The sequence below is a fragment of the Mustela putorius genome, unplaced genomic scaffold (genome assembly GCF_011764305.1).
Source record: "Mustela putorius furo isolate JIRA1106 unplaced genomic scaffold, ASM1176430v1.1 tig00003901_pilon_pilon_pilon, whole genome shotgun sequence".
In the NCBI taxonomy this organism is placed as follows: domain Eukaryota; kingdom Metazoa; phylum Chordata; class Mammalia; order Carnivora; family Mustelidae; genus Mustela; species Mustela putorius.
This window is the reverse complement of record NW_025422049.1, coordinates 18,063,175-18,205,745: the sequence shown is the minus strand read 5'-3', so window position 1 is coordinate 18,205,745 and position 142,571 is coordinate 18,063,175. Positions and strand designations below refer to the sequence as shown.

Genomic DNA, 142,571 nt, shown 5'->3' with positions numbered 1-142,571 from the left:
TCTATCTATATGTGTGTGTGTGTCTACTTAAAGTTGGTTGTCACTTAAGTTTGAACACTTATTTTTAAAGATTTTTTTTAATTTTTAAAAGATTTTATTTATTTATTTGACAGAGAAAGAGAGATCACAAGTAGGCAGAAAGGCAGGCAAAGGGAGAGGAGAAGCAGGCTCTCTGCAGAGAGCCTGATGCGGGGCTCAATCCCAGGACCCTGAGACCATGATCTGAGCCGAAAGCAGAGGCTTAACCCACTGAGCCACCCAGGTGCCCCAAGATTTATTTATTTTTATTTGAGAGAGGGAGTGAGTGAGAGAGAGAGAGCATGATCGGGGGTGGGGACAGAAGGAGAGGGAAAAGCCCACTCCTTGCTGAGTGGGGAGCCCAAAGAGGGACTCAGGACTTGGGGCTCCATTCCAGGACCTTGAGATTGTCACCTAAACCAAAGGCAGACATTTAAGCAGCTGAGCCACCCAGGTGCCCCTAAGTGTGAGCACATTCTAAAAGCACTACACTTTTACTCCCCTTCCGCACATTTGATGCTTTTGATGTCATATTTTACATCTTTTTGTGTAGGTGTGTGTATCCTTTAACAAGTTATTGTAGACATGGTTGATTTAAAAAACTTTTGTCTTTTAGTCTTCAGATTAACTTTTAAGTGGTTGGTCTACTACTTTTACTATATATTCACCTTTATCCGTGGGATTTTTTCCTTTGATATATTTTCCTATTTCTGGTTTTGGCCTTTTCTTTTCTAGTTAAAGAAGTCTCTTTAATATTTTTTATAAAGCTGGTTTAGTGGTATGAATTCCTTTAGCTTTTTCCAGTCTAGGAAACTCTTTATCTTTTCTTTAATTGTGAATGATTACCTTGCCAGGTAGAATAATCTTGGTTGTAAGTTTCTTCTTTTCAGCACTTTGATTATATCATGCTACTTTCTTCCAGCCTGCAAAATTTCTGCTGACAAATCTGCTGAATGTTTTATGTGCCTCCCTCATGTGTAAATAATTACTTTTCTCTCTCGGCTTTTAAGATTCTCTATCTTTAATTTTTGACATTTTAATTATAATATGCCATTGTGTAACTCTCTTTGGGTTTGTCTTATTTGGGACTCTCTGTGATTCCTGGACCTGGATGTGTGTTTTCTCCGCCAGGTTAGGGAAGTTTTCAGAAGTTACTTCTTCAAATCAGTTTTCTGCACCCTTTCACTGTCTCTTCTCCTGGGACCCCTACAATGCAAGTGCTAATATGCTAATAAGTTTGATGTTGTCCCAGAGGTCCCTTAAACTAGCCTCATATAAGCATTCTTTTTTCTGTTTGCTCTTCAGTTCAGGTGATCTCCACCACCCTGTGTTCCAGATTGCTGATCTATTCATCCATATCATCTAATCTGCTATTTATTCCTTCTAGTGTATTTTTTTTTTCATTTTGGTCATTGTATTCTTTAGCTCTGTTCACTACTCTCTTGATTGAAGTTCTCTCCGTGTTCACGCATTCTTCTCCTGAGTTCTGCAATCATCGTTATGACCATTACTTTGAACTCTCAATCAGGTAGATTGATTACTTATCTCTGTTTCGTTTAGTTCATTCCCTGAAGTTTTGTCTTGTTATTTCATTTGGAACATGTTCAGCTGTCATCTCATTCTACCTAACTCTCTGTATTTGTTTCTATGTATTAGGTAGTTCAGCTAGGTCTCCTAGTCTTGAAGGGAGTAGCCTTAGACATAGGAGATGTCCTTTTGAGGCCCAGAAGCATAATACTCCCCTGGCCACCAGAGGCAGCTGTTGCAAGGGTATCCCCTCTGTGCACTGAATTCACTGTCCTTTGGTGGTGGGGCTGTGATTGTTTTAAGTACACTGGTGGGCAGCACCAGCCCTTGGCCTGGTGGGCTGCAAGCCCCTATCACAACAGCTGCTGGCCTGGTGTGCTATTGGGAGAGGGTGGCCCCCGGCCCAGCTGGCTGTGAGGCCCACCGGCAACTTAGCAAAATTGTTCTTGTCCAGGTCCCTGGTTCCCTCTGAGTTACCAACGCCAATGGTCAATTATCTGTCCTCAACCTGCTAGGCCTCTCAACACCGATTGTCACCTTGATCACTCACTCCTTGAAGTGATCTTTCTTACATTTTTGGGGGGACTCCTGCACAATTTCTTGTTTTTTCCTACTTCACAGGTTGTTCCTTCTCAGTCTGCTTTGCACGGTCCTTCTCATCTTTGTGATCTCAAAATATTGGGAGTGCTCAGGGCTTATATATGTGATAAATATATGTGGTATATCAAATACAGATATATATACGATAAATCAAATAGATCAGCTCTTCTACTCCAAATCTTTTGATATCTGCCCATTCTATCCATAGCAGTAGTTTTCAAAGTTCTGTGTAGATGGTATTTTTTAAAAAAACAGTGGCACTTTGGGGCACCCGGGTGGCTCAGTCCATTAAGCATCTGACTCTTCATTTTGGCTCAAGTCATGATCTCAGGGTCATGATGTCAAGCCGTGCATCGGGCTCCACATCGGGTGTGGAGCCTGCTTAAGATGCCTGGGTGGCTCAGCGGGTTAAAGCCTCTGTCTTCAGCTCAGGTCATGATTCCAGGGTCCTGGAATCAAGCCCCGCATTGGGCTCTCTGCTCAGCAGGGAGCCTGCTTCCCCGCCCCCCTCGTCTGCCTCTCTGCCTACTTGTGATCTCTGTCTGTCAAATAAATAAATAAAATCTTTAAAAATCTTTAAAAAGATGTTGTCTCTCCCTCTGCCCTTCCTCTCCCTCACTCTTTTAAAAAATTAAAAATAAATAAATAAGTGGTACATTAAAAATCATTTTTGAAACCAACGGACCAAACTTTTTAATTTTTTTAAAATCTTATTTATTTGTCAGAGAGAGAGAGAGAGAGAGAGAGAGAGAGTGAAAGCAGGGGGAGCAGTGGGCAGAGGGAGAAGCCGGCTCCCATGAGTAAGGAGCCTGACACACCACCCGATCTCAGGACTCTGGGATCATGACCTGAGCCAAAGTCAACCACTTCACTGACTGAGCCACCCAAGCGCCCCCAAACCAAACTTTATAACCCAAGTCAATGTGGAGTGACTCGAGCTGGAGAGAGCAGAGCTCCTACAGCCCTGGCCAACTGGCATCCCTCTCCCACCTTCCTCCCTTCTCCCCACCAGCAGCCACTAGCTTAGCCCCACAGAGGCCACTCGGTGGCAATTTAGTACTCCAGGAAACACAGCTGGAAAACCTGCAGGATCAAGTACACACTCTTACAACACAGAGAAAACACCAGCAATAAGACAGTACCTCTCTGTGCTCTGGGCCCTGCTCCCTGTCTGTCTCAGGTCTGAAGGCCCTACCTTGGTCTCTATGCTTGGCCACAGCCCACCGGCAGCCTGTCCTTGGCCCCCGCAGCAGTTTTGGCCCTCGGAGCACAGATGTCATGTCTCCTGGGGAAACGTGTTAGCCTCCCGGCCCTGCCTCTCAGTTGGACAAACTTACTTTCCAAGAGTCAACGCAAAAGTCAGCAGTGCCTTTGTGAAGTCTGGCCCGACTCCTCCAGGAGGCCTTAGCAGGGGTCCTTCTTCAAACTGTCTCAGAGCAGTCTGGGAGTTGCAGGCTCTTGGCCTGGGGGCCTCAAGGGCAGGGATCTCAACTCTGCTTATCTCTGGATGCCACAGTGCCTGGCTTGTAACAGGTGCCCAATCAATGTTTGGAGAATGGCCGGGTAGACTCAAGTGATGGTTTGGACTCTATTAATAGACCCTATTAATATGTTGCTTTAAGCAACAGGACTCACTAGATAGGGCTATCTTTACTGATAAGCACGAAATAAACTGAGCCTGGTGGCTTCATTTCTTCTCTCCTAGCCTGGAAGCCATAAACAATGTGTCCCCTCTGTCACAGGTTCCAGAGGGGGAAAAGTGGTTTCTGAAAGCCAGCTGCAGTTGGCTGCTTCCTGAGCCGTATCTGGCCTGAGTGGGGGCCTCACAGGACCTCCAGGTTATCGAGCGCACAATGGCTACAATGTGCTGGGCTGCTGAAGCGAAGGGAACAATTTCTATAGTCTCTGTATTGTTTACACTAACTTCACAAAAGCATTTCACACCAGTGGAGGGAAGCCAGCCGGAGCAGACTATCAACACAGGGAAAGGGGCGGGCGATGGTGGAGTGGGAAGTCTGTAAGTTCAACACCAGCCCTCCCTCTGGAAAACAGACTGAGATGTCTCCCACTAAGCTCTTTTGTTTTGTTTTGTTTATGAAAAGGTCGTGATGGGGAGCAAGGGGACTTAAAAGTAACAGCTCCTATTTATTTAGCATTTACTGTGTATCAGGGATTGTACTGGTGATTTTCTGTATAGGGTATCATTTATTTTTTTTTTAAAGGATTTAATTTATTTCAAAGAGAGAGAAAGAACACAGGCAGGGGGAGGAGTAGAGGGAGAGGGACAAGCGGACTGCTCTGAGCAGGGCTTGATCCCGTGACTCTGAGAGTGTAACTGAGCTGATCAGTTACAATCAAGAGTCGGATGGTTAACCAACTTGAGCCACCCAGGCGTCCCTGTATATGGCATCATTTAGTTCCTCATAATCTCTTGAGATGGATACCACTATCACCACTCCAGTTTTGCAGATGGAGAGACTGAGGCATGGCAAGGTCAAGTAGATTGCGTGAGGTTAACAGGAGCAAGCCAGGATTCAGTCTTGTTTCAGAGCCCATGCCTTTAACCACTGCACGGCACTGTCCCCCATTAGTTGTACAAAGGCAATTGCAGCTGTGGTCCCGTTCCTTGGGAAACTGACAAAGATGGTCGCCAGAGACTGACACAATGCCCTCAAGGAGGGAGAAGATGACCATAACTACACAGGGCAGAAATAGGAAATGAAGCCCGGAGAGGTTCATCAGAATTGGTGCTGAGGACTGTTGGCCACAGAGTTGGGGCAAGTGAGGAACTTTCCTTAGAGGTGCTGACCCACGCACTGAGACTGATTCTTGTACACACCCATGTTCACCGCATTATTCACAATGCCCGAAAAGGTGGAAATCCAAATGTCTCTCAAAGAATGAATGGATAAACAAAATGTGGTGGACACATAGAGTGGAGTTTCACCCAGCCTTAAAAAAGAATGGAATTCTGAGAATTCAGAGAGGGAGACAAACCATGAGAGACTGTTGACTCTGGGAAACAAACTGAGAGTTACGGAAAGGGAGGTGGGTAGGGAGATGGGGTAGCCGGGTCTTGGGCATTAAGGAGAGCACATGACGTGATGAGCACTGGGTGTTATACACAACTAATGAATCATTGAACATCACATCAAAAACTAATGATGTATTATATGCTGGCTAATTGTATTTAAATTTAAAAATGTAAATAAATTTTTTAAATAGAATGCCACAACATGGATGAACTCTGATGACATTACACTGAGTGGAAGAAGCCAGACAAAAAGGACAAATACTGGAAGATTCCATTTACATGAAGTACCGAGAAGAGTCAAATTCCTAGAGACAGAAAGTAACACAGTGCTTACCAGGGGCTGAGGGCAGGAAGGAATGGAGAGTCCCTGTTTACTGGGTACAGAGTCTCAGTTTGGGATGAAGGACAAGTTCTAGAGACGGACAGTGCCAATAGCTGCACAGGAATGCCTATGTACTTCCCACCACTGAACTGTACGCTTGAAAACAGATAAGACGGTAAAAAAATAGAATAATAAAATGAAAACAGACTCAGCAGTGGTCTGGTCCACAGAACTTGCGGCTCACAGGGAAGGGTGGTGGGTTTTGAGATCCCTGAACAGAGAGCCTCGGGGTGGCAGAAACTGGTCACCCCAAGAGGAGCGGCAGTGAGAGGACATTGCCTGAAGAGGGGGCCAGAGAGCTCTGGGATGGTGAGTTTCCTCCGTCACCTCCTTCTCCCCGCTCCCGTCCCGTACCGCCCCACCCCCCAACTCCCATCTGCGCGCGCACGCACACACACACACACACACACACACACACACACACACACTCCCTCCTCTACTCCAGAGCCTACTCCAACAGCAGAAGCAGCAGGTGGGTGTGGCCTGACTCCCTGGGAGTCCTGGGGAATCCCTAAGACTGAGCAAAGGTCACACCTGCCTTGCCCAGCTTCTCCAGGGAACACTCCCCCCTCTCTGGGGACTTAGAGCTAGTTGATTCTCCCGTGGAGAGACACGTAAGAGGTGCTACTTGTCCAGTCTTCAGAATTGTCCGTCAGAGGGGGAAGAGGCAGCTCAGGCTGGAGGAAGGATCAGGGGACTCCAGAGCCCCGCAGGCTTGCGCTCCAATCCCCATTCTACTTTTGGGCGCAGTATTGGACCTCTCTGGGCCTCGGTTCCCTTTTCTTTAAAATGTAATTAACAATAGCAAGAGGACTTAACATACGGATCTTTTAAAAAGACTTCGTTTATTTATTTATTTGTCATAGAAGAGAGAGCACAAGCGGGTGGGGGGGGGTGCAGCGAGGGAGCGGCAAGCAGATCCAGAAGGAGAAGCAGACTCCTTACTGAGCAGGGAGCCCAATGGGGGACTGGATCTCAAGACCCTGAGATACTGATCTGAGCCAAAGGCAGAGGATCATCCGACTGAGCCCCCCAGGCATCACACCCTGGGGATTAAATGAGATGTGTGGAGTGCTTGCACAGTGAGTGCGAAAGAGGTATCGGCTCCTATTCTCTCATACAAGGGCTGCGATGATAATTACTTGGAGGATTTTGAAAGCACCAGGACCACACAGGCCTGTGAGTGGTGCTAGCTGATAATTATAGTAATAGTAATCGTGATGATGATGATACTACCAAAGACCCGGGGCCCTCAGCAGTCAGAGGAATGTGGAGACACGGAACTCTACCAGAGAAAAGAAAGCTATGGTTTGGGGTCCCGGGGGAAGGCAGTGGCAGCCAGGCCCCAGAGAGCTCTGTCCTGCAACCCCCCTCACGCCCCAGACTGTTGTTCAGTATCTCAGGCAGCCATTCAGTGAGGCAGATGGGGAGGGAAGCAAGGAACCAGTGGTAGTTGGCCTTCTATGCGTGGGACTCCTTCAGGGAAGGGGGCAGGGGGCAGGTCCTCCCGGGCATCTACGGGACCAGCTATACAGTGCCGGCCTCTGTTTCAATTCCTCCCCTCTTGTGGTCTAAACTTTGTTTTTGTAGCTGGAGAGGAAAGGCCTGGGCGGGCCCTGCTTTGCAGCACCAGGAACCACAAACCCGCCCCCGGACTGAGGGTACAGAATGTACCCAGACTGCAAACCACACCCTTGTGGCCCGGGGAGGCCCCTGGGGTGGCTGGGGAACTGTCACACTACATTGTTTGAGTGCACCCTGTGCCTAGCAACTGGCCTGGGGTTCCACTGCACTCAAGACAATGGGATGTCCCAAGGGGCCAGGATTGACTGTTGCCAGAGGGGTTCCCAGGACCGACATCTCTGATCTGAAGAGAGGTCCAGGGACCCCTGCCCCTCCCCCAGTCCTGGTGCCAGATTATGTCTGAGCTGACATAGGCTAGAGCTTCTGGCCTAAGGCCACCACGAGCAGGACTGTCCTCGCCACAGCCAAACCCTCCCCCCTTAACCAATTTTGGGGGTGGATTCTGCCTCCCCTGATTTGTATGCACCATTCCCCCCGGCCCCCGAAGGAGGCCTACCTAGGACTTCCAGAGCAGTGAAGGGAGCGAGGCCGATGGGACATTTGGAGTGACTTGAAAATGAAAAATTGGGAGGGGGCCAAACCCACACAGCAAGCCAGGGAAGGACTTCCAGTAGGACGGGTTGGGGGAAGAAGCTCCTGCGAAATCAGGATGAAATTCATGGGCGACAAGTGCAAGGGGGTTGTTAGTGACAAAACCTAACAGCATAATTTAGTGCAACACAAATAAACAAGACAAACACCAAGCGAAGGAGGGAGTTGACCACAAGTTGAATATGAATCAGCCTCAAAATAGAGCATGGCTCACTTATGTTGGCCACATTTTCCAAACCAAAGATCAGGGCACAAATCTGACAAGAATGAGTGTACTCATGGGGAAACAAGCCTGAGTATATTTGCAACTGAGACTCTCCCCAGCAGACCAAGGTCCTAGGCTCACTGGAACTTGCTCTCTTTAATCTAGTTGTCCTCAGAGAGCTGTGTCCAGGATTTGGGGACTAATGAAGAATATTCAGAAGAGGAAGAAAGAGAGGAAAAATGGGGGCCAATGTTGGGAAAGCAGAGACAGCAGGAGGAGGTAGACATGGCTCAGGTACCAACGCCCAGCAGCTAGACATGACATGCATGACAGCTGCAGCATCAGGTAAGCTACATAACCTCTCTGAGCTCTAGTTTCCTGGTCTTTAAAACAAGGATAATAACATCTGCCATAAAGACTGTTGTGAAGGGGGCACCTGGGTGGCTTAGTCAGTTAGGCGGCTGACTCCTGATAGCAGCTCAGGTCTTGATCTCAGGGTCGTGAGTTCGAGCCCTGTGTTGGGCTCTGCGCTGGGCATGGAGCCTACTTAAAAAATAAAAAAGACCATTGTGAAGATTTAAATGATTCCAGAAGTGTAAAGCACCAAACACATAGTAGGCCCCCAATAAATGCGTAGTTGTCCGTTTGCAGAAAGGTAAGACTTATGTGAGAAGATTTTATGAGGCCACTAAATGGTTGCTCCATGGAAAGTGGAACAAGGTGAAATGGACTGTGGCTGGAGTAGGAAGGATTTAAGTGGGGGTGGGTAAGAACCTGGTGACCATGAGGAGTGGCGAAAGTGGCAGCCGACAGGCTGAATCTAGCCCTCAGACAGAATTTGTTTGGCCCCAACAGTGTTTTCCAAAATTCTGCATTAGTTGCCAACCTTTTTTAAAAGTGCAAGATTTCACATAAAAACCCAGAGTTCTGGGCTTTTCTTGAAAAAGAAAAATCTATCAACTCTGGACCCACAGGTCTGGATGACAACAAGTGTGGGAGGGGAGTGACGGCTGCTTCTCTTAGAAGGTCTCTAACACTGGTGCTCCTCAAACTGTCAGGTGCTGAAGAAATCTGTTCCAAGGCAGATCCTAATATCCAGAATGGGCAAATCTGGGGGGATAGAAATAGTGGTTGCCCATGGCTGGATGGAGGAGGGAATGCAGACTCGATACTGCTAATGGGCATGGGGTTTCTTTTGGGGGTGATGGAAATGCAACCAGGGAGATAGAAGTGGGAATTGCACAAAACTGTAAAAACCACGGAGTTCTACGCTTCAAGAGGGTGAATTCTGAGCTGTGCGAATTGCATCTTGAGAAAGCTGTTCCTTTAAAAATGGAGATACTGATTCCCTAGGGCTGAGGTGGGGCTGGAGAGTCTGCATTTCTAACAAGCACCCGGGTTCGAGCCACACTTGCTGGTCCTGGGACCAGCTCTGTGTCACCCGTGCAACCAATGGTTCGCAACCTCTGCTGCATACTGGAACCACCCGGGGCGTTTTTAAAACTACCCTTGTCTGGATCCCAGCCCCACCCCCACCCCCGATTCTGATAATATGAATGCGGGATGAGGTCCCGGGCATCAGAATTTTTGCAGTTCCCCGGGTGACTCTACTTGGCAGCCAAATCTGAGAACCAGCTGTCTTACACCTCGGCCACTTTCCCCTTTCCCGTTAGCTGCTTGGGTGCGCCGGTGGCGTCTGACCCGGGCTCGGCTCCAAACCGCCCCCTACCCCCGTCCCCAATCCCTTGACAGCTCTGGGTTTCGGAAGCCTCCCCCGCCCCCCACCCCAGGTCCCCGGCAGGTGGCTGTGGTTCTATTTCCCGGGGCGAGCTAGGGTGAGGGCATTTGTCGGAGGCTCTTGGAAAATCTAAAGAACTCTGATCCTCCCAGGGGCCTCTGGTAAGCAAGCCGGGACTCCCCGGCAACCCAGGTAGAACTGCCCAGCAGCCGCCACGCCCTTGTCTGGCGGCCGCATGGCAGCCCACATGTCCGTCCGTTCCCCGCTTCCCCCGGCAGCAGCGCGTGGGAAGACACGTGCTCGTAGGGGAGGGTGAGCAGAGGTTCGCGCCGCCGCACTGCCAGGGCTGGAGAGTAGACCGAGAGCCCGCGGCGGCCGCCCTTCCCCAGCAGTGGGCGGAGGATCGGGGCGGGGGCGGGACAGAAGGTGGGCGGGCGCGGGGCGGAGCCCTTCCCCCAGGGCACCCTGGGTAATCTGCGCTGGCGTGCGAGCCTCGCTGAGCGGCCGCCCGGAGCAAGGTCCAGACGTGTGCAAGTCGTTCCAAGTGAAAGGAGGTTATAACCGCAGAAAGACAGAACATTTCGTCCTAAGTGGGAGGAGGACAGCTGGGCAAGGCCACTGGAAAGGCTCCCCCAGCCAGCCTTGCTTTTACAGGACTGATACCACTTCCCAGATGTTTTAAGCATAACATCTCTATTCCCCCTCCCCTCCGCCCCCCACCCTCGCCACTCACTTGCTTTCTGCAGTCGGCTTGAATGTGCCTATTCGTGTCCTTTTTTTTATTTTCCTCAAGGGCTTGCTTGCATCTTTTTTTTTTTTCCTAGACATTGGAGAGGGTTTAATGAGATTCTACCTAGAAGGTGCCGTAAAAGCTGGGGTAAAGCTGGTGTTAAAGGCTCTCTCAATTGATTGCTGCGGCTCTCCTAATTGATCTAGCACTGCGGACACTTTCTCACTTGATAATTCCTTGGAGGCTCCAGGGCGCCTAAGAGCCTTTGGGGGCCTCTTGTAGTTTGGAGAACAAACAAATGCCTCACCTCTTGGCTCTCCGGGGCCCTTTCTCCTTTCAAGACTGGCTTGGTCCCCTTGCCTTTTCTGCATATGGTGTGAATTGAGGCACATGGGTGCCTGCAAGAGAGCATGGAGGATGACAGCCCTGAGCTGGGCTGAAGGGCCGCAGGCAGGCAAGACCGTGCAGGAGGTGATCTTTTGAGTTCTTTGAGGCTCCTGTGCCTTCCTTCTACCCAAGAGATCAGAGAACCTGCTGGGGGCAGCCTGTGGCTGTGGCCCCAGGGCAGGCCAACTTTGGACAGAGCAGAGCTGAACATTCTCAGCTCAGTCCCTTGGTGGTGCCTCCCTCCCCACATGGAAAAAACGCTGACAGGACAGATTCTCAGCATCTCCTCTGCCTCACCAGGTCTAGACAGCCTGCTCTCTGCCCCTGCCCTTTGCCCTCTGGCTCTGGCTCCTTCTCCAACAATGACATAGGAGATAAAAGGCTGAGGTATAGAGGGCAAGTGGCTCTGAATTAGGATGAGAGGCCCCAGGAGAACCACCATCTATGGAGCAAGGACTGAGTTCCTCAGAGAAGGATCATTGGTTGATGGGGCGGGGGGTAGTTTTCACCAGGCAATGGTGGCCTGAAGGGGATGGTCCTGAGCTGTGACCTTGGGGAAAAGAATCTGATGAGGGGCCAGGGAGAACTGTGAGAGGGCATGTAATCAAAGGGGCATAATTATACAAGTTAACATGTATTGAATGGTTTCTAACTGCCAGACACAAGGCTAAATGCTTTACATGGATAATCTCATTTAGCTCTCTCAAGTGCCCTAATTACTACCATTTTACTCACTGGGAATGGAAATTCAGGCTCAGAGAACTTAAGTCACTTGTCCAAGTTCCACAGTGAGTAAGGGGGAGTGAGGCCGAGCACTCAGCTCCATCACAGTTTGGAGCCACTGCCCTTAGCTAGGCAGCCTCCCAGTGGACAGCATGAAGGCCTCAGATGTTACCAAGGAAGGTTCTGGAAACTCCACCCAAAGGGACACTGCATCCCGCAAAACCTGGGAAAGACAGAGGGATCTCGGGAAAATTCTCACCCCATCCTCTGTGCCCAACTCTGCAGCCTGTGGCGAAAAGCCTTTCCCTGCTGTCAGCCTCTGGTCCCCGCCTGAGCCATGTGCACATCCATGTGCAACCATGAGGCTCATGGGATAGGGGTGGGACTTGCTGTTGGCACAAGTGCCTGGGTTAGAGGGGAACGAATCAGCACACAGAAGCAGGCTCTGCCTTTTCCACTCTTGAATCCCCAAGGAGTACTAGGCTTGAGCTAGGAGAGTGTTCTAGATGTTCCTGGCCAGGAGAGCTAAGGTGGGGCATCTCTTTCATCAGCTGTGCCAAAAGTCACCCCAGCAAAGACAGCACTGTTTAGACACCTGTTGTTAGCCCCCGGTGTGAACTTTTCTGTAAGGGTTTGCACAGGGGGCCCTTTGCAATGTTCTTAGGGGTTGCCTGGTCCCTCTCCCAGCAGTCAGGCCCCTCTAGCCAGGGACAGTGAATCACCCAGAGCAGAATGCATGCTTCTGTTTGGGAGAACACTGTGTGCTCTGGAGCGGTGCCGGAGCCCAAGGGGAAAGGGAAGTGTACAGGACTGACCAGCCAGGGAGAGACTGGGAGGGCTCTCTCCCATGGTAGCTGCTCAAGCTCTCCAACTAAGCTTCACCAGCCCATCCCTACTTTCTTGCCTTGGGTGGCAGGTGGCAGTGGGAGAGATCACAGGATGCTCTGCCCTGCCCCCCCACTTGGAGGCTGCTTCTCCACTGGCCCTGGGCGTTTTGGTTGCAATCCCCATGCCTTACCTCTCCATGTGTACTTAGAATTAATGTAGCATCATCTGATTGGACCTGGGTTGCTCCCGGACTCTACCCTCTTCTCTATGCTCACCACCTCTGCTCTGACTCAGGCCTTGATCCTCTGTCCCCTGAATTGCTGTCACAGTCTCTAGCTGCCCCAACCCCTGCCCCCCCACCACCATCCACTCTCCTTGCCACAACCTGAGCCATCTTTCTAAAAGGCATAAGTGATTATGTCAGTCCTCAAGTTAAACCCCTTCAGTGGCTCCTCATTAACTCTCAGGGCAGAGGGTAAACATTTTGGCACGGCATTCAAGGCCTTCGTGGTTGGGCTCGAACGTGCTCTCCACCAAGGTACAGATAGCAGAGAAAATGCAGGGATGCCCAGCTAAATGCAAACTTCAGATATCCAACAAGTAATGGTTTAGTTTATGTATGTCTCTTGCATTGTGCCCTGAATTTTTGTTTGCTAAATCTAAAAATGCTACTCAAGCTGTGTGGCCATTCTTCCTGATAATAGCTGTACTTCAGGTCCTTACCATCTCCTGCGCCCTTTGTTCCCCCATCCCTGGGCCTCCCTCTTCCAAACCATCCACCCCTCTGCCCCAAGATGTTGCCAGGCCATTCTCTCATTGCCATCCAATAATGCTATTCCCAGGGGCACCTGGGTGGCTCAGTCGGTTTAGCTTCTGACTCTTGATCTCAGTTCAGGTCTTGATCTCAGGGCCGTGAACTGAGCATGGAGAGCCTACTTAAAAAAACAAACAAAACAAAAAATCCAAAATAGGATTTACATTTTCCACCTCTGTTGCAATCCTTACCTGCCCTCAATTTCCTCCGTGATGCTTTCTCTCGGTGTCCCAACAGCAGTCACTTGCCTCTCTTTGGGCTCATGACATATCCCAGCATCCCATCACCTAACATTTGGGGGGGTCATGTTTCGTAGGACAACCTGCTGATCTGTGGAGAGTGTGTCTTCTCGACTGTCCCACAAGGCAGGATGCCTCCTCCTTTTCGTTCCCTTCCACCTCCTACCATTGGGTCATGGGCCCTCAGTCAATGTAGTTGGGTCAATGTAGTTGGCCCATAAATGGTTCATTTAGTCTCTCACCAGACTGGGAGCTCCTGAAGGGCAGTTTTGGGCCTGTACCACGCATAGTTCTGTTTGGTTGAACACACATTTATTGAGTGGCCATTGTGAACCAGGATCTGCTTCTAAGGTAAGCATATCTGTTTCCAATGCCCTGATGGAACCCACAGTCTAGCTAGGGTGTGTATGGGTAGTTACACTGCGGTGCAAGTTGTGCAATGAATAAAGCACATACGGGGTGTGACGTGCTTACAGAGTGGAATGGATGAACAGAATTTGGGAAATTGTGGGGCGGCACCTGGGTGGCTCAGTGGGTTAAGCATCTGCCTTCCGCTCAGGTCATGATCCAGGGATTGAGCCCCACATCAGTGTCCCTGCTCAGCGGGGAGCTGGCTTCTCCCTCTTCCTCTGCCTCTCCCCCTGGCTCTCCTTCTCTCTCAAATAAACGAATAAAACCTTTAGAATAAGAATTTGGGAAATGGGATGTTAGATACATTATAACAGAGGTTATGCCTCCTTCTGGGGGATGTAGAGGGCATTCCTGGCAGGGAAACCACAGGTACACAGGCGTGAAGGCAAGAAAGGCCATGGTGTGGCTTCAGGAACCACGGGACATTTCAAAGCAGGGTCCGTCAAGAAGGACCTTGAACAGTCACAGATGTTTGGATGGTGGATGACTGACTGGGACCCCTTCAAGAGGGTTCAACAGAGAACGCTGATGTACAATGCTGTGTGCATTGAAGGTACCCGGTGTGATAATCTGATACACATATATACTGTGAAATGAGGGCCAGAGAAAGGTGAGCTAACACATCCATCAGCCATTTACCATCACATGCAAGGGTCTTAACTGAGCAGACACCTGTGTTAAGAGAGGCGATCAAAGCCAAACGTAAGAGACCACACATTGCATGATTCCACTTCTGTGAAATGCCCAGAAAAGGCAAATCCATAGAGACAGAAAGTAGATTAGTGGTTGTCGGAGGCTGGGGGTGGGAACAGGAAGTGATTGCTAATGGGCACGAGGGACCTTTTCAGGGTGATGGAAAGGTTCTAAAATTGGATCGTGGTAACGGTTACACAACTCCATGAATATTAAAAAATCATTGAATTGTAGACTTAAAATCGGTGAGTTCTGTGTTACGCAAACTATACCATGATAAAGCTGTTTAAAAATAAGAGGCCATCATCAGTCTGGCCGCAGTGTGGGAAATGGATGGGAGTGAGGCAAGTCCAGGTGTGGACAGAGTGGTGAGCTCAGGCGCTGTGGCAGCCGGCAGAGTGGCCTGGGAGGAGGGCGGGAGTCAACAGACAGGTGGGAGGTGGAATCAGTGAGGTTCCGGGAATCAGATTGCCTGGTGGGCATAAGTAAGAGAGGGAAGAGTCTAGGATGACACTCTGGCTTCTGGTCTTGACAGCCTGGCAGATGGTGGCACCAGCAAACCTCGTAGCACTTAGTACGGTGCCTGACCCTCAGTGCATGTTTGGAGAATAAAGAAATGAAGTGCTTCATGCATTAGTGTCATCCGCTGTCCTTCTGGGTTTCCCTCTTACCCATAGGCTAGTCCTCTGGCCCCCAGGATGCTTATTTCCAGGACTGCCTGTTTGGAGGCAAGGAGCGACCTGGGGATTTTGCTATTCCCAGATGCACCTGTAGGAAAACCCCTTCTGGTTTCTTCTCTGTGGCCCAGAAACCATCTGGGCACACAAGAGACCTCTGGTCTGGTGTGGGGAGGGGAACACTTGGGAATGGATGGCCACCAGGGCCCTGAGGATTCCTGTCATGGGCTTAGGACTCCTCTCTCACACGGGAACGGAGAACGCCCACCCTTACCTGGACTCTGCCACTCACGTACAGAGCCGCTCCCTACCCCCAGTCAGTGATGCATCCCAAATCCTTGGGATGCCCTTGTGGGTCACTTCCACCTAAGTTCCCATTTGTACCAGCCGCCTGTCAGTCCACTGGACTAATGTCCCTCCGAGTGTTCTTTTGGGAACGCCTGCCTCAGAACGACGTGGGTGAGGGGTGTTTCTTAAACATGCAGATGGCCAGACCCCATATCTGACCCACTCCACCCGAATCTACAGGGCTCGGTAGAAGGAAGGAGGTTCTGCCTGTTTCAGAAGGACCCCGGGTGGTTCGGGGTCACCTGAGAACGTGACAGCTACTGTGGTGGAAAGTGGATTAGGGGTGTTCGTGAGCCTGCCACCCTGGCAAGAAGCAGCTCCCTGTCCTCCCCCTGCGGCCGCCTGATGGACAGAGAGCCCTCCCCCAAGAACTCCCCATGACATGGGTGGCCTTCCCTGATATTCATTCTTCCATCAGGAAGGGGACTCCAGCACCACTGCTAATCGGATTACCCTCTCGCACAATCTGCTCCTCCTCCCTTTCCCCCCCACTAAATTTCCACGGGATAATCAGTGCTCAGTTGCTCTTTCCTCTGTCTTCCCAGGCACGGAGCACAGGCTGGCCGGCTGACACGCGCATGAGAATTGGTTGTTTACAGGCAAGCTCTTAAGGAACCCAGACCAAGTCTGGGCAGATGACCGCCTTGACCAGCAGCATCTAGGATAGGGCCAGGTATACAGCTGGTGCCCAGTAGTTACTCAGAGCACTGAATCACTAATGAAGGGGACCAGAGTCATGAATAACAAAAATGAGAGTCTTGCGTTAGGCTTCATGAGTGACCACGTTCTGAGTCTTCCAGACACAGATTTGCCCTCCTGGCTTGCCTAACAGTGACGTCACTAGGTCAACACCACTACCTTAGAGCCCCACAGACGGTGGGAACACAGTGACAGGCTAAAGAGCTGCAGAGATGGCAGGGACCTTTATTCATTCATTCATTCATTCAGTCAGTCAGTCACTCATTCACTATTCAACCAACCAATTTTTTAAGTAGGCTCCACGCCAGCATGGAGCCCAATGCGGGGCCTAAACTCAGGAACCTGAGATCAAGACCTGAGATGGGATCAAGAGTCTGATGCCCAAGCAACTGATGTGACTGATGCGGAGCTCCATCCCATGACCCTGGGATCATGACCTGAGCCAAAGGCAGATGTTTAACCCCCTGAGCCACCCAGGCACCCTCACCCAACAATTTTCCATGAGCTCTTCCCATGTGTCAGGCACTACACAAGTTCCCCAAAAGAAAATGGTGAACAGGACAGACAAGGCTCCCACCCTCACAGAGCTTACATTTCAGTGGGGAAAGCAGACATTAAATAATTATAGTTCTGAGAAGTGCTATGAAAAAAAGAATGGTGTCTAGTGAAAAGTGTATATAGCAACTGATCTTGAATTAGCCTCACAGGGGATGGGGGAACCCTGTTCCAGGAGGGGCTTATACCCAAGGAAGTGACCCTGAGCCAGGACTGCAGGTAGAACCAGGACTTAAGCAGGCAAAAAGCTGGGGGAAAGCATCTCGGGCAGGAAGGTAGGACCTGAGGTAGGTACAAGCTTGGCATGTTTATGGAACATGCAAGAAAGCTGGTGTGGCTAGAACGGAGGGAGTAAGGGGTGGGAAAGGCAGGAGCTGAGACCAGGCAGCTAGATGGGGGCCTCTGGCATTGCAGTAAGGGATCTGAATTTTATTTGAAGCGGGATGGGAGGGTTTCAGCCCCAGGAGATCTGGGGTCCCCTGGTTGCTGCATTGGTAATGGTTTGAAGGGGGCCACGAGTGGAAGCAGAGAGATACATCAAGAAGTTAGGATGGCGAGCTGGCCTTGGGAGGCAGCTGTGGAGACTTGAGTGTACATGTTCAGCCCACACATTTTCCAGATTAGGAAGCTGAGGCCCAGAGAAGGGGGATGACTTTCCCAAGGTCACCTTGCTTCCTGGTCCCATTTCCCCACAAGAAGGAGGCTAACAGAAAACCAAAGAGGGAAGGCTAAGTGGATTTGGGTTGGATGCATTCACTGATGCCTCGTGGCACATCTGGGGTTCTGGAAGCCGATGCAGAGGCTCGGAGTGGGAAGGAAATGAAGTGCCAACCCCAGGATCCCATTACTGCCAGGCTCTGTAGCTCCAGGGCCTGGGGGTGGGTGGAGCCTTAGCCTGCACATCCCAGCCCTGTTTAGTCTAGAAGCTGCTCAGCCAGGTGCTGAGTACTTACTGGCTAGTTCCTTCCTGCTTCCACAGTATAACGAAGTGCTGAGCTGGGCAGAACTCCCAGTGCTCCTCGGTCTCTGAACAGGCAAGTAGCAACCTCATGCGGGGCCACGTGAGGTCAGGGGGGGCGGGGCCTGCCGCCGGAGCTCACACGGAATTGGCTGTTCTTTGACACACCACTTTCGTGGACGGCCAATCACAAGAGCCACAGCACCCTTACTCCTCCCCCCACCCCCCCCAACTTGTCCTGGTGAAAGCCACAGAACTTCCCGCCCAGCAAAGTGAGCTGGGGAGAGAAGTCCTTTCCTCCCTTGCTCCACACCCGGCCGAAAGGCCTTGGAGAGAGGCCCCTTGTTCACAGCCCAAGGAGGGTGAATGCTCTGCTGGCCCAAGGGAAACGTTTGCCTTTGGGGGAGGACGTTGTTGAAGACCAGTTAGGGAGAAATGACACCATAGGGATGGTCAAGCAAGGCTTTGTTGGAATAGCCTTGAGTGTAGATAATCATGAAAATAATCCTAGGCTGGAAAAATCTCCCAGGTCCTCACTTGCTAGTCGGCATTGGTATCCACTGAACATGGCACCAGCCCAAACGACATTTGCCATTGACTTGGGCCCCAGCAGGTCCGGTCTCCCTTCGCCACCTCCCCATCTGCTTTGGGCATGCCCTTCTTAGGGCAAGAGAAGTGCCAAGTGGATTGAAGAGGGTCGGGAAAACTTTTCTAATCTTGGTTCTTTCCTTAATGAGTTAGATAACCTCCCTCTAGGTCCGTTCCCCCATCTAGAATATGAGGGGTCTGAGCAAATGCTTTTTTTAAAAAAAGATTTTATTTATTTATTTGACACACACACACACACAGAGAGAGAGAGAGATCACAAGGAGGCAGAGAGGCAGGCAGAGAGAGGTGGGGAAGCAGGCTCCCTGCAGAGAGCCCAATGTGAGGCTATATCCCAGAACCCTGAGATCATGACCTAAGCTGAAGGCAGAGGCCCAATCCACTGAGCCACCCAGGTGCCCCTGAGCAAATGCTCTTTAAAAGCACTTTCAGAGGTGTCTGGGTGGCTCAATAGGTTAAGTGTCTGCCTTTGGCTTGGGTCATGTTCGCAGGGTCTTGGGATCGAGTCCCATGTTGAGCTCCCTGCTTGGAGGAGAGTCTGCTTCTCCTTCTGCCTGCTTTTGCCTCTGCTTGTGCACACATGCTCTCACTCTCTCTGTCAAATATAAAAATAAAAGTTTTTTTAAAAAATATTTTATTTATTTATTTGAGAGAGAGACAGTGAGCGAGGGCATGAGAGGGGAGAAGGTCAGAGAGAGAAGCAGACTCCCTGTGGAGCAGAGAGCCCAATGCGGGACTCCATCCCCGGACTCCAGGATCATGACCTGAGGTGAAGGCAGTTGTTTAACCAACTAAGCCACCCAGGTCCCCCAAAATAAAAGCTTTAAAAAAAAAAACTTTTAAAAAGTAAAAAATGAAAGTACTTCTAGATGTGATATGTCAGGAGTCTAATAGCTGTTATGCACCAGATACCAGGCAAAGAGTTTCACATTCCTCATCTCATTGAATCCCCACAAGAACTCCTGTGAAGTAGATACACTTTACAGGTAAGGAGAATGAGGCTCAGAGAGGTTATGTGACTTACCTGAGAACACACAGCCGGGATCAAAATTCAAGTCTGTCTCACCCCCACACCCTGCACTCCTAACTGCTTCCTTAAGCAGCAACTTCCCTGGCTCAACAGTCTGAATTACCCTTGAAGTCCTGACAAACTAGGAATGGGATCCCCGAGAAAGAAAACGATTTTGCCTCCCCATTTTACACGTGTTGGTAGAAGCAGAGCTGAGGCATTGAGAGAAGGTCTCTTTGGCTTCATTCCTCACTATGGTGCCACAGTGGGGGGTCCTGGGCATTCGGAAGAGCAACAGGGCACTGCCAGTTGGGAAAGTTGACAGGAGAAATGCCTCATGAGGGAATATCATCTGCTTTATGGCGTCGGACCCATCCCTTGGGTTCTGGGATGTCTGACAAATACTGGGCAGGTTCTCGGGCCTATACACTAATGATATTAATGAGGGCAGGGGAGCCTAGTGAAAATTTAATAGACCAGTAATAAAAAGTTTCACAGACTCTGCCTGCAGAAGTTCTTTTGAAGGTCCACACAAAGCAGCCAGGGCTGCTTGGAACCCTCCGCCCAAGGAAATTATTAACCTTCCCCATTTCTGGAGGAATGATGCGATCTGTTTATTAAATGCCTAAATTAAAGGGAGAGGATACAGGGCAGCTGGGGGTTTTCCACCATAATTCATTGGAGGCTCTCGGTCAGGGAAATTCAAGCCTGGGGCTGACTCGGCTTCCTGACCACTTCCTGCTCCCAGGCTTCCTCCAACCCTGTGTCTTTAATAGATTCAGGTTGTTCAGAGTTCAGCTCTCATTAACCCTTTAAAGTCTGGGTGGATAAATCACAGTTAAAGTCCATGAACCACTTAAAGTACATCAAAGATTGGTCAAGGAAGCAAGCAATTGTTCTAGCGTGGATGCTTCGATTGGAAGGATCAAATGAGATAATGTGTGTGTGTGTGTGTGTGAAAGCACTTTGTGATCCTTGAAGCACAGTAAATTACTTTTATTATTATTTTTCTCAATAGAATGGTTTATTTATTTGCAGGATGGATGCTGGTCCTCATTAAGGATCTTTGAATGAACCAAACTGGTACTTGTTGAGCCTGGAATAGTACTAAACTTTCCTTGTACTTCCTCTTGTGTTCCTCCTGCTAATTAACACTTGATTAAGAACCTTCCAATGGGCCTGTCGCTTTGTGCACTTGAAGCCAGGACAAGATGTGGATTTTTTCTCCTCACAATGGCTGTGAGAGGCAGAAGACCAAGAAGGAACTTTTCCAGCAGTGGGGGGCTTGGGTTTGTCCCTTGCACCACCCAAGACAGGCACTTTCAAGGGGAAGGAAGTGTTATGTGCTCAGTGGCTGAGACGCCTTCATGCCCATCAGGGTGGGTCATTCACAAACATGGGTCAACTGGAAAATGGAGCTCACGTTCTGAGAAAACTCTCTTCTAAAATGCTCGGGATGACTCTCATATGCTACAGGTGGACAAGGAAATTAGCACAGCCCTTTGGAGGGGAGTTCAATCATATCTCACAAAATTATATAATGCCTTTATCCTTTGACTCACCAATCCCATTTTTAGGGACTTATCCTGACGACACACCTCCAACAACATGGCCCTGCATATGCACAAGGTTATTCATTACAACGTTGTTCATAATTGCGAAATGTTTAGAACGTACCCAAGTGTCCATCCATAACAGAATGCTTGGGTAAACTTTGGTATAGTCATGGAATGGAGTCCTAAGCCTCTGTAAAAAAGAATCAGGATGCTCTCTATGAACTGATAGGGAGTGATTTCTAGGAAATGTTGGAGGGGGAGAGTGGAAAAAAACAAAAGGAAAAAACAACGTATCTGTAGTATGCTTCCTTCTGTGTAAGAAAAGGGGAGGTAAGAAAATACAGATGCACCTGTTCACAAGTACAGAAAGAAACACAAGAGGAATAAACCGGAAACATAGAATTTGGGACCTACGAGAGTGGGTGGGAACAGCATAATGTAACAGGTGCTTCCTAGGCATTTGCTGACAATGGCTAACGGGTGCCATAGAGGACACAGTGAAAGAAATGGTAGATTCAGCCTGGAGTGGTAGGAAAGGTCTACTGCTGTCTTGAAAGGTGAGTATGTGGTCACCAGGTTGGCTGATGAGATTGGCTGGGAGGCTGTTCCAGGTAGAGGGGATGGGTCTGAGCAAAGGAGCAAAGATCCAGAAAGGGGAGACAGCCTGGTATTTAAAGTGAAAAGTGTGAGAAGCCTGGGTGGCTCAGTCAGTTAAGCATCTGCCTTCGGGTCAGGTAATGATCCCAGAGTCCTGGGATCGAGACCCACATCGGGCTCTTTGCTCCGTGGGGTGCCTGCTTCCCCCTCTGTCTGCCACTCTCTCTGCTTGGGCTCTCTCTCTCTGACAAATAAATAAACAAAACCTTTTAAAAAACAGTAAGGTGTAAAGTGTGTGTGTTGGGGGTCAGGGGGCAGGAATGACAACTGAGAGGGAAGGCCATGTAGGACAGGCAGGAACCAGAACGTGAATTTCCTTTTGTGCAGTGGTAGGCAGTTTGAATGTTATTCCAAGTGACAAGAAGCCACTGGAATATTTTGAGCCAAGGAATGATCTGGGCCAGTTGATGCTGCATCAGTCCCTCTGGCTACAGTGTGGGGGATGGACTGAAGGGGAAAGAGAGGAAGCAAGGAATCCAGTAGTACTAGAGGTGGAAAGGATGGGTCCTGCTCCGGATTATTTTGAACGTCCAGCTGGTGGACAAATTGGTGGATTGGGGATGAAACAGAAAGAGGAAGGAGTCTAGGATAGTTCCCAGATGTCTGGCCTAAGCCATTGGGTGTCTGATGGTGCCCTCCTGCAAGATGGGGGAGAGCACAGGAGAAGGAGCAGAATTTGTGGAGAAAGGTGGTATGTTATCTTGGATGTGTCAAGTGGAAGGTGTCCGTGGGGAACCCAGAAGTTGGGTGTGTGGGTGTGGGGCTCAGAGGAAAAGTCCAGGCCTAGAACATAGGTGCAGGACCATATACATGCAGGTGGAAAAGATGAGGCCGACACGGGACAGTGTATACACTACAGTGAGACGAGAAGCGATCCAAGGACAGAGTGCTAGGGAATGCTGACATGAAATGGGTAGATAAGGAAGACCCAGCAAAGGTGGCTAAAAGGAGGGTTAACAGAAACAGAAGACAAACCATAAGAGACTCTTAATCATAGGAAACATACCAAGGGTCGCTGGAAGGCAGGTGGGTGAGGGAATGGGATACTCGGGTGATGGGCATGAGGAGGGAACGTGATGGAGTGAGCACTGGGTGTGATATGCAACTGATGAATCAGTAAACTCTACCTCGGAAACTAATGATACATTCTACGTTACTTAACTGATTTTAGATATAATTTAAAGAAGCAGAAGAATTAGGAGAGCTGATGGCCACCAAGGCCCAGGAGAAGACAGTTGCCAAGGGAATATGCTCAGCGGGGCCTGGGGCAGCAAAGTGGCCACTGGGTCTGGCCACTGACTTCCAATCTTTGGGCAGATGGTTTTCAGCAGGGTCAGAACCAAACTGCAAGGCCTAAGGTGAGCGTGGGGGACGTGAGGAAGTGCAGTCAGTGAGGGGGGGGCGGGCTCTTCTTCCAGGACCTTCGACTGTGAAGGGAAGGAGGGAAGTAGGAGGGCAGTTGAGGAAGGGCAGGGTGAGGGGTTGGAGAACGGGCAAGTGAGTCCACTGGAGCTATAGGGGGTTAGTAGACACCCAAGACTGAAAACCCAGAAGAGAAAGGAATTATCCAGTGGGGTCAGGTGGGGCAGGAGTTGGTGGGGGAAAGATGGCCTAGAGAGCCCCAGGAGAGGGGTTAGGGTAGAGGAGGAGGAGGGAGACCTCTCTGTATGAAGGTTTACTTTTCATGAAATCATATTTTTAAGCTTTATTTATATGTCAGACAGAGAGAAAGCACGAACAGGGGGAGCAGCAGGCACAGGGAGAAGCTGGCTCTCCGCTGAGCAAGGAGCCTGACACGGGGCTCGATCCCAGGACCCTGGGATCATGACCTGAGCCAAAGGCAGATGCTTTAACTGACTGAGCCACCCAGGTGCCCCTCATGAAATCATTTTTAATGTGAAGGAAGCAGCAAAGATCAAATTATCCGTGCATGAACTGGGGCTCTTTGCAAACTTGCAGAGCACCAGCATAACTCTGTGTTAGCTCAATCAGGGTCCTGGGTTTCGGTCCTCGGCATCTGGAGGAGATGGAGCTGATAGGGGTGAGGGGGGTGGTGTGTGTGTGTGTGTGTGTGTGTGTGTGTGGCGGCTGGTGGCCCGCTATGAATTGCAAACAGTACACGCTTCAGACGCAAACACAGTTGCCTGTACGCACGAGGACCTACGATAATAATCAAGGTAAAAAGTCTCCCTTAAAACGGAATAAGACTTGGCCATGAATAAATAGGACCTAATTAATAGGTTTGCCAATTGTTCTTTCCTGCTCTGGACTTCGGCCAAAAGCCGGAGAGCTGAGAACAGGACCGGGAGAAAGGTCCCCCGGCTCCTTTCCTGATTCACAGCTCTGAGGTCACCCCGTGGCCCTGAAGGTTCAGCAGAACCTGGGGCCACAGGGAGGCCTGGGCGTGATGTCAGCGCTGATCTTTCACGAACCAGGGGCCCATTGGTCACTGAGTGTGCTCCAGGGGCAAAGGACTTCGGGCTAAGATGTTCTGTCCCTTCGCAGACAATAGAGGCTCGAAGCTGCTTCGGAAAAGCTCACGCAAGTCATTGTCTCACTGGAAAAACATCATGCTGACCCTTGCGTGAGATACACTGGACAGGGAAACAAAACATTTGATTTGGGCTCGAGCTCTGGCTCCAAGCTTGCTGTGTGACTTTAGGCAGGGACCTTCCGCTCCCAGGGCCTCAGCCAGTCCATCTGCCAAGTAAGTGGAACTAATAGAGGATCTTTAAGGGAACTACTCCACCCCCACCCACATTCTTTTTTTTTTTTTTTTTTTTTTTGTATAAATCAACTTTCTTTTTCAGAACAGTTTTAGGTTCACACAAAATTGAGCAGAAAGTACAAAGAGTTCCCATACATCCCCTTTCCCTCTTCACGCCCAACCTCCTCCCCTAGGGACATCTTCTGCCAGTGGGACACTTGTTATGATCAATGAATCTACGTTGACAGATCATAATCACCCAAAGTCCATTGGGTTGCACGGTTTTTTTTTTTTAAAGATTTTATTTATTTATCTGACAGAGAGAGATCACAAGTAGGCAGAGAGGCAGGCAGAGACAGAAGAAGAAGCAGGCTCCCCGCTGAGCAGAGAGCCCGACGCAGGGCTCGATCCCAGGACCCTGGGATCATGACCCGAGCCGAAGGCAGAAGCTTAACCCGCTGAGCCACCCAGGTGCCCCTGGGTTGCACGTTTTATGGGTTTTGACAAATAATATATAATTACTCGTGTCCGCCATCCCAGTATCACAGAGAATAGTTCCACTACCCTTGAAGTCCTCGGGACTCCACCGATTCGTCCCTCCCTCCCCTCAGCACAACCACTGACCTTGTTACTGTCTTCATAGTTTTGCCTTTTCCAGAATGTCATATAACTGGACTCATACAGTTATGTAACCTTTTCAGATTGGCTTCTTTCACTTAGTAATATGCATCTAAGATCCCTCCGTGTCTTTTTGTGGCTTGTTAGCACATTTCCTTTTAGAGCTGAACCATCTCCTATTGTCTAGATGGACCACTAGAGTATACCAATAGATGTGGTTTATTTACCCACTTATCTACTGAAGGACATCTTGGTTGCTTCCAAGTTTGGGCAATTATGAATAAAGCTGCTGTAAATATCCTTGTGTGGGGCACCTGGGTGGCTCAGTGGGTTAAGCCTCTGCCTTTGGCTCAGGTCATGATCTCAGGGTCCTGGGATAGAGCCCCGAATGGGGCTTTCTGCTCAGTGGGAAGCCTGCTTCCCCCTCACTCTCTGCCTGCCTCCCTGCTTACTTGTGATCTTTCTGTGAAATCAATAAAATCTTTAAAAAAAAATCCATGTCCAAAATTTTTACGTGGACATAAGAATTCATCTCATTTGGGGAAGTACCATGAAGCATGATTGCTAGATTGTGTGGTAAGTATATGTTCATTTTTTTTTTAAGATTTTATTTATTTGACAGACAGAGATCACAAGCAGGCAGAGAGGCAGGCAGAGAGAGAGGAAGGGAAGCAGGCTCCCTACTGAGCAGAGAGCCCGACACAGGGATGGACCCTGAGATCACGACCTGAGCCGAAGGCAGAGGCTTTAACCCACTGAGCCACCCAGGTGCCCAGTATATGTTCAGTTTTATACAAAACTGCTGAACTGTTTTCTGAGGCAGCCGTACCATTTTACATTCCCACCGGCAAGGAATAAGTATTCCTGTAGCTTCACATCCTCACCAACATTTGGTGTTGTCAGAGTTTTCAACTTTGGCCATTCTTATTTTATTTTGTTTTATTTATTTATTTGACAGAGAGAGAGAGTGACAGTGAGAGAGAGAACACAAGCCGGGGGAGTGAGAGAGGAAGAAGCAGGGAACCTGACATGCGGCTTGATCCCAGGACCCTGGGATCATGACCTGAGTCCAAGGCAGATGCTTAATGACTGAGCCACCCAGGCGCACCTCAATTTTGGCTATTCTAGAAACTGTGTAGTAGGATCCTATTGTTTCCACTTGGGTTTCCCTGATGACATATGATGTTGACCATTTTTTCCTATGCTTACCTGCCATCTGTATGTTGTCTGTTCAGGTCTTTTGCCCATTTTAAAATCAGCTTTTTCATTTTCGTATTAAGTTTTAAGAGTGCTTTGTGTATTTTAGGTAACTATCCTTTATCAGATGTGTCTTTTGCAAATATTTTCTCCCAATTTGTGGCTTAGCTTCTCATTATCTTGACAGTGTCTTTCATAGAATGGAAGTTTTAAATTTTTTTCAGTAGTTTTTAATTTTAATGAAGTTCAGCGTAACAGTTATTTCTTCCATAAATGTTTCACCAGTAAGTCCATCTGGGCCTGGTGCTTTCTGGTTTTGGAAGGCTATTAATTATTGATTCAATTTCTTTAATAGCTATAGGCCTATTCACATTGTTGATTTCAGCTTGTGTGAATTTTGGAAGATTGTCTTTTTTAGGAATTTGTGTATTTATCTAGGTCATCCCATTTTTGGTCAGAAAATTGCTCATAATATTGCGATAATATCTTTGTAATGTCCATGGGATCTATAGGGGTGGCTCCTCCTTAATTTCTGATATTAGTAATTTATGTCTTCTTTTTATCTTAGCCTGGCTAGAGACTTGGAGATTTTAATGATCTTTCCTCTTTTTTTTTAAGATTTTATTTATTTATTTGAGAAAAAGAGAACAAGTGGGGGAAGGAGCAGAGGGAGCAGAAGAAGGCTCCCAGCTGAGCAGGGAGCCCAAGGTGGGGCTGGATCCCAGGACCCTGAGATCATGACCTGAGCCAAGGGCAGATGCTTCACTGACTGAGCCACCCAGGTGTCCCTTTAATGATCTTTTCAAAGAACCATCTCTTGGTTTTGTTGATTATCTCTGTGATTTCCTGTTTTCAATTTCATTAATTTCTGCTCTTTTTTTGTTGCTCATTTTCTTCTGTATACTTTATATGTAATTTTATCTCCTTTTTCTAGTTTCCTAAACTGGAAGCTCAGATTTTTAAATTATTATTATTATTTTAAATCTAAGGCTTGTCTACGCTGAGCCACCAGCAATTGTTCAGTTAGAGTCTGGGTTTTCCTACCCCAGCATGGGTTCCCAAGGAGGTTTCTGCCTCTGGGCTTGCTTATGCCTTTAGGTTGTGATTCTTTGTATCTCCCTGTCTCCTCAGCTGTAGAGAGAGAAGTTTGCCTGGTGATCTCACCTCTCTTATGGGTCTAAGCTTTTTACTTATTATTTGATGGAGTGGTGGCTTCTAAGCTCCTTATGTACTGGACTGGAAACCAGAACTGCCTGTGGTTTTTCTGTGTGTGTTCATTCTTGTTTTGTCTCCCTACATCTACTATAAGCTCTATCAGTTGAGGAACCCTGTCTGTCTTCTTCATCTTTTATCTTCAGTGCCTAGAACAGTGCCTGGCACAGGATAGGTGCTCGGCGCTCCATGCATGTTCGACGCAAAAATGAAGGACAGAGAGCCAGAAGACCCAGGTTGTGTGATCTTGGGCAAGTTCCTTCCTTTCTCTCAGTCTCAGCTTCCTCTCTATCTGATGCTGTTCTGGGTTTGTTTTCTTTTTTCTTTCTTTCTTTCTTTTTTTTTTGTTGTTGTTTGTCTTGTTTTTCTTTTAAGTCAGCTCCACACCCAGCGTGGGGCTTGAACTCACGCCCCTGAGATCAAGACCTGAGCTGAGATCAAGAGTCAGCTGCTTAACCGAGTGAGCCACCCAGGTGCCCCAGTTCTTGTTTGTTTCTTTATTGCTTCCTCACCCCCCCACAGAATGTAGACGCCATGAGATCAACAACCTTTGTCAGAGAACCCAGCACGCAATAGATTCTTGATTGTTTGTTAAAGGAACAAATGGATAACTGAAGGGGGTTTGCTTTGGAACTTCGATGGTAGGGATTTCTGGGAACCTAATGGGGTGCCTGCCTGGGCTAGTTTTAGGTACTCTGGAGAGAGCTTAAGGGCTCTCTAGGAGAGAAACGAAAACAGGTCACATGGGTTAAGATGATCAGAAGTGTATAGAAAAACGACTTGCCAAACTTTGGAACACAGCAGCTTTCCTTTGTGTCACCCAGGAGGACACGGGCTGTGCTCCAACATGTGTGTCTGACCACAGTTTGAGGCTTGATGCTGAGCCCTCCAAAGCCAAACAGACTTAGGTAATGTGACCCAGTTCCTCGGTTTGGCAAAGAAGGGGGTGTGTAATGGGGAAGAGAAGGCAGTTATGTACCAGTTTCTTCCTAAGGGCAAAAAACAGAATGTTCAGCATTTGTGGGAGGGGCGGGAGTTGTGTTCTGCTTGAGGAATTCTTGCTTACTGGTCGGGCAGGGTCAGGTGACAGGCTTTCAGAGCTCGGCCTGTCACCAGAATGGGCCCTGCCCAGTGTCAGGAAAAATGTTTTATGAGTCTTAGTTTCCCTCAGCAATTTGCAACAATGCCCTGCTCTCCCATTTCACAGACTTGAGGGGGGAGATTGAAGACAATGAAGCCGTAGGACCTTCTAAGAAAACTCTTGTTGAAGAATTCAATTGGGGGCCCCTAGGACCCAAGTTCTAAAAGATCTTTGCCAAGAGAAACCCATTCCTTGATGCTCTGCTCTGCAAGGCCCAAGCTGCTGAGATGTTATGGATGCCTTTGGGGTGAGAAGAAGGGACTTGCAGCCAGCAATCTGTCCTTCAGGTGACACTTAGTTGTCCGTCTCATTCTTCCTAAGTCTAGCGACTGCTCTCCAGCAAGTCTGAAGACTGTTGGAACAGATCCTGTATTCCCAGGTTTGGGGAACTGGGTATAATTGGGTAATTCTTACCCACAAAGATCTTTTAGGTCTGTGAAAAGCTGCATTCCCATTGAAAAGAATCCCTTCAAATTAACATCTCAGTGCAGCCTGTCTTGATTGTGAGGTGGAAAGGCAGGGGACAGTGACAATTGGTGGGATGAGGCGGGACTGGGGGCTTTGCAAGGCCTCTTCTGGCCCGAGATTTGACAGTTCCATGTGGATGTCACTTTTGCAGCCACCAAAATCGGAGAGGGGAGTCTCTGAAATTTTGACTTTGGATGTCAGAGCCCCGGATTTTTACCTGTGGCTGTCATTTTAGGGCTCGCTATCCCTATTGGCTCCATAAAGACATTTAAGAGGTTAGTCTGGGCTCCCAGTATCTGGAATATCTCTGGCGAGAGGACTCTTGGGTCAGCTCCAGGCCCCTTGGATGAGCAATTCTGGGAAAGTGGTTCTGCAGCAGCAGAGATCCTCCCAACCACCCCCACCCAACCTAGGGAATACCTGCCAGCCAGCTCTGGCCCTTCGTGGAAGTCAGCAGTGACAGACTCTTCTATGATGTCTTTTCTTTTCTTTTCTTTTTTTAATATTTTATTTATTTATTTGTCAGAGAGAGAGGGAGAGAGAGCGAGCACAGGCGGACAGAATGGCAGACAGAGGCAGAGGGAGAAGCAGGCTCCCTGCCAAGCAAGGAGCCCGATGTGGGACTCGATCCCAGAACGCTGGGATCATGACCTGAGCCGAAGGCAGCGGCTCAACCCACTGAGCCACCCAGGTGTCCCTATGATGTCTTTTCTATGCCCTCCTTCTCTTTTCTTCTCCATCCTTCTCATCTCTCAATACATCTGAACTCCTAAGGAAGGAACTGCTGGCAGCTTACTCCCACATCTGTTCTTCTCTTCCCTAAAAACAGAAACTTAGATTTGTTTGGGGATGGCAACGTAGCCAGTTAAAGAAGGCCTGCCTCAGGCGGAGTGACCAGACTAAGTTTTGGCCAAGGAGATGTTAAGCAGAAGTATTGTGTAGTATTTCTCAGAAGCTTCCTCAAAAGGAAGGAGTGATTTTTCTTCCCCTTCCTCCTTTCGGCTGTCTGGATTGTGGATACAATGGCTGGAGGTTGAGCAGCCCTCACAGGCAATGAGGCAACATGCCAAGGAGGGTGGACCAGTTTAGGTCTCTGGTGACTTTACAGAGTCAACTTGTCAACCCTGAACTGCCTGCCTTCAGACTTCTCTTATAGGAGACATAAACTTCTATCTTTTTAAAGCAACTGTTAGGTTTTTTTTTTTCTGTTATGGGAATCAGAGCTAATCCTAACTAACACTGTACCCACTCCCTAAAATGATACTGTAATTTGACAAGTCATTCCAGATAGTGGGGTGGAGTTTTATGGGTTAAAATATGGATATGGGTAAAAGTGAGCATGTAGAATACCTTAAAGGAAAACAGTAGGAATTTTCTTTTATTTATTTATTTATTTATTTATTTATTTATTTAGAGAGCTTGGAGTGGTGGGGAGGAGCAGAGGGAGAGAGAGAAAGAATCTCAAGCAGACTCCCAATGGGGAGCTCCATCTCACAACCCTGAGATCATGAACTGAGTCGAAATCAAGCGTCCGTCGCTTAACTGGCTTAGCCATCCAGGCGCCCCAACAGTGGGTATTTTCTTAGTCAAGAAGTATGGAAACACCACCGGGCTATATGCAGTTTCCCTGCACAATAAGTCCCATGAGAACCCACATCACATCTCTCAGATTTGCCCCAGTATTCTCAGTGCTTAGCCCAGTGCCTGACCCATAGGACAGGTTCAATTACAAAATTATTGAAAGAATAAACAGTTCATCATTTTCATAATTTTTGACATATTCAACAGGCCATTTACTTGGGTGATTTGAAGGACTTTGGGAAAGCTCCCCCACTCCTCATCGCCATTCACAAATTTCTTCCCCAACCCATCATCACCCGCCACAATATCGGGAACTCATATAGATTTATCTATTAATCAGTCTGCGTCAGGCACTGTGTTCCATCCTGGGGTTGTAGTGGTGAGCAAAATAGGTGTGGGTCCTGCCCTCTGGGAACTTCCAAGGGCAGGGAGGTAGAAGCAACACACAAAAGTAGTGTGGATTAGTCATTACAATCTGGGACAAACGCAGTGAAAAAAACAGTAACGAGGGAAATATCTTTAGACAGGGTTGTGGGTAAAAGAAGACAGGAACAAACTTGGCAGTGCCGGGAGTGGGGTGGCGGTGCTAGCGGGAGCGTTCTGGACTGAGGGAGCCACATGCACAAAAGTTCCAAGGGGTATTTAAGGAATAAAAGAAGCTCAGTGGGGCTGGAACTTTGCCAGAGCAAGGTTGTGACACAGAAAAAGGCGGGAGAGGTCAGCAGAGGCCAGATCACGTAGGCACTTGCCGGCCATGGAAGGGAGTTTGGACATTTGGACTTTATCCTAAGTGCCACGATAAGCCTTTGATAAGCTTCAAGCAAGAGAACACCAGGATCTGATTTTGCATTAAGAAAGTCACTCTGGCTGTTGGGTGGAATTGGACAAGGTCCACTGGGCAAGCAGAGAGCCCAGTGTGTGAGACTTTCGCCCACATGAGACAGGGAGCCCATGTGAAAGATGAGGGTGGCTTAGACCGGGTGGTGGCAAAGATGCTGGAAATAAATAGAAGGATTTGGGGGTGCAACTGTTGACTGTCGAGCAGACCAAATGGGCAATGGACTGGACGGGGAGGTGAGGGAGAGGGAGGAATCTAGGGTTCTGATTTGCACAGCTGTGTGGTCGATGGTGCCTTACACTGAGGAAGGATGCACTAGGAGAGATGGGAGTTCAGGCTTTCATTTGGATCAGGTGGATCTTGATATACTCATGAAACATACAAACGGAGCTGTGTAGGAGACAGCTGGATATTGGAGGCTGGAGCCTGGGAAATGCTTAGGACTGGAAGTGTAAATTTGGGAGTCATTAGGGTGTTGATGGTGCTTAAAATCTTGGGAGTGGGTGATCCTGACCAGAGAGGGAGTGCAGAGGGGGCAGAGCGGAGCCCAGAGGCACTCCAACAGCAAGATGGAGAGGCTTGGCAGAGGTAAATGAGAAGGGATGGTAGAATTATTTGTACACTGCCTGTCCTCCCTAACAGAATGTTTTAGTTTGAGGAGGCTGGTGAATAGCACCCCTTCTCTTCTGCCTGCAATCAGAATCAGTCAAGAGAGACACACATGTATAAGTCAGACAAGAGAGAAGAATATCGCCCTTATTAAGCATGAAGCAGCCTGCCTCACTGGCTGTCTCCATAGGGAAACATGAAATGAGCTCCATGTCTGATCTGGTCTGTGCCTAGCAGAGAACCTGGCACACAGTAGGTACCAATGCTTGTTGAATGAATGGATCCAGATGTCCAGACTGAAACGGTCTTCATAGATCATCCAAGAATCACCTGGGGAGCTTTAAACTTCCACTGCACAAATTCTAATCCCAGACTGATTTTCTCGACATTCTGGTGATGATGCTGAGACATCAGGTTGCATTAAACTCCTGCCAGGTAACTCCAGTGTACAGTCAAGGTTAAGAACTATTGCTCTGATGGGGCGCCTGGGTGGCTCGGTGGGTTATGAGTCCAACTCTTGGTTTTGGCTCAGGTCATAACCTCTCAGTTGTGGGATCTCGTGGGACGAACCCCAGATTGGGCTCTGAGCTCAGCAGGGAGTCTGCTTGATACTCTCTCTCCCTCTCCCTCTGCTACTCCTGCTCACGCTCTCTCCCTAAAATAAAATAAATACATCCTAAAAAAAAAAAAAAAAAAAAGAACGATTGTTCTGGTCCAATTTCTCATTTTACAAATGGGGACACTGAGGCCCAGAGTGAGAGGGTCCATCTGTAACACTAGGGGCCTCATTCTGGCCCTGTTGCCGACCGTGTGAATTGCTGGGACAAGGCTGTTTCTCTCTATGGGCTTCCAGGTCTCCTCTAGGGGTGAGGATGTTGGGACAGACCCCCCAGTTCTAATGGTGTATCACTCTACTCTCTTATCCCAGGTGTTACTGAATTCGCTGAGGACATGGCTTATTGCACCTGAAATGACTGGATCCTGGATGGCAGTAGGCAGCCAAGCTGAGATGTTTGGGACAGTTCAGGACCCACAGAGCCAGTCTTTAGAAGAGAATTTGTTCTGTTCTCTCTTAGTTGGTGGTGGCAGGAAGCTCAGTGGTACAAGAACAAAATAGCAGAGGAAGATCCAATGGGCTGGGGCCAGCCTTCTTGTTTATTCACAGTCCTCCTCTTCTAGTTCTTGTTTCCTTTTGCCCACCCCCTCCGACTTAGCTCTTTTTCCTTCCCTTCCTGCCCGCTCCACTTATCTGCAATAGGCACAAGCCTTACAGAGGAGACCCTGTTCCTCTGCTGCTCCAAAGATGTCCTCCGGTGCAACTCACCCACCCTCTCCCATTTGAGTTTGGTGACTCAGAGCTTGTGTGTTGTCACAATATGGCCAATCAGAAGGACTTCATGAAATGAGAAAGGCTGGGACAAGGCTGTAGGTTACTCCTGGCTCTACTAAATTACATGGGGTATTGGGGTGCTATGCCATGGGTTGATTCTTAAAGGTGGCTATTTCTTCAGCAGCCTGATCAGAATTCAATACGAGAATGAACAGAATCTGGGGGCTGGAAGGGAAACTGAGGCCTAGAGCAAAGAGGGAATGTGTAGAAGTCTCATGGTTAACACGCTGGCCCTTCCTGGCCTGGATACTTACTAAGCATCGGGCTTAGAAATGATCTGGAGTAATCATTTTGTTCTGCACGTGTGAAAACAGGTCTTGCAACACCAGTGAGTTGCCCAAGGTCACATAGCTTGTTGGCTGAAGACTAGGACTAGACCCCAGTACTCCTGACTCCTCTTCTTAGAATACCTCATCTATCCCAAGGAGACCTTTCTGGACTAGTTTATTTTGATAGTTGGTGGGGCCTTGATAAGGACTGAAGAGGAAATGTCAAAAAAAAAATGTACTAAAGGATAAAAACGGAGCTCTCACAGACCTCAGTGTTCCCTGTGTGCGTGTGTCGGGTGGGGGGGCGGTTCCTGTCTCTTTCTCTGATATCATCCACACTAGTCCTTCCTCCTCCTTCAAGGGGGGGGGGGTGCTTTCTGGGGGTGGCCTCCAAGAAGTGGCTCAGGGCCTCTGCTTGGCATCTTCTGTGCCCACTTCCAGGGGCTCAGGTCCACTCACATCGCCACTGCAGCTCCTGTGACCCGCAGTTGCACCCGTGGCTGGCCGTCCAGCCTTGGACTTGGCGTTCTGTTCCACAGCTGGTTCTAGGCTATTTCCGTAAGTAAATATGTTGAGCTCGGCTGCAAATCAAATCTGGCATTCATCTTCCCTCTGAAAACCTGCAGCCCTGTTCTGACACCCAGTTTCCTTCGGTGAGTCCCAGAGTCTCTCGGTCCTCTGGACTCAGATCTGTCAGATCATCAGAGGCTGGGGTGGGAGGGCGGGGGAATGGGGACTCAGTGTTTAATAGGTCCAGAGTTCCAGTCTGGGAAGCTGAAAATGTTCTGGAGATGGATGGTGGTGCCAGGATTAAAAACTACAGAACCAAACCAAACCGACTCCTGAGTGATCCCTTGACTTGTGGCTCCTTCCCTCTCTCCTCCTGGACTCGCTCTGTGACAACATCGCGCCGATTTTTCGGTTCGTGCTTCAGATATTCGTATCCTCCAGCATCACCGGGAGAGTGATCAGTGCTGGAACCCCTCTCCCCTCTATAGTCTGGGAGTGGGGCCTAGAATCTGCATTTAAAGGAACTTCCCCTCCTACCTCAAGCGTATGGATTGCAGACCCCTTAGAGAAACGACCCCTTTCAGTGTCTCTTGGTTTTGTCCCTTTGTCTCCTTTCCAGGACCCCTGTCCCTGCCCCAGGCTGGCCCTCATCACCTCACACCTGGATTACAGCAACAGCTGGCCTGCCTTCGGCTAGCCTTTCTCCGCTCCAGCATCTCCAGCTGCCAGCACCCATCTTCTGCAAATATCTTTGGCATCACATCACTGCTCTGTTTAGAAGCCTACCATGGCTCCCTCAGACCTAGTAGATCCTAGCTCAATTCCTTGGGCTGGGAGCCAGCCAAGCCGGCCTGCCATCTTCCCTCTTACCCTTCCCGTCTGCTCGCATCCCTCCACGGAGGCCTGATGGTCACGTTTAACCTCACGTCAGCCCCTGCGCTAGTTTGAGGTGGTCTCCTTTCTACCCATCCCCGAAACACTTCTGCTTACACAGAAGGAATTCTGAACATTGTGGGGATTCTCTGGCCCCTTTCTCAAGGTATCTCTCTCCCCTCCTCACCGATCCTGGCTCTGCCACCACTGGCTCCATGAGGTCGTCAGGCAAGTCGCTTCCCCTTTTCCTGCCTTAGTGTTTTCATTTTCCCATCTGCAAGGTGGGGGGATTTTATTGGTACGTTCTCACAGGTCTGTGGAAAGGACTCAAAGGGGCAAAACACGTAAAAAGGCTTAGAATGGTGTCTGGCCCAAAGCGCAGGCCATGGAAGTGTTTGCTATTATTACTAATTATTGGGATTATGGCCCCTTCCAGCCAGCTTCTCCCTGGAAACCACTTCTGCTCAGAATAGCTACCTGAAGGAGTTCTCTGTCAAGCCTCGCCTGATCTAGCAGAGGTGGTTAACTATTAAGCATTTGGGTTCCAGTGTGCTTCTCTGCATGAGACAACCTGAGGAACGGGGCTGTCTACAAAGCTCTAATTATGTTCATTAATTTCTAACTGCCTAGGAGGAGAGGGGGTGAGATTTGAAAGCAAGAGATTTTTCCAGAATATGGACGATGATGTTAGGGCCATTTCAAAATAGCCTAAAGGGACAGCGGGCTGTGGGCGTTCTTTCCTATGATCTTTCTAGAATACTCCTCCCTCTACTGCAGTTCCAACCGCCCAGCTTCCTGATCTGCTTGCTCCCCTGGGTTCCTTCTTGGAGCCCAACCAGGAAAGCCTCTCTCTGTGGTAGTTCCCAGCCCGAGAACTTTGCACCTTATTCCCCAGTAGTCCTTGTCTGTAAATAATCTACCGCCCACATTTCTGTTCTACTTTTCAGATCCACCTCTCTGCTTTTGTGGGCAAATTCAATGAATTCCTTTAAAAGCGCCACTGAATTCAGTCACTGTTAGTATGTGTTCCCCTCCCCGCTCCCACTGAACACTCAAAGTTCAACTACTGTTGGGTTGGGGGAAGTCTGAGCACATGTTTGACGTTTTCCTAGGGTCCCTTGCTGTCATGGAGGCTGGGAACCACTGCCCCATGGTGGGAGGAGCACTAAGCTCTGGCTCTCAGTTTCCCCGTCTGTCAAATGAACGTAAATTTTAACTGCCTCTTTTTCCAAGGTCAAGAAACAGAATGTTCCGCATTCACGAGGAGGGGCACTGACTGGCGTGGGGAGGGCCGCGGGCGTGGGGATCAGATGAGATAAGAGATAGGAAGGTTCTGGAAGAGGAGGCATGCCCAGGCAGGGGAGCGTTAGCACTGCTGTTCCTCTGGTTCTTTTCCTTGTTCTGGGTCCAGCTGGACCAGCTGAGCCCAGAACCCCAAAGCCCGTGAAGGTCCTTCCAGGAGCAGCGTGTTCTTTTTGCCGTTCCCCACCCCTCCTTGGTCTTCTGTGGAACAACAACACGGCGCTGCTCCTGGAGGTGACTTAACAGCCACAAAGTTCCTCTTATCTAGTCGAGCAACTGCTGTGGCCTCAGAAGCTGTAGTGTTTGTCTCTGTTTAGTCTCGGTTGCCTAGGAAACAAAGCCGTTCTCTCTTTCCCACTGTGAGACTGCAGGCCAGTTTTTTCCCCTTTCTCTTAGGGAAGGGCGGGATGACCAGAGAGGGCCATGGGTTTGCTGAGCCATCTTCTGGGTTTGTTTTTTGTTTTTTTCTTTTCTTCTTTCCTTTTTTTTTTTTTTTTTTTGCAACTGTGGGTTCTTGTTTGGCTGCAAAGTGGGTGTGGGAAGTTTCCAGATGAACTGGAGAGTCAAAAAGTCCCTTGGCACTTCGTGAAAGGGGGAGGGGCTCGGGAACTGGGGAGAACCCTGTGTGGGTCAGGGCGGCTGCCCGGTCCAAAGCTGGTGTGTGCAGCTGTGAAATGCTCATTCCTTGGTCAAATCAGCTGCCCTGGACAACGACCTTGGCATCAGGAATAGAGAGATTAGGAGCAGGTGGGGCCACTGGGTTTGAGAGGTCAGCAAGCTGGGGTTTGTCACGTTCTGGAGAGTTCTGGTGCCTGGCAAAGAATAGGCCACCACGTCTGACTTCTCCAGAGGAGGATGCATGGTATTTTGAACGTATCTGGGCACCCATTGGCACAGGGGAGGGGGCTGAGACCTCTTGGTCCTTGAGGTTTGAAAATCCAGGAGTTCTGCTCCATTTCAAGCGGCAAAGGGACAGGCACAGATGCTACAGGAGGCTGAGACGGAAGAGGGTCATTCCCCAGGGAGCGTGGCAGGGCTCAGTACACAGCGCAGGGTCTGGGGTGGCTCTAGGTGAGGGTATGGTGAGAAACGGCAAGACTCCGGGGCCAGAGACTTGAGGCCAGGGAAAGGGTGATGGGTGAGAACGGACCCCACAGGGAGCCAGAGGAAGGAAGTGGGAGTCAGGATCGTCCTCGTCCTTAGACCCGGCCATGCGCACACAGCTAACTGGTGGGGTTTGTAAGCCAACTCCCAGCTGGGACAAGTACACCAGCAGGGGTCCAGGGCATCTTTCCTGGGGGGAAGGGGATTCGGTTTGGGCACTGCATACATTCTGTGTCCTTTTCTCACGTGGGTCCTCTTAGCTCCTTGGCAAAAGTCAAGGGTGTCATGTAGAGGTATTAAGGAGGATACACAAAGTGACCATGACGTCTTCAGAAGAGGGAAGAGGCCCACGCGTATCTATTTGGTCCCCTCACATGGACACCGTGCCCTTTTCTTCTGGGCCTCCTTGGGATCTCCTTCCTCCCAAATCGGCCCCCCAAGCTGATGTTATGTGTCATGGGGCCACCTCGCCACTCACTCCAAAGTGGTCTTACGAAAGCAGGAGCAGGACACAGGGACAGATGTGGGGTAGAGTCCCAATTTGCCTGACAGCCATGTGACTCTGGGCAAGTCACTTACACAGGCCGAGCCTCAGTCTCCTCACCCATACAGTGTGGGTATTTTGACAGGCCGGATGAGGCAACAGGGCTGGTCTGCCACTTAGGGGGTGCTCACTCATGTTCAGGGAGTCAGACAAACAGCGCCCCCGGCCACTCACTCTATTTATACTCGGATGCCAGGTTTATTTTTAGAAAAAAAAAAAAGAGCAAAGTTTATTGAAATTTCAAGCTACATTTGAAAAATCAAAATCCAAATCCTGGAGACGTAACATCAGGATAAGGTGTCGGAAAGTGGAAAGTGTTCACTGCCGCAGAACCCCCCTCCCTCGACACAAGCTCCCTGAGCACATCACCCAGGCACCAGTTGGGTCAAAACCATCCCCTGGTCCATGCCTTGTCCCCAAGGGGACGCTAGCAAGCCAATCCTTCAGTTCACTCTAGAGTTTTCCACAAACGTTAAAGAATAAAAGTTTTCTCATGACAATGCGAAGGCCCTGGCTGGTCTTCTCTCAACCCCATTCTGTGTAGTCAGCACCAGTGGATGGTGGGTTTGGCTTTCGAGAGGGGACCTCCCGCGTCTTCAGGGGACAGATAGGGCAAAGGCTGTCCCCTCCTGTGTCTTCCGGGGACAGATGGGGCGAGGGCTGAAGCGGCGAGGCATCTGTGGCCGCATTCAGAGGCCGGCCCCCTCCCCACCTCTACTCTGTAGTCTTACGTAACATAAAGGACAAACCGGACCAACTTGGTAAATAAATGAACACAGTCAAAGGATTAGCCTGAAGGGATAAGGGACCAATTGATACCCCAAAGCCGGTTAGGCCCTTCAGCACACAAGTGTGTGTGTGTACGTATACATCGCTACACTAAGATAGAGATCTAGCCCTATGGGTTTATATACGCATGTATGGCTATATAGAAAAACTATGCCAACACTAACCAAACAGAACTTTGTAAGCGGTCATCCCAAAGCCGTAATCCCACACTGGGCTGTGCACAAAGCCATGCATTAGACCATATTAACCAACAGAAGGCTGACTTGGCTCAATCTCTCCTATCTGTGGCCCTGCCCTGGCCAGGCAGGGGAGAAGAGAGAGGTTGCCTCTGCTCAAAACACAAGTGGCTTCTTCATAGGAACAGTCGTTGTCAGGTGAAGCTGCTGAAGATGTCCATGGAAATGAAAAACAAAAAGCAACAACAACAAAAACAGACCCCTTATGCTTTCTGGAGTAAACTGGCGTCACATCTCACACTACATTTCTCCTTTGCCAGTTGCAGCTAAGTTGCCCAGGCCCTGGGAGCCCCCAGGGCACGGTGGCAGGAGAGGCTCACTGGCGGGGGGTGACGAGGCCCCATGCAACTCAGCCTCCAGAGACCTGCTCTTTGTCAGGGGTCTGTCACTGGAGTGGACCCAGGTGGCCATGTCCTCAGGACATCTCTTGGCACCAGCTATGCTAGGTGTAAAGTTCTCCACGTGAGATGACGCTTGGGGAACCAAAAACAAACTGGAAAGAACTAGGTAGAACAAGTTTAGTGGCTCTGCCCACCCTAAGGACAGAGCCACTTACACCGCAGAACCACCGGGGGCCTCAGGCGCCTGCGGGGTGTCGGGAACTGGCTCCTCGGGGCTCAGACGAGACTGGAACTTCTCCAGCTGCTCTGGGCTCGCCAGGGTCTTCAAGAGGGTGTTCTCACGCTCCAGCTGGGAGTTCTTCTCCACCAGCTCTCGGATCTGCTCCTTCAGGATCTCCACCTCCTCTCTGACTGCGTACATCAGATGATTCTTCACCAGATCCTGCCATGGGGAGGGAATCACAACAAAACCGTCCACTAGCCGTCACAGGCCCTCTGTGGCACCATCACCTGGCCATCTGGGTGTCCCCTGGGCCACTGCACCCCAGCCTCCCCTCAGCATGCTGGTCCCCTGAAGCGCTTCGGCCGCCCCCAGGAGAACTGCACAACTGAGCCATGCCTGAGCTGGAAGCCCAGCTTTGAGCTGCACAGGATCCCCTTCTGCAAGTTTCTAGGGACTTCCAAAGCTGGCCTCTTAGAGGAGGCCTCTGTAGGCTGGCTGCTGGTGGTCGGCTCTAGCCCCACTGCCACCTAAGGTCCTGTCGCCAGTACATTACGCAGGGCGGACCTGCGGGCCACTGCATCGTCTGTCCGCTGTGCACCTCTTCCCAGGAGAGCCGAACTGCCTCTTCGGGGTGACCCAGCACACAGAGCTGGGGTGGCACCTGCAGTGCAGTCGGGTGCAACAGGATGCTGGCCCCGGGGGAAGGTGCCAGGACGGGCACATCTGCTCTGGATTTGAGGACCGTGCCAGGGGCAGGGAGCTGTGTCCCTGGAGAAGCAGTTACTAAGGGCTGGATGCCCCAAGCCCCTGCAGCCCTGTAGGCTGCTCGGTGGAGTCTGACCTCTACCTGGTGAGGAGAGGGAGAAGGGGTGGGGTGCTTTGCTTCCTGTTTCCTCCTGACTCCTGACCCCAGCCCCGCTCTGCAGAGGCACTGCAGTGCGCTTGCATCCAATGAGCTCTGGCCCACGCCAAATGCGGGCTGCAGACAAAATGCAAGTGTCTCAGCTCCCTGCCCTGTGCCCGCCTGGGGGGAGCGGGAGCCTGCAGCAAACACCAGGAGGAAGAGAGGAAACAGTCCACCAAGGGCAGACTGCAAATGCCCTAAAAAGGTGGCTCTCTGACGGGGCTACCTAGGGCCTCCAAGGAGAGGGGAAGCAGGCTGTTGCCTTCCTCAGGCTCTTGGCAAACGGCTTTTGCACCGCCCCCCCCAGTCCTGCCCCAAGTTACATAAGCAGCAGCTAGGTCCGGGGATGGGGATGACGCAGGGATGCCACTCACCATGGCCTGCTCGATCTTGTTGTCTATGGCCACCACGCTGGCTCCAGAGGCACTGCCGAGACAAAAAGCAAAGCGACCGCGTTACCCACTTGGTTCCACTCTGAGCACCTGGCAGCTGTGACCAAAGTCCTCCAACTGCCCCGGTTCTTCCTCTCTCCCGCCTCCCTGGCCCGGAGTCCCGTGTACTTTGTCCCCCAGGACCCCGGGGGAAGCGGCACCTCTCCAACCGGGCTGGCTCCCCGCCGCAGCCGCCCAGAGCTCCGCATGGAGCCGCGCGCGGGTCCCGGAGCGCACGGGCCAACGGGGCCTGCTGGGCCGGCCGGAGCGACAGGCAAACAATGGGGGCGCGCGGCGCAGGGAGGCCCCCCCAATCCCCGCTGGCGGCCCATCCCGGCGCCGGCCCAGAATGGTCCCAGGCGGACCTACCGCACCCCGAAGCTAGCTAGGAATTCCTTCTCGGCTCGGAAGCTTCCGGCCTGCTCCCTGGCAGCGCAAGGGGCGCGGCCAGCCCCCTGCCCAGCCCGGCCCCGCCGCCCCTTTGCCTGCCGCTGCCTCTGCCCTGGGCTGCGGCAGCTTCTTCTCAAGGCGCAGCGGCCGCAGGGACGCTCCGACAGCGGCTCCCAGCGCGGCAGTGACCCCCCCTTGCGTCCCCTACCCCCGCCCCTTCCCAGGATGCTGCACCGCAGGGAACGGGGATCGGCGGCGCACGGCTCGCTAGGAGATCCCGCTCGCAGCCCAGCCCCCGCCGGCGCCTCGGCTCCGGGGGAGCCGTGGCCAGTGGTTTACCTGTTATCCAGCTTAACGGAAACCACATCCCCTCCAAGCAGGGAAGAGAAGAAGGAGATGTTGAAATTGTGCAGCTGATAGACCGCCACCTCCATGGGGGTCTGATACATTTCGGCATTCATGGCTCGGGCGGCTGCGGAGCTCTGGCGGGGCTGGGCGGGTTGGGCGGCTGCCGGCTGCGGGCGCGCTGCACGGGGCTGGGCTCTGCAAGGCGAGCCTGGGGGCTACGTGGGGGGCGAAGGCTGCCGATCGGACCCGAAGGCAGGCAGACTCTTCAGAGTTGAAAGGAAGTGACTCCAGGAGTGTCACCTAGTGTGTCACAAACTCCACAGCCGCCAGTCCAACCCAGACTCGGAGATATTTCGGAGCCTGCTTCTTTATATAGGAGGAGCCGGCTGCGTCACATGGCGTCAGGGGCCATGCAAATGAGTCCTGTACCGGGCTTTGCGGTCCAGTTAAACCACATCCCCTCCCTGAACCGTAGGCTAGGACTGTAAACAGTTCAGCACTTTCCTGTGCCAACTGGCATCTCCAAAGAGGGCTCTGGAGATTGGTAAAAACCAAACTGGAACGGATTCTTCCAGAAGTAAGTACGGGTGCCCTAACCAGAGCAAAGAGCGTTCAGTAAAGAGTAAAGCTCTTCTTCAGGTGTCAGCCGGCATATCCCCCATGGCTTTGCAATGCCAACTGCACACCACACGCCCTGGATACCCACCCGCACCGTCGGGAGGCTCACCTACTTCCCGCCGCCTGCCTTCTCAGCCTTCTCTTCTGCAAACATACTTTGTCTCCTGCATGTCCCATCACCCAGCCAGCTGGCCCGCTGGTGTGCCCCCAAACCCAGAAACTATGCACTGACCCCCTCCTTTGGATGTACCCTTCTGTATGCTGACACATGCATAGATCTGTGACATGGCCGGGACAAGAGAGTGTCCCAAGAACTCAGATGAGTGGGAAACATGTACAAGGGGGAAGCTGGGGGCCAGATGGGAGACAGAAGAGGTGGGGGGGGCAGCAGGGAATGAGGGCTGGAATGACCACAAGACACCAACCCCCTTTCCTTTAGTCTCCACACCCTACTCTGCAGAGAAAATACATTGAAGATTATCCTGAATTTCATGTCCGTATTGTTAAAAACAAGATCTTGTCACTTTCCTATACAGAGCAAATGAAAACAAAACTACAAAACAAGGCCACTTACAAATCATCCCAGGAAAACATTTCCTTGGTGAAGGGTCCAGCCATTGGTAGGGTTAAGAGGCTACTTCTGGAGCACACCGATTCCGGGTTACAAGGAAAATGAGGTGATTGTGGCCTACTCAGAGCTACGTATGTTTCCATCAAAATACATTTTACTTCTTTTCAGCCTGGAGCTTAAAAAATAAAAGGGGGCAGAGGCTTGAGGTGCTTTGCTCCTACTCGGTCCTAAGTGAGGCCACCTGGTGGACAGAGGCGGCATTACAGCCAGAGGGAGCAGCGCAGCCTGAAGAAGGAACAGGTGATGATGCAACCGCAAGTATTATTTACACCAACTCAGGGCCATAAGGAGAACATTGGGTTCCACCACACATACAATAGTCTGGATGAAGCTAGGGCCAGTGCCCATGAATCAGTCTATGATTCAGGCTGTGGTCCAAAGAAATACCCTCATGCAATCATGCTACTGGAAAAGTACTAGGACCTCTTATCAGCAAAGAAGGTAATTATTATTTGCCTCAGGATATTTCTCCTAACCAGGTGCCTGGCACCGACACCCTGGCCGAGGCCCCAGTTAGGCCCAGTCTTAAGGCCTTGCTTTTCTCCAGGCCGCCGGTGCACTTATGCCAAGGATCAGCCCATATGGGCCACCATGATGCAGGGCTCCCACTGGGTCGCACAGGTGGTAACAAATGCATAGGGCCAGTCTCTGGGCAAAGCCAAGAAAACTTATCTCAGCAGCCCAGGCTGGTGTTTTTCTTCACCCTCGGTGAGGTAGGAGACCCTCCCAATCTCAGGATATTATGTTGCCTTTGGGTCACAAGCTTTCCCAACAAGGTGTTTATTTGCACACAGCTGTGTGTAGTAGGCAGAACAAAGGGCAGACTCTATTTATAGGTCATCGAGAACATTAGCTGAGGAAAAAAAAAAGGTTTCTTAAATCAGCAGCTTAATTGATACTGGAATTCCCTGATAAAGTAATCTGCCCTCTGTGCCACACAGAGCTTTCTTGGCCCCGGGAAGAGTCTCTCAGACTTGCCACTGGCTAGTAAATCTGTCTTAAACTAACTATTGCTCCCCACCCCCAAGATTCCAAGGGAGATGATGAAAAGAAAAAGAGGGAGATGAATAAGCTGGGTTGGTGGAAGAAAAACCACCCCCCAAGGAGACAAGGCATAGGACAAGTCGTAGCTCCTTCCAGGGGGACTCCCTTATATGGAGGCAGAGGCAGAGAAATCAAGGTAGTTTGGGAAGGAAAAGGAAAAGAAGTAAAGTTTGCAAGCAAGGCTGTGTTTGAATTGTAACTTAATGATACTTCAATTCCAAATAAGTGTATGAAGGAGCACCTGGGTGGCTTGGTCGGTTAAACTTGTGACTCTTGGTTTCAGCTCAGGTCATGATCCCAGGGTCGTGAGACTGAGCTCCATGTTGAGCCCCACGGGCTCTACCGCACTAAGTGCAGAGTCTGCTGGAGCTTCTCTCCCTCCCCCTCTGTCCCCACCACCCATTCATGCATGCACACATTCTCTCTAAAAATAAATAAATAATTTTTTCTAAAACAAAGCTGAGTTTAAGAGCCACTGACAGTCATGGCTACCAGTAAGTGAGCGTCAGCTATAGGCCAGACATTTGTGCCAGCCACAACACAAAGCCTGTGGTGTAGGCACTGTCACCATCATTTTACAGATGAAGAAACCAAGGGTCTGAGAGGCTACCTTGCCCAAGAAAGCACAGCTAATACATTATAGAGCTGGGACTCCAATCCAGAGACCAAGTTTGTTCCTACCACACTTAGTAGTGGGGTAGGGGTTAGGCATGTTGAGTAAGTAAATTAATGCGGGGGGGGGCTGGGTTGGAGGTGCCAGAAAGGTGGTGAGGAGGAAGCAAGGATGAAGGGCAGGACAAGTGGTCCAGAGGGCGGCTCTAAGTTGGGTCAGCACAGCCAGCTTTTCTGACACTCGTGGCAGGGGACAGCAGCATCGGGGACCAGAAGCATATCCAAAGTGTCCGAGTGAACCTTATAGGAGGGCTGGGCTCGCCCACATCATTTCAAAAGGCAGCCCCACAGTCCTCAAAGAAAGCTCGCTCTGTCTAGGAAATAGGAGCTATTAATCCAACCGGGTGGCTCCCACAATGGAAATATGTAGCCCTGGGGTAGACGAGATCCCAAATAAGGGAAGTAGTCTGAGAATAATAATCATAGTCCAGTCAAACCTCCTGTTCCTAGGGCCCCACTAACTGGTATCCTTAACCCCCCCCCCCCGCCCACCCCTGGCACCTCGCGTATTCCTGCTGTGCTCAGCATTTAGGAGAATGAAGCAACCGCAAGAAAACAAGCTCCTTTCGGGGATGTAGTTTTAAAAAACAGCTTCGGCAAGGGATGTCCCAGGTTCAGCCCACACTCAGTCGATCTCTCATTCCCTCTACACGTCAAGTTTGCCAGCTGCCAGCAAAGTGAGACATGATCACCTTGAGGCCTTAGGATCCACCATTAGCAAAGGAAATGATGGCTGGATCCCAGAGCTCGCTAAGGCAAGACAATGCACCTAGAAGTCCCTGAAGAGGGATTTTTCAGACAAGGGCTGGGAGGAGGGGGAGAGAGGAAGGAGGAGGAGGAATCTGAAAGGTTTTCTGCTTAACCCCTGGCACACTAGAAAATTCCTCTGCCCAGAAAATCTGCGCCAAACCTTGCAGCAAGCAAGTGCAAGTTAGTGCTGTACAAGATATCTATGTTCTGATCTAACTTTTCTGAGTGAAGTGCGGATCCACGGGGCTCTCTGTGTCCCTATGTCTTGTGGAGGTGAGCCCCATGCAGGAAACAGTGGGCTAGGGATTCGACAGCCTAGCAACCCTGTGTGAATGCATCCTGATTCCCTCTCTTCCACCCTACACCCAACATCCTGGGCTGGACCCAGAGCCAGCCTAGTGACAGCACCCGAGGCTGACAAGCCAGGTCCTTCGCTGGCCCTCAGGTCTGGCCCTCCGGCCATGGGATGCTGCAATGAAACAGACATGGCCACCCCACCCTCTCTCAGGGGCGACCTTCTAGATGCAGGGTGGCCATCATGAGGACAGGGCCACCTTCCTCCGTTTTAGGAGGACCTGGACACGGACTTGTTTGAGCTGGAAGAAGTGTCTCAGCATTCTTACAGGTCTGGTCTGTTCCCGCTCAAAAAGCCAGACTCTCTAAGACAAGAGTGCTTCCTACTCGGGGTTCCCACGGGACGGCGGGACAGAGACTGGGCAGTCTGGGTGGGCCCGATCTCAGCACCCCGCTGAGAGGTGGGGAGCAGACTAGGGGTGGGTGCGTGCGGTAGGGCTGGGGGGGGTGGCAGTGAGGGGGAACATCTCACTTCCCTTTTTGTCACACTTGAAGCATTGTGTACCACGCAGCCCAAAGGAAACTCTTTATAGGCAAGTCTTCCTTATTTTCTATGGGGCATGTTCCGCCCAAAGATTTTGCCGACGTTGCCAGCGAAACACAGGGTCTTGTGTCAGGAGAAGCGGAAAAAGACACGGTGTGAGAGGTGCAGGACAAGCCACAAAGCAAACACAGGGGTAGGAGCTGGAAAAGGACATCAGAAAGGATATTAAGCACTGGAGCGTTAGCACAGTTAATGGGACGGCTGAAAACAGCCTCCCCACTGACTCCTCCACCCCGGCCCCCTTCCGGCTGAAGCTCTGTCTACCTCTAATTACTTACTTGTCCCTTTTTCTGAAGAGGCTGGGGGAATAAGGAGGCTGAAATGCCATCGCTTAATTTGTCCTTGCTTCTGTCTTATCTTCTCTCTTCCCCTCTGGTTCCCCTCCAGTGTGGAAGACCAGAGACAGGAAGGCCACTGCCTCTTACATCGTTACTCTGGCTTCATGGAAAATCCCCAAAGTCCAGAAGGAGGGAAGCAAGAAGGAAAGACGGTGACAGAGAAAGTGCCTTGTCCTCTGTGGGTCATGTGAACTGCCCCGCATGGCCAAGGCCCAGAACCCCCGACTCTGGGGGGCAGGAAAATGGGGAGGAGGATGTGGACACAGATGCGGAAGGCGATGGTGGGAGGGACCCCGAGGAGAACCCCCGTGGAGAAGGCCGCTGTCTTGGAGAAGCAGCTCCAACAACCGATTTGGGCCAAACCCTGACACCAAATGACGACAGGAGCAATGAATCGTGCCTTTCAGCTCTCTCGCCGACAGGGTCCCATGTGAGCTTCACAAACAATCTCCGAGTGACGCGAGGGATGACAGGCAGAACCAAACCCCATTCTGACAGGGCAGTCCGTCCCCTCCCCCTCATTCGGAGAGGTTCAAAAGTGCTCTTGTCCCAACCATCTTTGTCACCCCAGCTTTGGTGGCGAACCGTGAAGGGGAGGGCGTTTGTCCTGGTGTCTCAGCGAGACTGAAAGTCTTGGCAACATGACCCATGAATGCTGTTTAGTTCAGTGACTCTTAAATCTCATGAACCTTGTGTCAGTATTTATACTCGTCTCCCTTCACTTTATGCCTTGCAACTGGGCAAGTTCACCTCCAGACTTTTTCCAAGCTCTTTTCTCATTTTCCACCCTCCACACTTACCCAGCTCCTGGCCAGAAATAGATATTCCTGAGGAAGAGTGCAAAATTCAGCTCGGTGAATGGGATCGCCTCCTCCTCCTCCTGCCTCTCTACATTGTCCTGATCATTCAAGTTGGTTCAACTCGATTCAGTTCAAGATTGACTGAATGCCTATTCAAAGTGCAAGGCCTGTATCAGGGAAACTGAACCAAGCAAACAAACCAACTGGTAGTACAAGTCAAAAATTGTGCTTCCTTCCAGAATATTCTGGAAGGAATAGTCAGGGTTTGGTCTCAGCGAAGTATTTGCTTCAGGGGGAAAAAGCCCAGGGCTCGGGGAGGGAGGAGGGGAATGGTAGCTCGGGGTTCGGGATGGTGGCACCCCTGCCACCCCTGGGCATCCCTTCATTTCTCAGAACTGGCTCTGCTTTTTATCTCCCCACCCTGGCCTTTGGCCCATGCTCATCTCGATGGGGATAACAGAGAAGCCACAAAGCTTGAAGTTTCTATGGAGTTCTGTGGGACTGGAGACTCCTCTGGCATTGTGGCCCACAGGCAGTCTCCCTCTGATCCTCTTCCTGAAAGCTCAGGGTTTGTGAACTGAGGGGTTTGTAAACCTTGTTTGTAAACAAAGCATAGATCTTCACTCTCTGAGAGGGATGTCCCTGTTTCGGGTTGGGGTCACCTCTACCTGCCAACCTCTCGGCCTTCCTTCCTTGGCTGGCTCCTCCTGGTCTTAACCTTCGTTCCACTTCACCCTCCCAGACCTGCACCATCTTCAGGCAGGCCAACGGCCTCCCCTGGCCCAAGAACGGTCTTGTTCCCACCCTCTGGGAATCCCAGCCCACGGCAGCAGCCTGCCCAGGGGCAGGGAAAGCACGCCGCAAGAACATGGCCACTCTTCCTGTTTGCACCAGCCCTCCACCAGCCCAGCTGAGCCAGGGAGAACTGGCAGGGCCTCCCCCCATCCCTTCTGCTCTGTGCAGCAGCCCCAAGAGCTAAAATTCCAAGCCATTTTTTCCCCTGGCAGTTGCCAGGGTTACTTCGAGTGGTATGTGAAGGACTTGGGGCTATTGGCAATGCTTAGAAGACAAGAACCAGGAGGATCTTGTTGGGGCCGTGGGGCCAGCAGACAAGAGGCCCATGAAGAGGCCAAGGTGGAGCACCCGGCTCCACTGTGGGCCCTGCTAGAGAATGGGTGACCTTTGTAGTGATACAGGTTTCCTGGGGAACAACAGGGCAATAATAATGCCAGCCTCTTTAGGCGCTTGGGCTCATTATAAGCCTCCCTGGCCTCTCGAATTGTATGCCCCAGGCCCTCGCTTACCTCACAGCAGAGCTATTCACCAAGGGCTCACTTGAGGTAGCTCCTTGATCCTCTGTGGTGGGCCCCTCTGACTGGTGAAGAGGGGCTCTGCTGATTGCAAAGGGCCTCCCGCTCTCCAGCCACCTCCCACCCCCATCCCGGAGCTTCCTGGGTGGAAAGAAGGCAGCCTAGCCGGGGTGAGGGCGGGGGCGGGAGGACACGGGGGACACACTACCGGGGCCGAAGAGAAAAGAAGAGACACAAGGCAAGCTCCTCCCTGGGCAGCCTCCCCCGCCACCACCCCCAGCCACGGGAACAGTGTCAGGGAACTCAGAGGATTCTTGGGAGCATCCAGGAAAGTCTCCTGGCCTGGTCTGAGAGTCGCTGACAAGGAATACACATACCTCCTCGGGAGGAAAGAGAAGCACAGGCGCACACACACATGTATGCAAACTCTCTCAGCTTCTCACCATGTCCCATTCACAGAGACAGGCGGGAGCAGAGCATCTCGCCTATCCTGCTCTCTCACTGTTGCCAGCTTCTTCCTGACCAGAAAGAAGTAGAAAGGCAACAGGACAGGGCAAGATGGCAAGGCAGGACGCGCTAGACCAAGCCAGAGGATAAAAGACATAGCCCTGGTTCTCTCCGCCATCCAGAGCAGGCCATACAAGAGGCAGGTATCACAGGTCGGGGGTGGGGGACGAGCTCCAGCCTCACACTGCACACCAGGAACAACAAGCCCTAGTGCCGCTGGGCCCACGGGTTTCATAGATGTCAATCACACGTGAAAATAAAAGAGAAATAAAAAAATCAAGCACTACGTGTACACAAGCATATGAACGCCTAAGAAATGGCTCTCCTGGGCTCCCCAGGAGGGCAGTTTTAACTAGAGCCAGCCCCATCCTAGATGCCTTGTAGGACTGGCTACCCGAGAAGTGGGATTTGAAGGGCACTGAGAAAAAGTCCTCTCAGTACAAGCTATTTGCCTGGCCGGACTACTGTAGTGCCTACAAACGTCACCGTCCTAGTTAGACTCCCGAGTTTTCTAACGATCATCCAGGGACCTCTTTATAATTTGAAGAATTAGGAACGCTTTTTCCCCCTCCATGCCAAAGTCCTAGGAAAAGGCCACTGTCTGCCACTATCACTAACACTCAAGGAGGAACTCAATTTTCATATTACTTTCAACAGAGTGGTCAGTGGTCAGACCAGCACCAGAAGGCCAGTGGGCACACAGCAGGGAGACCTTGCTGGTGGGTTTCAGAGGGAAAGAAATGGGTCCCCATGAGGTTCTCAATATCAGGATCACCTGGGGCAGCTTGTGAAGAATCCGGATGTCCCGGGCTCCAGCCCTGGAATACCCAGTGGGAAGCTGTATGGCGTGGGGAGGGTGTTTTCAGATGGGTTGAAAGCAGCTCTTCTGTCCCTGGTCCCTGGAACTGCTTTTGGGAACCACTGGCCTAAAGGTAACAGCTAAGACAGGGTCTACCCAAAGAGTCCCCAGAGTGTCAGGGGCACCAAGACCTACTTTGGGTGATACACCGCGATGGGGTTCGGCATATTCCAGGCCGCGTGTCTGTTGGCCTTTCACTCCTGAAAACTTTATCAGAACACAGATGAGGGCTGTTAGGCTAACCCGAACGTGCTCTGATTTGTAAATCAGTCTCTGGTAAATTCTGTCTGTGAGGGGGACCAGATTGCTTCTGAGTCCCTTCACGGCTATTGGTGGGAACTGTGAGCCTCAGAGGCTGGGGGTGTGGAGGGTGGGCATCCCAGGGCCGGGAGAAGAACCTCGGGGAGAGGGAGAAAAGAAGGAAGGGCTGATGTTTGTCCAACAGCACAGTTCGGTCAATTAGCCCAGCCCTGCCTCCCCTCTACAAAAGCCAGCTCTCTGCCTGCCTTGTGGTTGTCACCACTAGGTCAAATGTGGGTCCATTCGTTCCCAGGTTGGCTGGAGGAGTGTGACTCATCGCCCCCGTCAGGAGCCTGCTGGGGCTGACTGCAGAGTCACCGGGATCTCTGCAAACATGCTCATCCCCACCCTGATCCCAACCTCAGCTCCCCTGCCCCTGCCGTCCTCACCCCTCCTATGGCTTTCGGGCTCCTCCCTGGCAAGAAGGCTGCCCCCACTGCCCGCTGACTCCCCTCTCCCAAGGGAGGGCAGAAGGGGAATTCGATGCTCTCTGCAGCACGCATCCGGCCTGTGTTTTGGTATTTTATTTTATTTTTATGTTTCATTTACACTGCCTGCTAGGTTTGGGGCTTAAATAAACAAAGGCCTGGACTTCCTGGTCCCGGTCAGCAACGGAATGACCCTTTTAACCTCTTCTCTTGCTCCTTGAGATGGGCAGGGCAGGGGGGTGGGGTTGGAAGAGAAAGATATTTTGGGTCCAAAGCCTGGAAATGCTTAGTGCCTGTTTAAAACACCACCCCCACCCCGGCCCTTCTCGACAACATGAATGTTTAGTGCCGAAGCCACCTTACCAAGTACAGACTTGTTTTTAAAGGCCACGGCAGCAATGTTAAGGGTAGAGCACAAAAATGGAAAATTCAGATTTGATTTTCCATTTTCCAAAATTCAAAATTGATTTTTTGGGGAAAAAATAATCTACCTTCGGACATCTCTGTCCCACCAAGCCAAGACAGAAGGGCCCAGGTCTTTGAGGGCGGAGCCCGTGGACTGGGCAGAGCGCGGCGGGCCTGCCTGAGGAAAGGTTCCCTGCCAAAGCTCATACACCTTAAAAAATAAGAGGAACACTGGCCCCTATGTCCTGGGATAGAGCTCTCACAGCAAAGTAACGAATCCTGGTCAACAGTTCTGACATCCTGTTATTTGCTAAAACTAATAATACTGTGAAGTTTGTTGACAGACTTGCAGAAGAGCTAAAGTAAATATGGAAACTGAGGAATGGCCAAGTATAGACGGTTACTAATTCAGCAGCTAAGAAGGGAGTTTTGCAGATGGTCCTTGGGCATCTTGGGGCACTGGGGCCCAAAGACGGTTGGGAGATAATCTGGAGGCATCGGTGACGTCACCGGGTGATTTCTTTCCAATAGTAGGCTGCTGCGATAATGGGCTTGGCCCATGGAGCTGGCTCCTGCGCGCTTAGATGGAGAATAATGGTAAGAATTGAGAGGGACTGCCCTAGTGCACATGCCAGGGTAGGTGCTCCTTGAGAAACATAGCTTTAGCACCCATTTGAAATGAACTTGGTCAAGCAGGAAGAAACTACATCAGGAGGCCAGAGCTTTTTCCACCTGGGCCACTAGCCAGCTGGCAGAGTTCTCAGGAGGCTCTAACCCCGTCCCCTGAGCCCTGCTGCCAGCTCCTTATTCATGAAATGGGAATGATGCTTCCCTTCCTAACATATATGCCACACAAGGTGGCTATGTGGACAGACATCCCAAAGTCTGGAAACAGAGAAAATATCATCGTATTACTTTTTGCAGACTGATGATGTTTTGACTACAATATGTACATATACTTGCTGTGGTTCCAGACTTGGTGGACATCCTGTAGGTGGCACAGCTGTGTTCTTTGGGAAGTAAGGAGGGCCATGTGAATGTGACATGCTCCATGATGAGTAAGGGTCCCGGTCCCCAAACACTGCTGGCACAATGGCTCACTGGGTGAGCAGCCCTATCAATGCTATTTCCAAGTCTGGCATTTCGAACTTTTTGTTTGGTTTCAAGTTTTGTTTCCACAGTGTCACAAGTCACTGGTACTACTTATGGGGATGGGGATAGCGTGAGGGACTGATGTGAAAGCAGAATCAACACTTAAATTCAGCCTCTTGGGGCACCTGAGGGGCTCAGTCTGTTAAACATCTGCCTTTGGCTGGGGCCATGATTCCAGTGTCCTGGGATCGAGTTCCCCATCAGGCTCCCTGTTCAGTAGGGAGCCTGCTTCTCCCTCTGCCTCTCCCCTATCCCCCGCTCATGCACTCTCTCTCTCTCTCTCTCTCACTCTCTTTCTATCTCAAACAAATAAATAAAATATTAAAAAAAATTCATTCTCTTGAAGGTCTTCTGCCATCTGCCCTCGTACTCAGGATGTGTAACTTGCAGAACGTTCTGGCCTCGAGGGCCTCTTTGATGGCACAAGCACAGTTAGTAATCAGCAGGGCCTCTAGTCTTTCAAGCAGGACTGAAAGCACAGCCAGATAAGATCATGACCGGAAGTGGGCAATGCACAAGTTCCCCAGTGAGCATGGATTGGCTTCCTAGACTAGAATACGAGCTCTGCGGGTATAGGGGCTTATCTTATTCACCACTGTACCCCCATAGTCTGGACCCGTGCCTGCCACACAGTCTCAATATGGCAAATATGTGCTTAATAAATAAGTAAAAGGTTTGGGCAAGGGTTAGAACTTTGCTAACAGGGAGGAAGGGGAACCCTCTTGCATTGTTGGTGGGAATGCAAATGGGAGCAGCCACTCTGGAAAACAGTATGGAGGTTCCTCCAAAAGTTAAAAATAGAACTACCCTACGAGTCACCAATTGCACTCCTAGGATACAAATGTAGTGATCCGAAGGGGCACTTGCATCCGAATGTTTATAAGCAGCAATGTCCACAAGAGCCAAACCGTGGAAAGAAATGAGATGTCCATCAACAGATGAATGGATAAAGAAGATGTGGTATATATACACAATGGAATACTATGCAGCCATCAAAAAATGAAATCTTGCATTTGCAACGACATGGATGGAACTACAGTATATTATGCTAAGTGAAATAAGTCAATTAGAGGATGACAATTATCATATGATCTCACTGATGCATAGAATTTAAGAAACAAAACAGGATCATAGGGGAAGAGAGGAAAAAATACAACAAGATAAAGTCAGAGAGGGGGACAAACCATAAGAGACTCTTAACCTCAGGAAAAAAACGAGGGTTGATGGAGGGAAGGGGAGTGGAGGGATTGGGTAACAGGGTGATGGACATTAAGGAGGGAGTGTGATGTAATGAGCGCACGGTATTTTATAAGACTGATGAATCACTGACCTCTACCTCTGAAACCAGTAATACACTATCTGTTAATTAACTGAATTTAAATTTAAAAATTAAAAAAAAAAGAACTTTGATAATGGCCCCTGTGGGGAAGAACTGTAAGGACAAATTCACGAATTTGCCTTCTGTTAACACTTGAATTTGGGGACAATCACTGAGAATCATTCTGCAGTTAAAAACATGAAAAGACTAGTGAAAATCAAACATACTTGGGAGACCCAACGCAAACACAATTTAATTGAGTAAGTGGCCACTAATGACCTGGAACCAAGGCTCGACCTCTTCAATAAGAGGGATAATTCACCCGTGTGTGTGCTCCTGGTTCTCCAATAACGCTGGGCCTTTGGTCTGTTTCATCTTTAGCTGGAGGGGCTGGGTCGGCTAGGAAGAGGGCACCCATAGGGAGCAGTGGAGGGTGATGAAGCCTGGGAGCAGGGCAGCCAGGTCTCAGTTGGCAGCAACATCAAAGAGGGATTTGGGGCTAGCAGGCCTGATTCTGAGCAAGTGACAGGCATAAAACTGGAACACTGTGTGTGTGTGTGGGGGGAGACCAAAAAACCCCCAAAACCCATCCTGACCAAAAACATCCCGATACCCATCAAGATAAAGCAAATTCTCACTGTTCGTGTCACCACGGAGTGTGAAGGGTTGAGGATCCCTGTTAAAATGAAAAGTCTCCCTCAGAAGAAGAACTGTTCAGTTTTTCTCAGGGCAGGAACACGATGGCCTGCCTAGCATGGTCCAGATAGTGGGGGGCTCCTGGGAGACCTACCCCAGGATGGCTCAGTAGAGACAGGTGGGGTGATGCCTAGGCAGGGCCTTGGGTTCTCAGTGGGGAACAGGCAAATGTGTCCACGTATTCCTGGGCTTGCTGTTAAGTGACCAAAGTGCCTGAGCGGGCAGCTCTAAGAGCAGCAGAGTTTAGGAGATGGTTTTCTCCTGCTCTTCTCGGGAACCAGTTCTCACGAAGCTGTGAGGAGCAGGGCTCACGGGGGACATTTATCTTCAGTGCTCCCATCCTGGGGATCTCATTGGCTTGCTCAGCAAAGCAGCCTCCCTGGGCCTACCCTCCTCACGTTCGACTTACTCATTTATAAGTTGGCAGAGGTGACAAATGGACTCCCAGGAAGGCCCTGTGGCCACTAAGGGGTTGCTGGGTTCCCCCTCCCCTGGACTCATTTCTTTTTACCGAGGGCCTCCCATTAACCCAGAGGAATGAGTCCAGCAGGGGATGAGCCAGGCAGAAAGGCAAGTTGCTGGGGGAGCTCTCCTGGGTCATTTTCCACCACTGTCTGCTGGCTCTGGTGGCAGGCACAGCCCTCACACCAGGGCTCTCCAGGGCAGCCCTCGCCCCTCAGGACACCTCCTTCTTGCTCTTGTAAAAGCCTGGCAAAACCTTAGCCCTGCAACCCCGCTCTAGCGTGACCAGGTGATGGCCAACTGCCTCACACCAGGCAAAGCCGGGCCACGGGAGGGAGGCCGGGGAGTGGGGCCAGGCAGCCCCCTACCACCCCCCGTGGCCTTGTTGTGAGGCGCTGACAGCTGGGAGAGGACCTGAAACCAGTTAGCCCAGGGCTCCCAGCCAGCAATGTATTTTCATCTTGTTTTGACTGGGACTGTCCTCCCCTGTGTAAACACGTCCATGTCAGGGGGAAGAAAATGTAGAACGGCTTAAAATAGGTGGGTGGAATGCATCCCACCCATGAATCACCAGCGCGGGGAATGCCCTGCAGGTGGGCCTCGCTTTAAGCAAACCTGACATGGGAAAGCCTTGACTCAACAAGGGGGGGCAGCGATGGACAGCTGTTAGGTCTTGACCTATCACCGGGAGATCTCAAAGCCACATCTGGTACAAATAAAAACAACAGTAGCTCCCGTGTACTGATAGCTTCGCAAGGCTCTGTGCGAAGAGCATTATACATACATTAGCCTTTGGAACCTTGTCAACAGTTGGGATCCTTGATAGGAGGGGACAGGTATCATATTATCATTAGGCCCATTCTGTGGATGAAGAAACAGAGGCCCAGGGATGTTCCATAACTTGCCCAGGGTCACCCAGCTAGTAAGCGGCAGAGGCCAATGTGAACCCCTGGTGTGTGATTCTAAAATTTCAGGCCCTCTCGAGCTAGGCATTTTGCTTTGTTTTGAGATTTTCAGGCTGAGCTGCCTTCTAGGCATGAAATATTCCTTCCCAGTGAACCCACTGCATCACAGCTGCAGGGGAACTGGAAACCTTATCGGGGTCAGGATGGGGAGCCCTAGGGTGGGCGCTGGTCCTTTCCACGGGTTAAAGGATCCCCACTGCAGTCCCCTGGGGAGGGTATTACCCTCCTCCCCCAGCATGTCAGGATGGGAGAGATGTGCCTTTCAACTCAGGGACTGGCAGACTGTTTAAGGGCAACCGCTTGACTGGTCTCAGGGAAGGCCCCTCAGAAACTGCGACAAAGTCCAAATTGTTCAGACACCCGGCTGGGGAAGGGACAAAAGACTCAGTATAATCTAGTACAAGGAAAGAGCAAATGTAAACATGTATTTTGAAACAAAATGTCATGGATCATGCTGTCCATGCAAGGCTGGCCCCCAGGGCCCAACTGTGAAGTAGGAGTCTGCCTCCAGAAACTTCCCACTTCCTTTTTCAGGTACCTTCTTCCTCCTGCCTGTCCCCTCAGGCGACCTATGCCCTCCCACTGCTGGGATTTTTGTGGGGCCCATTACTACCATCTGGGGTGCCCTGCCCTCCCTAGCAGTGCCCACTTTAAGGGAGACTCTCAGTCTCCCTCCCCCAAATCCAATGTACCTGGTTTGGGGACCAATCCTAGAGGACAAATCAGAGAAATGTATTTGTGTCAATGGCAAGTAATGGCCTAACAGGTTTCCCTCAGCCAGATCACAGGAGCTTTAACCCACAGATTTTGGTAAGTACTTTTTTGGGAATGGGTGTGGTGTGAGGGCGGGGGGAGAGCAAGCTCTGGGGGTAGATGACCGTGGGAAGGGGGAGATTGTTTTTCAGGGCTCTTCAAATCTTGCCACATGCTACTCTGACTATAGGTAAGGTTGGCTCTACAGAGAAGGATAAATACCATGTCTTTAAACTCATGCTGTATTCCTTCCAGAACATGGTGGAGAGAGCACTGGAATAGTAATCAGGAGACCTGGGTTCTGGCCCGGTTTTGCCCCTGGCTACCAGAACAACCTTGGAAAAGTCCTGTAACCATTCAGGGCCCCAGGTTCCCCACACATAAAATGAGAGGATCGGGGCTGCAAATTGATACTTACTCCGGTGCTTATTTGGTGAATGATACCCCTATTTAGACTGGGAGCTCCATGAAACCATATGCCAATGGTCTGTAACAGTGTCTGGCCCGTAGTAATGCTCAACAAGTGCAGTGATGGAAGGAAGGAAGGAAGGAAGAAACGAACGAACGAACGAACTGAATGAATGAATGGCAAAAGTGCCTTCTGAGGTTGCTGCCAGTTCAAATAGTCCCTCAGCCTCGACCTCAACAGATGCAGCTATGCCTCTGGGTGGAGAGGCCCAGGCCAAAGGCTGGGTGAAGCCTTCAGGCCCTCGTGCTCCCGACCATGGGGTGCAGGGGCAGCCTCTGGGACCATAGGTAGCAGGCAAGAGCTTCCCTGAGGCTGAGGAAGCCGAGGAGGCCTCCAGGATGCTGGATGGGAGGGCCGTAAGGGCTATAGGAAGGGCAGGGTCGGTCAGGAGGAGTTAGGAGAGTAACTTTTACACAGTTTTCTGTAAAACGGGAAGCTGTGATAACAGAGACCTGTTGGGTGTCTGGGCTGAGGTAGGAAAAGTGCCGAGTTGCATGGTGACTCAAGGTCAGGAGCTGGAATGGGGCCCGGAGCTCTCAGGCCTCCGCTCACCCCCATGGGACTGCCCCTGGCTCCAGGCCAGGTCCCTGAATAGCTCCCCCCACAACCCGCCCTTCCACAATTCCAGCTTCTGAAGCCAACCTGCTTCCTTGTCCAGCTGCCTGCTGCCCTTCCCCTCCCTCAGGGCCACATGGAATCCTCCCCCAGCCTCCCTCCAAGGACTCCAAGTCACCCATCAGAGCTTTCAGAGGCCCACTTCTGGGCAGACCTGCCTCCCCTTCTCAAGGTTGCAATCATTCACGCTCTGACGCAACTCCTCCCCTTACGCAAAAAGAGGAGCTTTGCCAGCATAGCCTTCCCTCCCCTCCCTTCCGAACATACCCTCTGCTTCCACCCCTCCACTCCATGACCAGGGCCCTCTCCCAGCAACACTCAGGCATAATTCAGAGGCATTGAGATTTTCTCCTATGGCCCCACCCTGTCCTCCAGCACCCTTCACATTTTAACAGGGGCCATAGTTTCAATTCAACAGAATGAATCGTTAAGAGTGACATTTCAGGTACTAGCGAGCAGAGTTGAGAGGTATTTATGGGGCAGGGGGCCCTTCCCAGAATTCCTGAGATAATGCTAAGGAGGTGGTTACCTCCATACTCAGCTCTGAATGCTCATCAGGCCAATTTTGGCCTTGCTTTCCTAAGGAGTTGGGAGACGGAAGTTCTGGTTCCATCACTGCTGTTAAAACTGTCTGTGTGACCTTGGGCAAGTCGGGTAATCTCTCTTGATTCTTGGTTTCTTCATCTGTCAAATGGGAGTCATGACCCCATGCCCTACCCTCCTTGCCAAAGCTGTTATGAAAATGAAAGGGGGGGGGGGAGAGAGAAAGAGTATGAGGAGGGAAAGAGAAAGAGAGTGAGCTTTTTAAATGGCAAGGTCCTGGATAAATATCAGGAATTATTATGTCTCCCTTCGGCTGTGCTGGAAGGACCCATACAGGTTGCACGGTAGTGCCCTCCTTACAAAAAAACGCCTCCTTACAAAAAAACTCCGGCACCTTTCCTCTCTCCTGTCCTATGTCTCCTCCAGGCTTTGGCCCTTAGCCAGGGCTGGTCTCCTGTGCACCTCCACTCTGCTTTGAGAACATCTCCTGCCCTGCCCCTGTCCCCTTCACCACCCATCATGTTATCCACGGGCCTTTGTTTACCATCCAAGAGTCTCTAGCCATTCTCCCTCCCTCTCCGGTCATGGTCATGGCCATTGGTGTGCCGAATGACCGCTCTTTCAGCCCTGACCTCAGGCCATCCCCATCAAAAGCTTTGAGGAGGATGAACTCAGGGTTGGGGGGTTGGGGGTGATAGTGATTGAACTTGACAGTTTGCTACAGGGGGCGAACACAGTGCAGAACATCCAGCATCTGCTCAAGAAACAAACCATTGTTCGGTTCCATGTGTGTTGGGCAGGGGGCGGGGGGAGATTTGGGGGTGGAGCCTGCTCTGGGACCCCTGAAATCTTGCAGTTAGGCAACTGTCTCTGCTCCACCTGTAGTTTGCCAGGCTCTGCCCACCTGCTCTTCCCGCCCACCTTCCCCTTCAATTCTCAACCCTGACCATGGCCTGGGCTCTTTTATCACCAGGACCTGCACACTTGAATGTGTTCTTGGGCCTCCCTGGCCTCATGCCACAGAGCTTCTCTGGTGACCCCACCTTTCTCCCAGGGACAAGAGGCTGGGAGCGGTTTGGGGCACCCTCTGAATTCCCCAGCATAAGCAATCCGCTCCCTCTGAAGGACCTCACCCATGAGTCTCTTTACTTGAGAAAATCTGGGTTTCTCTTCCCAGGATGAGGGGCCCCAGAGCCTTTCCTAGAGCCTAGAGAGTGACGCCCACCACAGATGTAGTAGCTCTGCTCCTGTACTTGGCCATAGCAGTCCCCTGGGCTAGAATGTCCCTCGGTCTGGCAAATACCAGAAAGGAGGTTTCTCCCCAGGTTGTGGGGGCAAAGCCCTCGCTTTCCCCCTAAATTCTCCCTCAGGGCTTCATTTCAACCCACCCTTCCCCAAAAGAGGAAATCAGAAGCAAAAGGTGACCTTGCCAGGCCTTGCCAGGGACTGAATGCAGGCCCGCAAGGCATGGCTTCATTCTGTTGGCCCTCGACACCCGCCTCCCTCCCTCGGTCTGCTGCTGGGCCCCTGGCATTGGAAGGCAAGTCCGGGGGAGGTGGGACTCTCTGGAGGCCACTGAGAAGGCTGGTCCTATAGCAAGGATGGTGGGGGGGGGGCGTCTCAAAGGCCCAAAGGTGAAGCAGCTGAAGCAGGGCAGGCCTCTGAGGTAAGCAAAGGAAGAGGGGAGTCCCCCAGAGCAGAGTCCCCAGAGCAGAGTCGAGGTCTTTGGTGGCAGTGGGAGACCAGTAAGAAAGATCACGAATCCTCACATTTGTTAAACCAATGATGGAAAGAATAATGATGTTAATAGGTACTGCTTATTGAGAGTTTATTATGTACCAGGCACTGTGCCAAGCACATTTCATGCATTATTTCATTTATTTCTTGCTATGTGTTTTTTTGTTTTTGTTTTTGTTTTTGTTTTTTTTTAAGCAGATGACACAGAGGGAATAGCAGCTCAGAGAGGTTTTGACCAGCTCGGTGTCACACACCTAGAGCTGGGATCTAAGGATCTCGTTGACTTTGGAACCCACACTCTCTACCCCTGAGCCAGCACTCACTGCTCCTGCCCCAAGCCTGGGCCTGCTGGGCAAAGGGCCCACCAGGTACTCTCCAGTGTGGTTGGGCTTCCCAACGCCCTGAGATTCTCGGTTTCCTGGAACTGGCTTTTCTTCACCCCACTTTTTCCTCTCCAAGAAACTAATAATTTCAAGCAGGGATTCATTTGAGAGCATCCAATGGATGGGACAGGGGCCACACAAGAGGACAGTGTTCTGAATCCGGAAAGAGACCATCTTGTGCTCTGGGCTCTGCCAAGAAACAAACTGTCACATGGCCCCAGGCAGGTTGAATCCTCTTTTAGGCTCCTAGTTTCCATACCTGCTCAGACTTTATCTCTGTTGCCAGGCAGAGATCAGTCATGCGTAAAATCTAAAGGGTATCAAATTCTTCGGGATGGGCCCCTAACCGCCCTGTCCTCCATGGAAGAAGTCCTGCTGGTTTGAAAGTGTTCCAATTCCCCCACTGTCCACCTGGGGCTTACCCTGTGGTACCCTGAACATGGGTTCCGGAGCCACTCATACCTCCATGCCAGGAGATGGCTCCTTACCCACCAAGCCCTCTTTACCTGAACATACATCAGCATCCCTTCCTATCACTACCTTGAGATGACCTTGACTTGCCTTTTCCTCCTCTTCTTCCTCTCCTTCCCACCCACCCCCACTACTGCTCTGGAAACTCCATCCTTCTTTCCTCCTGGCAAATACATCTGATGCACACCAGCTGGCTTCCTCCTTGAATGCACAATCCTCCCCTTTGGCCTACTTGGCATCTTCTGGACTCTTTTTGTTGTGTTTTGTTTTCTTACATATTCAGAGAGATGGAAGGAGCCTTGAGGACCAGTTAGTTCCATTCCCACTTTTATGGGGGAGGACTGTGAAATTTGGATAGAGCAAATGACTTGCCCAGGGTGATACAGCTAGGTAAGAGGCAGAGCCAATAATTCATCTGTCTGATTTGGGGGCCACTACTCCCACTCTCCTTGTCCTTTAGGTAAGGCCTTGGCCCACTAGCCAACCAACCACCACTTCCCTCTCCATCTCTAAATGTCACACCACTCCTGATTGCTTTCCATGTGTATATCTAGGTTTCCCAACAGAAAAGTAGTCTAGAGGGGCAGGAAGCCAACTAATTCCTCGTACTTGAATGAGGGACAAAGCAGGGAAATGACCTGCCTAAGGCATACAGCTCATTAGTGGTAGACCTAGGACCAGGATCTGGGCCTCCTAGTCTCCACTCAGGGCCATTTCTAGACATCATAATGCACCTCTGTTGCTCTCCCATTTCCCCCCTTCTGGCTGCTACTGAAATGTTTCATTCTTGCCTCTTCCTCTCTTATCTCCTCCTCTTTCCCAACCTCAGCCTTTTTCACAAACCTGCAGGATTTCAGAGCCAGAAGGGACCTCGGGGATCATTTGGTTCCACCCATCACTTAACAGAGGAGAGGACTAACAACAGAAGATGGGAAGTCATTGGCTTGAAATTAGACAGCCAATTAGTGACCCAGCTGGGGGCAGGCCCAGGTCCCCAACTCCAAGTGCAGTGCTCTGACAGCCATCCTCTTCCCTCCTGAGCTTGATTGTCTAGAGTCCTTCTTCCTTGAAGATTCACCCCCGGCCCCTGCCCTCCAGGTCCAGCAAGGTCTGAGAGTGTTTGGGCCCAGGGTCTGAGAGTGCTTGGGCCCAGGGTCCTTCAGCGTCCCTGGTGAAAGGCGGAAGGAACAGAGGCCAGGAACCACTCCCATTCTCCCACATCCCACCCCAGGAGGCCCCCGCCTGGCCTTGCCGAGAGTGGTGACTATCAAGTATGTGTTGACATAAAGCCATAGCCTCTCGGATTCTCGGTTCATGGCCTAGACGGTGGCGTCAAAGCCCGAGCCGGCTGCAAAACGAGGTCAGTTCACTGTCCTTCCAATGGAAAAATCTTGTAAAATCAATAGCACTTATAACGTCAACAGACCCGGAGACCTTTCCTCTGTTTTTTCCTCCTGAGCTGCTCTTTCTCACCCACCCTGCTGTGAAGGCATAGACGACGAAGGAATCTGCTAAGTGAAGCCAGGAATCTCTGAAGGCCAGCTCCCACATCCCAGAGCCCCTGAACCTCAGGGAGAGAGGGGGCATGTTGAGGTCTGAATGGCTTGTGAAGACACCCCTCCTCCCCATTCAAAGCCCTCCTGGCTCCCTTAGGAGATGCTCATCGGATCCAAGGCCCTCCCTGGCAACTGGATCCTGGTTGGGAATAACCAGAAGCTACTCAGAGCTCCAGTAGAGATTCGGGAAGCTCAGCCCTACCTTAGCTTTACCACACTGGGCCTTCGCTAAAGAAGAGAACAACTACAAAGCCAATTAGACAACACCATTGGGCCTTCCTACACTGGGAAGTGTCTGCGGCCCTCAGACTGGAGTGGATGTTGGCTCTTTTCCCAGACATCCTTCCCCCGCCTCCAGTGGGTGTACCCTACCGTCCCTCCATGCACACAGAGGGTGGCAGAACCCTGTATTGTTATTTGCATGGTCACAAACAGACCCCTTCCTCCCGTCCCTAAACTGGTCCTACCATAGAGCCTCAAGTTCCTACTGTCAAATGCAGTCTTTTATATGGAAGTACTGTGAGTTTATTCCAATCTGGATTCGTCTGACAAATAGTTACCAAGCACCTGGTCTGTGTCAGACCCTGGTAGCTTCTAGCAACTGTGTTTTGTACTACTGAAGAAGGTTTTGCCTCACGAGTTCCCTTTGAGCATGGAGGACCAGAAGAGATAGCACATTTTTTGCTTCCAGATGAAGGAAGCTTGGGGATGAGATATGCAGGCGGGTCTTGAGAGTAAGTGTGTGCCAGGGCATGGGTTTCTGGACACTGGGGACATCGATGCATGGGCACCTAGGGTGGCGAAGTGAGAGATGCCTCTTCCATACAAACTTGGAGAACAGAGGACAGACATACCCCAGAGAAGTTGTTCCTGGGTGGCCGCAAGAGGCAGATGAAAGGATGATCACACGGCACAACCATGCCTTCTGCCTTCAGTCCCCAAACCTGGGCTCCTCCTTGCCTGTTGGCTTCCCAAGCAAGGCCAAGAACAAGACATTTTGGAAGAAGTGGTTCTTTCTTTTCTGATATGTCCTCGGGGCACTATGTTGGGCTCCTCTGTTGGTCAAGATGTACCCAAGGCATTTAAAGACTACTAGGGGGGCGCCTGGGTGGCTCAGTCATTAAGCATCTGCCTTAGGCTCAGGTCATGATCCCAGCGTCCAGGGATGGAGCCCCGCATCGGGGCTCCTTGCTCCACGGGGAGCCTGTTTCTCCCTCTGCCTCCAGCTCTGCCTATTTGTGCTCTATCAAATGGATAAATAAAATCTTTTAAAAAAATAGAAAATTAAAGACAACTAGGTACCTCTTTCAAAGGAAAGTTTTCTTGATTAAACACCCCACCTCCAACCACCCAATGCATGAACCAGGTTTCACAGCTCACCTTCTCCTAGGCAAGGCCTTGGCCCTGTGCCTGCTTCCCCAACCCTGCCCTCTGGGTGATCTTGCTCAAGGATGCCAAGAGAGTCAGTGGCAGGGGTTGGGAGCAGAGCCCAGCTTTCCTGGATCCTGGCCTGGCACTTTTCTGCTACCAGACCCCGCAACCTCTCCCTCTCATCTCTTGCCCTTCGGGCTCTGTCCGCGCCCTCTGGAGGCATGCACCCTGCACCCCCACTAGCCTTCAATGGGTGAGATGTTTCTGCCCAACACCACTCAGCAGTCCAGTCATATGGGGCAGAGGGAATCTGGCGGTCCACTGCCACTGGGGCCAGGCCTGGTAGGGAGGGAAGGACAGGCCACTTTGCTGGTCTGAGATCTGCAGAGCTGGGTCCTTAAGCCACTCATTATTTTTTTTTTAATCAGGGACCCTAATTGCAGCCCTACCCTAACTTTGGCTTCCCGGAGCTAGGACCAGGTCACCGTGGGGCCCCCACTCCCAGGCTTGTTGCTATGACACATGGTTCTACAAGTGCTGAGCGGCATTGTAGGGGCCGGATGCAAACGGCACGCAGCAGGGTTGAGCTGTGAGCCAGTTGGCCAGCTGACATTTCAGGGTCCAAAGAGCTTGTGTGTACTGGACAAGCTGTTTATTGTGGTCTTGGCACTGCCCGGCCCTTCAGACAGCAACAAATGCTCCCAAACTGGGAAAGGAGAGGAAATAAGGAATCAGCCGTAGCCAAAGAAGACCTGGAATCTCTTCCCTCATACCATTTGCTCCCTGCAGCTGACGTGCGGCTGGTGCCAACCATCGGAAGTGCCCCTGTGAAGGAACTGGAGGGGCCAGGCCCCACAAACCCCCATTCGTGAAGACCTAGATCACAGATCGTGTGCATGCCCACGTCAGTACCCTTCTGTCTGCCCAGCTGCCAGAGGCTGCTGCTGGAAGGTCAGGCAGTCCATACTTGAACTAGGAAGGAGAGATCCTGATGCCACAAGGTCTAAACATGCAAGGAACCGGTACCCCAAGTCTGCAGACTCTAAACACACACACACACACACACACACACACACACACACACTACACTACACTCATACCCTCAGGGAGATGGCCATCAACAGGCCATGATAAACATGGTTCTTTTGAGTCCTGGCTTGGTCCTTTCAGATATCCTCAGGGTTGATACCAGGCTGGGGAAAATGTAGCAAACGCATGTGTGTTAAGAGCGCAGGGAGGGGTGGGCAGGTGAGACAAAGAAGATCCCAAATGAAGGAAGCCGGGAAGCCAGAGTCCAGAGAAGTTGTGGGGAAGGTGGAACTTTCCAGAACAATTTGGCCCCATCCATGGCGAGCAGCCAATCTAGTGTGGCCTATGGCCCGAGGGGAAGCCCTGCTTGTGAGGGACAGGATCAAAGATAAGGGGTTGAACTCTGCCTCAGGCTCTTGACTTCCACTCAGGCTTGTGGTTGGCAGAGCTGGACAAACCAACTGACCTTCTGAGCATCAGGGCCTCTGGTTTGTCAATGGTTTAGCAAGTAGATAGCCCTAGCAGCCCAGCTATGCGTGACAGACATTTTACACACACACACACACACACACACACACACACACACACACACACAGCAACAGTAATGAATACCAGCTGTGAACATTCATTGAGTGCCTACTTTGCACCAGTCATAGTTCAAAGCACTTCCTATACAGGATGACCACTGCCTCAATGAACCCTCCCCAAATCCTATAGGGTCGATAGTATTTGACTCATTCTCCATATACAGAGGGGGAGTCTGAGGCTCAGGCAGGGCGAAACGACTTACTCCAAGTCCCACCAGGTAGAGTGAGTGGCTCCATGAGGACTCAAATCAAAGCCTGTGATCATTACGCTCCAGGGCCCTTGTGACTAAGCCTACTTGTCTGTTTGTACAAAAAGCCTCGGGGAAGAAGAGAAGGGTCAGAGGGAAGATCCAAGAACTTCGCCTTGTGAAGAGAACCATAATGATGGGGGAGATGGTAGGAAAGAAGGAGGCTGGGCTATAGAATGCCCACCAGACTTCAGAGCTAAGATCATCTGAGTCTGCAGCCTCTTGGTGCCCCCCACAGCCCCCTGCACAGTGTTGGCCATGACACTGGTACTCAGTAAAACCGCCAAAGGGCAAATAAGCCCAAACTTGGCAACCTTGGGGAATGTGTACTGACTGGGTTGCTGCCTTCCATTTGGTAAGACCCAAGCTCTTTTTTTTTCAAGACATTATTTATTTATTTGAGAGGGAGAGAGAGGAGAGAAAGAGCATGAGAAGGGGGGAGGGGCAGAGGGAGGAGAAGCAGACTTCCAACTGAGCAGGGAGCCTGACGTGGGGCTCGATCCCAGGACCCTGAGATCATGACCTGAGCTGAAGGCAGAAGCTTCATTGACTGAGCCACCCAGGCATCCCCAAGACCCATGCTTTAAAATGGCTTCCCCAGAGGCTAGGCCACCAGACATTACTTAAGTCCCCAGCATGTGGCAGGCTTTGGAAATAAAGAGACAAACGCAGTGGGGACCCTAGTCTTGATACGTGGCCAGGCTGGCTGGGGGGGAGATGTTCAATTTGCCTTGAGCCACCGTGAGGGGTCAACTGAGGTGATGGGGGGCAGGCTGTGCACAGTCAGGAGACAGAGCTAAGCCTCTGGGCCTCTCCAGGGATGGGGCTGTTGCCTTCAGCTCCACTGTCAGAGTGAAGCAGCCCCCACTGGAACCATTCTTCATTGGGGAGCTTCTGCGAAGGCAGCTTAGAGCAGTCTTTTTAGGACAGTGTGGCCTGCTTTAATTGGCAAAGCAGAGAGCCTGAAATGGGTGAGGGCTGGGAGAAGGAGTGAAACCACAGGAGGTTACCCTCACCCTCACTCGCCCTCCCTAGAGTCTGCCAGCAGACCCCTCACCACCAGGAAGGGGCGAGCACCCTTCTTCGGAGCTCTCCCAAACCTGTGCATGGTCTCCTCCGGCCCTGGGAAGCCCAAGGCTTAGAGACATGAATCCAAGTAATTAACTAATTAATGAATATGGATGGCAAAGTTGCTGAGGTTGCTGGAAAACACCCTGTTGCCGCCAACACAGCCCAGCCAGGCCCCTGCCTCCCACCGTGGGCAAAGAGGAGGCTACAGAGGGACTACTTGACTCAGTCTCACCAAGGCTCCAGCTGCAGCAGCCGTGCCTGCCACCCAGCAGGCCCATGCCCAATGCCGGGATACCCGCTTCAGGGCAACCCATTCCCGTGCAAGGACAGCCTCCCTCCTCCAGCTGGAGTGGCAGTCTGCTCAGTTACTCAGCATCAAGGGGACCCTGTGGTCCATCTGTGGGCTCTCCCAACGCAAAGGGCAAGGCTGCGGGAGATGGATGGATGGAGACAGGAGAAAGGGAGAGAAAAGGAGAAGGAGAGACGATGGAGAGACACACACAGCTGGCAGGAGCCCATCTCCAGCTGTTGGGCGGGCTGTTTCCTTTGATAAAGCACTTGGCAGTACTCCCAGTTCTGTAGTTTCTGGCCTGCAAAAGCACACCCGGAGCACGAGCCTGCCTGTGGGAGGACTTCAGCCTTGCTTTGTTTTCTTTCTTTCTTTCTTTCTTTTTTTTAAGCTCTACAAAATGCCCCTCCCCTTCCAAGGAACCTCACCCCTCCCCACACCCAGGCAGAGTGAAGTTGTACCAACAGGTGATGTGGGCTGGGTCACTGGTGTGTCTTCACAGAAAGCCAGTATCATGGAGCCACACTTGAGGGCCTTAGATGGGTGTGCAGTGAGGCCCTGGTGTGCATGTGCCTGTGTGCCTGTGTGCCTGTGTGACAGAGAGAGAGAGAGAGAGAGGGAGATAGAAAGAGATAGAGGGACGGAGGGAAAGACCATGTATGTTTGTGTTTGTCTGAGAGGCTGTGCGTGTTTGTTGTGGCCGACACTGCCTTCTCTGTGGCACATCATCACTGTTCTCCCCGCCTAGGCTTGTTCCAGCTCCCTGAGGTCTCCCCGGAAAGGACTGGGAAATAGGGGAAGTCCCAGGGTCACGTGATCATGCAGCACAAGCCCTCCCTCCAGTCCCTTGTCCTGTGGTTTCGCGGAAGCCTGTCTCCTTCCTCCCTTGTGGAGTGAGGAGCCAGGCTTGAAGGCCTCCAGGGTTCCTTGGAGGAACCAGAGCGTGGAGGGTCACAGAGGCCCCTGCCAGGGTATAAAGGAGCCTGATGACAAAAGGTCCCCACTGTGACCAGCCCCCACAGGGCCTCCACCAGTCCCCGGGTTCCCAGATTCCTGAGGGGAACTTGATCTGGCCCAGGGGCCTGCACGGGCTCTTCATGTCGTCCCCAGAAGGCCCCGCTCCTTGGGAGGCCCAAGCACGAGCTCACTCCCACACCACCCAGCCTCACGGAGGTACAGGAGGCTGGGTCTCTGAGGGAACCTCTCGGGGCTCAGTCGCAAGGCTGCCATCCGTGGGAGGGGGCCCTGCCTAGCCCAGCGGGAGCGACAGAACCTCTTCTGCAGCCCAAGGGGGAGGCCCCACTCGAAGCAGCTCGGGGTAACCATAGACCACTGCCCGCTGCCCGCTGCCCCACTGTGCCTGTGGCCCAAACCAAGTGGCCCTTGGCTCTTTGCAATGGGAGAAAAGAAAACAAACGCAACCTGGGAACTTCGGACCAGCTGCCAAACTGAAAGGTCCTCAAGTGTCCTTTGTCCCTCACCTCTCTCCACACAAACCATTTACCTCATGAAAAAAGGGAGGACATTTAGACTCACAGGACATCAGAGCCAGAAGGCACTTTAGGAATCATATAGTCCAACCACTTCACCTTACATAGGGGGAAACTGAGGCCCAGAATGAGGCAGAGACTTCTGCTGGTTAGCAGAACAACTGGCACTGGAAGTCAGGGCACTATCCCAAAGACTCCTGGGTCCTGGCCACAGTTGAAAGAAGATCTACCAACCTGAGGCCCAAGCAGTGATTTTGTGACCCAGACACTATAGGCCATCTCGAAGTGGACAGTGTAGCCTGATGAGCTGAGGGTGGCCATGAACATGGTGTGGCACCGTGAGCACTCTAGGTCCCTTTCACCTGTCAAGAGTCATGCCTGCTAACACTGCTGGGGTTCAATGTCAAGCCTGAGTTGGGTGGGGAACCCCTGCTCTTCCTTGCCTTTACTCTTTCTAGAATATATTTTTTAAATATTTTATTTGTCAGAGAGAGAGCACAAACAGGGGGAGTGGCAGTCAGAAGGAGAAGCAGGTTTCCCACTGAGCAGGGAACCTGACACAGGACTTGATCCCAGGACCCTGGGATCACGACATGAGTCAAAGACAGCCACTTAACTGACTGAGCCACCCAGACATCCCTACCCTTTCTAGAATATTTTTTATACTGAGGTTTCAAGGTCTGGGTGGAAGCCCAGCCCTAAATTTTCCACTGGTGGTGGGGGGGACCCAGATATATGGCCTTCACCAATCCTTGGGGGATGCAAAGCCCACCTGCTCCTTCCTAGCCCAGAAGCGGGTGGGTGGGAGTACCTACAGATTTTAGAGAGAAACCATGGACAGCCTCCTCAACTTTGAGCAAGCTCTGGGACCAGACTACAGGCAAAGGTCAAAGTCCACAAGGCTCGCTGCTGTGTGCTCAGGCCAAAATGAAATCCATTGGGTCTGTGCTCTCAGGCCATGGGCTGGGGTGGAAGTGGAGCCGGCCCTGCCCTCTCTGACACAGCCGGCTCTGCAGTACTAGAAGCTGCTAACCCTCTACTATGGCCAGTGTGGAAATAACACATGCTGTTTTCTGAGACAGGGTGACCTGGATATCTGGGAGCAATTCCATTAAAACAAAGAGCTCAGCACGGAAGACAATCATGCCTGCTACTTTCAATACTTGAACACACACTTTGGAAGCTACTCTAACCACTTCCACTGCCCTTGTTTTTTCTGAGGGCCGTGGTGTACAAGCAACACAACAAGGTCCTTCTTGACTTCCCGCTCATAAGGTTCTGCTCCTAGATTCCAGAAAGTTGTAGCCGCCATTTCATTCCACCTACCGTTGGATAGAGCCCATCGTTTTATAAGACGTTTTGGTATGTGCTCTTTTGGATCTGTGAACATGTATCTTTAGGATGGCTCTTGAGCTATTTATCTGCACATATTCTACCCTCCCCAACTTGACCCAAAGCTACTGAAGGGTGAGAAGCAGGTCTTGGGGGATTTTTTCCTGCCTTCCTCCCTTCCCCTGTGGCAATTGGGACAGTGGTGTGGCCAAGAGGATTGTCTCAATAGTGCTTGTTCAACTCAGTGGCAACAATGGAGGAGGCCAGTATAATTTCTGAATTCATCTGTATTCAGTGATGATGGAAATCTGCAGCTGGATGTATCCATTGCAGCAAAGAAAGAGCTATTCTTGAAGGGAGGGCCACCCAAAGCCAACACGTCAGTTGACTTAACCACCCCCTCCCCGTGCCATCTTCATGAAATAATACATAAGCAGTTGGGAGAAGGGTGGGGTACCTTGCCCCGAGTGGCCATTAAGCCCAGAAGCTGGACATTCTACTTCCCAGCATCCTCTACTCTGTTTCATCCATCTCTTTGGCAACAGGGTGTTAGGCTACTTTCTAGGTTCATCTTCAGAAGCGGCGGTCTCTCTGAATCTAGCTGCATGACTACATTGGATCCAGAGTGAGTTACTGATAGGAAATTATTGAAAATAGAGAACATGTTTGCTCATTTATGGGTATTCACGTATACTTTATGTGCTTACCTAGGGCAAGATAGAGGGAACTGGTTTTTGTTGGTGGGGACACATCTATGGATGGGAACCCTGCATATTTACAGATAGTTTTTCTAAAATACTCATCCCAATCAGAACTGTCTCTGGGTTTTCCTAGGGCAAGATAGAGGGAACTGGTTTTTGTTGGTGGGGACACATCTATGGATGGGAACCCTGCATATTTAAAGATAGTTTTTCTAAAATACTCATCCCAATCAGAACTGTCTCTGGGTTTTCCTTCTCTCCTATTTTGCAAGTGGCCTCCTAGACTAAGTAGCTAGGAATCTCTCTTTTCTAACAGGAAGAATAGAAAGGTTGTCCAGAGACCTCTGTTACAGCTAAGACTGAGAATTTAGCTAATATCTCTAAAGAGTGAACTACTTACTATTAACCAAGTCATTAATTAGGGTCATGTTTGCACTTCAATCGTCAGCTCCAAACATCTGTTTGTTTAAACCGAGGTCACTTTAGTTTATTACAGTTATAGCCACTGGTGAGATAATCTGCTTAGATTTCACAAGTATGTGTGAATTGCCTACCTCAGCCCTTATTTTCACAGAATAAGAGTTCTCTTGAAGGCACAGGGTCAGACTAAAGATAATAAATGATTTTCCTTCTCAACAGAACTAAAAACAAGGCTTTAATTAATTCACCAAATTCTAGGATTGGATATCTATATTACATTTCTTAATGATGTTAATCTGTCCAAGGGTGACCCACAGGATTCCCATTGATCCAAGAACAATCTTCAGGCAGACATTTCATTGGCTCAGAGATTGTTTCCCAGTCATTAAACCCTGCCCTTCTCAACTGCAGAGTCACCCCTACTTTGTTGGTAGAAACTGCAGGCGGCCAGGGAGAGGGGACAGAGAGAGGGGCAGTGCTAGAGACCATGAAGCAAGGATGTGGAGGGATTCGTGGTGGAAACTATCTCCCTAAGGAGGAGGACACAGAGGCAGAGAATTCAAGAAGGACTGGGGTGAAGAATAGGGAGTAGAGGCTGAGATGGTTCTCCCAAGCAAGCCTAAGAGTTGAGGACAGTCTAGACATACACACCCTCACAAACCGTCGCCAGACACACATACCTCTTTCCCATACACTTCCTCACCATGACTCTCAAGTTCCATACACAGGAATAGACTCAGATGAAGTTACATACATACGTCACACATACAAGAACACCGACACTCCCAGATACTATCCTTCCAGCTATCCCTTCACAAACACAGGTGTCCCTCTCCCCCCACACACATATATTTACCACCTATTTTTTCCTACCTTTTTTGCATACATTTGAAACCTGTTTTTATGCATATTCACATTACTACCCAAATCCCCTCCACACACTTAAGTCCTGACATACACACATAGTTACACAGACACACACACACATCCTCCTTCCCAACAAAGGCAAAGGAGTCTGTGTTCAGTAAAACCTCGTGCTTTCCTCCTTGGTAGAGGGGATCTGAAGGAGGGCCTGGACAGCTAGGTGAATTTGAGAAGTATTTATTCTAATGGCTCTTAGTATGGTGGAAAAGTCCATCAAGGACATTTGAAATCACAGAGTTCACTGCCTTGGCCTATAGACAAGACACCAGCGGTAACCTTTAGAGACTGCCAAAAGCTTCTAAGACTCTCTTAGTCCTGCTATGCTAGCTGACCTTTGCAAAGAATCTTGGGTATTTTGAACTAGGGACATTCAGTAGAAGATATAAAACAAAACAAAACAAAAACAAAATCTTTCCCTGACATTTAAGAACAATACCAAAGTGTCTGTCCAAATTCACCTGGCAGGCCTAGCCTGCGGCAAGATGGCAAAAAAGGAAAAGTTCATTCTGAAGCCAACCTGCCCTGGGTCTTCATCTTGTCCCCTGCCAGGCTCACTCTGTTCTAACATGCCACAGAAGACTAGAACTTGGAAAAGGCTTTTGGATTTGACTAGGAGGAGGTCATGGGCAAAGACTTAGAGGGAGTCTATTAGACCTAAGATACAAGTGCTAGGCTCCGTGACCTACGTAGGGCCTTCTGCATCAGAAATCTAGGGTCCAGTGAATTTTTATTTAAGTCTTTCCAGCCTGCCCATTAAAAAGTTCAAATGTGGCTCAGCTAAAAAAGCAATCAGATCTGTTATTGACACTGTTTCATTCTGAATAGCATGGAGGACTAAAGGCTTTCTTTACTTAGTTCATTAGTTAGCTAACAAGCATTTTCTAAACACCTACTGTGCATGGAGCACTGTCCCAGACACTCAGCTCTTGCTGTCTCTGCTCCTGCTATTGAATTTCTGAATACAGGCTGTTGCCAGACATCCAATTTTCTGAGTGCTTGCTCTGACAAGGAACAATGACTAATGAACCAAACATCAGGGAGGGCCCTCTGATCTCCAGCACAGAACATGCCCATAAAGGCAGAGTCTAATTTGTTCAGCAAGCAGCTGCCAATTCTTTTGGGATCTTAATTACCTGGAGCAGTTTATATGGGTGAATCCCCTTGGGAGAGAAACCCTAAACCCTGTCTTTCTCACACCCTATCATACCCCAGGCCCCATAAATGGCTTTCACCCCCAGTCATTGCACATGGGTACAAAGTCTGGGCCACAGAAGTTCACCAGACAGGCATTCAGGCACCGCACACAGCCTTCCTTCACATCTGTATACACATATCCCTACACACACACACACACACACACACACACTGGCAGCAGTGGGGTATAGTAGAAAGCACTCTGAACCACAAGTCAGGACATCTTGGTGTCCATTAGCTCTGCCTCCTCTTCTCTGTGTGACCTTGGGCAACGCTTCTCCTGTTGCTGGGCTTCTGCTTCCTTGCTTATAAAATGAGAGTGGGACTAGAGCTCTATGATGTTTCTAGCTCTTGGACTTAACGTTCTGTTTCCAGAGCTTCAGAGCAGCTGTGTGATCAGGTCAGGTTTGTAGCGGTAGTGGCTGGCTCAGGAGCCCATCACAGAGAAGGGGACTTCCTCAGGTCAGCCTTGCGCAAAAGACCACAATACTCCCCACAAGTTCAGAAAAAATGCTGCTGGATTAGAGACAGGTGTGGGCTCTGCCTTTCGCTTCTGTCTCATCTCTTTCCCAGGTCAAGCCTTTATGGAGCCACTGTTCCAATTCTCCTTCATTTTAACCCGCCCTTCGCTCAGGGCGACTAGTTCCCTTTAGCAACCCCTTCAGAGAAGCCAACGATTAAATGGTCTCCAGAGTCTCCCAAGTCTGCAAAATGTAACAGCCCCTGCCCTGGAGGCTTCTGTGGGCTTTCCAAAGGATCAAATAAGATGAAGTCTGTGAAAGCGGTTTGGAAATTGTCAAGTGCTATGCAAATGCGAGGGATTATTATTAACGACGGGTGGGGAGACAACCGAGGGATGTAAGGAGCAGCCTGCCGACTTACCCGCTCTCTTCACCGTGGTCGCTGGAGGAAGGCTGGCACTGCCAGCCAGCCGGTGACCAGCCAACACACCAGCAAAGGATGGCGTTATGACTGGTGTTACCCCCCCATTTTCCCCTAGCAGAGCTGAGGACTGGAGGAAAAAGGACAAGGAAGGAGTAGGCTAATTTGGCGCATGGAGAAGAGAAAGGCCAAGAGTGCCTCAGAATCTAAAAAGAATTTAAAGTAGACCCTTTCCTTCAAACAGAGCCTCAAGGGAAAGCCCAGTTTATGAAAAGAAAGCCCAGTTTATGAAACCATAGAAAGCAGAGCTGCTGACGTAGTTGAGAGGTTGACGTTGGGGTGAGGGGCATGGAGCCCCACTGGCTAGACACTCCACTGGCACTTAAGATCACCCTGATGGTGGGGTGCGTGGGTGGCTCAGTGGGTTAAGCCTCTGCCTTCAGCTCAGGTCATGATCTCAGGGTCCTGGGATCCAGCCCTGAATCGGTCTCTCTGCTCAGCAGGGAGCCTGCTTCCCCCCCCTCTCTCTGCCTGCCTCTCTGCCTACTTGTGATCTCTCTCTCTTTCTCTCTCTCTCTGTGTGTGTGTGTCAAATAAATAAATAAATAAAATCTTTAAAAAAAAAAAAAAAGATCACCCTGATGGGTCCCTAGGGCTCCTAAGGAACCCACTGGAAAACTGAAAGTGTAGAGCAGGAGCTTATGCCTGGTCCCCAGTGCTCTGAGCATCCAGAAGATGGTTACTGCCCAGGCATTGGAGGGATAGGGGTATAGAGCAGAGAGAAGGGGGGTTAGAGAATGCTAGAGAAAGGCAGACAGAGTTGGGTGCAATGCTTTTTGTCTACTCAGCAGCCTTGCCTAAGGTCCCAGGCCTGTGTTCTCCGTGTACCCTAGAATGGGGCTGGAGCTTTGGCAATCAGTGTGGACAGGGCCTAAGAAAAACGTGGATCTAGAAACGGGTAAAACAAAGGCCCAGGCGAAATGAAGGTGAACAGTGTTCCTGCTCTCCCATTTAGCTGTGAGGGGAAAGGAGCTGCTCCCCAGGGTGAGTCCACTGAAGTGGCTCCTTCTAACCTGTGGCCTCACCATGAACAAGTGAGAGTCCCTGGGTATGGGCTGGAGGAAAAGGCCGGAAGGAACAGGTCAGGCATCTCGAGGTGGGGTCAGGAGCCAGCCAGGCAGAGAGAAACCTGCCACCAACCCAGGACAGGAGCAGAGGAGGAGTGTGGGAAGTGCTGGCGAGGACAACTCAGGACCGACTCAGCAATCCAGGTGGGGGGTCTTGGCCCTCATCGGGACTGGAGCTCAGAAGCGGGGTCACAGAACAAGGAGAGGGAGCTGGGGAGTCGGGGGGGGGGGCGGGAAAATAGAGAACAGTTCCCTTCTGGAGCACTTGCTCCATTTTCCCACCCTCCCCACCCAAACAGGATCCGCAACAGGGCACAGCTGACTGACAAGGCAGAAACCAGTCAGATACTGCAGGTACAAGCTGAAGGATCCAGGCCGGATAGGGGTAGGTGTAAGTGTGCCCAGGATTTCCACACAGGCAGGCCATGGGTGGTTGCTGACCCGGAGGCAGATGAACAGTGTCAGGGATTTCATTAAAGTCCCTGCAATGGGGGAGGATATAATAATAATAATAATAATAATATCACCTGAGAGTAAATGACACGGGCATCCTAGAAACATCTGGTGCTGCTATTTCTATATTATTCAGGCCCTTTGCAAAAGCCCAGCATCTTTCCTCTAAGAGATTCTTATTCCACATGTGTCTTCCCCTGATTCCTTTTCCACATGTGGTGGCCTAGAGCTCCTTCTCAAATTACCCTGAGGTAGCTGCGGCAGAGACACGTTCGCTGTGCCAGGGCTGAGCAGGAAATGGGTAACCCAGAGCAGAGGATCAGCAGCAAAAGCCATTTGTGCTTGAAGGAAACGAGAACATTTGGAATTCCGGTGTGCTTGGGCGGAAGGGAAGAGGTCATTACATCGGTCCAGACAGTCTTTGTCCCTGCTTTTCTGGAAGGGAGCAGTGGGACCATCTCAGAAAATGTGTTGAATGAGAGAATCACTTGGCGAGGGGTTACTTCCCCTGCATAAGCCTGTGTGAGCACAGACTCGGGGAAGGAGGTGGAGAGGGGGGCTCCTGAGGGGCTTGGAGAGGAACAGAACTCCAGGAGGAAAGAAGAGCAAGTGAGCCAAAAATAGCTTTGCAACAGACCCCTCTGAAGGACTGTAACCCTTGCTCCGTAAGTGTGGTTCGAGCTCCTCCCTTCAAGCGAGAATGGTTTTGCTATAACAAGGAATTGCCTCACTCCTGCTCCCTCAGATGTTTAAAAAGTCAACTGAGTCAGGTACACATGCAGGCGGGCTTTCCAGTTTCTTCCCTGCACCTTTCAAAAGCCTGTGCCTGGCTGGGTGTGGGGAGGGCAAAGAGGCCTAGTAGGCCCAATTAAGCAACCTCCCCCCATCTTCAGGCTAAGCCGGAGCCTTCACCCTGATACCCAGCCCCTTGTGTGTGGGCTTCCCTTGGGGGGGGTGGGGGTGGGGACACAGCCAGAACTCTCCCAGTTACTTCTATGAAAGGCAGCCTTGTCCCCAGAGACGGCCTGACACATGGGTGGAGAGGGTGGCTGCCTGCTTAGTATGATTTGAGGGGTTAAAGGTCAGAACAATCTGGCCCAGAAAGGTCAGCTCCACCAGCCCACAGCTGAGCCTGCAGTTCTCACTTTGCTTACTCCTTTGGAAGGCCCAGGTTTACACATAATTGTGACTTGGGAGGGGAAAGCTACTGCCAGCTGTTTATACCTTAGCAGGATTCATTGATTCCCATTAGTGGTAGCAGAAAACAGGTCTCCCCCAGGGGGATGGATGGCTCAGAGGTCAGGAGGTCAGGAAAGTTCTGGAAGATGTGGTTGAGCGCTCTGAGCAGCTGAGGGTAGTTCGAGGGAGCTTGTGCTAGAAGGGAGACTGGGGAAGAAAAGAGTGTCAAAGACAAATCCTACCCAGTTCCCCATTTTCCCAAAAGATGGGCCTGCTTCCTCTCCCCCGGCTGAAAATGTTTCAGGTTTTGGCAGCTAGGCTTACAACAAAGGAGACACCATCTCCTCTCCAGACTGAGGCATTTCCCCAGAATTCATACTTATCTCTGCCCCCTAAATGCAGGGACCAGGTGCTGGTGAGGTCTGGAGCCGGGGTGCCATTCACTGTCCCTACTGGGCTTCAAAGTCTGGCATGAGGCACCCCTTGCTTCCTGAGGAGCATGAAAACATCACTGGTTCTTTGCCATGGCTGGGTGGTGGTGGTGGGGGGCGCGGCATACGTGCTCTCTCGGCCAAGCCCCTGGCCTCAGAGACAAAGAAAAAGGAAGGAATGCACAAACCACCAGGCCCGGGGTCTATCTCCACTAGTGTCAGACACAGACCTGAGCGGAGTGGGTGCTCCCAAACACAGCTGGGCTGGAATTTGCTGGCGTCTCCTTGCATTGGAGAGATTAGAAGCCATCTGGACAACTAGAGCCCTCAAGATGGAGCACCCGTGCCCAGCTTAGGTTCCCCAGAGACACCATAGGAGCCTAATGAGGTTGCCAAGGGAGTGGGTCTGGCAGCCTCGCATCAGGGGACAGGACGAGAAGCAAGGACACAGTCCTGGGCTTAACAGGGGCCCAGAGCCAAGATATGCAGGGCAGGCAAAAATGCAAAAATGCAAAAATCAATTCGCAAAGACAGCAAGAATTAAATCTCACTCTAGCCCGATGGAGTCCCCCTCATCCCTGTACCCCCACCACTGGGCCTCTGTGGGCTGCAGGGACTGGAGGAACCCCATCCACCCACATTGTCACAGGACCGGCCACGGCCACATGGCAGCCGCTGCATGCTGTTGTGGCTGGTTCAGGGTCTTGGCCTGTCACTGCCACGCCAAAAGCAGCACCAGCCTCTGCTCTCTGTTCTTCACCTCTCCAGCTCCGCCCCTGGCAGGGCGCACCTGGCTAGCTCTCCTCTGTTTTCTTAAGAGTGTGCTGAGCCAGAGAGCAACAAGGAAGGGAAGCCTGGACTGGCTCGAGGGTGGAAGGGCCCGGATGCCGGCCTCCTGAGGTGGCAGAGATTCCGAATGAATGCTCTACAGACTGGGAAAGGTAGCAGCACTGCCTCTTCCAATTCTAGCACTTCTGGGAGTCATTTCTCAGCTCACACTTCCCTCCTGTGACAGATACATAAATCCTTTGTGAAGAGGCTGCCGTGCCCCTTCCTGTCTCAGACGTGATTTTCCTCAGATGAATTGCACCACCTCCTTCAGACTTGCAGGGGTCAGACAACCAGACCAGGCACAGTGATACAGCCATCGGGCTATGGTGGAGAGGGGACAAGGGGGCTATGATTTCCCATCAGCAACCTGGTCCCGTATCTCCCTAGCTCAAACCAGGTACCAGTGGACAGGCCCCTTGGAACTTCCTGGACAAACTGATGGCATAAACAACCACACGACACATTCCAAAGACACACAGAAGACTGCTGTCTGACTGGAAGCCAACTCCCAAGTATTTCTGGGGACTTCTTCCACTTTGCAAAATGTCCATGGCAATACCTGGTCTCGGCTTAGCTTCCCCCTACACCCACTTTCTCCTCTTGGTCTCTGTAGACTCCAGAGATGCAAGTTTATTTTCATAACAGCCCAAATAATGAGGAAGGCAGAACTAAAGGGAAAAAAAAAATGAGACCCACAGTGTGATTTCAAAGCGAGATATACGTGATTTTTTTTTTTTACCAGATTACCTTTTATTTTGGATTATCCATTGCCACGTTCCAGTCACGTGAAATTCACGTGGAATCCATATATGCGTGGATAACTTATTTTCGTGAGGGCCTTCTTTATTTATGCTCAACTTAGACTGGTGTCAAAGTGACCCGGCATGCCTCAGTATGCAGAGACTGGCTAGAAGTCGGGGGAGGGGGCCTGGGGGCAGTGTGAGATTCAGTGACTACCATGGATATTCCACAAAGTGGATAATGAATATAGGAATAATCAAAATGTGACTCTACCCAGCTAAAAGAATGGGGCTATATGAGTAGGGCAGCTAAAGGTGGAGGCTGCAATGAATCGTTAGCACACAATTTAGTAGCATTAAGGAACAAGCACGATCCTGGACTCTCTAAATAGGAAAGAAACATGTAGGAACTATGAGGTCATCTTCCTTCTCTATTCCATGGCCATCGGCCACTAATGAAACTCTACACTGCTCCCTGTCTCCTGTTGGACAGCTAGCTCACAGGGTTAGGGCAGGCGATTGGGCCCTTCGAGATCCAGTTAATTTTGTTCCTTTCCTACCTTGTCATCTTCCAAATGTGTGTCAGTGGTCAGAGGAGAGATAGGGGGTGGGTAGTTGGCTAAAGGCAAAGGTGTGCCTCCTACATTCTCAGCTGTTACAGAGGACAGAATGAAATTTCAGGTGGAGAATTTAGACAGTGTCTAGAGGATGGAGAAGTACAAGCTGGTTCAAAGTGTGTGTGTGTGTGTGTGTGTGTGTGTGTGTGTTTAAACAGATACAGCTAATCTGGCAAAGGGGGCTGACAAGGGACGTAACACCTACCACTTAAGCATATTAAGTGGTGTGTAAGAAAGCTGAAGGACAGAATCTAAGAGGAAAGGTCTCAGAGAGCAAAGGTTGTGAAACACTGGAATGTACCACTAAAGGATATTGTGATATTCCCTTTTTACGAGGGCTTTGCTGCTCAACTGTCTCTGCCTGCGCCTTTTGCTAAAGACGGTTCCGGGGATCAGACAACATAGGAAAGAGAAGCAAGGCAAGGATGCAACCCAGCTGGAAGGAAGGAGACCAGACCCTTAACTTTATCACCTTTCTGCTTCCTTCCCGGGGTTCATCCCCATAATCTGCAAGGTGAGCCCTGGGAGGAAGCAGGGCTAATAATCACATTCCCCACCTCAGGGCAACCCAAGGAGGAAGTGGATCAAACTTATTTACATGGACAGAGCTCATCACAGACTCCCAGCAGAAATGGGAACCCTCTTCTCCAGTTTGCTTTTCTACAAACTTCCCACCGAATCTTGTCCAAATCTGTCTGGAAATCGGCTCCAGTCCATGTAAATTGCCACGGTCACATACTTCCTGTCTTACTGTGGCTTTGTGAATTCAGAGAAAGATCATAACCTCTTTGACCCGCTTCCTGGAAATACCTCCTTACATCTGAGTTGAGTCTGCCCATGAACAATGCTGAGAAGAAATCAGTGGAAGCTGGTGAGGACAGCCCCACCAACTTTTCCAAAGCTTTCTGCCACCCCACCCTACGCCGACCATCCCCCTCTTTGTGTTCTGGAGTGTGGTAGAGACAGTGTCCCAGAGCAAGGGAAAGGCCTGCCGGTAATCTGGAGTGTTGAGTGTCATGGGGGCAGAGCAGGACACCAGGGATATAAAAATAGCAGGGTGTTCTTACATTTGGGACCAGGGCTGTCAGAGGAGGCCTTCGAGCTAGGTGTACATGGACGAGATGATCTCAAACCACACTGGATGGCCCCTACTACCTTCTGGCACCTCTCGCCCGCCTCTGCTAATGTAGTATGGTAGTGATTCGCTTACCACTGTCAAGACATTAGCCACATCTGAGTACCACCAGTATTATCCTTAGGGGCGCCTGGGTGGTGCATTCAGCTAAGCGAAGGACTCCTGGTTTTGGCTCAGGTCATGACCTCGGTTCAGGCTTGTGAGATGGAGCCCCACCTTGGGTCAGGCCCTCAGCACGGAGTCCACTTGGGATGCTCTCTCTCTCCCTCTTCCTCTGTCTCTCCCTACCGTGCTCTCTTTTTCTCTCAAATACATAAATCTTTAAACAAAACAAAACAAAAATAACTTAAAAGCAGATTCACTTCTTAAAAATGCCCCCACCTTAGGAATATTTTTGAAATCACAGGGTGTACGCATTAGACACACTCTCCCTCCTACTACCTGTCAAATAAATAAATAGCCATAAAAAAGGAGAAAAACAAAGTTAGTCCACGTAGCCCCTAAAATCATCTTGCACGCTCCAGCATATGTTTACCACGCCTGGGGGAACAGTACTCTCTCTATAGTGTGCGCAGATGGTCCCCACCGCCAACAAGCGAGTCTTTATATCCTCCTCCAACGTAAAGCCAGCGGCGCAGGAGAATGCCCGCCTGGCCCGGGATATGGTTCCTGCGCCCGCCTCCCTCGTGCCTTCCTCTCAGGGCGAGGGCCCGGGCCCTTCCTATTTTTCTCCTTTCAGGTGCCAGCCGCAGCCCAGGCTGGAGTTTGCACCAAAACACAGGGCCCTTATTCTAAGTCAAGTGTTCCTTCCCTCCAGCTACTTCCCCTGCTGAGAATTCCCCGCTAGACCTCACTTAGCTCGGACAGTGTCCTCTCTGGACTGGACTTCTTCAGCCTTGGCCCCAGGGGCTGCATCAGCGGGAGTGTCCCAAGCCCACATCAGTAGCCCGCCTGTCGGGCCGGGAGATCGCACAGGTCCGGGCGACCTGCGGCTGGGGCTGGCCACGCGGGGAGCAGGTGGTGCCTGGAGCTGGGAACACGGTCTTCCCTGGGAAGCCAGCGGCCCGCCTTCTCCAGAGCCTGCTCCTAGGGTGGTCGGTGGGAGACAAAGCTGGCCCACAGCAGGAACAGGAGAGGAGGGGCCCAAGCGTTCTGCGGGCCAGAAAGATATGCGGAGGCTATTAGCTCAACCTGAGCACTTTCTAACAATCAGGGCTGAGACGCCTCCCAGCCTGGGCGGTGACCACCCTGCACTGGGGATGCTTCACAAGACATTCCTGTTTCAGCCGGGAGCGCTCAGGTCCTTCAGCGACTTACAACTTTTGTTGTTGTTGTTAAACAGATAAAACAGATAATCATGCCCCAACCCCTGCCACTCCCACCCTCAATCAAACCTGGCCCGCAGGGTCTCTGGACACAAAGTCCTTAGAATAGTACCACAGCCCCTAGGCTGGAAGCTCCGCCCCCAGGGTGGCCTGTGGAGGGTGGGTGGGGGGGGGTTAGGAGGCACCCAGGGCGTCCTAACTTCCACCACCCGAGAGGCGCCTTCTAGGTCAGGGGAGCCCAGCTTGAAAACCCTGTGGTGAGGAAAAGCAAGCCAGATCAGGACCCAAACCCTACAGCTTTGAAGGACACCGTAAGATTTTTATTTGTGACCTTGTTTAGACGTGTTAACTTCTATTTGGTCAGGCGGTGGCACAATCTACCTCCCCTCTTTCTTTTGGTCCTCTGAACTCTCTCCTCCTCCCCTTCCCTCCTTCAAATTCACCATCTACCTGGCCTCTCCTCCCTTCCCCTCAACTCTCTCTTCCCTTTCTCCCTTCTCCTCCTGGGGCAGCCCCTAAGGCGCCAAGGAAGACCACAGGGCTCTAAATAGTGCAGCACTATTTCCTGCAGGAGTTCCAAGATCCCTTCCAACCTTAGGAATCTATGATTGATTAACTGAGTGGCAAGACATGATTGTTGAAAGTACTGAGCTAAGAAGGACGAGGGCCAGTTGCGTGGGAGCAGAGCGTGTGGTGGCGTGGATACGGGTGCTAGGGCAGTGAGCAGGTGTCTGGACAGGTGCTGGTGCTGGGGGGTGTTCCTCCTCTACTCACTGTCCCTATTGCAGCCCTCCTGGCGGGCAATGGACGTGCTGATGGGGCACAGCTGCTAGAGGATGTTGGTGATGACCTGCCATCTAGGGAGCCCTGTGCTCTCATGCCGGGCCCCACAGGGAGCTCTCTGGTTAGTGTCGCCCACCCTTGCTTACAGACTCTCCAGACAGAGTCTCCATATGCGAGGGGTGAGCGACTCTAAAGGAATCTGTATACAAAGCAATGTTCCAAACACCAACACTCACCTAGCAGATGGGTTGCTGGTAGCTCATCTGTGCATCAGTGGGGAGAGAGTAGCTGTATACAGTGACTATCAAATTCTCAAAGGGCCCTGCAGCAGGGGGTCTAGTGAAAGTGGGGGGGATTTACCAAGAAAGCAGGTTTCTAAGGCAAGGGGTCAGTTCAGTCTCGTCTCTCTTCTTAGGCTCTCTTTGAGATCTGGATGTGAACACCCAAGACCTAAAAATACTCCTAATTCAACTGAGAATTTCCACAAAGACACATATAGAGAACACAAGAAATGCATTGTGGGTTGAGTACCTGAGTTTGGGGGCTTAAGGGGACCCCAGAGACATTTAGCGGAGAGGCTCATTAGCAACCACGCTTTGACCACACCCTCCAAATCCTAGTTCTCCTTAGGAGCTCATCCCGAGCCCATCATCCTTTGAGTTTTGAAAATCAACCCCAATCTTCTATTCAGTCTGGACCCCCTCTTGAGCTCATGATTCTTTACACATTTACCACTCTCTCCTTCCCTTTTCTCATTCATGTGAACTCCTTCTCCCTGACCCCAGCATTCTAACCTTTAGGAGTCCAGGGACTTATCCGAAGTGTCTGTGCATCCCATCCACACACATCAGGATTTTCTAGGTGTTATTCCTGAATATCTCAGTTGGGAGACGCTCTAGAGACCAGCTTGGCTCTCCCCTCCCCCACTTTCGTTCCCAGGGAAAGCAGCCCACAGAAGGGCAGGGAGATACTTACTCAAGCTCAAGCATCAGATTAGTGGCAAAGTCGGGACTGGAACCCAGATCTTCTGGATCGAAGTCTGACCCACTTTCCACCACCTCGAGCTGTAGCTCCTCCAGGAACTGTGCCTCGTCCATGAGTTCAGGGTCCTCCCCAAGCTGGGGCTCCTCCAGGAGCTGGGGCTCCTCTAGCCTTTCTCCCTTCATCTCAGCGGAAAGCCTCAATTGCCTGGCTGGGGTTGGTTCCTCTTCTCTCTCCCCCTCCCTCCCTTTCCTTCCCTATCTCTCTCTATTGCTGTCTCTGTAGCTGCAGGGCTAGGGGCAGGAGCAACTGGAAACTCTCCCTCAGGCTCAAGAGAAAAGTGCTCTCTGAGCCTCAGGGCCAGCCGGGCTGGCTGGACTGTGGAGGCAGGGGGAAGTTCCTGGCCCTGAGTGCCTTGGGGGCTCCAAGGCTCTGAGGGAAGGCTGGAGCTCCTGCGGCGAGCGCTGCCCTCCGGATCTTCTGCAGGGGCCGGGCCAGCTTCCTAAACTAACTCCCAGACTGAAGGGGAGGGCCGGAACCTCCGAGAGGGGGGGAGCCCAGACGGCGGCTCTGCCAGCCAGCCCCTGTGGTTGGAACTTTCTAAAAGACCAATGTTTCAGCAACTGATTTCTTTTCCAAGCCGAACAGCAGGCCTTTCTGTCCCCCTTGTATGACTGTGGCTGTGGCATGCAGCCCCAGCCTGAGCAGAAGCAGGATTCCAGGGCTGGGCCTCCATAACACCCAAACCACTGGTCAATTCTGTTAAATAAAATCAAATAAAAAACCACCGGTTTTGGCATCAGGTGGACCCAAAGCTGGTCTCCTGGCATGAAGATATTGTGTACCTACTGGGATGGGATGTGCACAGGCGTCTAGAGACGAGAAGTCGGAAGACCATTGGGTCAGAGAATCAGGAGACATGGTTTCTCTGTTCAGCTGGTCACTAATTGGCTGTTTATTTGGGGGCAAGTACACAGCCTCTCCTGGGCCTCAGTTTCCTCACCTGTAATGGGAGGGGATCGGACCTATGGGCTGTGAAATCCCTGCTCCTTCTGAGCCTCTGGGTCTCTGTCTAAGATGTGTGGTAAAGCAGAAGGTGCTGGCCCCCAACCCTGGGAAGAGGGAGGCTCGGGGTGTCGAAGAGGCAGTCCCTAGCTTCACTGCCTTCTGAAATCCTTCTTCATTTGCTCGCAATGACTGTAGAGTGCCTTCATGCTTCTGTAGGCTTTGATCTCTGGTACAAATTTCAAACCTCCCAGCAGCTTGCCCTACCCACCCGCACCCTCCCCTCCCTCCCAAGGACAAAAGCCAAAAGCCTTTTCAGTCATTTATACCTGAGTGTGAATGAAGAAGGTTCAGAGAACAAGCCTTGACTGGGAGACAGCCAGTCAGACTGGGTTGCTGGTGTTAGCCAGCTCTGGGCAAGAGGGGGTGTGGGACTGATGGAGCAAGGGGAGGGGTCCATGAGGGGACTGGTGAGAGGGGAAGGCAAGGCAAGGCAGACAAGGTGTTCTGGTTCTATATAAGACTTGCCTAAAGTAATGAAGGCTGGCTTCCCTTTACTGAAAGCTTCCTGGGAGCATCCTCTCATTTAACCTTTCCAGTCACACTCGCCCCATTCTTTAGATGAGAAAACTGAGGTCCAGGGAAGTCACTTGTAAAAGTCAGAGTCTGTCAATGGTAGCTTATCAGATGGGAAGCCCCTGTGCTTCATGAGCACACAGGGGCTAATGTCTTTCTCTGCTTCTTGCTCCCGGAAACTCTACGCCCCCCCCCCCCATCCCAAACACCTCGCAGCAGAATACTAGAATAGACTAGCGAAGTCTCCCACATTTGAATAGGAGAGTAAGGACACAACATTTTGACCTGGTATTTCCGGGGGCCAATTTCAAGTACCATTTTCAGTGCATTAGTTCTTTATTCTCTTCACTGACCTTCATCCTGTTCATCTGGCAAGTGAGCTCTTCAAAGCCTTCCCGATCCTGATTTTCAGCTGATAGACTATTATGGCTCTTAGTGCATCACTCTACCCAAATCAAGGCTGCTTGATCTCGGCAGTGAGAAAGTGTCTTTGGGGGTTTGCTTCTACACGAGGGCCTCAGGGAGCTGGAGGAACTCCACAATCCGTATCTTAGGGCATCTTAGTCAGTGGGGCCATTCTGCCTTTCATTGCTACTGACTTGGGGTAAGAATGGCTCACGGAGGGGTACATGCAGTGCCCATGTTTTTAACAAGGTGACTTCTTTTTGCAGATCTCCTAATCCTAGGGGGGATCCCCCTTAGCTTGTGTTCTCATGGCTTGCTGCACCTTTCCTTTGTTACAATCAATTATAATGGTACAGTAATTTATGTAATTATTATTTAATATCTGACTCTGCCACTAGAATGTAAGTTTCCTGCTGCAGGGATCCTGCTGGTTTGTTGGTTGCTGCTCTATCCCTTGTGTCTAATCTTCCCTGGGTGTGTGGAAGGAGGAATCCTCTTCTACCACAAGTTGCTGGGGTGGGCAGTCTTCCTCCGATGCCCCTAACACAGGAGTGCTTCCCCAAACTGTTAGACTGTGGAAGATGGGTGTCCCACTGAGGCTAATTTGAGAAGCCTGCAGGACGTGGGAAGGTACCCTAACAGCTCTTGAGGTCACCCCCCCTTCCAGGCCCCGAAGAGTACATGCTAGCTCTAATGACTGACCTTCAGTGGAAATTTCACAGACATTTTTGTTATGAAAGTATTTTCATGAAAACACTTCCATACTCCGCACACTCACTTCATTCTGACTCAGGAGCGCACCTGTTTCTGGCTCCTTTGTCTGTCCCCTCCTGTCCCTGGTCCTTATAACCAGCCCTCTTACACCTTCACCCAGTTCTTTATTTCTACGGTCACCACCTTCCCCATGTTTGCACCATATTAGAACATGCCATGGTACGTTCCTTTAGCTTCTCTGAAAGCTTGTTGTCAGGAAGTTCTTCCTATTATCTAATCTCAGTTCTTCATGCTACAGTAGAGGCCTGTTTCCTCTTGTTCTGTTCCTGATGTGGTTTGGAAGCAGCTAGTCACCATCTATGAGTTGTAACTTTTCTTACGTTTGAAGATCAACCTCTCTTCTCTCTCTTCATCACCCTCCACTCCACCCTTAAACTCCTCTTAGATCAATCATCTTCGTTCCTTTAGCCTGGCCCCACAACCCCCTGAAGCCCCAGGTTTATCTCCTGCTGGCTAAGTTAGTCTCACGGGCCTTATCTGGACCCTTCACAGTTAGAATCCCTTGGATCAGGCCGAGCCCTCAGCTGTCACCTGCCTTGCCATTATGGTGGGGACCCACTGCTCTCAAATGAAAGCTCTGTGGAGCCCCTCGATTAATTTCTTTGCCCCTTTCCGAGGTGTAACCTCCTTTTGCTTCTACATTCAGGTTGTTTTTCAGCCTGGATGAATATCTGACATTTGCAGCCCAGAAAATTTACACCTCCGGCTCCAGAAAGGAGTTCAGCCTGAAGCTCTATGTCCCTGCCTCTGTACAATGAGAAGCATTCATAACTCAGAAGGAGGCCCACAAAGAGAAAGGAAAACCCAGACGACCCTCCCCTTTCTTTTTTCTTTACAGTAAATAATTGACAAAACCAAATTTTCCTCCCCACAGGCTATACCCACTTTATCACCGGTCCCCAGGACCAGCCCTTACACATTTCCATACTGTCATGGACTATTTTTAGCAAAGGATGACATTAAGTACTAGTCGCCCCGTGGGCTTCAAACTCATCTCTTCCTCTTGTCAGAATGCTGTTAGTCCTCCTCTTTTGGACCTGACAGCCACTCACAGCCTAGAGACATTTCCAAGGGTGTGACGAACTACCTAATGGTACAACTCCAGAGGCTCCTTAGCAAGTGCTCCACCTCAAAATGTCTCCTTTGGCCTGGGTCTGCTGATTAGAATGAGACCAGGGCTGATGATTTCAGTATTAGAGATGCATTTCTTTAGCTCAAGTATCACTTCCTCAGGTCACCTTGTCTGATTCTTCGTTAAACTCTCTGGTGGCATCTTATTCCTTCTCCCTCCTGGCACTTAGTCAGTTTGTAATTATACATTCATTAGTCTGACTGACTGGTTAATGCCTGTCTATCTATCCCACTCTGCTGATTGTTCCATGATGGCTGGGACCATGGCTCTTGTGATTTTTCCCATTCTATTCCCAGTGCCTAACACTGAGCCTGGCATAGGGAAGGTGTGCAAGAAATAGTTTTTTTTTTTTTTTTTTACTGAATCTGTTCATGAGTGTAAATGTGAATTCTCCAGAGCACTGGTGGGAAAGGGTATAAGTGTGAGTGCCCAGCACACTGGCTGGGGAGAGGGTCCCAGAAAGCAAGGGTGGAGTACGGCTATGGTCAGGTGACTTCCTTCCCCAGGTGACTTGAGGCTGGCTCTTTTTGCTACCCCAGCTCCTTCTCCTATCAGCTGGAGGCTTCCCTCCTTTCTGCCTCTTACTCCAGGGCCTCCACTAGTAGGGCACATGGGAAAGAAGGATTTGAGCAAGGTGCAGACAAAGCTAAAATGGCCTCCTGCAGGCTGCCAGCAACTTTTATCCAAAAACAATTGGGCGAATTGTGTATATATTCTTTGGCAGCACCTTGACTTGTCCCTGGTCCTGTGACCCTCCACAAGGGGCCTGGTGGAGATCAAGGCCAGGGGTGCCGAGATACAAAGCCACCCACCCCCCAAGGCTCCTCTGGTTCCCACCCTCAACTGCCTGCCCAAGCTCAAACCCCCTGGTTCCCATGAGCTTTCTTCAGGCAGAAAAGAGAGGTGCCTTCCTGCTCTCAGGCCCCAAAGGCCTTCATCTATCTTGGCTAGCCCAGGTCTCCAAGGAGAGGGTACTAGGGGCCAGCTTGCCCAGAGTCTAAGAGGAGCAATGAGAGGAGGGCCAGAAGCTCTTCTCTAGTTCCTGAAGCTTGGTGACTCCAGGTTTCAGTCCAGGAAGAATAGAAAGTGTTCTTGGCTGCTGTCCCCACTCTAGGCCAGCCCCTTCCTACCCATGATCCCTTCTCAACTGGCAAGGATCCCCTCCCCTGTCCCAACCAGAGAGCCCTGCAGCTGCTTCCCACCATGCCAAAGCCAACCCATTCTTACAGCCCTGCTGGAAGCCACAGCCATGGAGAGACTCTCCCTTCCTAGTTTGCTTTGGCACCGCCCAAGCTCCAGACCTGAGGACCCAGAGAGCAGCAAGCCCCAGGCCTCTCCCGCAAGTAGCAGGAGTCCCTACTGGGCCTACAGTTGCCTTACTGGAACTGCTTTGTTCTCTGATGGCCTTCGTGACAGCTTCTCCACCCCTCCAGCTACACTCTTAGTTCCCCAGACCCCATCCTGGCCTCTGCCACCTTGCCTGTCTTCTTCAGTGCTAATCAGGGTAGACACTCAATAAATCCACAGTGGGGGCTCGATCAGCAGTGGGCCCTTAGTCAGTAAATGATGGTTTGGATGACTGAAGTGCTTGGTCACTCCGTCCAAGGCCGAGTGAGGGGCTGCCATCATTCATTTCTCTGTGCACCTGGTCAGGCAGAGTATGTTGCCTTCAGACAGAGCAGGGCTTTCTCTTAGTCTTCCTTCCTTTCTCCTCCTCCTCTTCCTTCTTCTTCTTCTTCTTTTTATAGCAATGGACTCTGAACTGGAGGGAAGGGAGTTAGGGAGAAGCGAGGGGCTCAAAGCCCACGAGGGGGGTCTCAAGAAAGGGAAATTCTGCACCTCCACCTCAGACTCCCCGATATTGACTGGATTCTGGCTGAGATCTGGGGGACTTCCAGGGCCCAGCTCTCCTGAGCCCTGAAATGATGGTCTTGAGCCTGTCTGAGGATTCCTGAGTCTGAGCTTTAGATATGACCATGTCTGCTGGTAATTTCCATACCACTTTTCTTTTTACTTTATTTCCCCGTTTCTTCCTCTTTTTCTCTAACCAGAAAGCAGTGTCCCCAACTACCCTCAGCCTGTGAGCCATTTACCCACTGGCAGCCCACTGGGATGGGCTCAGGCAAAGACAAGGGAAGAGAAGAAGAGGAACTCTTGGTTTAGTCACAAACTCGGAGGCAAGGGAATAGTAGATTGGTTGGCCTGTTCTGTGTTGTAGGTAGTCAGATGAACTTTAATTAGAGAACTATGTCAGAGAATCCAGTGAGCCTGACTTTGCTGGGGCTCAGCTGCACCAAGCCAGGTAGTGTAATTTTCTGAATAAGCCAGGAGGAAAGCTAAGAGTTATTGTTCTGGCCAGCCTGGGGACTTCACGGAGAATGGACTGGGAATTGGCCTTCCTTTAAAAGACTCCTCTAGCCTGTAGTAAACCTTTCTGCCTGGGGTCCCACGCAGTCTCTGAACCAACATGCAGATACAAAAGGAAGAGGGGCTTCCAAGACCTGTCCTGGGGTCCCTCCAGAAGCGCCAGGTTGTCTTTTTAGCAGTGTAGGATCGGGTGATAGAAGAAGTTGCCCTCCCTGTCCCCCCCCCCCCAGCCCTCACCAAATGCCCCAAATCACATTAAGCAGAAGCTTGAGGCCTCAGTAACCTGGCTTGGTTACATAAGGCACCATGCTCGATAATGAGTCAGGGCCCTCAGGCTGGCCTAGGCCCAGCCTAGTCTGGAAGTGAGGCTAAGCAAGGTAAGGGAGGGCAGGAGGGGGGGCTGGTGGGTAAGCCAGGAAGGAGCCCCTGGAACCACTTCCCTTCTTCTCACTCCCTTCTTCCTCAGGGATAGCAGGCGTAGCCAACCGATGGCCTAGACAGCTCTGACGGGAATCCCGGCCAGACCCCTAGGCTGTGAGCAGCTGCCCTCCGTCTTGCCTGAAGAGAAGACAAGAGGAAGTGGGTCGAATACCCAAGGCTATTTTGTGAGTAAATTATTCCTTCGAGGAAGGATGGGAAGGTCCCTGTGGGGCTCTGTCCATAGGCAGGGCCCTGATTTCAGGCTGGGCCTATTTGAGGAAAATGGCTCCCAGGAGAGGAAGGCTGACAGTGTGCCTGGGGCATCACTGACCAAACCTCCTTCCAGCTCTTGTTTCTCCTCAGGCTAGTGTCTGTGCCACAGGAAGCTTCCCATTTGGTCTGCTGGCTGGGATCTCACCCCACTTATACTGTCTCCAAATGGGCAACAGCCACTTTGGGTCAGGGATCACCTGCTAGGAGGTACAAGTGAATTTGCCTTGCTCACTGCTAAGATTCCCTCCTGCCTTGATTAGCATTTGGGAAAGCTTGCTTTCTACTCTCCCAGACCCCTGTCTTATTCCCAGTCCAATTCCTTCACCCAGCTGAATGTCAGCATGGTAGACAGTGGCCGCCCTGAGCCCCTGCCACGACTCCTCATGAAACCTGCTTTGAGGCTGGGATCTAGTCTTCTGGACCTCATGTGGCTTCCATTAGCCCACAGGGCCCTATGGAAGGCCTGCCCTGCCAAAGCTGCGGTCTTACAGCAAAGCCCTCACCCTTGTCCCATTATTGCAGGCATTGGAACAGCACAGTATGTCCTGGGTCATTATTGCTGTCTTCATCTAAAAGGGAAATTTCATCTTTTTGACCCCTGTGGTCTTGGAATGCCTTCCCTTGAGTGCACAGAGCACACAGAGTGCTCCACAAAATGGGCCCAAGCTTAAGTCCCGCTCAGCACATTGGCTTCTCCGGGGCTCGAGAGGCGATTGCATGACACCAACCAATTTATTATGTAAACCCAGCCAGCCATGGCAGATTATGGCTTTGTAGTTATCTTGAGGGATGCCTTACATAAGAGGAGAAAGTTCAGGTAGGAGCAGCATCGCAATGAGCAAACACAGCGCAACGGCCACCACCAGGTGCAGACAGACAGGGTTGGCCTCACTTCCCTCCAGCGGCCCACAGGGTGGGGGCAAGTGCTGTGCTGGGCTCCATCACTCAGAGGACAGGAGACCCTGGCAGCCTTGGCCAGACGCATCTGTCTCCGTTTACCCAGACTCCCTGGCCTTCAGGACCTGTCCTGGAAAGGAGCCAACGCTCTACCTGGAATTGACAGCTTGTTAGTTTATCTGGAAGTGCAAACACGAGCAGGAGTATTAACCTTCTCTTAAGGCAGGGAGGGAAAATAAGGTCACCCTGGAAAGAATTTTTGCTGAGGTGTGGGCTCCCATGGGTCCATTCCTGGCAAATTGGAGCAGTGGGTGAAATTCATGCTCTGTTCTTACCATTTTTAAAAAAAATATATCTTACTTATTTATCAGAGAGAGAGAGAGAGCGCACACAAGCAAAAGGGACTGGGCAGAGAGAGAGGGAGAAGCAGACTCCCTACCAAGCAGGGAGCCCGTGGCGGGGCTCGATCCCAGGACCCTGAGATCATGACCTGAGCTGAAGGCAGATGCTTAATGACTGAGCCCCTCAGGCGCACCCCCCCCCCACCATTTTTCATTAAGAACACAAATCCTCCAGCTATATCTCTCCAGTCCCCATGATGCAGTGGGCTTCCATGGCCACCAGCCTTGCCTCTCTACCTCTCCTCCAAACTTGGGTTTCCCATGTGTCACTCCCACAGAATCCTATTCCGAGTGAGTGGCCTGTTTGGCAGGAGGTCAGATAAATAAACCCACACAAAGTAGTCAATGACAAATAATGATGTCACATGTGGCTGAAAAGTATGGTAGCTCCTGGGCACTCATGAAAGGAGCACCCTAAAACCTTTGCCAGCCTCTGCTTCATGAGCCCATGAGCTTCAAAAGCCCATCATCTCCCCTATAAAACTTCCATTTCCATCACTTCATTAAACTTTTTAGCTTGCTTTTCATTGGAATCACCAGCCCTAGCAGCTGACCCAGGGAGAGGATATTCTGCCCAAAGATCCAGGGGCTCAAAAAGATGCCTGTACGCTAGCGTGCACGGCAGCATCTTCCATCATGGCCAGCTGGTGGAGGGTGACCCTTGTGTCAGTGGACTGATGAGTGGCTCGACAAAACGTGTTGATCCACACAACAGCATACTATCCAGTCATTAAGAAAGAACGAAGTACTGTCGCATGCCACAGCATGAGTGAACCTTGAAAACCTAATGCTCAGTCAAAGAGGCCAGACCCAAAGGACACGTAATGTAGGGTTCCACTTACATAAAATCCCTAGAGCTGGCAAATTCAGAGAGACAGGAAGTAGAAGAGAGGCGACCAGGGGCTGAGGGGGAGGGGAGGACGAGGAGTGTTTAACAGGTGCAGAGTTTCTGTTGGGGCAATGACAGACGGTGGTGATGGTTGTACAGGCTGGCAAAGATCCCCGATGCCGCTGAATTGGCTACTTCAAAGTGGTTAGAATGGCAAACTTTTTATGTTATATATATTTTACAGCTAATGTGTACATATTACTTATATACTTCATATATATACATAAAACATATTTATCATATATATATGATGTATGTATATCATATACATACACCGGCAAAAGCCTCTTTGCACATGGAATTCACATCCAAGCCTCAAGAGAAAGACAACTTCTTACATGTTGAGATTCTCATGAAGCATCCACCTCATGACTGTTAAGTTTGTAGATGCATTTGTGTTGTTAGGAGGGAATGTGCCTTAATCCAAGAGTGTCTATTCTTTGTCAGACCACTAGGTACTCCAAATAGTTATTTTAAATTACCTTGGGTGAGGGAAGGACTTTCGAAGTTTGATACCAAAAGCGAAAAAAATCACAAAGGCAAAGAATGACAGGCTTGGGCACACAGAAACCCAAAACCTCACTACAGAAAAAAAAAAAAACCCTCCATCCTCAAATTCAACTAGCAAATTAGTTGACAAAGCGTTGCAATCTCGAATTCGGGGTTTCTCACGGTGTGGTCTGCATACCACTGGTGCCATGGAAGAGGGATTTTAGATGGTGCACAGATGTCAAGGTGGATCTTAGAGTGTGAATTCAGACACCACAGCAGGCAGGTAAGAGAGTTGTTTTGTGCTTCAAATCATGCCATGTAAGTGGCTATGCCCTCAGAGGTCAAATTCAGGAATATACACATATAAAACCATTAGTTCGGGGGTGCCTGGGTGGCTCAGTGAGTTAAAGCTTCTGCCTTCGGCTCAGGTCATGATCCCAGGGTCCTGGAACCGAGCCCCGCATGGGGCTCTCTACTCTGCAGGGAGCCTGCTTCCTCTCCTCTCTCTCTCTGCTTGCTTCTCTGCCTACTTGTGATTTCTCTCTCTCTCTGTCAAATAAATAAAATCTTTAAAAAACAAAAACAAAAACATTAGTTCGAAGATTCACTTAACAGAAGCCCAAATAATTTGTATGTGAATTTTTCTTGGAAACCTGATCTCTGAACCTCTATCTTTCCCCTTGCTGCTATGTACCAACTCAATAGGGAAAGTTAAAGGAATTAGCACAGGCAAAGCAATTTGACTTTATGTTATTATTTTTTTAAAAAAGATTTTATTTATTTACTTGACAGAGAGAGAGACAGCGAGAGAGGGAACACAAGCAGGGGGAGTGGGAGAAGGAGAAGCAGGGTTGGCACTGAGCAGGGAGCTCAGTGCGGGGCTGGATCCTCGGACCCTGGGATCATGACCTGAACTGAAGGCAGACACTTAACGACTAAGCCACCCAGGTGCCCTATTTTCTTTCTTTCTTTCTTTCTTTTTTTCAAGATTTTATTTATTAATTTAAGAGAGAGATACAGAGAACACAAGCAGGGGGAGAGACTGCGAGAAGCAGATTCTCCACTGAGCTGGGAGCCCAATGTGGGGCTCGATGCCAGAACCTGGAGATCATGACCTGAGCCAAAGACAGACACTTAACCATCTGAGCCAACCAGGTGACGACCCTGCTACTGTTATTTTCTGAGCATCTAAGTATGGGAACCCGTTGTTGCCAGCCAAAAACTTAAAGATGGACAACAAGGGCTTTTAGAGCTGGAAGCAAATTCCGATTCCGAGTGTCTCAGGCCACACTGGGCAGGTGGGCTTGGGGGACACAGGCAGAACAGAGCTGACTGAGATGCTTTGGATAAAATCTAAGAAATAAATTTGAGGTTACAACATCAGTGACAATAATAGACTATGGCAAAGGCTCTTGTTCCAGCTCACTACACCTTACTGATCAGAGAATTAAGGTCCCTCAAATGTCAACTTTGCAAGTTTTTTTCATAGGCTACTTTTATTTTATTTTAATTTTTTTAAAGATTTATTTATTTATGGGAGGGGAGAGCACGGGCACAGGGAGGGGTGGAGGGAGACAGAGAAAGAATCTCAATCTCTCTGAGATTGAGAGAATCTGATTCTGAGAGAATCTCAGGCTCTATATGCCCAGCTCAGACCCCAACATGGAGCTCCATCTCAGGACCCTGAGATCAGTTGGACTCTTAACCGACTGAGCTGCTTGGGTGCCCCATATTTTATTTTATTTTTTAATAATTTTTTAAAGTAGGCTCCGGGCCCAAAGTGGGGCTTAAACTCACGACCCTGAGATCAAGAGTCGCATGTTCTACCAGCTGAGCCAGCCAGGTGCTACATTTAAATTGGAAATGTTAGCTGTTCGCCCGGTATATTCTATCTGCCTCCTAAGTTTTCCAGTTTTAGAAGCATATTCAAATGATAAGGCAGAGTCCCTGAATAGAAGAGTGACCAATCATCCCAGTTTCCCTGGGACTGTCCTGGTTTGAACATTGGAAGTCTTGTTTCCCCAGACTGGAGGGTTGGTCACCCTACCTAGTAAGGACATTTTAACCACTTGATTAGTTTTCTGGGCTAATATTTACCTCAGCTTAACAACTCTTTCTTCACAGACAATTCTTTAGTGTCTGATTGATCTTAGGCGGAGTTTTGGCTTTGCTCTTTGTTGGGAGGTATCAGGCAAGTTTCTAAATTTTCCCAAGCCTCAGTTTCCTTCATTATAAAATAAAGAAGGGTGACAACAGTACCCCTTCCTTTGGGTTGGTATCAGTGAGATTATGCAGACAGGAGGCTTAGTACATATTTTAAACACTCAGTAAATGTTAACTATTAATCTATAATTGTTGTTAGTTACCTAATACAAGATCAAAGGGATGGTATTTATTTATTTATTTTAAAGATTTTATTTATGTATTTGAGAGAGAGAGAGAGAAAGAGCGAGAGCGAGCATGTGCTTATGTGCTTGCACACGAGTGGGGGAGGAGGAGCAGAAGGAAAGGGAGAAGCAGGCTCCCCGCTGAGCAGGGAACCCTGAGGACATGGGGCTATATCCCAGGACCCTGAGATCATGACCTGAGCCCTAAGGGATGGTATTTAAAACACATCTTCCCCTGGGGCACCTGGGTGGCTCAGTCAGTTACACTTCTGCCATCAGTTCAGGTCATGATCTCAGGGTCCTGGGATCCAGCCCCGTTTGGGCTCCCTGCTCAGTGGGGAGTCGGCTTCTCTCTCTGCCCCTCCTCCCTGTTTGTGCTCTCTCTCTCTCTCAATCTCAAATAAATACAATCTTTTAAAAAACAAAACACATCTTCCTCTCACCCGATATTTTAGAGGCATCCTTATATATGAACAAGTTGCATGTCCATAGGGACTTCTACTAGGCTAGGAATAAATGTATGTGGTTCAAACAACAGAGATCACACTTAAATATTAATAAGGATTTTCCAAGACTAGTTTAAAGTTGTAAAATCTTTACACAGGACCACACCAATAATTAATCAGTCATCTGGTTACAAAAAAAAAAAAAAAAAAAAAAACAGTTACTGAGTACCAGCTGTCTAACAAGTAGCTGAGGGAGAACCAAGTGAGTGTAAAACACAGTCCTGCCCTCAGATTGCTTACACTCTTGTGTTCCAAGGATTCCAAGAACTAAGCTAGGAGCCAGGGGCAGGTCAAAGTAGACAAACCAGATAGAAATGAAGAATGTGCCCCGCCCTGCCCTTCCTCCCTGGAATACAGGAGCCCTGGCAGCAGGTGAGTGGGCTGCAGGAGGAGAGGCGGATGAGTCGCTTTTCTAGAAGAGACAGCCTTCAAAGTCAACAAATTAAAGGAAAAGTATACCCAGACAGGAATTTGAAATATCAAATCATTAAATGGAACCGAAGTAAAAGGGATGGCTGAGTTTTGAAGACAGATGCCCAGGGAATAAATGAAGTAAGAAAGAGGAGATTTTCACTTTGGAGAAGGCTGCCCAGCTCAGAGACCAGAGAAGTCCCATGACCAGCAATAATGGTCTCCTACTTTGCTAAGGAGGATGTCATTCTGGGCAAAGCCTAAACCACATTCAGAATGTCTAATCTCTAAGGTCCCAGAAAGGTCAAGGAAACTGAGACAATGCTTCATCCTTCTAGAACTCTACGGCTGTTACCACAGGACTCGGTCATTCCCCTGCCTCACGGAAGCCTGAGGGCTTACTGGTTTGCTGCTCAACTGTTTGGGACACCGAATTGCTCTGATTGCTAGAGGCACAGGACTCAGGTACACCTTTTTAACCATTCGCCCTCCTCCCTTGACCAATGCCCTCAGCGCCCCCACCCCCAACCCATAGTATTTCCAGGCTTTGCCAAGAAACAAGTGTCAACAGGCAGGTGTCCATGGGAGTAGGTGTCGAAGGAGGTTTTTCCATTCAAGAAACCCAGACAACCAGAAAGCATCTCTAGGTGTGGCACAAACCAACACTGATCTTAGGCTCTTAGCCTCAGACCTCACTTACCTAGGTCCTACCCTCCTAGGTCCTGAACCTAGAAACCAGAGCCGAGGAAGTGTCCCCTCTTACACTTTAGCAAGGCCATTTAGGGCAGTTTCTCTCCCCCCAAAAAGAGTACAAATGCTGTAGACGCTCTTTCCTGGTGTTTCTGCCACTCCTCACCACCACTCTCCTGTGGTGTGGAGCAGGATTATTAGGAGCCTGTTAGGGCTTTAGCTGGGCAGGGGCTGCGGGTTGTCTGTGGTGTGAATACACTTGTAGTAATCTTTCACAAGAAAAGAAGATTCCCTAGAAACCTGTTCCGTATGCGGCCTGGTTTCTTTGAGACAATTGCTGCTTCGTGTGAAACAATAAACGAGAAAGGGCTTTGATGGCCTGTAAAATGCCTGAGAAATACAACTTGTTATGATAGTGCCAAAGAAATTGGCAGCCCTGCTTGTGGGGCTGCAGAGGCAAACCTGGTCTTAGTACCAAGTGAGGGCAGTTCCTGCCAATGGGATCACTTTGAAAATGTCCCATGTGGGCTTCACAAAGCCACCCAATGATTCAATAGTCTGTGGGTGCTGAAAATTTCCTATTACCTTGGCTCAACACACCACCTCCCCCCTCCAGACCTGGAATCTCAGAACTAGGAGTCTGTTTGTTTGTTTGTTTTTAAAGATTTTATCTATTCATTTGACAGACAGAGATCACAAGTAGGCAGAGAGGCAGGCAGAGAGAGAGAGGGAGAGAGAGAGAAAGAAAGGGAAGCAGGCTCCCTGCTGAGCAGAGAGCCGGTGGGGCTGGATCCCAGGACCCTGAGATCATGACCTGAGCCCAAGGCAGAGGCTTTAACCCACTGAGCCACCCAGGCGCCCCTCAGAACATGAGTCATAAGAGACCAGAAAGATCAGGGACCTTGCTCAGGTTCACACGTGGAGGTAGAACCACAACTTGTACCACAACCCTGGTCTCCCACAGTGGGGTTCTCCTCTTACATAACCTTTGTTGTTGAGAGAGAATAAGATCCACCCCTATACATGCGTGCGTACACACACACACACACACACAAGCACAGATGCGCACACGCGCACCCAGTGTCCTGTCCGGATGGTTCTAAGACCCCAAACCCAGGGCTGGGTTTCCTGCCTCCCCTGTCTCAAAACTGCCTCAGTTGCCTCTCTGCTACCAAGACTGGCTCTTACCAGAATGTCTTGGACTGGAGGACAGCGGCAACCTTGAGTCTTCCCATTGTGTTTTTCCCCTCTCCCTCCCTTCCTTGTCCTTCAGCAGGATATCTAGAAAGTCTGACCTGCACTCCAACACAGGCCTGCGGAGACGGGGTTCATCCACCCACCCACCCATCACAGGATGCTCTCTCAGGGGCTGCTTTTAGCCGCCACTGGAAATTGAAGGCCGTGATCCACGGAGTCTCAAAAAATACCGTCCAGAGTCTCAAAAAATTCTCACACATGTCTAATTATTCTTGTTCTTCACCCTCCCCCCATGCCAGCAGCAGCTTAATTTGTCCTGACATTTTGCTTGCCCTCGATGTCAGTCAGGGCCACTCTGTAATTTAAAAGCTCTTGCAATTGCAACCCGAGTTTGCATATTTAGAAATGGGCTTCTGAGAAAGGTGGAACTCGGATCCCAGGAGCATCCCGTGGCAGAATCCCCAAAACGGAAGCAGAAACGTGCGCATTTCAGGAGGGGGTGCCGCTGGCTACCCCCAAACCGAGCTAGGGCTCTGCCCACCTCCTGGACTCCAGCATTTCCCTAGGCAAGTCTCAAATTCCCTTCAAAATAAGGCTCCCACCTGCCGGGCCTCCCCTCTGCCCTGCTGGCCTCAGAGGAGCATAAGGGTCCGAGTCAGGTCTCGGACACCGGGAGCCCCGCCTCCCCAGTGCTCCCTCAACCCCACCGCGTGAACAACTCGGTCACCCTTTCCGTCAGAGGTGAGGGTCCGGTAAAGGCCGGCGCCAGCCCGCCAGCCTGGACCGCGTGCCCACCCGTCTGCCCAGGCACCCACCTGTGGAAGAAGAGCAGGATGGAGAGCATGGTCTGGTCGATGTTGCGGTTGCAGATGCCCTCGTTGATCAGGTAGCAGGGGTCCCGCAGCACGGGCTCTAGCGAATCCTGCCGCATTATGCTGTTGAGCTTGTCGGTGTTGAGGTTCTCGAAGATTAGCTTCTCCTGCAGCTGCCGAAAGTTGCTCACGGTAGGGCTGCCCGGATTGTTGTTTTCTCCGCTGCTGTCGCGCTGGAGCCCGCTCCGGTGGGCCAGGTCCAGGCAGCAGTTGCAGCAGTCGAGACCGACAGGTGAACGGCAGTCGGTCTTGGGCTGGGCCATCTTCTCAGGCTCGGGGGCCGTTTGGCCCTCGAGGTCAGGGTCGGCTGGCAGGTGCGCGCCCGCCGGGCTAGCTTGAGGGGACTCCAGGGTGTCTGGAAAACACAAGCTGCGAGAGGAGTTGGAAATTAGCGCCTAAAGCCAGCCACCCTCGGCTCGGCCCCCTCCTGGCTGTGCTGCCCTGGGTGCGAATAGAAACAGCTGGACAAACAGCTCTGAGCGGATCCTTCGGGCTCACTTCCTCCTCTTCCTCCTCCCCCTCCTCTAGAGGCTGGGGCTGCCCGCCCCCCCCCCCCAGGTGCCACACGCGGCTCTAGCGCAGTCCTAAGTTTCCCAAGTGTGAGCGGGGCTCGGCGGACCTGTGGCAGCAGGAAGGGCGGGCAGCAGGGCAGAGGGAGAGCCAGGCGCGCCCTCGTTTCCCTCCCTCCTTTGCTCCCTCCCTCCCCGGCTCGCTGGCTCTCCCGCTCTCGGGCTCCCCTGGGTTGTGCCGGCTGTGCGGTGGCAGGAGCGGAGAGCGAGTGAGCGAGTGAGCGAGGGAGCCAGTGAGCGAGTGAGCGAGCTGCACGCCCAGGAGTCAGCACGGGGCTGTGACAGCATGTAAATTACCCCAGGGGGGCCGGCGGTGAGCGCTCCTCGCCGCTTCCTTGGCGGCCGCCTGGGTCCTGCCCCCCAAGCTCCCGCCCCCCTCCCCCCCTCCGCCGCCCGCACCCTCGTGCCCTCGCACCCACACGGCCGCTCGCACCCTGGCCCGCGCTCTCGGGAACCCGGCCCGGCTCTCCCCCCGTCCGCGCGCCTGGCGCTGCCGCCGCTCGGGCTCTCTGGCCGCTCAAGGCGCATCCACCGTCAGAAATCTACTCGCGGTCAGCCGCGCACGCCGCGCCAACCCGGTCTCGAGCTCCGCGGGAGGGCAGATGTTCGGCGTCCCGCCGAGGACGGGTCCCCCTGCAGGAGAGACGCCGCCCGCGCGAGCCCGTCTCGTCGCTGCCTTAACCCTCCGCCCCGCCACCAGCCTATTTGGGGGGTCTGCAGAGAGAGAACGGCTGCCCCCGCGGGGAGTCTGAGAGCGCCCGGCACGCTCTCGCGGTGCCCAGGGGAATGCCTTAAACGAAACTCACGGAAGCACGCTCAAACTCGCCTCGGTTTCTGGCCCCTTCTTCTCCTGATCTTCCCCTCTTTCCCCCACGAGCACTCTCTTCTCTTCCCTGAACCCCTTCTGAGGCCATCAGTGCCCGGGCTTCAGGGAATGCCAGCTCCCCGGGTGGCTTCCCGCTGCCTTGCCCCTTCTCCCTTCCTGGGCTCGCGTCTCCGTTTGCCCTTCCGTCTCTCGGCACTTCTTCCCCACTCTTTCCCCTTTCTTTCATTTTCTTTCTTCCCCGTATTTCTTTCTTTACCCGTTTCCGCTCCTCTTCCTTTTCTTTCTTGCCCCCCTTCCATATTTCTTTTTTTTTTCCCTCCTCGGCATTTCCTCATTCTCCCCTCTTCTCCCCCATTCCCCATCTTCCCCTATTCCCCGTCTTCCCCATTACCATCTTCTTCCCTACTCCCCGGCTTCTCCCCCATTCCCCGTCTTCTTCCCCATCCCCCTTCCCCATTCTCCGTCTTTTTCTTTCAGTCCCCTTCATTTCCCCCATTCGATTTCCCCCCGCGTGTCCCTCGCGTCAGCAACCCACGCTTTCTCCTCGGGTCTGCCCCTTTCTCCTCACTTAACTTATTTTCCCCTACTTTTCCAAGCTTGCTGCCCCGCCTTTTCTGATCCCCGTCTGCCACCTTAGTTGGTCTCTGTCCTCACCCTTTCGAGAGCTGTGGTGAGGAAATGCTCATAGGCACGGGGGTGGCGTGAAACTGCGAGCCGAGGAGTTCTTGGCTCCGAGCAGAGGGTGCTTCTGGGGCTGAGGAAAGGTGAAAGGTCAAATCCGTGGAGAGCGAGGCAGGCTGATTCCTTGGGTCACATACCCCTTGGGCTTTTTAAGATGTGGGGAAGGGCTGGGTGGGCAGGACAGGCTTTCAGGGTGGCTCAGGGCTTGGGGAATTGGACTACCCCGAAATGTGGAGGATTCAATAATTATTGGCTCCTGAAAAAAAAATTCCAGATATTCATGATGTTCAGTCTGCACATAAAACTCAGATGGATTTCAGTTTCAGTCAGCGCTCCCCACCCCCCGCCGACTCGCTCCCCCCCCCCCATAAGCTCGTGGCCCTAGCAATAGGGTAGCGTATACTGCCATCTTGTGTTTCAGACCTGGAACATTCCCTGCCTCGGTCACAGAGTTCAAACTCCCGGGAGACCACAGAGGTGCCGCCTAGTGGAATCCTCACTGCATTGGTTCCCAGAGCGGGAGGAAAACGGAGGCAGATTTTATGTAAAAAGGGGCCCCCATAACCGACCTGAACACCCGGACACCAGTCAGGGCTAGGGGCCCCTTCTTTCTGGTGGAGCTTCATTTGCCCGAGTCCCTGCAGATTGGGCTTTCCCTACATTTGAAATTCCCTCTGGGTGCCACAAGGAGCAGCCCTGTGACTAGGAGCAAAGGGCAGCCAAAGAACTCCCCGTTCCCAGGGCCCAGTGGGTCTTGTATGGGGGCCCCACAACTTGCGGAAATGGTGGGAGGGAGGGGTGGAGGGAGGGCAGTGCTCTCTCTGCCTTAGGGGCCAGAAAACCAGAAACAAGCTGTATCCCTAGCTCCCAACAAGATCCCAGGATCAGAGATGAAAGTGGCTTTTGGAGGTCACTGACCAGACCCGCAGAACTGAGAGCATGGTCCCTATGCTCTCACAGACTGCTGAGGATTCAGTTTGGTCTCCCAAAAGCCAGTCCTTTATGAAAATGATTATGAAACCAAAGCAATCCTTTAGATGCGTTAATTTCCCCCCCTTTTCTTCTTCTTCCTTTTTTTTTTTTTTTAATGTTCTTGGGTAAAAGCCAGAGGAGGTAGTAGAATATGAAATTTCACAGGCATTGTACAGACTTATAGCCTACTGAATTGTTTTTTAATTACAGTGTTTATGATTTTCCCTCTTGTTTATAATTATTTTATGTTAAACATTATAACAAAATATATTAGCTCCATAAATGTTTGCTTAAGTTGTGTTTTGAGAACTGCTGGGGCCTTTTGCTTCTCTGCTTGCCTGAGTCCTCTTATCTTTGTTCATAACCTTGGGACGAGGTCCTGGTAGAAGTATTTCCTTCTTGGCATTTGGCACCATTAAACTGAAGATTTTTTCCCCTTGACATTTCCCTTGTTGTAGTCCTTGCTCTCTAGCAGTGTTGTTAATAATTCAGTGCAGCTTTGCATACTATATCCAGGCTGATCAAGAGCAAATATAACTTAGATATAGAAAAATCTGGATAGTTCAGAGAGAGGGTCAGGAAGCTACCATGTGTTTGCATGCAAGTCCAGCTTATAGTGACACATAGCATACCTCCAGCGGAAGGCTGACTGGGCAGCCCCCCCCCATTGGCTCCTGTCTGTGACACCTCCCTTTGCTCACAGACACCGTGTTCGGTGGAGATATTCAGAGCAGCAAAATGCTCTTGCATGAACCCAGCAACCAGAGGTGGGGGGGGCACTTCTACAGGGACCTGGTGGTAGATTTCTGGGTGGAGCAGAAAGGGAAGACAAAAGACATCACTTTCTCAGATGGGGTCATCTAAGGGTCACTTGCTCTGCACTTGACCCATGCCAGGTACAGTGTTAGTGGAGATTCCGAGGTAAATAAGACATAGCCCAGGCCCTCAAAGAACTCATGGCCTTGCTGGCAAAACAGATACATCAACAGACGAAACAGTACAATAATGATGGATGCCATAATGATGGACGCCTGGTATGTGGTGGAAACAAGTGCCATGGGAGCCTGGAGAAGGTGTCAGTTCTGGAAGGAGGGAGGGACAATCCAGGTAGAGAGAGCAGAGAACAGAGGCAGGGGTACGGGGGCGGGGGCATCAGGTATGCTGGGAGGCGGTTCAGAGTCATTACAAAGCAAGTTGGTGTCCTAGGAGAACAAGATGAGAGATGGAATAGTGAGCAGCAAGGCTGGAAGAAGAGGAGGGACCAGGTCTTCGAGGGACTTGTGGGAACGTGTGGGGGATCCTCTCACTTCACCAGTTTGTCTATGCATTTCACAACTCTTAAAAAAAAGGATAGGGGGCACGTGGGCAGCTCAGTCCGTTAAGGGTTAAGCATCTGATTCTTGGTTTCAGTTCAGGTCATAATCTTAGGGTCATGAGAAGGAGCCCCTCCTGCTCTCCTGGGGTGGGTTCCATGCTCTGCAGAGTCCGCTGGAGATTCTTTCCCTCTCCTTACCCGCTCTGCTCCTCCTCTCCCTCGGCTGCTTCTCCTCCTCTGCTCCTCCCCTGCTTGCCTTCTCTCTCTCTCTCAGATAAATAAAATCTTTTTTAAAAAGGATACATATCATTTATTGAGCCCCTGCTATGTGCCAGACACTTTATTTTTTTATTTTTTAAAGCTTTTGCTATTTTTTTTTAAAAGATTGTTTATCAGAGAGAGAGCGTGCACATGTAGGGGGAGCAACAGGCAGAGGGAGAAGCAGGCTCACTGCTGAGCAAGGAGTCTGCCCCATGTGGGGCTCCTTCTCATGATCCCAAGATCATAATTTGAGCCGAAGGCAGAAGCTCAATGCACTGAATCACCCAGGCGTCCCAGGCTAGACATTTTACATATAATATCTCATTTAAGCCTCAAGACAGCCCTGTGAAGCAGGTACTAAATTCCGGTGATGAAATGGGCTTGGGGAAGTTAAAAAAACTTTCAGGTCACATACGTCATAAGCTAGGCATTTGAATTTGAACCCTCTACAGCTTTCTGACTTGGAAGCTTGTGCCTTTAATAATTAGGTGACTTTGTGGGGCGCCTGGGTGGCTCAGTGGGTTAAGCCTCTGCCTTTGACTCAGGTCACAGGTCACGATCCCAGCATCCTGGGATTGAGCCCCACATCGGGCTCCCTATTCGGCGGGGAGCCTGCTTCCCCACCTCTCTCTGCCTGCTGCTCTGCTTACTTGTGATCTCTCTCTGTGTGTCAAATAAATAAATAAAATCTTTATTAAAAAAATTTAAAAAGTAATTAGGTGACTTTGTAATGATGGGTTTATCAAACATTTAGAAAATATAACAGTTGTTTTTAAGAAGATTGGACCAAAAAAAAACCAAATTAGATACTACCATCATTCTCATGTAAGAGACAGGGAAATTGAGCACAGAGAGATTATCCAGCATATCTAGGCATTTGCAGTCTAGCTAGGTTCAAGTGAAGGCACATAAACAGTGATTTTCAGGCAATCCTGTTTCCCTACCCTCAAAATTATTTTGTTCACCTTTCTTTGCTGGAGAAAGCAGATTATCCTTCCTGAAACTGTTGACAATTGTTCATTATAGATTTGTAGATTGTCGTAGGCAGCATGGGTTTAAAAACCTGAATCAGGGGTTCTTAAATGTATTTGTGCCAAGAAACCTTTTGATAGTACAGTGAAGCCTGTGGACCTCTTCTTAGAACAGTGTCTTTAGATATGTAAAATAGAATGTGTAGGATTACAAAGGAAATCAATTCCATCGTTATGCTATTATCCAGAGCACCTGGGTGGCTCAGTCGGTGAAGCATCTGCCAAAGGCTCAGGTCATGATCCCAGAGTTCTGGGATGGAGCCCCGTATCACATCGGGCTCCCTACTCACGGGGGAGTCTGCTTCTCCCTTTATCCCTTACCCTGCTAGTGCTCCCTCGCTCTCAAATAAATAAATAAATAAATAAATAAAATCTTACATTGTTATGCCGTTATCTGAAGATCAAAAATAGGAAGCTGTGATATAGTTACATAACATAAATGCTTGTTATTCATGTAGTAAACGCCAAGATCTAGACGCAGCTATGATAACCATGGTAACTTCAAAGTAATGAGTGTAAAAAGTATTTAAGAATACTTGTAATAACAGTAACATGACCTAAAACTGTGATTGCCACCAGCAACAAAGTCACAGGTGCTGGTAATACTACTGTGGTCTGTTCTCTGCATTTGTAACTGAAGGAAATCTGAATTTCAGTTAGAGGTTGCAGAAAATGGAGATGTAACGTTTTCCACTGAATTTTATTTATCCTCTGGATTTTTAAGAATCCTTGCTCTAGACCAACCACCTTATAATATTAAAACAATAGCTAACACGAATGAGCCTTGCCTACATGTGAGCTATTGTGCTGGGTCTTAACAGCCATTTGCCATTCATCCCTCATAGCAAGCCTATGAGGTAGCCTTGTTTTATAGCTCTGAGAGAAATGAAATTAATTTTCCAAGGTTACACAGCTGGCAAGTGGAAGAGAATGACAGAAATGTATTTTCTCACAGTTCCGGAAGCTAGAAGTGTGAGATCAAGGCATTGTGAGGCCTCTCTCCTTGCCTTGTACATGGCTGTCTTCTCCCTGTGTCTTTGCATGGTCTTTCCTCTGTGTATGTCTGTATCCAAATTTCCTTGTCTTATAAGGAAGCCATCATCCTGGACTAGGGCTTACCTTAATGAACTAATTTTAGCTTAATTACCTCTTCAAAGACCCCCATCACCAAATATGGTCACATTCTGAATCACTGGGGGTTTAGGACTTCAACATGCGGGATTGGGAGAGGACACAGTATAGCCCATCACAGACCCCAACCACAAGAATCCAGATTCAGTAGGTCTGGAGTGGGGACCAGGGATGTATGATTTTAAATGTCCCCAGATGTTTTATTTTGTTTTTTTGCAGGGGTGGGGGTGCAGAGGGAGAAAGAATCTTAAGCAGGCTCCCTGCCCAGAACAGAGCCCGTGGCAGGGCTCGATCACACAACCCGGAGATCATGACCTGACCCAAAATCAAGAGTTTGATGGCTAACTGAGCCTCCGAGGCGCACCCACCCAGCCCAGGGTGATTTTTACAGGCAGCCAGGTTTAGGAGCTATTATGTTCCTAACCACAAACTTTCTTAGCACAATGCTTGGGCCTGGTTGTTGTTCAATAAATATTTGTTGATTGACCAAGAGGAAATAAAATATGGAGATGAGCAAGTGGGGGCAATTTTAAAGTGTCCTTAAGGATCGTTAAGTAGAAGCTAGATAGATGTTTCAAATAGATACCTCTGTTTGCAGATAGGGAGCTGAACCCTATGAACTCAATGTCCATCCCTTCTTCTAGTTTTTTTTTTTTTACACGAAAAGGATGAGGTGCAAATTTATATGCAAGTGTTAAGAGAACATGAACTGAGAACTGATGTGAATTGGATAGAGTTAACAAGAAAACAAAAGTAGGATCCTACATATGTCGGCCATTTGAGTCTTTGTGATTGCGTATTTCTATCTGGGGCTTTGCCTATTGTGGATACATGCGTGTGCATGCATGTGGGGGATGTTAGAATACAGCTGTATATGAGTGAGAAGGATTTGGATAGAAGGATGTGTGAATGGGTACTTGGATTAGGTTTCCTTTTTAAAAAATTTTTTAAAGATTTTATTTATTTATTTGAGAAAGAGAGAGAGAGAACAGAGAGAGTGAGAGGGAACAGACTCGCCCGCTGAGCAGAAAGCCTGATGCAGGGTTGGATCCCAGGACCCTGGGATTATAACCTGAGCTGAAGGCAGATGCTTCACCAACTGAGCCACCCAGGCACCCCATTATATCAAGTTTTTTTTTTAAATTTAATTGAATTTATTTTTTATCAACATATAACATATTATTTGTTTCAGGGTATATCAGGTTTCTTAATCTCCCTTGAGGGTCACTTTACTCATCCACCATAGAGCTCAGCAAATGGTTACCATTTTAAGAACTTCAAAAAGTAGTGGTAGTAGTAGTAGTAGTAGTAGTAGCAGCAGCAGCAGTAGTAATATATAGCCCTGGTACCCAAGAATCTCTAGTTATTCTAAATATTCTTTAAATTCTGATTTATTTGACTATAGCTTGGTTTTCCATCCCTCTATTACAACTGGGATTTGCTCTATTCAGAATAGACACATTTTTGTCTTGCTGAAAATAAAGTATATCCCCCCTATGGAAGAATTCTAGCTAAACTGTTGATGGTGGTGACCTTGAAGGAGGGGGTGGGATTAGGTGTTGGTGGGGGGGAGTAAAGGAGAGGGACTTTCTAGTGTTATCATTTGCCAAAAAATTAGTACGTTGTAGTTATATAGTTAATGTAGTTAATAATTGAGTTATTAAAGTAATATAAGAGTATTTAGAAAACAGTATGGTATGGAGAAGCATCAAAATTCAGCCACGATTCTGCCAGCCGAGAACAACTTTTTTCTTAGCCTCCCTTTTGATAGAACCATTTCATGGAGGTCATATATTATTGCATCCTAATATCTGCAGTGTTTTCTTCTGGAGCTCAGAGAGAGGGGTTGGGGAGAGGAAGTGAGGGAGGCAGGGAGAGAGAGTAAGTAAGTTATGAGATAAAATGTGTGATAGATGAGGGTGCCTGGGTGGCTCAGTGGGTTAGGCCTCTGCCTTCGGCTCAGTTCATGATCTCAGGGTCCTGGGATAGAGCCCTGCATCGGGCTCTCTGCTCAACAGAGAGCTTGCTTCCTCATCTCTCTCTGCCTACCTGTGTTGTCTCTCTCTCTCTCTCTCCCTCTCTTTCTCTCTGTGTCAAATAAATAAATAAATAAATCTTAAAAAAAAGTGTAATAGATGGCAGCATAGGGTGGTGATGGAAGTAACACAGTGTGGGCACATGTAAGCCAGATTGGGAAGATCAAGGAAGGCTTCCTGGAAGAGGTGATGCCTGAATTGAGCCTTAAAAATGAATTGGGAAAGGGGAACCCTCTTACATTGTTGGTGGGAATACAAGTTGGTGCAGCCACTTTGGAGAACAGTGTGGAGATTCCTCAAGAAATTAAAAATAGAGCTTCCCTATGACTCTGCCATTGCACTACTGGGTATTTACCCCAAAGATACAGATGTAGTGAAAAGAAGGGCCATCTGTACCCCAATGTTTATAGCAGCAATGGCCACGGTCGCCAAACTGTGGAAAGAACCAAGATGCCCTTCAACAGATGAATGGATAGGGAAGATGTGGTCCATATACACTATGGAGTATTATGTCTCCATCAGAAAGGATGAATATCCAACTTTTGTAGCAACATGGATGGGACTGGAAGAGATTATGCTGAGTGAAATAAGTCAAGCAGAGAGAGTCAATTATCATATGGTTTCACTTATTTGTGGAGCATAACAAATAGCATGGAGGACATGGGGAGATAGAGAGGAGAAGGGAGTTGGGGGAAATTGGAAGGGGCGGTGAACCATGAGAGACTATGGACTCTGAAAAACAACCTGAGGGTTTTGAAGGGGCGGGGGGGTGGGAGGTTGGGGGAGCCAGGTGGTGGGTATTGGAGAGGGCACGGATTGCATGGAGCACTGGGTGTGGTGCAAAAATAATACTGTTACGCTGAAAAAATAAAAAATTTAAAAATTAAGAAAAATGAATTGGGAAGGCTGAGCCCATTTTCTAGTGCCTCGTAAGCACTTGCCTAATGTGATAGTGAATTTAAAATATTTAGTGCTTAGCACATAGTAAAAGCTCAATAAATAGTAGGTATCACTACCTGACCCTTTCAAACAAATTTGAGGAATAAATAATAAATGAATAAACAAACACAATAAAAATAAAAAAATAAATTATTTAAAAATAAAAAATAAATAATAAATTCCTCCACTATGAGGAAGAAATGAGATAATGCACGTAGAGTACTAAAGATGGTGCCAGGCACCTAGTAAGTGCCCCATACATTGTGGGGTTGATAGTGTTGTTGGTCGTGGTTTTATTATTTGGGGGTTCTACTGGACTGAGACGGAATCTTCTGTCTCCTATCTTCTGTGTTGTCTGACTGTGCAGTTTGTCCTGTTAAATTGCTTTAGATATGAAGTCTCCAAGCATGCTTATGTTTGGAGTGTTTCACTGGAAGCTTTTCCTCATAACAACCACCAGCTAGGGGGAAACGGGGGGGGCTCAGTCGGTTAAGCATCTGCCTTGGGCTCAGATCAAGATCTCTGAGTCCAGGGATTGAGCCCTGCGTCAGGCTCCCTGCTCAGCAGGGAGTCTGCTTCTCCCTCTCCCTTTGCCCACCCCCCACTTGTGATCTCTCTCTGTCTCAAATAAATAAATAAAATATTAAAAAAAAAAAAAACAAAAAAACACTGACCCAGCCATGTGCTGGGAAAAAAAAGTAATTGCCTCCTGGTTGCCTCAGAAAGTATTTTCTGTGTGGTAAAGAGATAGTCTCTGGTTTTCTGATCAGTACGGCCCCTGGATTGCTGAAGCCAGCTGATAGACATGAATCGAAAGCCTTCCCCATCTTTTTTGGGCATGCTCATTGTTCTGGATCAGAGAATAGAGTGTACGTAGGCCACAAATCTACTCCACAGTCCAGCCCCATCTCCCCACAAAAGCCAAGAGCAACTCCTTTTTCTCCAGAAGCTGGGGCTGGCTTTTTCTCTGGTTTCCCTAGCAGGGCAACTCTTCCAGTTTTTGCAGAGCTTCATGAATATTCTAATGGGAATTTAACTGGTGGGTATCAGAGGTTGCTAGCTTGCTGCCCTGTTAACCCCAAGTGCCCCAGATATAATCAATCTTCTTCCTGAAGACTTCAGTTAGAAGGCACAAAAGTCCTTTGCTTTTTCTTTAAAAAAACGATTTATTTATTGGTTTATTTGAGAGAAGGAGAGAGAGAGAGAGAGCATGGGCCAGTGGGAGGGGGGTAGCAGAGGGAGAGTGAGGAGGAAGCAGGCTCCCTGCTGAGCTGGGAGCCCAAGTGGGGTCTAGATCTCATGGCCCTGAGATCATGACCTGAGCCAAAATCACGAGTCAGACACTTAACCGACTAAGCCACCCAGGCACCCCAAGTCCTTTGCCTTTTCCGGGTCCTTTATGAACTAGCTTTCCACCCCTCCAGCTTGGGGAGCCTGTTTTTAGCATCTCGTTTTACCCAATCCAGGACTCCTCTGCTTTTTGTAAGGAAAAGCTGTGTTATACTTTCCTAAAGCTTTCGATCTCCTCTTGCAAGAGGGAGGTTTAAGGATAGAGGGAAGATGAATGAACCTGGGGGATGCCTGTCAGGGTGTGGGGGTGAGGAGGGCTGGAGGGGCGGGAGGCTGCTATCTTCCTCTCTGAGCTGAGAAGCCAGGTACATTGCAGAGAGCAGGGCACGAGGAGGGTAACTACCTTGCGGAGATAACTTGTAAGGCTTTGACGTCGTTTGTAGATCCCAAGCTACTGATTAGAGGCCCCTGACCTAATATAGTAGAAAAATGGTTTGTGGTGTTGGTGCTGGTTTTTAATATCCTTCCCGACATGTATCTCCCTTCCTGTATTAGCTTTCTGAATCCTGATACTGTGCACTCAGATTGATCTCTTGGCCCCACTTTCCACTCCTTGGCATTCTCATTTACCTTCCAGTCACCTCTGGAATTCCGGACCTGCTTTATCCAGTCCTTTATCCCCACTCCATATGTTGACCTAAGGTAGCCTCTAACTTGTACAGAGACTGAGATCTCAAAGTTCATTCTGAAGTCAATTGTTTGCAAGGTGACAGGAATTCTCCCATAGAAGAAAATACCTTCGGGGCACTTGGGTGGCTCAGACAGTTGGGCTGCTGCCTTCAGCTCAGGTCCTGATCTCAGGGTCCTGGGATCGAGGCCCATGTAGGGCTCTCTGCCCGGTGGGGAGTCTCCTTCTCCCTCTCTCTCTGTGCTCCCCACCTCCCCACACAAATAGATACAATTTATTAAAAGAAAGAGAAGAAAATATTGTTATAAATGGTAGTTATATTTCCAGGCCAGCCCACCACTCTAAACACACACACACTTTAATGTACTAGAAGTGTGGGCCATTTGCAATGAAAAGGTTGAAAATTTGGTCATTCAGCCAAAATAGGAAGACAGTCCAAGGGAGTAAGTCATGCTTTAGCCTGGGCCACTGGCTGGAACAGGAGACAAGGAAGTCGAGTTGGGTGAGGTAGAATGAGGCTTTCATGAAGGCTCCTCGGAAATCCTCTGATGACTTTGAGAGGCTGCAGGCGGTCACAGCACTAGTTCTTTTTTCTTTCTAATTTTCCTTCAAAACTGACAGCTTTCAGTAATTATGACTACCATATCCTGGGCTGCTCCTCTACGTCGATTCACCTACCTGCTCCTCATTTCGGCCTCACAAAATCACTCGCAAGTAAACGCTGTAATGACCTTTATTCTATAGACCGGGAGACAGAGTTTCAGGAAAGTCAGTGAGCTTGACGAAGGTTCCTGGGTACGGTTAGAGAGCAGGTCAGGAGTTTCCCACTCCCCAGACCCAGGCTTTTACAGTCTGTACTCAGTCAGCCTTTTCTTTCCCTTATCGGGAGGTACATCACCAACAGGGAGGGCTATCAGCCAGGATTAGAGTTATCAGTGAGCTCACAAAGAATGGAGCTATCTAGAGAGGTGAAGGGGAAGAGTTTTGCTAGGCACAAGAACCTGGTACAGACAAAAGCTTCTCAAACTGTTAACTATGCATACAAAATCATCCGAAGCCCCCCGAAGCTGATGTCTCTTCAGCAGGCCTGGGGAGGAAGCCCTGAGCCTCCTGCTTTCTTAACAGGCTCTCAGGTGATGCTGCTCCTGTGGGCCCCGGGCAGCACTGAGGAGCAGGGCCACAGGGTGCAATCGATAAACGAAACAATCAAGCGTCAATTAACACCCCATTCTTAATTTTATCAGGGTCAGCTTCAACACTGAACTTCGATTTATGATTCCCTTTTCTCCTATAGGCGGCCCCAGGCCATTGTCTCTGCTTTCGATCTGCCTGTTTCAGCATATGCTCAACTGTTTGTTTATATTTATATTTTTAAAAGATTGATATATTTTATTTGAGAGAGAGCGTGAGAGAGAACAGAAGGGAGGGGCAGAGGGAGAGGGAGAGAGAAACTTAGACTCTGTGCTGAGCTCAGAACCCAATGCAGGGCTCAATATCTCCACCCTTAGATCAGGACCTGAGCCAAACCAAGAATCGGTTGCTAAACTGACCACACCACGCAGGGGCCTCTCAACTGCTCTTTGAGAAACAGGTGTTAAAGACATATGAGCATTTTCTGCCACTCTGAGTTCTAAGCAGCCTGAATCAGGCTCCTGAAACAAGTGTCTCCTGGCACAAGCTAGATCACAGGCCATGGGGGTTCCAGGCTTTAGCAACTGCTCCCAGCTCTCTAACACCAGGAACAGTTGTATAAAGGTAAAGCATGTAACACTGACGTCCCAGCTCTTTCGAATTTCCTTTCTCAGAGCTGCTGTCTTCATCTGAAGCAGGAAACAGCCTGGCTTATTTCTTTGGCATAGTTGAAATGATACCAAGCATTGGTTTAAGGCAGCTATTGGAAAGGCTGTTGGCGGGGTCCTCCTGCCAATTCCAGAAGGCCAGTAAAATTTGTTTCCTGGAAGGTTGTTTGCTTTACCTTGCCGCCTCCTCTCCTCTCTCCTCTCCCCAACCCTACTCCTCCGAGGATTTTGATCGTGATCATTTTGAGCCATTCTTCAAGTTTTTCTTCTATTTTTAGAGTCTCTGACTCATTCTTCCCCAATAGCAAAAGTCAGGGAGGGCCTTCTATTCTAGCCAAGCTCTACTTTCTAAAGTAGGAAATAGTCTCTCACAGTGTCTACAAATCAACTTGATGGTCTGTGGCGCACAATGACTGGATTGCTTTTCCATCTTCTCTTTCTCTCTAACTGTGGCCTTTCTAACTCCTGTTGCAAGTAGGTGTTCCTCCAGCCTCCCCTCAAATACACTGGATAAGTTCACATCTCTTGATTGGATAAACGAAAAACTGTACTGAAAAGGACTTGCCATCTTCCCTTGTGACTCCTTGTCCATTAATCTTACTTTTACTACATGGAGCAGAAAGAATCCCTTGAATTTTTCGTGAGGGCTCTTGTATCTTCTTTAACCATCTCTTTGTGAGACTAAACGCGCCCAGTTCTCAATCAGTCTGCAGTATTTTGTTTTGTTTTCTTTCTTTCTTAAGATTTTATTTATTTATTTAAGTGAGAGAGAGTGAGAGTGGGAGAGCACAAACAGGGGGAGCAACAGAGGGGGAGGGAGAACCAGGTTCCTTGCTGAGCAGGGAGCCTGATGCAGGGCTCGATCTCAGGACCCTAGGATCATGACCTGAGCTGCAGGCAGACACTTAACCAACTGAGCCACCCAGGTCCCTCAGTATTTTTTAAGGATTTATTTATTTATTTTTGAGAGAGAGTACGGCATGAGGGTGGGGGTTCAGGGGGAGGGGAGAGGGAGAGAGAATCTCAAGCAGACTCCTTGCTGAGCATGGAGCCTGACATGGGCCTTGACCTCCTGACTGTGAGATTATGACCTGAGCTGAAACCAAGAGTCACTTAACCAACTGAGTCACCCAGGTGCCTTCAATCTACAGTGGTTTCTTCTTTTTTTTTTTTTTTAAGATTTTTATTTATTTATTTGAGAGAGAGCATGAGAGGCAAGAAGGTCATAGGGAGAAGCAGACTCCCCATGGAGCTGGGGGCCTGATGCAGGACTCGATCCCGGGACTCCGGGACCATGACCTGAGCCGAAGGCAGTTGCTTAACCAACTGAGCCATCCAGGCGCCCCTACAGTGGTTTCTTGACCCTCATCTTAAAATCAGGCACCTGGAAATGGACATACCGTTTCCTGTGTGGTTTGACCCGTGCTGAGCGCATTAGGACCCTTCCTTCCTATGATCTTCTAATATGATTTTATGATTCTGTTGACTTAAAAAAAAAGGAAGTCCTCTCTTCAGGTGTATTGAGCACCTACTTTGGGTCAGATACAGTACCTAAGATCTACTAAGCAACCTCTCCAAAGGTTTGGTGGTTGAGGGTCTCTGTTCTCTCTGACCCCATGGGGCCAGGAGATGCTATAGCTACCCTCTTCCCATACTTCCTGTTATCTACTGCCCTCCAGGTCTTTCACTTAGTGAGGACCTCAGCACCTCAGTTATGGTCTCCCCAACTCTGGCTACCATCCTGAGTGATTTTGATGACCCATCCACAAGCTTAATCCTTTCAGTCCTCTTCATGTCCAGCCCACTTTACCAACCTATTCCCATCATCTACTTTGTTTTCAACAGATAACCTGATCGCGTATTTTGTTATGCAAATCAAGGCCATCAGATGCTCACTTTCATTTTCCTGCCCTTACCCCACCCTGCCACAGAGCTGCGGCCCTACAGGTCCTAATCTCCATTTTCTTTTCTTTCTTTCTTTCTTTCTTTCTTTCTTTCTTTCTTTCTTTCTTTCTTTTTTTTTTAAGATTTTACTTATTTATTTGACAGAGAGAGATCACAAGGAGGCAGAGAGGCAGGCAGAGAGAGAGAGGAGGAAGCAGGCTCCCCGCTGAGCAGAGAGCCGGATGTGGGGCTCGATCCCAGGACCCTGCGATCATGACCTGAGCTGAAGGCAGAGGCTTTAACCCACTGAGCCACCCAGGCGCCCCTCCTTTTTCTTTTCTTTCCCTCCCTTCCTTCTATTCTTTCTTTCTTTCTTCTTACAGGAATAGACATAGCTTGTCCAGTTCAAGGCTAATGCATCTGTTTATGCCTCAGAGTCCATTCTCTCCTGCCTCTTGGGAACTTTTCTCCATTGTTATCCCCCTTCTCATTTGTATCCTCAACCACTCTTTCTCTTTTTTATTGGATGTTTCCAGTGAGCATTTAGATCTGCTCCACTTTCTCCCACTAAACAAACAAACAAAAACTCTTCTTCGACTGGCCCCAGCTGGCGCTCACCCTGTTTCTTGCCTTCCATCATCAAGGAAGCTTTTCGAAAGTGAACAGTCTACACTTGCTGCCTCCATTTCCTCACCTCCCATTCAAAACTCAGCCCTGCCCTTTCCACCACCCATTCTGGCTTTTCTGACCCCAGAACACCACTGTTAACTGCTCTTGTTAAGGAAACCAATGACATCCTGATTGCTGAACCCAATGAACAATCTGAAGTCTTGATTTTCCTGGAACTCTCTCTGCCGCAGATAACGTAAACGATTGCCCTCACTCCACTTCTGCCTTCATGCCTCTCTTGAAAGTGCCTACTCCTTGGCTTTGGTCAGGCTCTTCCTCTCATGATTCTTCTCATTCCTCTTGGTTACTCCTTCCTGTGCCCCTTTGCGGACTCTTCCTCTGCCACCCTTTCAGTGCTGGTCTTTGCCAGCATTTTTCTCATTCTATACCTTTCCCCTTGATCATTGTATCCATCCCCATGGTTTTATCTACCTACCATGCTGATGACTCCCTGCACCATGGTTATAGACTCAACCCTCTCTTGTGAGCTCCAAACCTGACTACTCAATTGTGACTAAACATGTGGGACATGGTATGTCCCATGGGTACCTCAAAACCAAGCTCCCTGTGTCACAAATTCATCTTCCTTACTCAAATCTGCCCCCTATCCTCTCTCTACCCCACTACCTCTATTTTGGTGATCCACACCTCTGTCCACACAGTTGTCCAGGCCTGAATCTCAAGAGTCATCCAAGACTCTTCATTCAAGCAGTTGCCAAGACTTGTTAAGTCTATCTTATTTTTTAAAAAAGATTTTAAAAATTTATTTATTTGAGAGAGAGAGAATGCATGAGAGGGGAGTGGTCAGAGGGAGAAACAGATTCCCTGCTGAGCAGGGAGCCTGATGTGGGACTCTATCCTCGAATTCTAGGATCATGACCCAAGCCGAAGGCAGTTGCTTAACCAGCTGTGCTACTCAGGCGCCCATTAAGTCTATCTTCTAAGTCTCTGGTATGACTTGTCTTGTCTTTCTTTTTTAAAGATTATTTATTTATTTATTTATTTGAGAGAGAGAGAGTGCACAAGAAGGAACATGAGCAGGGTGGAGAAGGAGAAGCAAACCCCCCACTGAGCAGGGAGCCCAACATGGGGCTCGATCCCAGGACCCTGGGATTGTGACCTGAGCCCAAAGGCAGACACTTCACCAACTGTACCACCCAGGAATCCCTGGTATTTCATTTCTTTATGTTACTACACCATGCTAATCCAGACTCTCCATCTTCTTTCTTTCTTTTTTTTAAAGATTTTATTTATTTATTTGATGGAGAGAGATCACAAGTAGACGGAGAGGCTGGCAGAGAGAGAGAGGGAGGGAAGCAGGCTCCCCGCTGAGCAGAGAGCCCGATGTGGGACTTGATCCCAGGACCCCGAGATCATGACCCGAGATGAAGGTAGCAGCTTAACCCACTGAGCCACCCAGGCACCCCTTCCATCTTCTTTCTTTAAACTATCTAAATAGTTTCTCAACTAGTCTCCTGACTCTTAGCCTACTCCCCTTTAATCTGTTCTCTACACTGGGGCTAGAATCAGTTTTCTGAATTTCAAATCACATCGCATCACTCCTCTCTCCTTCAAGCCTTACATGACTCCCCACTGTTTCCTGGTAGAGTCCAAGCTTCTCTTTATCCCTTACAAGGACTTTCACAACCTGGCCCTGCCTACCCTCCAAATCTTATCTCCTCTTTATGACCTATAATGCTTTCCTTATCCTTGTGCCCAAGGAACAGCAAACCAAGCAGCCCATGCTGCCTCCACGCCTTTGGACACACTGTTCTCTCAGCCTAGAATGACCCCTTGTCCTCCAGCCAAACTCTTATTCAACTTCCAAAATTGAGTTTGGAGCAGGTCAGGAGAGTTACACCAGATACTAGTAACAATAATTTGCCTCTACAGAGAACTGGGGGCTGGGGCAGAGGTGGGAGGCCAGCTTGCCACTTGCCTTTCGCATCCTTTGGTACATTTTGTACTTTGTACCAGACATCTGAATTGGTTTTTTGAAATATAAGTACAATGTGGTCATTAAAAAAAGAAGACTTAGAGATCATGTCTTCTAGAAAGTTATTCCCCCCCATTCTTTCCCTCTAGTCCACCCCCTTCTTTGTGCTACCTCTGGGCCTAGTATGTGCTCCTATAAGCAAAATTTGTTGTTATTTCTCTTTTAAGCTGTCTAGCTCCCCAAACTGTGAGCTTCTTGAGGGCAGAAGCATATCTTATCTTTTGTTTTCCCCAGGATCTGGCACAGTACTCCAGGAATGTTTATCCAATGAAGAAATGGGTGAAAAAAATGCAGTATGGGATGCCCCAATGATAAAACAGGGCTCCCAAGCCTGTGCTCTTTGCTGTGTGTCAAATCTAAAAGTCATAATTGGCATTTATTAAGTTTTAGCCATCACCTTGTCAGTTTGGATTTAACATAATCCAAGGCTGCCCAGATCCGTTCAAAGTACCTTGAGTCACTGGAAGAGTTGACAGGTATTTATATGTCTTATTCTGAGTCACTGAATCACAGAATGGAATAATGTGTCTAATACCTGCCATTGATTGAACACCTACACCATGTTAAGCATTGTGCTAGGTGTTTTTTTTTTTTTTTTTTTTGCACCTGACACTGTCACAGCATTTGCTGCAAGGCAGATGTTTTGATCCCCAGTTTACAGATGTGGAAATTGAAACCAGTATGGTTAAGCACTTTGCCCAGGGTTACGTTTCTAGTAAGTGGTAAAGCTGAGATTTGAACTGAGGTCTTTTGACTTCGAAATTCATGCTTGATTCATATGCCACACTGACAGAAAGAGGCCCTCTCCATTGCTTTGAGTGTTCTGCAACGGATTCTCCAAGGCTGGCTTGAAATCCCCTGTGCCTGGTGCTCCCTGCTCCCCAAGGCAGCCATTCCATCTTAGGCAGTTCTGACCATTTTGAAAGCTCTTATTTGCAGAAAGCCAAAATTATAAATGGGCTGAACAAGACACAGCCAAGAATAGAGCCTTTTGGCTCACTGCTAGAACTTCCCTTCTGGTCTGACACCAAACCATTCCATATTCAACTAGTTGCAGACTCGAGTTCTCAACAAACAGCTGGAGAGTCCAGCCTATACGTTGTCATCTCGTCTACAAGAAAATTATAGGAAACTTTGTCCAATGCCTGGATGAAATGAAATCCACTCTAGCTATCACATTCTCCGATCTACCAATCTAGTAACCAGATTAAAAAAAAAAAAAAAAAAGGAAATGAAGTCGGGGAGGGATATTTGTTTTTTAGTGGGGCAATTTGTCAATGACTCAGAGTAATGAGTTTCTAGCGGCACACTTTCAGCCATCATCGTCAGGCTGTCAGGAAGATGGTTTTTGGGCAGTGGGCTTTCTACTGCTCTTCAAATGACATCTAAATAGGCATCCCCCCCTCCATTTTCATTGCTTTGAATTGCGCAGCTCTGTTGTTTGCACCTGGTTTTATTTAGGCTTCTATTTCAGTTTTCTATTTTATTTTTCTTTGACTGTGCTCTGTCCTTGCACATGTTTTCTGTGTCTGGTTCATTCCTGACATTTCTACATCTTCCTTCCAAACACATATGTGTGTGCATGTGCACGCACACACACACACACACACACACTCACCCTCCTTGTCTGTTGAGAGTCAGTGCATTGCAGCCTCTCCTTCTGGAAGCCTTCTCTGATGCCCCCACACTGGGTAACTGCTTCTCCTCCTCCTGTGTGATGTAGTGGAAAGTGACCACAGTGCCCATCACAGAGTAGATCCCCAGGAAATGTTCATTGCCTTTTTCCCTTTCCCCCTTGTATAGCTCTATACCAGTGTCGATCATGCCATATTGTATTTTCTTGTTTACTTGTCTGGCTTCATCGCTCAATTCTGAACTCATGCACGCATTCATTTGACAGATATTTATTGCATGTCTCCTGTGTCTGTGCAGATCATTGTTCATGCTTAGTGCCGGGGATACAAATAATTTCTGAACGTTGTACTTTTGCCATGTCTTTTTCGTTCTTGGGTTTGTAGCACCTTGCATAGTGCCTGGCAAGAAAAGAGTGTTCATGAAGTATTTAGGAGAAAGCATTTCCTCAGCAGGGTTCCTCCAAGTGTGGTCCTTATGCCACTTGCTTCTGGATCACGGAGGGGCAAGGGGTGCAGGTTAGTTGTTGAGCATCATTTCCTGGATCTTGCCCTAGATCTACTGAGTCAGAATCTCTGAAGGGCAGGCTGCAAAAATTTGCATTTCCATCCAATTCTGCAGGTATTTCTTGCGCACTAAAACTTGGGAACTGTTGCTAAATGGGGGTGTGTGTGGAACTAATGCCTGTTTTTGAAAAGTATAGCTAAAATTGATTGGATTATTTTTAATGTCTCTGACAGCAGCAGGAAAATTTAGTCAAGGGGGAAAGGGCATTAGTTAAAATTCTCTGGGAAGACTTTTTAAATAGATGGAATATTCGAGTAATCACATATAGAGTCTTCTAAGTCTAAGATGAAAAGTGGATTTATTGCTAGTAAAATCTTATCTTAATTTAGGTCAAATTTATGATGCCAGAAAGTTTTTGTTTTTATAGAGCTACATGTATACTTATAGCGTATATATAGGGACGTTTTGTCTAACCTAACAGTATACAATATATTGATTTCCATATTACAGACTTGAATCATGAATTTGTTATTTTAAGCCATGAGGGGTTAACTGTATTTGTGTTTTGACCCTGATTATAGATATCTGATTTATTAGATGCTTAATCCTCGATCAGGAATGATGGTAGTACTCATTCTCCATGAAAATTTGATCCATTTTACTGTTTTATGCCATATTTTCCAAGAGCATTCTGTCATTAAATGTGCTCTTTGGTAATAGATTAGGTATGTAAAAGCTGAGTCAAACAAAGACAGCGTAGTTTCCCTTGCAAGAAGACTCTTGAAGCTGCATTTTATGACCATGTTCCTGGGGCCTAGAAGTTTCCATTTTGGGTTTGCCTTGATGTGATCCTCATAGTCAAGAGCTGAGGTGTCTATGCATCGGGGCACAAACTTCTTAAATATACACAGCTTTGTGTTTCTGCTTCCTTCCCTGTAACTTTATTATTATTATTTTAAATTTGATTTAGGGTTTTGTTGGCGGTGTCACTGCTGCTAAGATGGATCGCCAGCAGTTGCCCTCACGGCGTCCGCTGGGCACCGTGTCCAACGATCTGAGAATTCTGCAAGGCGATTCCTCCCTGGAGCTGAGCGAGTACGGGGACCAGCAGCGCGGTGGTGATAATGATGAACAGGAGAAACTACTGAAGGAGAGCTCCACTCTCTACGTGGAGAATCTTTCCTTTCAAACCACCGAAGAGCAAATATATGAGCTCTTTAGTAGATGTGGTGATGTCAAGCATGTATTTATGGGCCTGGATAAAATTAAGAAAAAGGCATGTGGCTTCTGTTTTGTAGAATACTATAACAGACTTGATGCCGAAAATGCCATGTGGTTCCTAAATGGGACCTGCCTAGATGATCATATTATCCACACAGATTGGGATCTAGGCTTTAGAGAGGGCAGGCAGTATGGCCGCCGCCGACCTGGGGGCCAAGTAAGAGATGACTTGCGTGAAGATTTTGATGTTGGTAGGGGTGGCTCTGGAAAACAGGCCCAGGGCTGTGATAGAAGAGGAATCCATTAGCGAAAAACCTGCAGCTCTGGCCCCTGGAAAAGTCTATTAAGGAACAACACCAGGTCAGCAAATAATCCATTTTGTAACAAGTTGAAATTACTTTATGTGCTGAGCAGACACCCTTTGGTTGTACTTTTCCTCTCTGAAATGTTATTAAATGGCACAAACAAAAACATCCTTTTGCTCTTGTCTTAATTTTGAAGCGGGTTGTCGGATTTCCAGTTTGACTGCCTGGTGGTCAAAAGTGACGTTAGGAATAAATTAGGTATAAATTAGGTATCTGAGTCAACCAAAGCACAACTACCATTTCAGGAAGATTTTATGGTCATGTTTCCAGGGCCTGAAATGATTTTTTAAAGAGCTTAAATAAAATAAAGTCAAATCAATGGAAATTTAGAAGAATTATCAAAGGAATAAAGGCACATTATTTTAGCATAAAAAACATTAAAAATCTGGGAAAGTTTATAATGAAACAAAAATTCTCTTGCCACACCAATTCCTACCCCAGGCCTACTCTCTTGGCAATAACTTTTAATTTTTTAAAGACTTTATTTTTATTTTTATGTTTTTAAGATTTCATTCACTTGACACAGAGAGAGTACACAAGCAGGGGAAGTGGCAGAGGGAGAAGGAGAAACAGGCTCCCCACTGAGCAGGGAGCCCCAAATGGGGCTCCATCCCAGAACCCTGGGATCATGACCTGAGCCAAAGGCAGATGCTTAACCCACTGAGCCACCCAGGAGCCCCTTAAAATTTTATTTTTAAGTCATCTCTACATGCAATGTGGGACTCGAACTCACAACCACGAGATCAAGAGTCGCATGTTGTTCTGACCGAACCAGCCAGGAGCTCCTTAATTTTTTGGCAATTATTTTTTGGGGGAGGAACGGTTTCTTTCCTGGTAGTTTCCTTCATATTTCTAAATAACATGACTGCATATACTTTTTATTTTCATTTTAAACATCATCAAACTGACTTCCTGCTTTTGGATTTAGTTCACTTAACACCCACGTTTTCACTTCTCTCCATCCTCTCAATATAGTAAATAGCACTTTATTTACTTTTTCTATTGTTACCTAAATTAGTAACAAACAATCCAGAAAACTTTTAGTTGCTTACAATCAGTATAGTCTGATCCTCACACCACATTTCCATTGCCAATTGCCTGGCGGGGGGGGGTCCTGCTCCACACCTCAGTGATCATCCTCTTTCTAGGGCCCAGAAGGTATATTGTCCCTGTCATTAGTGTAAATCTGTTATGGCAGTTAACCTCTCTCTTGCTGGCGATTGGTTTAGGAATCCAAACTTAAGGGGATCGGAGACTGACAAACCCTGTGATGATAGTTATTAGTAAGTTCAGGGGCAGACCAATGGGGACCCCAGCAAGACTGAAATGAAGGATTTTTAGTTTATGTCTTTTCCTAGTGGTTGTGAATAAGATGTATATAATGATTGCTACAAGAAGCCTTCCTTACCATCACAGGTGAAACCAGCCCTAGGATGAATCGGACACTTTAAATGCTGAAAGGAGGGGGCAAAAACTACGGCCTTCTTGAAATTACACAGCTGCTGAAATCCGCTAACCTTGCCACACAATGTTTCAGTGTCCTATTGTGTGAGATAAGACATTATTTTATTGTGTAAGCCAGCTTGTTAACATGTACCCGAAAGCACTCTGATATCAAATAATTTCTCTTTTTTTTTTTTTTTTTTTTTTTTTTTTTTAGAGTGAGGGAGAGTGAGAGCGCACACACAAGTGCACCTGTGCAGTGGAAGCTGGGTTGGGGGCGGTGGCTTAGGGAGTCAGAGAGAGAGTGTATGTTAAGCAGGTTTCACTCTGGGCACTGAGAGCGGATGCGTGACTCAGTCTCACGACCCCAAGATCGTGACCTAGGTGGAAGTCAAGACTCTGACACTTAACCAACGGAGTCATCCAGGCGTCCCACCAAATACTTTTTCTTAATTATATTCTTGTGTAAATGATTTAAGTTTCTCCCTTGTGAGCCCAAACATATATCTCCAGGGTTCGTGACCTTACATCTGGGAAGTTAGATAAAAATCAGCTTCTTACTCCTGACTCCTTCACTCTCTGACCTGAGGTTATCTTCTCTGGTCGGTAACATTCTTTCCTGAATAAGAGAGGAAAGGGGATGCCAATTTTTATAGAATTACTGTTATGTGCTGGGCTCTTTGCTAGAAGCCTTAAAGCACAATCTCATTTACTTTGAACAGCTCTGTATCTGTGACATAGGTGAGGATACTGATGATCAGGAAAGTAAGGTCACCAAATGGTAGGTGACAGAGCTGGGGTTCAAAGGAAGGGAATCTGTGTCAAAGCTGGTGCCCTTAATCAGTGTACTCTTTTGTCTCTTTCCCTTACCTTCAGTCAGGTCACTAGGTCCAAACCTCTCTTTGAGGTTCCTTTTTCTCTGGAAATTATCCCACTGGCTACATTGCACCTGAGCTCCACCCCCACCCCAAGCAAGCTTCTGCAGTGCATTGTTCTTTCTGCCCTGACATCCAATATCACTCAGGTTCAACACTAATACCACCCAGCCATACGTATCTTTACTCCCTGAGAGAAAAAAGAACATCTGACATGTATTTCTGGACAATTTAGATTACTCGGCGTACAGTAACGGAGTTTACTAACTTTTTAGGATCTCCCCCCTTGCAACTTCCCTAAAAGAGAAGAAGATATGTTTAAAGTCATGGGATTAAAAATTGGATTTTAATTACGAAATGTTTCTGGAGGAGTATTTTGGCATATATCTCAACCACTCCTCTTAGTGGCTTCCCACTTGGACTGCTCCCAAGGATGTCTTTTCCTAGGCTCAGAAAAAGCATTTAACAATGTCTTGTGAAGCATACTTTTGGTTAAGTAAAGAAACTCTCATACTGTATGGTTAGAAGTGTCCTCCAGTAGATCCTACAATATATCATGTTCTTCAAAATCACGCTGAATATATCAATAGAACAAAGGATGGAAATCACATGATCATCTCAGTAGGCATAGAAAAAGAATTTGAAAAAATTCAATACCCTTTTCATGATAAAAATGCTCAACAAACTAGGAATAGAACAGAGCTTCCTCACTCTGATAAAAGACATCTATGAAAACTCCACAGCTGACATCGTACTCAGTGTTGAAAGACTGAAAGCTTTACCCATAAGATCAGGAACAAGACACTTTCATTTCATATTGTACTGGAGGTTTTAAGCTAGGGCAATTAGGCAAGAAAATAAAATAAAGGGCATCTGGATTGGAAAGGAATACGTAAAAATATTTTTATATTTATGGTGATATGATCTTGTATAAAGAGAATCAGAAGGAGGCCATGATAAAGGACTATTAGGGCTAATAGTTCAGCAAAGTTTCAGGATACAAAAATCAATATAGAAAAATCAATAGCACTTCTATGAACCATTAGTTAAAAAATTCAAAATGAGGGACACCTGGGTGGTTCAGTTGGTTAAGTGTCTGGCTTCAGCTCAGGTCATGATCCCAGTGTGGGATTTGAGTCCCATATCGGGCTCCTTGCTCATCGGGGAGCCTACTTCTTCCTCTGCCTGCTGCTCCCCACTGCTTACATGTTCTCTCTCTCTCTCTCTCAGACAAATAAAGAAAATATTAAAATAAATTAAAAAATAAATAAAAATCCAAAATGAAATTAAGACAATTTCATTTACAAGAGCATCAAAAAGAAGACAATATTTAGGGGAAAATATGCCCAAAAGTGCTAAATTTATACTCTGAAAACTACAAAAAATTGTTGAAAGAAAGTAAATAAATGGAAAGATGTGAAAGGAAATAAATGGAAAGATATCCAGTGGTTCATGGATCAGAAGACTTATTAATATTGGTAAGAGGGAAATAACTCCCAAATTGATCTATAGATTCAATGCAATTCCTTTCAAAATTGAAGCCTTTTTTTTTTTTTATAGAAGTCAAGGAACTGACCCCCAGATTCATACGGAAATGTAATAAAATAGCCAAACCAATTTTAAAACAGAGGAACAAGGTTGGAAAACTCACATTTCCTGATTTCAAAAGTTACTACACATAATAAATAAGACAGTGTTGGGCACTTGGGTCGCTCAGTTCGTTGGGCATGTGCCTTTGGCTCAGATCATGATCCCAGGGTCCTGGGATTGAGTCCCATATTGGGCTCCCTGCTCCTTGGGGGGCCTGCTTCTCTCTCTCTCTCTCTCTCTCTCTCTGTCCCTGTCTCTTGTGACTAAATAAATAAAAGTCTTTTAAAAAATACAGTGTTGTACTTGTTGTACTGGCATAAGGATAGACATACATCAATGGAATAGAACTGAGAGTACAGAAGCAAATGCTTACATTTACAGTCAAATGTTTTTTGACAAGGGTACCAAGACAATTCAATGAAGAAAGAATAACCTTTTTTTTTCAGTTTTTATTAAAATCCCAGTTAGTTAACATACAGCATAATATTAATTTCAGGTGCACAATATAGTGATTTGGCCCTTCATAGAGCAACTGGTGCTCATCCAAAGTGCTCTCCTTAACCCATCCCCCCTCATCTCCCCTCTGGTAACAATCAGTTTTTGCACTACTAGGTATTTACTCAAAAAATACAGAAATACTAATTCAAAGTGATATGTGCACCCCAGTGTTTATAACATTATCTACAGGAGCTAAATTATGGAAATGGCCCAAATGTTCATTCACTGATGAATGGATAAAGAAAATGTGATATATAGAACTATAGATCTATATATATATAGGAATATTACTCAGCCATCAAAAAGGATGAAATCTTGTCATTTGCAATGACATGGATGAAACTAGAGAGTATTATGCTAAGCAAAATAGGCCAGTCAGAGAAAGACAAACACCATATGATTTCACTCATATGTGGAACTTAAGAAACAAAAAAAGGAGCAAAGGGTAAAAAGAGAGAGAGAGGCAAACAAGAAACAGACTCTTAACTATAGAGAATAAACTGATGGTTCTTGGGGGGAGGTGAGGAGGGAGAAGACATCCAGATGGCCAACAGACACATGAAAAGATGCTCAACATCACTGCTCATCAGGAAAATACAAATCAAAATCCTGATGAGATACCGCATCACACCCATCAAAATGGCTAAAATCAACATAAGAAAGAACAAGTGTTGGTGAGGATGTGAAGAATGGGGAACCTTCCTGCACTGCTGTTAGGAAGGCAAACTGGTACAGCCAATCTGAAAAACAGTATGGAGTTTCCCCAAAAAGTTAAAAATAGAAATACTCTATGATCCAGCAATTGCACTATGGGGTATTTACACAAAGATTAGCTTTTTAAACAAATGATGCTGGCTTGCCTGGATATCCACATGAAAAAGAATGAAGGTGAACCCTTACCACACACCATATACAAAAATCAACTTAAAATAGATCGAAGACTTAAAGAGCTAAAGCAATAAAAATCTTAGAAGAAAACATAGATATAAATCTTCAAGACCTTGGGTTAGACAGTGGTTTCTTACATATGACACCAAAAAGCATGAATAGCCAAAGGAAAAGTAGATGACTTGGATATCATCAAAATTAAGGACTTTTGTACTTCAGAGGACACCAACAAGAAAGTAGAAATACAATACAAATAATGGGGGAAATATTTTGCAAATTATATGTCTGATAAGGGACTTGTACCTAGAAAATGTAAAGACGTCTTAAAGATTAGGGCACCTGGGTGGCTCAGATGGTTAAGCAGCTGCCTTCAGCTCAGGTCATTATCTCCAGGTCCTGGGATGGAGCCCCACATTAGGCTCCCAGCTCAGTGGGGAGTCTCCTTCTCCCTCTCTCTCTGCCTCCCCCCCTGCTTGTGTGCTCTCTCTGTCTAATGAGTAAATAAAATATTTAATTAAAAAAAGTCTTATGATGAACAATAATAGACCATTGACCCAACTTACAAATGTGCAAAAGATCTAAATAGATGCTTCTCTAAAGAAGAAATACACATAGTCAATAAGCACACGAAAAGATGCTTAGGATCAGTAGCCATCAGGGAGCAAATCAAAACCACAATGTGATGCTACTTCCCAAACACTAGGGCAGCTATAACCAAAAAGTCAGACAATAACAAGCATGGGTAAGAACATGGAAACAGGGGTGCCTGGGTGGCTCAGTGGGTTAAAACCTCTGCCTTCGGCTCAGGTCATGATCCCAGGGTCCTGGGATCAAACCCTGCATTGGGCTCTCTGCTCAGCAGAGAGCCTGCTTTCACCTCTCTCTCTGCCTGCCTCTCTGCCTACTTGTGATCTCTGTCAAATAAATAAATAAAATCTTTTAAAAAAAGAACACAGAAACATTGAAACCTTCATACATTGCCGACAGGAATGTAAAGTGTTATGGCTGCTTTGGAAAGAGTTCCTTGAGATGTTAAACATAGATTTGGCATATGACCCAGCAATTCTCCCCATAAGTATATGCCCAAAAGAAATGAAAACATATGTCCACACAGAAACTTGTACACGAGTGTTCATAACACCATACATTATAATTGCTGAAATGTGGAACCCAACCCAAAGTCCATCTGCTGATGAATGTATAAAAAAAGTGGCATATCCATACAATGGAATATCATTTGGCCATTAAAAAGAATGAGGACCTGACACGTGCTCCAATCCGAATGAGCTTTGAGAACGGTATGTGAAGTGAAAGAAACCAGTCAAAAAGGACCGCAGATTGTATTATTTCATTGATGTAAAATGTCCGCAGTAGGTGAATCCATAAAGACAGAAAGTCGGTTAATACCAGGTTCTGGGGAGAAGTGGGGAAAGTGATTGCTAATGGGTATGAGGTTTCATTCTGGGGTGGCAAAAATGTTTTAAAATTGATTGTAGTCATGGTTGCACAACTCTGTGAATATATGAAAAGCTTTATTTTTTAAAAGATTTTATTTATTTATTTATTTATTTGACAGACAGAGATCACAAGTAGGCGGAGAGGCAGGCAGAGAGAGAGAGGAGGGAATAGGCTCCCCACTGAGCAGAGAGCCCGATGTGATGTGGGGCTCCATCCCAGGACCCTGGGATCATGACCTGAGCTGAAAGTAGAGGTTTTAACCCACAGAGCAGGGAGCCCAACATGGGGCTCTATCCCAGGACCCTGGGATAATGACCTGAGCCGAAGGCAGAGGCTTTAATCGACTGAGCCACCCAGGCGCCCCTAAACGAAAAGCTTTAAATGAACCAATTGTATGATATGTGACATATCTCAATAAGGCTGTTAAAAATCATGCTGAACAAAAAGCTTATTGGAGGCTAGCAGAGAAAGGAAGAGGCAGGCTATTCTTTCTGTGTCTCTTCTGATAAGATGGAACGCTTTCCTCGATTAAAACTTCTTAGAGAACACTTGTCTTTCCTACAACGCTACTTTTGCCAACTCATTTGCTTTTTTTTTTAAAGATTTATTTATTTGACAGACAGAGATCACAAGTAGGCAGAGAGGCAGGCAGAGAGAGAGAGGGGGAAGCAGGCTCCCAGCTGAGCAGAGAGCCCGATGCGGGGCTCGATTCCAGGACCCTGGGATCATGACCTGAGCCAAAGGCAGAGGCTCTAGCCCACTGAGCCACCCAGGCGCCCCATCAACTCATTTTCATTCAAATCACGTTCCTTGATGGGTTTTCCCATGGTACTAGTGCCACCAACACTTCCCTTTGTGGGGAGACGGAATGCATAGTCAGTCTGCTATTTGGATTCTTTGCTGTATTCTGTCCTAGAGGAACTATCTGTCTGAGTAAGGATAAGGCACCAGACAAATTTCTGATCTAAATCCAGGGAACAGATATGTAATTCTACCTTCATTTTTTTAAAGACAGTTTTGTTTGTTTGTTTGTTTATTCATTCATTTAATTATTTCAGAGAAAGAGAGATTGGGAAAGAGTGTGGGAGAGCAAGCAAGCGTTTGCGGGGTGGGGGTGCATGGAGCAGATGCAGAGGGAGAGAGAAACTCAAGCAGACTCTGCACCGAATGCAGAGCTGATGTGGGACTCAATATGGGGCTCGATCTTGTGACCCTGAGATCAGGACCTGAGCTGAAACCAAGAGTCGGGCACTTAACTGACTAAGCCACACAGGTGCCCCCAGCATATTCTTTTTATAATGTGACTTGCTACTCCTCCAATCAAGAAGTGGAGTCTTCCCCTCTCTTTTAAAATCTGGGCTGTAAGTTGCTGTGACTAATAGAATGGAATAAGAATGATTTATAAAACTGTCAATGCTGGGCCTTGAGAGATCCTGCAGCTTTTGCTTTCCCAGTTAACTTCTTAACACACGGTTGCTATTTAGAGAAGTCCAGACTCTCCGGCTGGAAAAAGAGAGCATGAGGGAAAGAATTAAGTTGTCCCAGTTGGCAGCGAGCAGCGAGGCTCCAGTCATGTGAGTCATGTGAGTGGGGCCATCTTGGATCCTGCAGACCCAGTCAAGCTGTCCAACCTGACACCACGTGGAACAAAAATGAGACTTCCCTACTGAATTCTGCCAGAAGAGGAGATAGGCAAAAAAAAAGTAAAATCTATAGAATAATTAGAAATTACAGTAGATTTTACAAGGGAAACAAACAAAAGGCTAAGAAGAATAACACAGGGAGCCTAGTTTAGATGCACTGGCCAGGGAAGTCGTCTCTAAGAAGTTGACATTTGAGTTCAGACTTAAAAGACACAGAGGAAGAGTGCTAAGAGTGTACTAGGCAGAAGGAAGAGCGAGTGTAAAGACTTTGACTCAGGAGAGAGCTTAGTGTGTTTCAAACACTTAGAGAAATCCAGGGAAGCTGAAACAAGGAAGATGAGGCTAGAGAAGTGGACAGAGACTAGATTCCACAAGGCCTAGGTGGTTGTTAAGAACTTGTATTTTTTTTTCCTAGGTGCACTGAAGGGTTTTAAACAATGGAGTGACATGATCTTTCATTTTGAAAGGGTCATTTTTGCTGCTGTGGGAGAAAGGATTACAAGGGGGTATGCAAGTGGAGAAATCAGGTCACATTGTAATCTAGGCTAAAGTTAAAAGTAGCCAGGTCATAGAGATGAAGATGGAGAAGTGTGCCTAGCTTTAACGTATGTTTTGAAGATACAGCCTGCTTGATGAGTGCAATGTGAAGAACAGAATAAGGGAAATGGAAAAATCAAAGATGACATAGATTTCTGGCTTAGGCAATAAGATTGATGGTGGTGCTCTCTGCTGAAAGTAAGGGAATGATTTGGGGAATCCAGACTTCAGTTTTGGATATGTGAATCATGATATATGTGTGTGATCTCTCTAAACAGGTATCGAGTGGACAACTGGAACTCAGAGAAAGCTCTGGGAGATTTATTGGGGGGGGCAGCAGGAGAAATGGCACTTAAATTTATGGGAATGGCGGAGATTAGCCAATGAAAGAATATAGAAATGAAATGGGAAGAGAGTATAGGACAGATCACTAAAGAATACCAATACTTAAAATTAGCTAAGGGAAGAGCAGATAGCAAAAGGGAAGGAGTAGTGACTAAGAAGTTAGGAGGAAAACCAAGCAGAGCATGTTTGAGCTCTGATGGAAATGATCCAAAGGAGAGGGAAGGATTGATGTTGCAGAAGAGAAAGGAGACAACTAGAGAAGATTCTTTGAGGTAAAGAAAAAGAATAGGGTTCAGAGCACAATGGAGGGACTGAGTGCCCTCTTGAGGTTTAATTTCATGAACTTAAAGTGAAACCAATCAGCTTAGTTATATGATACCCCCTACACTATGCAGCTGCCTACTTGGGTGAAGGTTCCAAGAAGGCAGATGGCAGAGTTCATTTAGGATTGGAGTTTTGCCAGTAGAGTCAACAGAGGGAGAGGGCCAAGGGAACTGACTGTATTTGTAAGTATGAAACATCGATTCGGGACTGGCTAAGGAATGAAATAAAGTCAACATGGAGGCTGGTGGATATTGAGAAGAGTGATGGCCAACAGATTGGAGGGCTTGGAGAGGCTGTGTGTGTGTGTGTGTGTGTGTCTGTGTGTGTGTGTGTTGGCAGTAAGGGTGGGCGGCAGAGGAGTGGGATGTTTCAGATAAAAATGGGAGAGGTGATAGAATTTTAGAGATGGTAATGTCCAGGTGTAGCCATGGGAGTAGGTGGGTGAGTTGGAGTGATGAAAAAGACCATGGGAGATGGATAGGTCAAGGCACTGAGAATCTGGTGGTTCATCCATGTGAAAGCTAAAGCCCTAACTTTGTGGAGTAGGAGGCAACATCGTCTGTACAATGGGAGTCAATCAGTGTGTTCACTCTTTTGCAAAGAAGCCAGTTTTTTAAAAAAGATTTTATCTATTTATTTGACAGACAGAGATCACAAGTAGGCAGAGAGGCAGGCAGAGAGATAGGGGTAGTAGTAGGCTCCCCGCTGAGTGGAGAACCCAATGCGGGGCTCAATCCCAGGACCCTAAGATCATGACCCGAGCCGAAGGCAGAGGCTTTAACCCAGTGAGCCACCCAGGCATCCCACAAAGAAGCCAGTTTTTGTGGTTGGGTTCTAACTTCAGCTGGGCCTGCAGAGATACTGGAGAATTTGCCAATTCCCTAATTAGCTCCATCTGTCATTCCTCAGAACAGCTCTTTTGACCATATACTACTTTCCAAATTATGTACCTCTCTCCTCACACTTTCTACAGGAGTTTGCTTCCTACTCTTGTAGACAATAGGCCATCAGGAGGGATATCTCTCATGCTAGCTCCTTCTATACAAACTTACTTACATACACACAGTTTCATGGTTCCCTCCTTAAGTGGGACTATCTGTCCTTCTAAGACTAATGTCCCATCAGTGTGGAGCTCCGCCAATGTGTCCCATAGTGGCAACACCCCCTTTATTTCTACTCGACGTTTCCCCTGGCACACATCTGTCCCAGCTGTACCAGAGCGGCGGCTGCCACCATGACCACCATGTCCTTCCCTTGGGCTTGCCTTCACAGGCAATGTTGAAAGTAAAGTGAAACTAGCGGAGAAGACATTGCTGCCTCCACTTCATCTCAGAATCACTTCTTTGTCTTTTAATTTTTCATTTTGATGGAATTTCAGACTTACAGAAAACTTGCAATAAGATTTAAAGAAAAGCCCGTTTTGCCTTTTACTCAGATTCCCCAAATGTTAACATTTTACCACATTTGCTTCATCCTTTTCTGCCACCCCCACATCCTCCTTCCTTCTCCCCCCTCCCTCCCCCACCTCTCTCCCTCCCCACGCACACACCCTCTTTTTTTCTGAACTACTTGATCGTAAGTTGCAGACATGATGCCATTTACCCTTTGATACTTCAGAGTATATTTCCCAATAATAAGCACACTGTCTTACATAACCCAGTCACACAATCATCAAAACCAGGAAAATAACATTGATACAATATTTACTAATGTACAGATTTGATTCCTAATTCAGATTTCACTGAATGTGTTGACCCAATCCTGTCCTCTGTAGCAGAACATCTCGATTCACAAGTAGCTCTCAGCTTTCATGCCTCTTTTCATCTGAAATAGTTCTAGAGTCCTGTGTTTCATGGCATTGTCAGTTTTGGAGAGTACAGACCAGCTGTACAACCCCGCATTGGGTTGCAGAGTGGGAAAGTATCTGCGTTTTCTTCATGGGAGGATTCAGATTATGTGCTTGTGGAAGGGACATCACAAAGTGTTGTGTCCTCAGTAGGCACATGATGTGGATTTGTCCCATTACTGGCCACGTTAACTTTGATCTCTTGGTTAAGACTCCACGTGCTAGGTTTCTCCACTATAAAGTTATTATTTTTTCCTCTTGTTCTAATAGATATCTAGCAGGACACTTCAAGACTACAGAAATATCTTTCTGCTCAAATTTTCTTCCACTAGTTTTGGAATCCACTGATGATTCATGCCAAGTGGTGGCCAAATGCTTCCCCCTGGTCAGTTTTACCAGTTCTCCTGCACTTTTTTATTGCTGTGAAGATGAGCTTTCCCTTCTTTTCCACGTGTTCATTTCTATCTGTGTGAACTTACAGATTCCCATACTTTTCAAAGGGTTATCTTTTATAACGATACTTTATTTTAACGCTCACACTTTCCAGATTTGGCCAGCAGAAGTCTCTTCATGCTAGCTCTAGTATGAACTTGACCTGCTCCTTACACTTCTGAAGTAGTTTGTTACTTTCTTGCAGAAACAAGATATTCCAGGCTTATCTCATACTTTCCTTGCCCTAGGCCTGAAATCAGTCATTTCTCCAAGGAGTCCTGTTCCTTTTGGTGAAGAATGTCATTGAGGAACCGAGGTGTGAGTGCAGATTATGTTTGTTGCCTGTAGAGCTTCACAGTGGACAGAATTATGACATAGATGTGAGTACACACACCTATACTCATATGCATATATGCGTATACCTGCAGAAATGAACCCCTGAGAGAGACACATGTCTCTTTCAGCATCTATCTCTGTATTAAAAACAATGAAATCACACTGATGGTCCAATTCCAATTCAACACTACAGAGTCATTCTGTCCTCCTTTTCCATATTTTAATTTTCTTGACCAACAGTAAGCTATCTGACTCCCAGTATCCACAATATATTATAATCACTTCTTTACCTACTATACTTGGACTTTGGTTCGACCCACTCACCAGAATGATTCTTGCCAAGGGCACAAATTTTTGCAGTTGCTGAATTCAAAGGTCACTCTGGTACTAATATTCCTTGACCTCTCCTCTGTGTCTGACTGTTGAAACTAATCCTTCTTCTTTTCTTTTTTCTGTGTTGTATTCTTTTATTTCTTTTATTTTTTGATAGAATATATATCTAGAACATATGAGTATACATTTATATCCCTTCTTCCCACAGAGCCAATGTGCACAGAATTGTAGAGAGGCTATGAACTTGATAAAGCCACCACTTGAATTTGCTAGTAACTCAGATAATCCTGAGTCCCCCAAATTTTGGAGTGTGGAAAACCCAAGGATAGTAGTTGTATTTATAGTATTGGGGGAAAGATTCTAGGACTACAAGATGCACAATCCATGTCATGGGAAACTCTGTTCATGGGCATCCCATTACTTTTCAGTCTCAAGGCTTCAGGGTTATATCAGGACTAGGCCAGAACTTGGGAGACTCTGTGGTTTGAAGTGTTGCTAAGTCTCCTCTCAGTTTTAAGCTAGAAGCTTCCTGGACCTAGAAGCTTCCTGGAGGAGGGCTGGTTGGCATGGGGCCTGTTTGCTTGAGAGCTGTTATCCTATGTGGGCCCGAGTGCCTGCTGAGCTGGCGAGTGTGTTGAATCATCAAAACCAAAGCCCATAATGATAAGTGATGATGAGCATCTTTTCATGTGTCTGTTGGCCATCTGTTTGTCTTCTTTGGAGAAATGTCTATTCACGTCTTCTGCCCATTTTTAATTGGATTATTTGTTTTTTGAGTGTTGAGTAAAATGTTAAAAATAGAACCATCTCATGTTCCGCAATTTGGGTATTTTCACAAAGAATACAAGAACACTAATTCAAAGGGATACACGTACCCCTATGTTTATAACAGCATTATATATGATAGACAAGATATGGAAGGAGCCCAAGTGTCCATCGATTGATGAATCAAGAAGAGATGGCATGCATATATATGTATGTGTATGTATATATATATGTATGTATATTCCATTATATACATAAATATAAATTTATTCAACCATAGAAAGGAATGAAATCTTGTCATTTTGCAATGACATGGGTGGAGTTAGAGAGTATAATGCTAAGTGAAATAAGTCAGTCAGAGAAAGACATGATTTCACTCATATGCGGAATTTAAGAAACAAAACAAATAAACCAAGGGAAAAAATAAGTGAGACTGAGAGACAAAGCAAGAAACAGACTCTTAACTATAGGGAACAAACTGACAGTTACCAGTGGAAAGATGGGTGGGGGATGGGTGAACTAAGTGATGGGGATTAAGGAGTGCACTCGTGATGAGCCCAGGGTGATGTATGGAAGTGTTAAATCTCTACACTGTACACCTGAAACTAATACATCACTGTATTGTAAAACAAAAAGCAAAAAACAAAAACCAAAGCCCTTCAGTCACTGCATTCCCACAGGGCCATAAGATCTCCCAAGACTCCTCGGTATTTTCACTCTGGCCCTGATCTTCCTTGATCTCTCCTCTGTGTCTGACTCCATTGAAAGTCCTCCATCTTGAAACTCCACTTCCTTAGTGCAGTAGGTAAAATAATGGCCCGCCAAGGATGTCCAAGTTCCAGTTCCTAGAATTTATGAATATGTTGTCGAATATGGAAAAAAGGGCTTTGTAGGTGTGATTGAGTTAAGGATCTTGAGATGGGGAGATTATCCTGATTGTTTCGGTAGACCCGATGTAAGCAGAAAGGTCTTCATAAGAGGGAAGAAGGAGAGCCGTTAGAAAAGAAAAGACGACGTGCGGGCTCTCTGCTAAGCGGGGAGCCTGCTGCCTCCTCTCTCTCTCTCTGCCTGCCTCTCTGCTTACTTGTGATCTGTCTTTCAAATAAATAAATAAATAAAAACCTTTAAAAAAAAGAAAAGACGATGTGATGACAGAGGCAGAGGCAGTGAAGAACATGTGCCAATACTATGCTACTGGCTTTGAAGATGGAAATGACGGTGAGCTGAGGAATGCGGGTGGTCTCTAGAAGTTGGCAAAGGCAAGAGAAGAGATTATTCCCTAGAGCCTCCAGAAAGAACCAGCCCTGTGGACACCTTGACTTTAGCCAGTGAGATCGCTTTTTGATTTCAAACCTCCAGGAATATAAGGTAATAAATGTGTGTTGTTCAAAGGCACAAAGTTTGTGGCAGTTTGATAACTAATAAAATAAAAATAGAAATATGGTAGTCCCTCCTTATCTGCAGGGGATATGTTCCAGGACTCCCAGTAGATGCCTGAAACCACAGATAGTACTGAATCTTACATATACTGTGTTTTTTTTTCCTATATTCCCTAGGGTTAGGTTTAATTTATAAATGAGGCACAGTGAGAGTTACGACAATAATAATGAAATAGAACAATTATAGCAATATACTCTAATAAAAATTACGGGAATGTCATCTCTCAAAATATCTTAGTGTTCTTTATTTTTTAAGATTTTATTTGTCAGAGAGAGAATAAAAACAGGGGGAGCAGCACAGGGAGAGAGAGGAGCAGACCCCTTGATGAGCAGGGAGCTTGAGGTGGAGCTTAATCCTGGGACTCTGGGATAATGACCTGAGCCGAAGGCAGACGCTTAACTGACTAAACCACCCAGGTGCCCCTATCTTAGTGTTCTGTATGCAACCTTCATCTTGTGATGATGTGAGATGATAAAATGCCTACGTGATGTGATGAAGTGAGGGGAATGACAGAAGCTTTGTGACACAGCATTAGGTTACTAATGACCTTCTCACTGTATGTCAGAAGGGTGATCGTCTGCTTCTGGATGGCAGTGGACAGTGGTTAATTGAAATGGCAGAAAGCAAAACCATGAATCAGGGAGGACTCTGGTACCACACAACAGCAATAGAAAACTAGTACACTTAGCTCCACAACACTACGCTGTCCTGCTTTTCCTACGTCTCTAGCTGCTCCTCTTCGCTTCTTCCTGGGCTCCTTCCAGGGTTCCTCTTCCTCTGCTACCCCTTAATTGTTGATGTCCCCCCACCCCCGGGGCTCTGCTGTCCTCAGTCCGTCTGTCATCTTACTTGGCCTCTCTTCCACTGTACACGCTCATGATTTCCATGTCTGTGTCTTCAGTCCTTACCTCTCTTCTGAGCTCCTCATCCACACATCCATTTGTCTCCTCAAGTATTCTGCTTCATTATTCTATAGACTCCTCAAAACTCAGCATGTCCCAGACTGATCTCATTATTCTTCCCCCATATCACCCCATCCTCATTTCTCCCAAAAGTATTCTCCTTTTTCTATATCCCCTACCCCATATAGTCGCACCACCATCCCCAAGTACCCCATCAGATTGACCTAACTCATCCTTTCTCTTTCCTTATTTGGTCACAAAGTTCTATTTGAAGTTCTCAATATTTTATGTTTATGTTCTCTCTTTTTAAAAAAGATTTTATTCATTTTTTTTTGGCAGAGAGAGACACAATAAGAGCAGGAACACAAGCAGGCGGAGTGGGAGAGGTAGAGCAACCTTCCTGCTGAGCAGGGAGCCCGATGTTGGGCTCGATTTTAGGACCCTGGGGTCAAGTCCTGAGCTGAAGGCAGACCCTGAACAACTGAGCCTCCCAGGTGCCCCTATTTGGGTTCTCTTTATTTTTCTTAATATACTGCGATTGTTTCCCAACAGCTGTTCTGCCTCATTCTCCAACCCCTCAAATCCATCCTTCTCATAAGTACCTGATTATCTTCTTTAAAATACAAATTTCATCATGGCATTCCCCTATTTCCAACCACTCTGAGATGGCTCACAGCTTCTGGATAATGTCCATGTTCTTCGGAATGTCACATAGAGTACTTTGTGATCCATTCTTGGATAATTTCATCAGCCCCTCTTTATTCGACTCTACACTCAACATATCTGCCTACAATATTATCCATTCATTGCCATTACCATATTCTCTTTGGCCTCTGTGCCATTGTGTGGGCTGTGCCACCTTTCTGAAATGCGCTTTGTCCCCCGAATACCTTCTACACTGCTTTCAAGACTCATCTTTCCCTGACTACCCTCCTCCCACTTCTACTGTCCATTAGGATCCCATCCTACATGCTTTGTAGCAGCTTGTATTGATCACATCTCAAGGCTTTGCGACACTTGATTGTAATTGTTTGCTCACCTGTATTTCCCCTATTAGACTGTGGACTCCTTAAGGACAAGGACTTGGTATACATCAAAAAATAAACTCTCGGGGTGCCTGAGTGACTCAGTTGGTTAAGCGTCTGACTCTTGGTTTGGGCTCAAGTTTTGATCTCAGGGTTTTGGAATCGAGCCCCACGTTGGGCTCCATGCTCAGCAGAGTCTGCTTGAGATTCTTTCCCTCTCCCTCCGTCCCTCTCCCACTCTTGTTCTCTCTCTCAAACAATTAAATAAATATATATATTTTTTCAATTTATTTATTTTCAGAAAAACAGTATTCATTATTTTTGCACCACACCCAGTGCTCCATGCAATCTGTGCCCTTTATAATACCCACCACCTGGTACCCCAACCTCCCACCCCCCCCGCCACTTCAAACCCCTCAGATTGTTTTTCAGAGTCCATAGTCTCTTGTGATTCACCTCCCCTTCCAATTTATCCCAACTCCCTTTAAACTATCAGCCATAAAAAAAATGAAGTCTTGCCATTTGTGACAACATGGATGGACCTAGAGGACATTATGCTAAGTGAAATAAGTGAGAGAGAAAGACAACTATCATATGCTCTCACTTACATATGGAATCTTAAAAACAAGGAAAATGGGCAAACAGATGAACAAAACAGACTCTTAGGTACAGGGAATAGACTGGTGGTTGCCAGAAGGGAGGTGGGTAGGGGGATGGGCAAAATAGATGAAGGCGATTAAGAGGTACAGATTTCCAGTTCTAAAATAAATAAGTCATGGAGATGAAAAGTACAGCATAGGGAACACAGTCAATAATATTATAATAATGTTGTATAGTGACAGATGGTGATTACGCTTGACCACAGTGACCACCAAGTAATAGACAAAATTGTGGAATCAATACATTGTACACTTGAAACTAACATCACATTGTATATTAATTATACATCAAAAATAAAGGAAAAAACAGACTCTAGTGTAATGATTTGACTTACATATGACAACAATGGAAACCAAGCAAATTGCTTTGTGGTCCCAGGCTTGTATCTTATTTTATCATATATGAATACGTTGACAATTTCTTGAAATAAAGCTCAAGATTTATATATTAATTGTCATGCATTTTTGTGTAGTTGCTAATCCTCCCACTCTGTCCATTAGGACTTCATTTTCATTCCCTGAAGCTTACATTTCCTCAGAAGAAAACTTCAAGTTCCTTTCAAATGACTATCTTCAATGAACAGGCAAGTAATTTTCCACAGTTGCACATAACTGAGCTCTTCATTCTCTCTTGCAAACTTATCAAGAATTGGAGAATCTGAGAGCCAAGGATTTTTAGAGGTTTCATTTTCCAGTGCTTCTCATCCCTGATAACTCATCCAAGGGATCCTGTAAATATACAGACTGGCAGGTCCCGCTCCAGAGGTACAATACCGTATAATCTGAAATGGGTATAGAACCCTTGATGGGGTCTAATCACTATGCCATTCTTCCTAACCTTGAATGTGGAATGTCACTTGGTGGGTCTGGGAAGGGGTCCTGAGGTTCTGCTTGTCTAGGAAACTTTCCTGTAATACTATACTGCTGACCCTTGGTCCACACTGAATAGCAAGGGTATTAAAAGCACAGAAGGGTGGAGTCGAAGAAATCTGGGTTCAAATCCCACTTTTGCCACTAAGTTGTTAGGCAACCTTGGGCCCTTTGCTTCACTTACCCAATCTTCAGTTTCCTCATTTAGAAAATTGATACAGTAAGGCCTCATTGAGCTGTTGTGGAGATTTTTTTTTATGTATACAGATTGACACAGATAGATTCTTTTGAAAATTCAAGCAATCTAAACAAATTGAGCTTTCTCTTCATCTTGATTATGCAGACTGATTCAGAGAGAAAGTCTTTAATGATACTGTGCCTTCCTATACAAGAATATGTCACTTTTTATTTAGGTCTTTTTTTAGTGTTATGAGACATTAAATGAGATAATGCTTTAAAAATACTTAGCATGGTTCCTGGATGTTGTAAGTGCTCAATACTTGGTGACTGGCAGGTTTTTTTTTTTTTTTTTAGTATTTGCTTATGGAAAATTTCAAGCACATACAAAGTAGAGAAGATAATATTAATGGACCTCCATGTATCCATCACCCGGTTCCAACAATTATCAATGTGTGGCCAATCATATTTTATGTATACAAAAACTCATCTCTTCCTCCTGGATTATGTTATTTTATTTTACTTTATTTTATTTTAAAGATTTTATTTATTTATTTATTTATTTATTTATTTGAGAGAGAGAGAATGTGAGCAAAGGTTTGAATTAGTACATCCCCCTCCACCATCTCAGACCATATTAGGTGTCCCCCTTCTGTTCTTTGCACTTACCGCACTACATGACAGTTATTTGTGTGAAGAAGTGTTAAGGGTGTTGTAAGTCAACTTTATGCGTCAACAGCGTGTTATGGTCGTAAAATAGCTGATTTGTCAACAGAGGAACAGAAGGAGAGGGAGAAGGGCAAGCAGATATGCTGATTGTGGAGCCCGACCCAGGTCTGGATCCCAGGACGGAGAGATCATGACCCGAGCCAAAACCAAGAGTCAGAGGGTCTACCGACTGAGCCACCCAGGCACCCCTCCTGGATTATTTTAAAGCAAATCCTAGACACTGGTATCATTTCCTCCATAAACACTTCAGTATGTATCACCAAAAGATAAGACCTCCTTCTCTCTCTCATTATGACCATTATGCCACTATTTTAACCTAACACTTTAACATGAAATCCTTAATATAATCAAATATCCACTCAGCATTCAAATAGCTCCACTTATCTCATAAGCATCTCTTTGAAGTTGGCTTGTTCAAATCAGGATAGGAATGGAAGTTGTATTGTTGTTAGTATCATTATTTCTATCACACAAATATCCATCCTGGACACCCCACTCCCAGTGATGGGGAGCTTATCAGCTCCCACGGCAGCTCATTTCATCTTTGGATAGCATAACTACAAGGTTTCCATTCAATATAAGGAAGAATTTCTGTCTCCCAGTATCTTCCATCCACTGGGTCTTATACAGGACAAGTCTTTTTTTTTTAAGATTTTATTTATTTATTTGACAGATATAGAGCACAAGTAGGCAGAGTGGCAGGCAGAGGGAGAGGCAGAGCCTGATGTGGGGCTCCATCCCAGGACCCTGGGATCATAACCTGAGCTGAAGGCAGCTGCTTAACAGATTGAGCCACCCAGGCTCCCCCACAGGACAAGTCTATTCCCTCTGAAAGCCTGTATTAATTACCTATGGCTGATGTGACAAAATACCACAAACCGGGTAGCTTTAAATAACAGAAATCTATTGACTCTATTCTGGAGACTTGACGTCTGAAATCAAGGTGCTGGTGGGACTGTTTTCTTTGAAGACTCTGACGTCGAATCCTTCCTGGTCTCTTCCAGCTTCTGGGGGCTCCTGTTCTTTGGCCTGTGCCAATGCAACTCTAATCTCTAGCTCCGTCTTTACAGGGCCATCTTCTCTTTGTATCCATGGCCAGATTTCCCTCTTCTTATAAGGACATCTGTTGGATGGACTAAGCAACCCACCATGCCAATATGACCTCATCTGAGCTAGTAGCATCTGCAAAGACTCCATTTGAAAATAAGGCTACATTCTGACATCCCAGGGGTTAGGACTTCAATGAACCTTTTTTGGGAGGACACAATTCAACCCATAACAGAGCATTTCCAATATTTGAAGAAAACCATCATGTCCCTTACAGTTTTCCCTTAATCCAGGTTACAGCTCCCCATTCCTTCAATCCTTTCTGAGGTTTGGCTTTATTCTTTCCAAACCACTGGCATTTATTGAATTATTTGATTTGACTCACAGATTGAAATGTTGGTGGGGCATAGTTTGACTATGCTGAATAGGCCTGCACTCTCTCTTTGCTGGCTCCATATACTCTATATCTATCACTGCAGCCTAGGTTTGAATTAGTACATCCCCCTCCACCATCTCAGACCATATTAGGTGTCCCCCTTCTGTTCTTTGCACTTACCGCACTACATGACAGTTATTTGTGTGAAGAAGTGTTAAGGGTGTTGTAAGTCAACTTTATGCGTCAACAGCGTGTTATGGTCGTAAAATAGCTGATTTGTCAAACATTACTTGAGATTTTACTATGTGCCAGACACTGTAATGGTGTGATGGATACAATTTTGAATAAAGCATGGTCTTTGCCCTCAGGAAGCTCACAGGCTAGGGAGGAATAAAAGCCTGGGAACAGATGTGTTGGGACAAGAGTTGCAACAGAGACCAGTTCAGGACTCTTTGAAAGCAGGAAAGAGACTTCTAGTCCAGCTCAGGGTGGGGCATGTTAAGGGAAGATTTCCTTAGGGATATCATGCCCTGGGATAAGTCTGAGGGGATGACAAGGATTCTGCCAGGCAAACGGGGGGACCATTAGTGGGAATGGGCATCAAAGCAGAGGCTGTCATGCGGTCAAAGGCATAGAAGTATTTGGAGAATGTCAAGGTTGCAAGCTGTTTGGTATTGTTGAAACATAAGCTGTGCATGTGATGTAGTGGGGGATAGCTGGCAAGTTTGAGGAGATTTGAGTGGTCCAGAAGTAGCTTGGACTCCATCTTGTAGGCAATGGAGTGTTACATGATAGTATTTACACTTGAAGCTAATTCCGGTGGCTGTGTGGAGATGTGGACATGGTTAAAACTAGAGGCAGGGAGACTGGCTGCGAGTTTGTGACAGCTACTAGGTGTGCGATGAGTTGAGAATTATTTGAGAAGTTAAACTGTCAAGATTGGGTCAGAGTTTAGCTCTGCAGAGAGTAAGAGAGAAAGTGAAGAAGTAGAAATGATTTTGAGGTCTCTGGCATGGGGGTGACTTCCTTTTGCCATCATTTGATACAGGGAGTATAAAACATTGACAAGGCTTGAAGAAGAGATACCGAGTCTGGTTTTGGACATGTTAAACT

At 48.5% G+C, this 142,571-nt stretch overlaps 2 protein-coding genes and 1 long non-coding RNA gene across 5 annotated transcripts; 2 read left to right on the top strand and 1 right to left on the bottom strand.

Annotated features, from left to right (window-relative positions):
• Positions 1 to 38,129: 38,129 nt before the first annotated feature.
• Positions 38,130 to 99,907, bottom strand: TSC22D3 (TSC22 domain family member 3). 3 transcript variants are annotated; one of them, XM_045068345.1, is made up of 4 exons: positions 99,728 to 99,907; positions 99,052 to 99,477; positions 40,800 to 40,851; positions 38,130 to 39,740 (listed from the first exon to the last, which is right to left on the bottom strand). In XM_045068345.1, the coding sequence occupies exons 2-4, from the start codon at positions 99,369 to 99,371 to the stop codon at positions 39,510 to 39,512; spliced, it is 603 nt and encodes a 200-aa protein (XP_044924280.1). In that variant the 5' UTR covers positions 99,372 to 99,477; positions 99,728 to 99,907; the 3' UTR covers positions 38,130 to 39,509. The 3 variants fall into 3 exon arrangements, with proteins under 3 accessions (XP_044924280.1, XP_044924279.1, XP_004769072.1); XM_045068344.1 differs by lacking the exons at positions 99,052 to 99,477; positions 99,728 to 99,907 and adding an exon at positions 42,787 to 42,845; XM_004769015.3 differs by lacking the exons at positions 99,052 to 99,477; positions 99,728 to 99,907 and adding an exon at positions 41,586 to 41,951.
• On the top strand, positions 42,057 to 48,119 carry LOC123388555. Its single transcript, XR_006603037.1, has 3 exons — positions 42,057 to 42,171; positions 42,952 to 43,083; positions 46,595 to 48,119. It is a non-coding gene; the product is annotated as an uncharacterized LOC123388555 (long non-coding RNA).
• NCBP2L (nuclear cap binding protein subunit 2 like) lies at positions 70,239 to 121,015 on the top strand. Its single transcript, XM_045068343.1, has 4 exons — positions 70,239 to 70,316; positions 90,140 to 90,278; positions 96,688 to 96,814; positions 120,305 to 121,015. The coding sequence occupies exon 4, from the start codon at positions 120,335 to 120,337 to the stop codon at positions 120,860 to 120,862; it is 528 nt and encodes a 175-aa protein (XP_044924278.1). The 5' UTR covers positions 70,239 to 70,316; positions 90,140 to 90,278; positions 96,688 to 96,814; positions 120,305 to 120,334; the 3' UTR covers positions 120,863 to 121,015.
• The last annotated feature ends 21,556 nt before the right edge of the window (positions 121,016 to 142,571 follow it).

What these genes read in the sequence shown, in the direction of transcription:
- TSC22D3 (XM_045068345.1), bottom strand. Translation starts at nt 99,371, where the DNA reads ATGGCCCAGCCCAAGACCGACTGCCGTTCACCTGTCGGTCTCGACTGC. An exon ending in ATCCTGCTCTTCTTCCACAG is followed by an intron (nt 40,852 to 99,051) that starts GTGGGTGCCTGG and finishes TTGTCTCGGCAG; the next exon opens with TGCCTCTGGAGCCAGCGTGG. An exon ending in ACAAGATCGAGCAGGCCATG is followed by an intron (nt 39,741 to 40,799) that starts GTGAGTGGCATC and finishes TCCCCATGGCAG; the next exon opens with GATCTGGTGAAGAATCATCT.
- NCBP2L (XM_045068343.1), top strand. Translation starts at nt 120,335, where the DNA reads ATGGATCGCCAGCAGTTGCCCTCACGGCGTCCGCTGGGCACCGTGTCC.